Consider the following 138,377-nt stretch of genomic DNA (forward strand, 5'->3'; position numbering starts at 1 on the left):
ACGCCTCTGCTGCAGAAACAGGCTCGGGAAAGCTCCGAGCAGAAGGAAGCCCCTTTCTTTTTAGAGCGAGGAATGGATAAGACCCTCCCTTCCTCTACGTTTTAGGGAAATGGAGCAGGCGACTGGGTGGCGGGAGGGAGGGCGGTCCCCCGTCCTAGCAGGAAACCGCAGGCCTGGATGGAGGACTGCCTGCACCAGTGCCGGTGCAGGAGGAGGCTCTGCGCCCGGGTCCTTGCGCCCGGAAGCGCCCTGGCCCAGGGCGATGGAGGGTCCCGGGCAGCGAGGGGGGGGGGGCGGGGGGGGGGGCGGGGAATGGGGAGCGGCTGACCCCCGCCCCAGGGCGGCTCTGCCCCGGCCCCGCCCCCGCCCTGCGCGCCCGCCGGCCCGCTGTCGGTGTTGGTGCCCAGCACCCTCCCAGCGCGGGAGCCACAGAGCGCACCGCACCCCTGCGTCGGTTTTGGTTTTCCACCCCTGCGTCGGTTTTGGTTTTCCTGCGAATCCCAGATGGCCTTCTCAGCCTCTGGCTCCTATATTTAACCTATTTAATGAGATTTCTTTTCCAGTAATTCCTGAAACTGGTAATCTCTAATTGGGTCAAATTCTCTACCCACAAGCCAGCGATGCTATTTTTAGCTCAAATCCTCCCGCTGAAGCTTCCCTGCCTTTCGGGCCGCAGCTGTCAGAGCCGACTCTGCACTGGGCTCCCCTAGCAGGCCTTATTCTCAGTGTCTGCTGAGGAGCCTGGCCGCCTGCCTCTGGCCTCCCCACCTTCAGCCTGGACCCCCGCCCCCAGGACCACGTACACAAATTCACTTAAGGCTCTCGCCTGGTCTCGTGCCACTATAAATAACCCAGTCTGGAGGCTTTGGGCAAGGCCAAGGCCAAGGCCAAGGCTCCCCGTTCCCTGGCCTTTTGTCCCTGCCTGGCATGGTCCCCCAGGAGAGTGAGCACTATGGCATTGTTTCGTGAACCGCAAGCACCCTGAATGTCCCCAGGGACCACGTTAACCGGCATTAAATGGAATTCATAGAGAATCCTGTCCTTGTCCTCATTCAGCCAGGGGACCCCACTCCGTTCAGGGGTACGCCACCCTGTCTCCAGGGTGGGAGGCCCTCGTCCTCGCTGACTGCCCTGTCTACTCCAGGCTTTGGTCCAGGAACAGAGCGGGCTTTCTGGTCCAGTCCCCCGGCCCACTGGGCGCTAGTAGGACCACAGCGTCCTTCTTGAGAGAGCAGCAGGGACGCGGTTCTACGCCAGACCGGTCTCGGATGATGCTCAGGGCTGGACCGACTCCCCGACTCCACCTGCCCGGCACCTTCCAGCACTCTTGCTCCAACAGCCAAGGCTCGCTGTCCCTCGAAGCCATACTCAGACGTCAAGGCACACGTGGCAAATATCGGCACCCTTTGTGGAGTCCCTTGTCATGCTCAGGATAACCAGGGACAAGCGAAAACCCATCCGGGCCCCGGAGCCTGGCAAGGACAGAGCCACTGCCTGACGAGGGCACATGTCCCCGCACGTCCCCCATCCAGCAGAGGGTCCCCTCCTTCTCGGAAAATGCCTGCCTGGAATGCCCCATCTTTTGGATTTAGTAGAAAGCGGTCATGGTTTAGAAGAACCACTGGGGATACGCTACTTTTGGCCTCTTGAGGGAGGTATGGTTACACCCGGAGGAAGACTCTTCCTTAGAAGCCCCCGAGTGCAGCGGGTGGGCTCGGATGAGGGGTGTGGCCACCTGAGAGCAGTCATGGTCATGCTGGCCTTGCTCCGGGGGTCGTTAGACCCCTCCACTGAGCCCATGGCGAGTGGCCACCGTCCTTGGGGTCACCAAGAACCTTCCACCTGCCCCTGCTGACCTCCACCACAGCCTTGCCCTGGGCTCCTTGGTCTCTCCTGCCCGGCCATGGCCAGCATCTGCTCCTTTGAGGCTACTCTTCCAGTGGCGGGGGAGGGAGGAGGACACAGACCTTGCAGGACCCCGAGCTCTGGGGAGAAGAGCTCAGGACCCGCGGCTCTGTGTCTGGGTCTCCAGAGCTCAGGGTTCCATTTCTGCCCACTGCCTCCAAGAGGACACCTTTCTGGGGGCTTGGGTGCCCTTCTGTGCCCCCTCAGAGGGCGCGCCTTTCTGTGGGAGCACTGGGAACGGTTTTGAACATTTATTTATTTATCGGTGGGATTTATCGGTGGGATTTATCGGTGGGATTCCTGGGCTGGCCCCAGCCTGGAGGCCGGCCCCTCCCACTGCCCAGGGGTCCTGCTCCTCTCGGGCCCGAATCCTGGTGACAACGAGCTTGCCAGCGCGCCCATCGTGCAAACCTCCTCCTGCCATCCAGGTGTCCCCGCAGACCAGGTATGCAGTCCGGTGTTATCCGGTGCTTGTTGCTCTGGGCTGGCCTGAGACCTTGGCACTGAGGCAAGGATGCCAAGTCTCTGGGGACCCCTGAGCCCGGGGCCAGGCGCAGGAAGGTGGCAGAGCTGGCGTGAAGCCCCAGTTGGTCTTCCTGGCCATCAAGGTGTGGGGACAGCAAGGTGTGAAGGAACAGATGTGTGGGCCCTGTCCTGCTGCTTCGGCTGTGTGGCTCAGGGATCACCACCCACCCATCCAGCTCCGGCCCCTGGTTTGACACACTCACCCTCTGTTTTGGCCACTTGGGCCATGCGCCCCAGTGGCCTCAGCCAGACTGGTCAGTGTCCTGCTGTAGGGGGAGGGTGTGACCACTTATTGCCCAGTGTGGCCCTCAGTCAGCCATCCCAGCCTCCAACGAGGTAAGCGGACGTGGCCTCCAACTTTTGGGTTAAGGGAGCCGAGCTGGAGTCCTGTCCCATTCTCGCCGGAGGAATCCTGAACCGACCCCTGCGGCCATTTCCACTACTTGTCTACACTGCACATCCCCCTGCCCCCAACAACCAGCCCAGCAGGACGTATCCAAGAGAGGCATTTGTGGGGCAAACGCTGCATCCAGCCATCCAGCCGCCAGGGGAGAGGAGGAGGCTGAGCCCCCCATAGAGGTTCTCCTCACGCCCTTTGATTCCTGGAGACACCTTGCATTTCCACAGGGTTTCCAACAGACCCACAGGGGAAATTCCATCCCAAACACAAAGTGGGCGCCAGTGAGGAATACTCGTCTGGAAGCTGTGTCTCTGGCAGAAGTCCCAGGAGCTCGGTGAGTGTCCCCAGGTGGAACCTGGATTACGGCGACTTCCCCAGCTGTTGTGGCCTGCTGTGTCCAGAGGGCCTGACTTACCCAGCTCACGGGGTTAGCGTGATGCTTGCCTGGTCCTGTGTGCACAGAACATGCACAGCAGCGGTTGTCCTTGTGTCTACGGTAACCTTGTGGGCCGGGAGCCATGACAGCCCCTGTTTGTGGAGGAGATGAGGCCCAGAGAGGGTGAGCAGCCTGCCCCAAGTCACACAGCCGGGAGGGGTGGCATGCGTCTGTGCTCTTAGCTGGGACACTGCGCGACGCTGGACTGTGCTCCACGCTAGGCCCCTGCCACACCGCGCCACACCCCCAATCCAGGGCATTTCATGTTCTTGGAAGGACAAGGCTTCAGCAGCTGGGAGCCTCGAATACAAAGAGACGGAGATTTGCCACCCACAAAAAGTCCAAAAAGTCCGAGGGAGGCCGGGCGCTGTTACTGCTTAAGGAGGCCTGCACTCCTGTCTCAGACGAGGTGCCTGCGATTCTTGGTGGTGTCCTCCCGGGCCAGCAGGACACACAGTGACCATGATGTTCCCCTCCCTCTGTTCACCTCCCACTTGGAGGGGCTGCTTCCAGGAAGGGCAGAATTTCCCATCTGGGTCTGCGCTCTGCGTGGCGCCTATGCTCCTGATCAATATTGACGTTCCATAGCAGGCAACGTTCTTCAGGGTGGACCCTAGGCCCAAGCGCTAGCTGGCCAGGGCCCCCTCCCGAGGCGCTGGAGCCCCAGCGTGGACAACACATACATTCTCATAGCTGTGGAGGCCGGAAGGCTAGGATCATGGGGTCACAGGGCTGAGATCCCTGGGTAGGGGGCGCTGGGGGAGGAGCCTCCCGCCTTCCTGTAACTCCGTGGCTCACGGGCTGACCCGTCTTCAGGCTTGCTCTCCTCCCAATGTCCCCTTTGTATAAGGACACTGGTTATACTGCATTAGGGCCCATTCTAGTCTAGGGTGCTCAGCTTAATGATGTCCGTGTGACCTTAGTCCCACAGATGGTCACATTCCGAGGTACTGGGGGTCAGGATTGCAGCATATGAATTTTGGGGGGACATGGTTTAACTGATGACACTCATGAGACCATGGGGCATGTGCACGGTTTCTCAGACGGCTTGCCCATTATCCTTGGATGCAACCCACCTGCTAGTGGCCTTGTCCTTTCAACCCAGCAGACGGGGGCAGAGAAGGTGAAGGGGACAACAGCCCCCACTCTGCCCCACGGCGGTGCAGTGGGAAGCTCTGGCACCTCCCATCTCGGTGAGAGAGGTGGGTGCTGATCCCTCCCAGTGAATGTGCTAGTGGGCTGGGAGGGTGCTGTCGCCTAGTGACATTGACCCCAGGGTACTTTTTCATCCCTTCATTCCCAGGTGGCTTGCCCGATTTTTGGACAGTACTCAGCTTTCCTTTCTTAGTACCACTAGGACATAAAAATACCTATTTAACAAGAGAGTCTACACGTGGTCCTTGATGCTTGAAGGATCATGCAGACTTACTACCACTGGGGACAGGTGGGGGACAAGGTGAGGGAGATGGGACCTCGGGGATGTCAGTCAAAAACAGAGGTGGGGCAGGTAACTTCCAGTTCCCCCTTGGCCCAAGGGGCTGTCAGTTCTAAGAGGGGATGGGAAGAAGTTACCAGGTGACCAGACAGAGCGCCAGGTCCTGGGGGCTCTGGGAACTGGTGGTCAGGAAGCCAGGAAGGCTTCACAGAGGAGGTGCCTTGCACGGGGAGGCCTGTCCAGGAGGGGGGACCAGGTGGCCACCAAGAGCGAGCTGATGTGAGCTGTTGGGGATGGAACAGTGAGAGCTCCTGGCCAGGGTGGCCGTGAGGTGCCACTTCTGATGGGTGACACGTTGTGTCTTGTACAAAAACGACCACTTCCTGTGGCCTAATACCCAGTTCCCCACCTTCTAGACCTTGAGCCCATATAACAGCACATGGCCAATGGCTCTCACCTGGGCGCCTAGTTGAAAACCCCACAGTGCCTGAAAAACAGATCCATGCCTGCCACACCAACTAAATCCTGGTGTCTGGAGGCCACCTGGAAAGGACCTCCTGCAGAGGGGCTAGGCTCCTGGTCTCTGCTGTCTGTGATTTTGTGGGACCCCCAGGTCCCGCTCCCTGTGTATGGAAGGGGGAGGAGTCGGTGGTTTTGCCCAGAGTCCTTACCTCTCTGTAAGCCTCCCAGGGCGAGCTGTTTACCTCTCCTGGTGTGTGGGGGGGGACAGAGGCACGCCCCCAGGGGCCCCTGTGAGCGCCAAAGAAGGCAATGCGGTTGAAGTGAGGCTCAAAGCCCCTTCCCCAGCACAAGCCGCGGGATAGGAGGCGCTGGGTGGGGCCCAGGCACGCGTGGACACCACCGCACATATAGTTGTCCCCTGCCAGAAGCATACAGCCCGCTCTCACTTGGGTTTCCAGTCCCCGCCAGGGCAAACTGCAGTGTCCCTTCTCCCTGTGCTTCCCACCCCATCCCTGCACCCAGAGCCGCGCCCCCAGCCAGGACTCTGGCCTGACTCTGTGTCTGTACGGCCGGGAGGCGCGGTACCACGCCACGCGCCCCCGTGTTCGCTCGCGGGGTAGCAGGACCAGGGCGCCTGGGTCCCCTGCGGCGGCGCCGGGGGGGTGGGAGGGCGAGCTGCAGGCCCCGGGGTCCCACCGCGGGCTCCTCTAGAGTCGAGGGGTGTCACCCGCTCGGCAGAATGGAGCCCCCCGCCCCACCCCAGGGCATAGCTCAGGATTCGTGCGTTTCCCACGCCCCGAGAGACGGCTCCGCGGGCCGCGTCGCGCGCCGGCGGGGAAACTGAGGCTCGGGGCGCGGCGGGCGCCGGGGTCACGCGGCCCCTTGGCTCAGCGCTCGGTGGGGCCGGCGCAGCTGGGCCGCGGGAGGACCGCGGCCGGGCGGGCGGGCGGCGCACTGCGCAGGCGCGGCGGCGGGAGGGGACGCGCTCGGGGCGCGCGCGCGGGGCAGCCGGCGCCCCGAGTCTGCCCGCCTCGCCCCGCGCCTCCCGCCCGCGCCCGCCCGCCCCGGCGCCCCGGCCGCCGCCGCATGGCGCTGAGATGGCGGGGGCGCCGCGCGGCCGAGGCAGAGGCGGCGGCGGAGGCGGAGGCGGCGGCGGCGGCGCGGGCGAGCCCGGGGGCGCCGAGCGGGCGGCGGGGCCGGGCGGCCGGCGCGGGCTGCGGCCGTGCGGCGAGGAGTTCGCGTGCCCCGAGCTGGAGGCGCTGTTCCGCGGCTACACGCTGCGGCTGGAGCAGGCGGCCACGCTGAAGGCGCTGGCCGTGCTCAGCGGGCTGGCGGGCGCGCTGGCGCTGGCGGAGCTGCTGGGCGCGCCGGGGCCCGCGGCCGGCCTGGCCAGGGGCTCGCACCCCGCGCACTGCGTGCTCTTCCTGGCGCTGCTCGTGGTCACCAACGTGCGCTCGCTGCAGGCGCCGCAGCTGCAGCAGGTCGGCCAGCTGGCGCTGCTGTTCAGCCTCACCTTCGCGCTGCTCTGCTGCCCCTTCGCGCTCGGCGGGCCCGCGGGCACCCACGCCGGCGCGGCTTCGGGGACGGCGGCCGCCGACCACGGCGTCTGGCAGCTCCTTTTGGTCACCTTCGTGTCCTATGCCCTGCTGCCCGTGCGCAGCCTGCTGGCTGTCGGCTTCGGGCTCGTGGTGGCCGCCTCGCATTTGCTGGTCACGGCCACCTTGGTGCCCGCCAAGCGCCCGCGTCTCTGGAGGACGGTAAGTGCCGCTGCGCGCCCTCCGTCGGGTCTGGGATACACACCTGCCCGGGAGGGACCGGGAACACCAGGGGAGCGGGGCGCGCATATATGGATTGGGCGGGTGGGGAAACTGAGGCCGCGAGTGTGGGGGGCGTTCAAGGTCACTCGGGAGTCGAGGATGCGGTGGGGGCTACTAGGGCCGGGCTCTTTTCCGAGTCGCCATCCACAAAGCTCCCCTGGGTGTGGGCTGTGGAGAGGGGAGCGTGGAGAGGGCAAGGATTGGCCCAAGGTCAGGCAGCTGGTGAGCGGCCAAGCCCGGCCAGAGCCCTGGCTGGCGCTCTTTGGCTGCACACATCCCAGAAGAGGGACGGAAAGTGGGCGCGGGATGGGCCCCTGGCGGGCAGGGCTCCTGCTGGCTGTGCAGGGCTCTGGGCTCCTGTCCAGTGTGCCTGGACCTCGTGCAGGGCTGGCAGAGTCTCTCTCCCAGCCTGCGGCACCCTGGGGAGGTTGGGAGGGGACGGGGACTTGGGTCTCCTCCAGTCTCCCTGGCGCCAGTTGTGGACCCGTTTCTGGTCTAGAAAGACAGGTTTGCCAAGGTCGAACAGGGCTCCAGTCCTTGCCACCGCCGCCCTGTCGGGGTCTGACCAAGGCTGGGAGCGTCGGAACTTTGCCACTGCCTTCCAGGAGGGCCAGCGAGACGGTAGCGGGGGACAAGGACGTTGCCTGCTCCCCACGGGCTCCTCCCCAGCCGGAGTCCCAGGAGACTGGAGGCAGGCGTCCTTGCTGTGCGGGGCTCTCCCAGCCTGACCCAGCAGTGAAACCCACCCCACAGAGCAGGGCTTGGAAGGCCCTGAAGGAGGGTTTTGTTTCCGTCTCTGGCAGCATTTTGGCAGGAGGAGGGGGAATCCGATGTGGTGGGCGAGCCCATCTAGGGAGAGAATGTGGCAGATGGAGGAGGTGGGGAGATGGGGGAGATGGGGTGAGCAGGGGGGGCTGCACGGAACAGGCTCTGGGAAGAAGAAGGGGGTGCGAGGAATCTGACTGTGGCCTGGGGGGACCGAGGGCCCCCCCACGAGGACCCAGGGAGGTGTTCTCAGACGGAGATGTCAGGGATGCCCATGGTCAGAGGGATCATGGATGCACAGGGTAGACACTGGAAGTGTATTTTGGGGTCCAGAGAGGCCAGCACGTGCTGGGGGCTGAAAGGGGAGGAGGAAGGAATGGGGGAAGGGGCCTGGAGGTGGGGAGAAGAGAGGGACAAAGTAGGGGGACCGCCAGAAACAGAGGTGAGGCGGAGAAAAGGGAGGAGGGTAGAGGGCTTCCTGCACCCAGGGAGGGGAGGGGGGCTCCGTTCTGGGTGGTTCCCAGCAGGCCCCTGGCTTGTGGCCTTGCCTGCCATCTGTCCTTAGGAGGTGCTGTTTGACCCTCCCCCTACAACCTTCCCTTCTGTTATGTGTTTGGCCCCCATGGTGTGGGGCCCCCCAGCCGGACCACCTCCCCACCAGACCAGAGGGAGGCCCCGCGGCCAGGTCAGCTCCGGGTGGGGAGGGGAGGTCTGAGATCAGGCGTATGAGGGGTTCGGCTGGTTCAACAAAAGGCGGTGCTATTTTCTTTTTCCGAAACAATTTTGTGTAGTTTCTGGTCATCCCTTCTAGAGAACTGAGGGAGAGGAAATGGTCTGTAAAGGTCTTGGGCCCAGGGAGCTCTGCTCCAGGATAAGATGAGCCCCTGTCCTCCCGGGGGGCAGGGAGCCCGTCCTTTAAGCCTGGATTCTTAGGGAGCAGGCGTCTGGTGTTTGCTGCTGCTGGCTCCCTGCGCGACACACACCCTTCCCACCCAGGGCCTCAGTTTCCCTACTGCAGAGCTGGCATGCAGGTGGAAAGCCTGTAGGAAAAGCTCTTATTCAGTGTCCTGTCACCTCCAAGTTGCTTTGGCTTCCAGAACCTTCCTGTTCAGATCCACACGTTGCTACTGGTGGCGGCAATGTGGACAGATGGATGGGGTGGGCGCTGACAAACACGGTGAGGGGCCTGTGTGCTGCCCTGGGGCCGGGGTCCACCATGGGCCTGGAGGCCGGTGGGGAAGGTGGGAGGCTCACGTACCCAGCGGGGCCTCCGCTGCCCGCTGCCCCACGGCCTCCGGCTGCCCTGCGGTGCGGTCACGTGCCTAGAGCCCCACGTTACTCGGGAGTTCGTTTGGGGCAGGACGAGGGGTGGAGGCCCGGGAGGACAGGGCGGCGGATGAGCAGAGCAGTCTGTGCAGGGCGGTTGCCTTGGCTGGACCTTCTGGGCGGAGTGTCTGTGCCGCGGGAGGGAGAGACCTGCCCTTGCTCGGGGCACTGAGGCCGGCGGTCCCAAGGGGTCAGGGGTGTCTCAGAGCCTCTGCCCCTCCACAGGGAGGCTCTGGGAGGTTCCCGCAGCCATCCTGCCCCGCCCTGGTAGGCCGTGTACTTTGGGGACCCTGTGGCACCAGGCTGGCCCAGGCCAGCAGACTGAGAGCACCCAGGAGGTTGGTGACCACACGGCTGGGATTTAGATGCTGCTCGGCTGCCCTTCCCCGGGACGCGGCGGGACCTGCTGGCTCACACCGGGCCGGTGCTGCTGCTCTCAGCCAGGGCACAAGGAGTTTGGGGAGACAGTCTCATTGCCCCCCAGCCCAGCGCCCAGGAGGAGCTGCGTAAATATTGACCAGGCTGGGACCTTCTTCCCGCCCGCTCCCTCCTGCCCATGGTTGTATGTCCATGCAAAGCACAGAAACTCGTTCTTATTTAACTGAACAATACGTCAGAACCGAAGGCATCATGTTGGGGAACCCTTGAAGTCTGCTCAGGGACAGTGGGGCGGCAAGCCAGGCTGGGCTGGGCTGGAGACCTGGGGTGGGGTAGGGGGACATGGGGGCGGTGAGGAGGAGGAAAGGGGGGAGATGCCATATGTGTGACCCCTGCTCCCCAGTGGTGGCACTGGGGGACTTGAAGAGCATGGCTTGAGGAGGGAGTGACTGTGCTTGGGGACCTGGGACAGAGGGGGGTTGCTGGCAGTGGTAGACAGAGTTGTGCATGCCAAGGTCATGGCCTTGGAGTGGTGGTGGGGGCAGCGGGGTATGTCTGGAGAGGAGCAGCGGGCTCAGGTGCCCCCAGAGGAGACCCCCGCGGCCCTGCCCCTCACAGCTGTGGGTGTGCGCATTGGCCAGCTCCAGCTTCCTTCCTCCTGGGTGCTCCCCCCAACGGCCCCAAATGCCCATTTCTTGGCCAGGGTGGGGCAAGATTGCTGTATCTTCCTGGGCTCATCCAGGGCCACTGCTGTGGGCAGAATGGCTGCCTGTCAATGGAAGGGGCATATATTTCCAACCACCCCCCCCCCCCACTTCTAAGCCCCAGGCAGGGAAACAGAAAGCACCATCAGGCAAGTGGGTACCGCAGGAGTCCCCTGTGCCCCTCCGTGTCGTCTGAGCTCTGGGGAGAGCTCGAGTGCTGCTGGCAGGTGGAGCGATGTCACCGCCCTCAGAGCCCAGGTACACAGGCAGCCGGGCTGCTCAGAGCGCGGCGCCCCCGGGTGTGGGTTGTCTGCTTCCCACCTGGGTTGTGCCCACTCCCGGTGCTCGGGCTCCTCCTCCTCGGAGTCGCCAGCCAGACCTAAGCCCCGCCCCCAGGCCCCGCCCCCGGCCCACCCAGCACATCCCCCCGCTGGCTCCTCTCCCTGGCTCCTCTAAGTCGCCCCAGCACTGCCTCCCCTGGCTCTTCCCCCCACAGGCCGCGCCCCTGCTCCCCTTTCTTCCTGGCGGGACCCTTACCCAGCAGGACCCCTCCTTCAGCTGGACTCCGCCCCTGCTGGACCCCCTCTCGGGGGCCTCCTGCCCTCCCTGCCCTCCACCAGGCGGCCAGGCCCTTTACCCAGGCTGGACGCTCTTCCCTGCCGGTACCTCCCACCTCCTCCCCCATCTTGGCTGGGTCCTGTGGCTTTGTTTGCTCACCTGTTGGTGCATCCACCTGCCTCAGATGACCCCGGTGCTGCTAGGTGGAGGCTGGAAAGGGGAGGGAGACAGGTGGGACCTCCTGGCTCCCCCTGGGGCCCTGTGAAGGCGAGGAGGGGGTTTCTCTGCCTTGGTTGGCAGTGACCCCAAAGACAGCCTCCATGGCCTAGGCTGGACCCCCCTTCCCCAGGCCTCTGGTCGATGGGCAGGGCTCAGCTCTTTCCACCTCAGGCTTTCTGTCCCTCTGCTACTCTCTGAGCAGCAGGTGGTGGTGGGTGTCCCCTCCAGGCCTCCAGGTCTGTGTCCAGTGGGCACTCTGCTGGGACACCCGATTCCCACCCCTACATCTGCCCGGTCGGTCCCTCGGTTCCCTCCCCATAACCTGGTCTGTTTCCCTGGAGAGTCGGGTTAGCCTCCCTCCGAGCAGCTGGCCCTAACTTGAGGAAGTCCCTGGGATGGGTCAGGACAGGGCAGAGGAATTGGGCTGATGGGAAATGGGGTCTGGACACGGGGACACATCCCGGCTTCAGGCGAGGGCTGGCACCTGCTCAGGGCAGAGTCCTGGGGACTGTTGTCTGCTGCCCCCCAGGTGCCCCCCAAGACCCAGGGACTGTGTGTGGGCTGGAGTCTGGCCCCACTGGTGGACCTGGTGGGGGCGTCTTCTCTGGACGACGCTGTGATCCACACTTGGGGGTTAGGCCCCGGGCTAGGGGTTGGGCGCCTGGTGGAAACGAGACCCCCTGCACTCCAGGAATTTACTGTCTGTGGGGGACACTGGTGGACACCTGGGACTGCAGTCTGTGCCAAGCCGGGGGGAGTCCGTGTGACCTCCGGAGGCGTGTGAAGGGGATAGAGCAGACGGAGGACTCCGGGTGGCTTCCTGAGGCTGGTGTGCTCCTGCCAAGACCCTGGACAGAGGAGGCCTGGGGCTCAGCCAGGGAGGTGGGTGTGCAAGAAATGGTGGGTGTGGGGCACGCGGAGTGTTTCTGTTTCTTTGGAAAACAGCGCCGGGCCCTCTAAACCTTGTCAGCAGACGGTCTGCTCAGGTTTCTGTTTGGGGGCCCCCTGGGATGCAGTGGGGAGCAGGGGTCCCATGAGTGGACGTGGGTGCTGCTGCCTGGCTCAGACTGGAGCGGTGTCCTTGGGGAGGTGTCTGTTTGCCACGGTCCCTCCCGCTGTGAGAGCTGTCCACCTGCCCTTCCCGGGACCCAAGGCTTCTTGGGCGATGTCCTTCCTTTTCCTGTGCCCTCTCTGAGGTCAGGAGGGCCAGGGTCAGCTCCCGGGTGGACGGACAATCTGGGCTGTGTTTCTGCAGTCTCAGAGCCCGGAAATGTCCTCATCGCGTCTCCAGACTCCGGTGGGGCGGTGGGCTCGTGTGGAGGGTCGGTGGAGCACCTGACTGTGGGACCTTGGGTGGGGTACTTGCCCCATGCCTGTGTTTCTTCTGGGGGCTCTGTGGCTTTGTGGGAGCAGGTACCTTTTCAGGTGCCATCCTGTCCCTTGGGGATGGGGCCAGTGCTTGGCACGAGCCTTTGGTGACCCGTGAGTTTTGTGACTCCCTGAACCTGTATTTGGTATTTGGTCTTGGTCGGAGGTTGGAAGAGACGGCCGGGACACGGGTGGCAGGCATCCTGTCTGGATGGAGACAGACCCTGCGTCTCCCGGCTACAGGTGCCTGGGTCCCACTCAGTAGTGCAGGTCACGGGCGGCCCCTCGTACGGTGCGTGTACACGCGTGTGCACATGGACAGACACGCGAACCCCCATGTGCACCTACAAACACAGTCGTGCACGCAGGCTTCATGCACATGTCCTTACACCTGTCCACTTTCACACACAAACGCACCTGCTTGCACGCCCACAGGCCGTGCTGGTGCACACCGCACGTCACCCCTGTGTGTTAGCATTACCACGTTCTCATGTGATGAGTATGTGCGTAGGGCCCTCCTGTCCGTGACCTTGGGTGGCATCAGAGACCACCCAGGTAGTGAGTGAGGCTCGGCTTCCTCAGGTGGGGGGGTCGGGCGAGTGGTCTAGAACATGGGGAGAGTGACAGGGCCAGGCCCCCTGGCCAGCCTGGGTCCCTGCCCCAGAGGCTCCCGTCCTGGGCCCCCCAACCCCCCGATGCATGGGGCAAGGGCTGGGGCAGGCTGTCCCTTATTGCCACGCCTGGGTCCTCCCTGGACCCACCCCTTTTCCCTAGACCCTGGACCCTCTGCTTCTGGGCTGGGGGCATCAGGGTCTGCTTTGATCTTTGTGGTGCTGGGGTCCAGGCTGCCTCCAGACCTCCTGGGAGGAAGCACCCAGCTGATGAGGGGGGCTTCCTGCTTCCCAGCTCAGTCGGTGCGGGGCCTCTGTGTGTGCACACGCGGTGTGTGTACGTGTGTGTACGTGCGTGTATGATCAAGCACGTGTAATGCGCATGCACCTTGGTGGCACGTGTATGAGTTTCGTGCACGTGTGTGTGCAGCCTAGTGCGCACGTGCATGTGTTCACACACACGTGTGCATGTGCGTGTGTGGTAGTGTTCTGAGACCTGCAGGGTCGGGATATGTGGGTTTGAGGCTGCTTACTCTCCCCGCCGCATCCAGGACCCACCTTGCCCCAGCTCAGCTTTGTGGCGGGTCTGTGGGCCTAGAGCTTGGGAGCAGGGACAGCAGCAGGGCCGTTGGGAGTCTAGGTGTGGAGTTAGGGGGCCTCCCCTTGATGGGGGATGGGGCTGGGAGGGGAGCCTCACCAGGTAGGAGCAGCCCACGGTGACCATGTGAGCCGTGCAGCTGTGACAGGCCCATGGGGTCCTCATCAAGCTGCTGAGGAATCCCAGGGAAGTGACCTGGGTGGGGGGACAGGACGCCCACGGAGGCACCCAGGTGCGGGCGGATTGGACGCTGATGTGGGGGACCCGGGTGTGGCGGGATGGGACGCCCACGGGAGGACCCCAGCACTCCAGGCTCTCCTCTGCCACCCGGTGCTGACCTGTCCTCGGGAGGCGCTCCTCCGCCTGCCAGGCGCAGGCTTCCTGGCCCCTCTGCCTGTGTGAATGTGTGCTCTTCGGGGCGGGGGCCTTGTGCCGTGCTGGCATCTGGGTGAGGGCGTCCGCTCTGGAAGGTTCTACAGCCCTGGCCACGGCGACCCCGCTCCATGGCCTTCTGCGAGGCTGTCAGGGCGTGCTTCTCCAGGGGTCTTTGCCTGGTTTTCCGTGGGAGGGAAGCACTCCCATGAACGCCTTGCCTTCGGGAGGAGGAGGGATCTGGAATCCTCGCTCGCAGACCCGAGCCCAGCTGCACAAAGGACCAGATGCGGAGCGCTTTCCGGGATCATCCATTTGGCCTGAGGGCTTCAGAATATCTCCAATTCTTATGTTGCTGCAGATCTCCACTTAACAGACATCAATGCGTCCCCCGTGATCCGATGGTGCCCTGGGGGGCCATGGGCGGGGCTCATTTCCACAGTCCAGCGTGTTCAAGCCTCAGACCTGGGCCGTGGCGGGAGAGCCCCTCTGTGGCTAGAGCAAGTGGGCGTCCAGAGGTACAGGAGGACGTCGGAGCGTCCCAGGGCTGTGGCCAGGAGGTTGGGGACACAGAGGCCCAGCAGTCCCGTGGTGTGGATGGGCTGTGTCTGAGCAGGCGGTGAGCCGGGGCTGGGGTGCCGGAAGGCCCTCACGCCAGGAGCCGTGCTGGTAAAGCCATCAGGGGTCACAGAGGAGATGCCACTGTGATCTCGCCGTGGCCCCCGGGAATCTGCGGCAGCCACAGCCCAGACGGTCCTCAGCTTCAGGGGGTGGGGCCCAGGGCAGGAGCTCATGAGAGCCCATCGGAATCGTTTTTTTAACAAAAGGAGGCGGTTCTTTTTTTTTTTTTTTTTTAAAGATTTTATTTATTTATTTGACAGAGACAGCGAGAGAGGGAACACAAGCAGGGCAGTGGGAGAGGGAGAAGCAGGCTCCCCGCTGAGCAGAGAGCCCGTTGTGGGGCTCGATCCCGGGACCTGGGATCACGACCTGAGCTAAAGGCAGAGGCTTTAACTCACTGAGCCACCCAGGTGCCCCTTGTTTTGTTTTTATTATGGAAACTTCCAACACACGCCCCAGTAGAGTAGCGAGGTTAACAGAGTGCTTTCCTGGGGGTGGGCAGCAGCGTGGACACCTGTCCGTGTCCTTCCCTTCCTCCTGAGGATGTGAATCTCAGGACACTTTCCTTAGTTGGGCCACAGAGACACTCCCAAGCAATGACGTGAGCTTAGAAACACACTCTGAGGGATGTGGGAGAGCCGGCTGGGAGCGCGGGGAGGCAGGACCCCATGGAGCCCCTCCGCGTGCAGAGGGGTGAGAGGGACCCCACCGACCAGACGCGCGAGACCTTGCGTGGCAGGGGGCTGCGTGTTGATTTAATAAATGGGATGCTCTGTGTGGGGTTGGGGCCCTGCGGTGCAGGCAGAGCTCCCCACTCTTTGTCCTGGGGACGAGCTGCCCCGAGTGAGGTTGAGCTCACCCGCCTGCCTGTGCCGCCCGCAGGAGAGGCTGTCACCCTGTGCTGGGCAGTGGTGGGCGGCAGCTTGAAACTGGAGTGAGTTCAGGGGAGAGGTTTGAGCGCTAACCAGGGGGGATCTTGGGGCACGGAGGGGAAGGCACCTGTCCCAGCACTCCGAGAGCTCCAGGCTGCTGGACAAGACATGGCTCCTGCGTGAGCTCAGAGAGGCTGGGTTGGGGGGCCGGGAAGGTCTCGCGGGGACGCCGGACGATGAAGTGCAGGCCAGTATTCAGAATTCCTCGTGTGCACCACGTGCTCACGTGACTGGGGCTCCCAGTCCTGCCAGAGAACTTGGCCAGGAGCTGGCATCTGACCCCGGCTCTGGCGTGGGGGCGGCGGATGAGGCCTCCGGAGGGCAGCTCCGTGTGCTCCTGAGTGATGGCGGAGGCTCTGCTCTGCTGGCCGACTGTGGGGGTGTGAAGGACAGGGTCGGGGTGCACCTGCCAGGATCGCTGCCCCACACCCTGAGAGTGACGAAGCAGCGCAAATGCTAGGAGTACCACGGAAAGATCGCTGGTGCGGGGCACACTGTGGGCTGCCATGTCCTGCGGTGATCGAAGCCATGCTTCTGGTGCCATCCCTGACCGGCAGCGCAGGTGCCCGGGAAGCCCCAGCCGGGCTGCTCGGGGCAGGAACCCCAGACACAAGGCAAGGTGGTCTCCTGCTTTCCCACCTCGGCTTTCAGGTGGTGGCCCTTAACCTCTTGGCTGGGTCTAGCTCTGGGGTCATGGCAGAGTGGAATCATTTCCATGTGCCAGACCCAGTCCTGTTCAGTTTTCATCCCCCTCAGGCTCCACTCAGAGCTCATGTCCCCTGACATGGTCATTGTCCGTGTGGGAGGGGTCTGCCCGCCACGGTGGATGTCGGGAGAGTTCATGCCGGTCAATGACCGGAGCCCCAGGCACACGTCGGCTTCTCCCGTCTCTGCACCGGCCCTCCCGATCATCTGAGGGACCCGCGTGCCCACTGCAGGGTGGGGCTGGGTTGCTCACCTGGGGGCAGAGGGCTGATGAGCCTGTTTGGCCGTGCACACCTGTCTCCAGGTGATCCCATCCTCCCCTGCGCAGTGCCTGTCTCCCTGGCAGTTTGCCCAGGTCCACAAGGCAGGGGTCTACTTTGACTCATTCCTGCCCCTCCTGGCAACACAGGAGGGACCCTGAGCAGCTATCCCCGCTGCATGTGCCCCCTGCAGCCCATGTGCCCCGCTGACGATCCAAGGCTGTGCCTCTTGGTCAGCATGCAGTGGAGCTGACGGGAGCAGGACTTCCTGCTGAGGCAGTGGAAGACCATGCTTTCCAGTCCCGTGGTCCCCGTGCTCTGCAGTCAGGTGGGAGGAGGACAAAAGACACTGAAATGCTGTGGGTTGCTTTTCTGACGCAAGCAGGCACCCTGGTTGACAGCTTCTAGAGGCTTGGTCATTCACAGTGATGCTGGTTCCCTGACCAGAGTCCGCTTGCCCATGATCCACGGCCATTACTGCTTCAGACATGTCCTGGGTAGTTCCCAGAGGGGTCAATGTGATTCCTGTAGAGCAAGCAGGCCTGAACAGCCAGGAGCTTACAGAGGCCCAAAGCCCAGCTCATGTTGTGTTTGAGTGGATGGATGAATGGGTGTATGTACGTATCGATGGATGGATAGATGGGTGCATGGGTGGATGGGGGGGGTGGATGCATGGGTGGATGGGGGGGGTGGATGCATGGGTGGATGGGGGGGTGGGTAGGTGGATGCACGGATGATGGATAGATGGATGCATGGATGGATGGATGGATGGATGATGGTTGGATGGATGGATGGGGGGTGGGTAGACGGATGCATGGATGGATAGATTGGTGCACAGATGGATGGATGGATGGATGGGTGCATGGGGATGGGATTTGGATGGATGGATGGACGGACAGATAGGTGGATGCATGAATAGATGGATGATAGAATGGATGGATGGATGATGTGTGCATGGATGGATGGATGGATAGGTGGGTGGGTGGATGGATGGATGACTTGGATAGATGGGTGGTTAGATCAGTTGTTGGAAGTCTAGATGGATGATATGGATGGATGGATAGTTGCATGGATGGGTGCATGAAAGATGGATGGAAGGAAGGATGATGTGGATAGGTGGGTGCATGGATAGATGGATGGGTGGGTGGGTGGGAGGAGGACGGATGGGTGGGTGGGTGGGTGGGAGGAGGATGGATGGGTAGGTGGGTGGGTGGATGCTTGGGTGTGTGGAGTTCTTCCTGGGGTGTCCTTCACAGCCTTTCTAGGAAGGGTGGGGGTGCAGGCAATATTGAGAGTCTCCTCTGTTGTGTAGGCCTGCAGGGGGGCTGAGAGGGAGGGCCTGGGAAGGACAAGGACCTGCCCCCTCCCCCAGTGCTGATTACTGATCGCAGGGCAGTGAGATCTGGTCCGCACATGCACGTGTCTGCGTGCCATGTCCTCATGCCACCGGTGGCTCCCCCTAGGCTCAGCCTGCTCAAGAAGGCGTGTCACTTCCCATGTCAGGCCGCATCGAGGACTTGCCTCTGTGTGCCTCTGAGGGTCATGGGAAAGCTGGGGTCACTGCCCACCCACCTGACCCCAGATGTGGGGACTGGAAAACGTCTCGCAGGGTCCCATCCAGACAGCCCGGAGCAGGTGGCAGTGCAGATCTCCCCTTGTCAGCAGCATGGCCAGGCCCGGCTTCTCACTACCCGTGTGCCCTTAGTTATTCACTCAACAACATCAGGGTGCCGGGTTCACGAGAGGCTCTGTCCTAGGCTTGGGGGACCGTCGGCAGGCCCGACAGGCCAAGACCCTCTCAAGGGGCAGACAGGGGGCCAGGAAGGTGGTAGGTGAGTGAACCCTTGTGTGTTGGAAGCTGGTAACAGCTGTTGCAAACAACAGAAGGAAGGAGTACAGAGCTGGCTCCTGGGAATCTCTGTGATGCACAAGGGCTCAGAGTCTGCTGCTCTGAGGTCATGTCTGAGCTGAGCCTCTGCAGGCTGGGCATGAACCGGCATGGTGGGAAGAGGGCCCCTGCCCAGGGAGAGGCTCTGAGCAAGGCAGACCAGGCCAGGAGCACATGAGGAGGACAGGAGGGCTAGGGCCCATGGTGCTAGAGGCCGGGTGTGTGGGGCAGGTACATGGGGGCCAGGTGCGTGGGGTGGGTACGTGGAGGCCAAGTCTGTGGGATAGGTGCATGGAGGCCAGGTGTGTGGGGCTGCAGCGTGTGCACTGGCCCCTTCAGCCTGGGGCTGGCCCCACTTAAGCACTGGTGTGTCTGTGGAGTGGATGCTGGTGGGAGTGGCAAGGACCAGTTCTTGGCCCGAAGCCATGGGGTCATGCGGCTACATGCCATGGACTCTGGAGGTGTTGGCTGGGGCCTTGCTTCCCGGGACCTCCCTCCTCTCCTCCCACACTCCTCCCCAGAGGAGTGCTGAGCAACCAAGGCAGGAGCGCAGTGCGTAAAGGACAAAGAGGGGCCTGGCGTTCCCGGGGGGCAGCATCCCAGGGTGTGACCTGGTGTCCTGAGTCAGGTGTGGGGTCAGGAGCAGTGGGGGTCATAGCCCTCACGTGGCCAGGGAGCAATGAGGAGGGGCTGGGCCTGGCAGCCCTGAGACCCCCAGAGTTAACAGCTGGAATAGGTAGGGGCCGGGGTGGGCTAGGTTTCCTCAGAGAGGAGGGAGTCTGGCATGGGACGAGGGGTGTCTTAGGGCGCGCACCTCCAAAGGCCGAGCTTGGGGCCCCCTTGGCCTGTTTTGCCCGCGGCAGTCTGTTTGGCTGCCAGTGTGAACCGACACCACGTCCGGGCCACACCTGCCAGCAGGTGACTCTGGGCACGGTTCTCTGTGTTGTTACCCTCGTCATGGCCAGTGGTGAAACCTCTCTGTGGCCCGTTGGGTGGTGGCTGTGCCTGATTACAGGGGTAGGGGTAAATGAAGGAGGAAGGGGAGGGCAGATGGCCAGCAGGCACTCAGCGACCAGCCGCTGGGCCTCAGTTTCCCTGAGTGGATCATCATGATGGGAGGAAAGGGAAGAAGTGATATGGGTGTGTGTAGAGAAGTGACCCCGTCTGCCCTCACTCTCTTGGCCACTTCTCCCTTGACCACACGGTCTGCCCGGTGGCCTGTGTCCCATCTCTGCCCCACCTCCCTGGGGACTCCACATTTCCGCAGTCGCACTCCTGGCTGGCTGAGGACTTCCTCTCTGGAAAAGGGGTGTTTGCTGGCCGGGGAGGCAGGGCTGGTGGCGTCTTTGCCCCGTGCGGCGCTGTCTGTGGTGCTGACCCCTCCGCCTGGAGGCTGGGTGCGCCGGGTCGGGAGGGCGTCTCAGGACGGTTGGTGCCGGGTCCCAGGGGGTGTCCTGTGTCTCTCTGGTTCCCTTGCCTCCAGAGGTTCCTTCGAGGCCATGCGGGGGCACACAGAGCCAGACCAATCACGTATTGACCGGGAAGAGTCATGTGCTCTGTGCGGCGATACAGGACTGTTTGGATGTTTGGAAAAGTGCCTGTGATGGTGCTTGTGGGCGTTTAACCATGTGCAGTGTGCGTTTAAATATTGACTCTGCAGAGCTGCCGTCCATCCTTCCATGTGCTCCGGGCGTCCTGCTGCCTGCGACGAGCGGCTTCATGAACAGTGTGCACCGATGACCCGTCTGCAGACAGAGCCGATGGCCTGAGGGGACACTGCCCTGGTCACTGGGACACGGCATGGGCCCCGGGACGGCCACGCTGGCCCCCCACCCCCACCACCCTGGGCCTGCTGAGGGGCTGGTACAGGCACCGCAGAAGCAGGTCCCCCCAGTCTGGCACCTGCTTCAGGCGAGGAGTGCTCCCACGAGGGTGGAACAGCGGGTTTAGAGGGACACAGGAGGATGGCTGGGTCACACGGAGATGGTCAGGTCACAGGAAGGGGAGCTGGTCACATGGGGGAGACGGGCTCACTGTGGTTATAGGACTCAGGCAACTCCTGGAGCCTCACAGGGGCAGCAGTTTTCCGACTGTGTGGTGTGGGCCGGACGCTGTCCTGGTGGTACGTTCCTGCGTCCTTTGAGACATGAGCTCAGCAGGCATACGTGAGCCTGGGGTCCCCGGTGTGCTGGCAGACTCTCCTGTGTTTTGGGGGAGGACAGTTCTGTGCGAGGCCCTGGGGATTCGTGTCCCTGGCTTTCTCCTGTCCTTGTCACCTTTTTGAACAGCTCTGCTGTTTGCAGCCGCGCGGCCCTGTGTGTCCCTCCTGAGGGACATGTCACCGAGGCTGTCACACTCCCCATTCCTCTGTGCCAGTCTGCCTGCTGAGTCTGTGTCCCCCGCCTGCTCCCGGCTCCAGCCTCTGGCCTCACCAGGTGCTGCGGTTTCTCCATCCATGTGGCCTTGTGGTCTGCCCTCCCTTGTCCTGCTGCTTGTCCCAGGCAGGTCCCTCTGGCCAGAGACCACTGCCCACCTGTTTCTGTGTTTGTTTCGTCCCATGTAATCGTGTGCAAGTCACAGTGCCTGGTGGAGAGCAGCAGGGGCACCCGGACCCTGCAGGAGGTGTGTGCCTCCCATCAGATGTCGAAATCCATGTTCTTCGCGGAGACTGAGGGCAGTGGCTTGTGCGATGCTCATACACACGGCAGCCCCTTGGGGAAGTGGGTGCGGAGCCTGGGTCGGTGCCATGGCCCTACTGGTCCTGGGCCCGAGACTGGTGGGACAGAGCAGCAGAGGAGGCTGGGTGGGGATGTGGGGTCTGATCCTTCCTGGGTCTGCCACGACCTGCGGCGTGGCCGTCGTGGGCTTCCGGGTGGTCTGCACTGGCTGAGAGTTAAAGTTACTGAAAGCCGACATCCTGCTGGGCCCCCTTCCTGGTCCAGCAGGTACGAGCCTCCGAGTCTGGGCTGTGGCCGGTGCCCCAGGCGGGTCTTGCTCGCTGCCCCTTCCTTGACTCTCATCCTTGGAAGGGAGTGGGCGTCCAGGGGTGTGGGCCGAGCAGGGGGCTCCAGACGCTGGGTTCCCTGGACGGTCCCTCATCCTGATGGCTCCCTTCGTGCTCCCGTGTGATGTGGTCCTTTCTTTTGCTTCCGATCCGCTTCCCTACACTTCCCCATTTGCGAGCATCGGATCTCTCCTGGCGTCATGTTTTCTCGGGTGCTGTCCTGGGGCGGCTGTCACGTGCAGCCCAGCCCAGCGGCGTGAGTGGCAGATGTCTGTCCCTCTCAGGCCTGGAGACTGGACGTGTGGAATCCCAGAGTGTCCTCTCTGGGTCCTCCCAGGCTCGTTCCTGCGTACACGGCTGTGTCCTGGTCCCTTCGTGTTAGGAGGACACCAGTCACACGGGCCTCCCCAGTGACCTTGTTTTAACATAATGACCCCTTGGAAGACCTTATGTCCAAATGCAGCCCCGCTCTGGGGTGCTGGGGGGACGCTCCCCACATGCTGTTCCGCTCTGGGACCGCAGGAAGCGGCCATGCACGGTGGGTCCTGCCGGCACACCCGCCACCCTAGGCTGCATGGTCGTCACACGGGAGGCTCGGTGGAGGGTGTGGGAGCCGCTGCCTAGCTAGTGCCCCACGCGCACGGTGCTCTTGTTCTCTTCCAGCTCGGTGCCAACGCCCTACTCTTCCTCAGCGTGAACATGTACGGGGTGTTTGTGCGGGTCCTGGCCGAACGCTCCCAAAGGAAAGCCTTCCTGCAAGCCCGGAACTGCATCGAGGACCGGCTCAGGCTGGAGGATGAGAACGAGAAGCAGGTCAGTGCGGCGGGGCTGCGGGCTGCAGGGATGCTGGGCGTGGGGTCGTGGGGTGGGGAGCGTGGGGAGGGGAGCAGGGATGGAGGAGGGAGCACGGGGGGAGCATGGGTTGGGGGGAGGTGCATGGGGGGTGAGCAGGGGGGAGGGAGAACAGGGGGAGCACAGGTCAGGGAGGAGGGGAGTGGGGAGCACGGGGTGGGAAGCACAGGGTGGGGAGAGGGGCACGGACCTGGGGGCACGGGGCTGGGTGGGGGGCGTGGAGGGTAGTGCGGGCCTGGGGTGAGGGATAGGGAGCACAAGGTGGGAGCACAGAACACAGGGTGAGGATGGTTGGGGCTTTGGGCCCAGGCTAGCCCCCTTGGCGAGTCCGGGGAGACCGGGCAGCTACAGTGGGGGCCCTTAGATGTGGAGATGGAGGGTCTGCCACCCTGTGAGGCCCCCAGCCTCAGTTTCCCCATGGGTGAGACACGTGTGCTCAGCTGACGCTGTAGGGCTGGGAGGTCAGGGAGCATTACAGAGCTTGCAGTGGGGGTTGTTGCCTCAGAGGGGAGGAGCTGTTTGAGAGGAGGGACTGGGGGGGGTGTTCTGCTTGTGGGGCAGGTGTTGGGGTGGAATTCTGGTGGAATCAGCTTCTGCAGAGCTGGGAGGTGGGGGCGATGAGGCAGGTCCTGGCTGGCCCTGGCGCAGGTGTGCTGAGCCCTGACCTGCTGGCCAGAGTGACCCACTGGGAGGCAAAGCCTGCAGTGACCCTGAGGGTGTCCCTGTGCTTGTGGTCGTCGTGGCAACCCTGCAGCAGCAGCTGGGCCGTTAAGCTGGGGCACACCTGCCCGGCTCCTACCACAGCCTTGCTGGGGCAGCAGGACCACCTCCAGTCGAAAGGATGAGGGGGACTACCCCCTACCTCCCAGAGCCACTGTCAGCCATGTGTCCCCGGACTTGTCCATGTCAGCAGTGTCTCCTGGTCTGCTGCTGTCCTGGGCCCCCAGGATGGTCTGGGAGCTCCAGTCAAGGCCCATGACCGGGGGAGGGGGTTTCCAGGTTCTGCTTTATTGGAGTGTCGGTGGCCGAGCCTGGTGTCCGTGGGGGCGGCAGATGGGCTTGCTGGGTACGCACAAGCCTGCTGGGCTGCAGGTGCTGGGCATGGAGTATGGGCTGCACGTTTAAACGCACACACGTGTGTTTATTTATAGACACCATAACAATACCTAGTGTTGACAGCGAGGGTGTGTGATGGTGTAGAAGCACACGGTGTGTGTGTTCAGAGCATGTGTGTCAGTGGATGGACTTGACTGTGGGAGTTACGTATCTGTGTGTACGTGTATGTGCACATGTGTGATGTTCACATGTGTGCGTGTGTTGGAGGCACACATGCGGATCGGTGTGCATTTGTATATGCCTGTACATATGTGTGTATGTGTGTGGCATGGGTACAAATGTACGTGTCTGTGTGTTCGCATCCACACGTGTGGGTTTGCATTCGTGTGGACTCTGGTTGCCGAGGCATCTATACACGTGTTTGTGGACATGGGAATCTGTATGTATGCATGTGTGGGTGTGCATATGTGTGCACATGTGTGCAAATATATGCAAGGCATAGACTCTTGTGTACTATGTGGGTGTTGATGTAAGTGTGTGCACGTGTGTAGATACATGTGTGCAGGTGTGTGTAGACGTGTGTGCGTATAAACATGTGGACATGTGCATGTGTGGGTGTGTGCTCATAACTGTGTATAAGTGTGTGGAAGTGTGCACGCACGTGTGTTGCTGAGTGTCTAAGCGTGTACGTGTGCATGCACGCACATGTGTGTGACTGTGAGTCCTTGGGGGCTGTGCCCCGAGCATTTCTGCTGGGGCATCACTCCCACCGATGAAGAGGCTCTTTACCGGTTCTGAGACGCTCGAGCGTGGTGTTGTCATCCCCCCTTCAGCGCCTCCCCGACGTCCTGGAAGAAGCCCCATTTGGGGCCACCCCCGTGTGTTTCTGAATCTCCCTTTGCTGTCCCTCCTGGCTCTTGTCTCCTGTGCGCTTCCTTTCCAGTGTCTTTCCTTGCTGGGTGTGTGTCTGTTTTCATCTCTTCTCTTACGTGGGAGGCTTGTCCCCCAGACTGCGTAAGGTTCCGGCCCTAACGCGTCTCCCGGGGCTGCGTGCGCCTCCAGACCCGGGCTCGGCCACATCTGACGCTCCGGCGATGGCTGCAGTGTGGACCACGCCTGCGTGCGCGGACTCCCAGCCTGTGTCCTGCACGCGCCCTGGCCCCGGGAGCCAGCGGTCGCGCGCACTCCTGCCATCACGGGGCGGCAGCGCGGGCCCAGCACGCGTGCTCTGCGTGCGCCATTGCACGCGGGTTCCGAGCAGCTCCACCCAGCAGGGTGCCCGGACACGCTGCGGCTCCGGGCTGCGGTTCTTAGGCAGGAAGTCTGCTCCGCGGTGAGCGTCCCCCAGTCCTACCAGCCCGGGCAGTGCTCCGTGTCCTCCAGGTTTGGTCTTTGAGCATCTTTTCCCACGTCATCGTCACGCTGGCGTCTGGATAATGGTATTTTCGGCCTTTTCCACCGACGGGCCCACCGGTGTTTCAGCTGTAGCTCGAGGCGGCTGCTCCGTCTTCCGTGCGTGCGTGTGTGTGACTGTGCTCTCGGCCGTGACATTTAGCCCCACATGTGAGAAACGTTATCCGCATGAGCGCCGCGGCTCACGGAGGCTGGGTGTGCCCACGGTTATGTTGCTGAGAGCAGATACGATGTCGCTTCTCTCCCTGGGCCTGGGGGTATTTTCCAAATCACGCCTGCTCTGTTTTATCTCTGCGTTACCCCCCATGGCGCCCGCCAGTCCGTGGGTGGGGAGCGGACACGGGCCCTGTGGTCGGGTTCTGGGGCGCGGACTGGCGATACCCGCCCCGCACTGCCAGGACCGTGCCTCCCGGCCTCTGGGTCATGCGGACGGCCGCTTGTCTGCGTGCTTTCGTGCTTCTCCGTGGCGCGTGCGTTTGCGTCCCTCCCGGTCCATGCTCTCGCTGTCCCCGTGGCTGTGAATGAGCCGCTCACTGTGGAGAGGCTGGGCTTCTTCAGGAGGGATCCCCGTGTCCCCAGCTCTGTTTCTATGGCCTCGCTTTGCTGTGTGTAAGAATGTACTTGTTCCTAGTTCCAGACCTATCTGTTATTGCTTTTGGTGGTTTCATCTGGTGCTTCAGGAACAGGAGGGTGAGTGCTGACGGGTCCCTTCCGTGTGTCCCTGGCCATCTCAAGACTGGGTGAGTCAGGACCGTGACCTGCATGCCTTTCCTGTTGGAGCCTGGGGCTTGGGTCCGTCACACGGCGGCGGCCCTCTGGGCAGCTCCGTCCCCTCTCCTTGGGGTCGCTCCCGGCCCCTGGCTGGCCCGGCTGATTTCAGCTCCCAAAGCCCAGTCTCTGGGACAGCCCAGCAAGCAGGCCCAGGGCAGCAGGAGGTGGCCACGGCGGCTGTGGGTTACAGGTCAGAGACATGCGACCGTACAGCCTGCTCAGAGTCGGTGCGTGTTTTCACGTTGTGACTCAGTTAGCGAAGAACCCAATTTCATAGCTGCTTTTAGGGCCTTTTCTAGACCCTGGGTCGGAAAGAGGGCACACCTGATGTGTGAGGGGATATTAGCAGATGTACCCCGATTCCAGGAGGGGGTGCTGGGGCCACACCCCGATTCTGAGGAAGGGTTCAGAGGATATGCCCCAGTTCTGGGGGGAAGTCCTGGGGGGACGCACCCTGATTCTGGGACAGGGTCCTGGGGGACAGGCTTTGGTTCTGGGACGGGGTGCCGGCTGGGATGTCCAGCTCTGGAATGACCACTGTGTGGGGGCAGGTGAGCCCACTGGCTTCTGCAGGCGACAGCAGACGCTGGGGCGGGGGGCGTCTAGGAACGGGGTCTTTGGTGACGTGAGCCAGGGGAGGAGCGTAAGCAGAAGCTGACGCTGGTGTGCGTGGTGGTCACGGGGGGCCTTCATGTGTGGCCTCAGCTGTGAGGACCTGGGAGACAAGGGAAGGGGCAGGGAGGCCGCATGTGGGAGCTCCAATGGGTCCTCGCAGGAAGGAAAAGGGCTTAGGCCGAGGTGAGGACTTGGAGGCAGGGGCGGGCGCCGTGAACGTGCACCGAGCAGGGCCGGGGAGGCTTCCCGGAGCAGGACACGCGGCACGTCAGAGCACGACCAGGTGCTCCCTCCTCCCCAGGGCTGTGTCTGCAGGACTGACCTGGCTTGGGTGACAGTGGGCTTGCAGGAGGGGAGAGAGGGAGGGGAGAGCAGGGCCCGCGCTGAGGTGCAATCCCCTGGCGTTAGAACCTGTCTGTCCCAGCGGCGGGTCCAGACACCGTGGGACACACGGCTCTGCTCCAGAATCGGGCTGGACGGCTCTCATCTATGATTTGCAGATCTGATGCCAAGAGGTTCTCCACGTTGGTCTGTTCTGCTTTGGGGTGGGTCGTAGGGTGTTCGGTGCCACCCGGGAGGAGCTGCTAGTCGCTCCCCTCCCCCCACATTGTCATTGAACTAACAGCCTTGTGTCTGCGGAGACAGATCTAGAGTACGGTATAGCTGGTTTGCTTGCAGGACCTGAGTGAGTGCTCCTGCCCTGTGGGCAGAGCCGCGGGGTCTGGGCGAGGGTGGGCAGGGCTGTCTGCGCACCGGATGCCTACTCTACTTCTAGAAGCGTCTCTGCCGTACGTTAAGAAGCTCCCTGAGTTGCCAGTGTCCCCAAGGCTGACTCCTCTGGGAGGGACTTAGTGTGTGGAGACCACTCCTTCCACAAATCAGTGTGGACACGGGCCGCTATAGCCCCTGTGCAGGGTCGTGGCCGAGCATAGGGGGGTGTGTGATCCATAATGTTCTTCCCGCCCGAGTTCACACCCTGATGCTTCTGTGTTGTGGTCTGGTCTGTAAGGAGTTTATTCCACTTTCCAATCTGGGGCTGGCTTAGAGTTTCTGACTCAGGAGTGACAGAGTAGCCCATGGCAGTGCGGGCACAGCGGAGGCCCAGGGCCCCCAGACCAGCCACGGCCCCCCTTCCCAGCCCTGGGTGTCCTGAGCCACGCTAGGCTCGGCTTACGGATGCCCGAGGTCAAATCCTCCGAGAGGACCTGGAGGGTCTTTTCACAGGGGTCTTTCACTTTGAGAACAAAAATGTCCAACGTTGGGTCTTTGAAACAGAAAAGCCTTAGAGCAACTGATTGGGAAGAAAGAACAGGCACCCAGAGGTCTCAGGGATGGGCAACGCGGCTGTAGACCGAGTTGGGCTAAAAACAGATACGAGGGAAACACTCAGGAGGCGTTGGCACCAGAATATTTGAGAACTTAGACGAGAGGCGCCAATTCCCACAAGGTGTCCACTCCTGAAACTGATCCGAGAAGCAAACGAAGGGTTTGGAAAGCCCGTGACCGCTAACTTGTCGACTTGGTGCTCACAGTCACCTCCGGGTCAGGGGTTCCCCCGTGAGCCACGTGGGCATCCAGGGAGGATGTCCTCCCCACCCCCATTGTCCTGGGGATGCGTGCGCAGGGTAATCCTCCAGAGTCGCCAACATGCACACACGGGCAGTGGCCCCTGCTCCCAGGGCCGTGTTTGTGGGTGCCCTTGGCCTCCTGGTGCCGAGCGGGGAGTGGGTTTTGTCTGGACCCCTTGGCACACTGAGATGCCGTGTTTGGAGCTCCGCGGGGGCTGCAATGACTGGGTTGTCGTCCCCACGGTTGCCCGGACTCCACGGAAGCAGAGCTGAGGCCACAGCGCTCAGCCCCATGCCCTAGCAGCACCCGGGCTCAGGCTGGCACCGGCCCTTCTGACTTGTGCTGTGGGGCGCGGCCGGCACGGGACACCCTCCGTCCCTCCTCCTGCACTGAGCCAGCTCTGGAGAGCAGGGCCTGCCCAGCATCCCTTTGACCGTGCGTGCGGGGTGCTTGCGGTGGGTGGTCCCCTGGAACAGGGGGTCCTCCCTCCTCCCCCCCGGACACTTCATTTCTGCCTGCATACGAGGCAGGTGCCCCCCGCTGGGTTCTTAAAACCCCTCGCGTGGCCTTTTCTCGGGGCTCGGGCGCAGAGACACATGTTGCTTTCCCTTCCTCTCAGGACGCTAGTCCTGTCAGACTAGGATCCCACCCTTTGGCCTCTTTAAACCTTAGTTGCCTCCCAAAAGCCCCTTCTGCAAATACAGTCACGTTGGGGGTTAGGACTTCAACCCAGGAATGCTGAGGGGACACCCTTCAGTCCGTGGCACCTGCCAAGTTCACGCAGAAGCCAGGTACATGGTGGGAAGGTGAGGAGAGCCTGGCCTTACGAACTGGCTGGGTCATGGTCAAGAGGCCCCCTGGTGCCCAGGGCTGGGTGGGCCCCCGGCCTTGGGACTCCCTATGTGGCCTCTTTCCTGGGTGCCATGGGAAATAGAACTGAGCAGTTGGAGGCAGAGAAGCAGGCCCGGGCCGATGGAGGAGGCCTCCGCATCTGGGCTTGTGGGGTTATAAGTTCGAGAGCTGAAGCAGTTACGGGATTCCCCTGTGGGCTGTCATCCACAGCTCCACACGTCTGAATGCATGGCCCATGGCAGGCTCTGGAGACACTGGGCTGCTGGAAGGCTGGTGCCAACCTTCACTTGGCAAGGCTTGATGTAACTGTGCGTGGGACACAGGTCCTGCCTGCCTCTGCAGGGTGAGCCACGGGGAGGATGGGTGGGGGGATCCATGGGATGTATAGTGTGGAGAAGGAGCAGGGCATCATTTGGCTGGGGCACTGAAGGATGTGTAGGAGTTTTCCAGGTAGAGGCTGGGAAGTGGGTGTTCAGGCAGCCAGATGGGGGGGTCACCAGTGTCGTATATGACACAGGGGAGCAGGTGGTGACTGCAGCTCTGTGTTCCTTTGGCTTGGAGGGGGTCATGATAGGGCTGGAATGGCTGCTCTGTTGAGACCACTTGGGGGTCTCAGCATGTTCCTGACTACGCACTGGGGTCTAACCTTGAGCTCCAAGGTTGTCACAGCTGGAGAGCATGGGGATGGGGTGAGAGGCCTCTGAAGGTCACCCCGGAGCTCCCTGGTGACCTCCTCCCCTGACACTCCCCACTCCCAGCCAGGACGCCTGTCTGACAGGACCCCGACACGAGCTCAGCCTCATGTCCCAAGCACAGGGGCCTCCACTCCCCGGGCCCTCCTGTTCTTCAGACACCGATCAGTCGTGATTCCAGAATACGGTCTGGCTGTTTACAAAGCCCATTCCCGGTTTGTCATCGTAACAAGGAAAATGGGCGTGTTTGATTGCCCCCTGTGTGAGGACACATGTCAGGGATCTGGGATGGGTTTTCCAGGGGGTCTGTCAATTCCTGGAGCCCCCAAGAACTACAGTTGTTACTTATTTTTTAAATTAAGAAGAAATAAGCCTTATTGATCTGTAGTTTACACACCGTCAGTTCAGTTTAAAGGCTGAAAGTACTGCACGAGTTTCTCATATTTACGGTCATCCTCACAATGATCTAACTGTGGAATGTTTTCGTCATCTGGGAAGAAACTCGTGCCATTTGGCAGTGACTCCCCGCTGCCCTCCCAGACTGGGCCACACCCTGGTCGTGCTGTGTCTCCGTGGACTTTCTTGTTCTGGGCTCTCTGTAGGAACGGGGTCATGTGGTGTGCGTGTGGCCTCTGGCCTGTGGCTTCCCTCCCTGAGCACAGGGTCCGGGGACGTGTCCAGATTGCAGCCTGTGAGCCAGAGCTGCGTGGATGTCCGGTCATCCCCACTTGGTGCCTGTCCCCGACAGGGCTCCCGAGAACACTCCCGTGTGAGTGTCGGGTGACAGAGGTTTTCGTTTCCCTCGGGTGGATGCCCCGGAGTGGAGTCACGGGCCACATGGGGACTGGCGAGCATTTTGCACCAGCAAAGTATGAGGGTTTCCATTCCCACCAGCAAGGTATGAGGGTTTTCTCCACACCCAGATTCGTCGTTTTCCCTAGATGGAGCCTTTTAGTTGGCGCTCATTACAGGTGCACGTGGGGCTGTGAGCCACAACACGGAGGCATCCCGTGTCCCCTCCATATCGCTTCCCCAGCAGCAGGGGACTGAGCAGGGGCGGCCAAGACACAGAGCATGCCAGCACTGCATGGACCCCCACGCCTCCGCGCCACTGCCAGCTTGGAGCCATTGTCCATGTCCGTAAATGTGTCATCTCGGAAGTGGACCCGCATGGAGTCTTGCGGTGTGCAGACTCTCGGGGTTGGCGTCTTCCACAGTCTGCCGAGGGTCGATCAGTTTCTTGCTGTCCGCAGCTCACCCCCTTTGCTTGCCAGCCGTGCTCCGTGGTGTGGATGGGCCTCCATTGGCCTGACCGCTCACCTGCTGGAGGACATCTCGGTGGTTTCCAGTTTGCGGCGATCGTGAGCAAAGTTGCTGTGAACCTTCCCGCAGTTTTTTCTGTGAATGCAAGTCTTCAGTGCTCCGGTGTGAATGTCTGGGGGTACAGTTGCTGGGCCGGGTGGTGGTCGCATGTTCAGTTCACTGAGAAATCGTGAAGCTGCTTTCCAAAACATTTGGATGAGGCTTCACTCCCAACACCAAAGCATGAGGGATCCTGTTTCTCTGCACCCTCACCAGTGGGGGCTGGTGTCACCAGTGGCTGTTGTAACACTTCTGATAGGTGTGCACCGAAGCATCAGGGCGACTTGAATTTGCATTTCCCTGGTGGCCATGTCACTGAACATCTTTTCATGGGGTTATTTGCTGTCTCTGTGTCTTCTTTGGAGAAATGTCTGTTGATGTCTTTTGCCTATTTTCTAACTGGATCGATCTATGTATCATCTGTCTGTCTGTCTATGATCTACCTGTTTGTCTTCCTATTATCTATATGTCTGTCTATCATATGTATCACCTGTCTTTCTACAATCATCATCATGTAGCTCTCATTATGGAGCGGTGAGGGTTCTTTATGTATTATAGATACTAGTTCTTTGGCATGTATGTGGTTTGCAAACGTTTCCTCCCGGTCAGTAGCTTGTGGTTTCATCCTCTTAATGAGGTTTTTTGCAGAGTAAATGGTTTTGATTTTGATGAAGTCGGATTTGTCAATTTGCCCTCTTATGAATCCTGCTTTTGGTGTCAAGTCTAAAACTCTGTGGCCCTAGATCCCAAAGATTTCTCTTACGTGTTTTCTAAAAGTTTTATAGTTTATGTTGAAATATATACTCTGAGTTAATGTATGCATCATGTGTGAAGTTTAGATCCAGGCTCTTTTTTTTTTTTTTTTTTGGTCTGTGGGTATCCATTTGCTCCAATGCCATCTGTTGAAAATGCTATATGTCCTCCATTGCCAGTTTTATTGAGATGTAATGGACATAAAACATCATCTAGGTTTAAAGCACACCACATGATGATTTGGTATATGTATGTGTTGGGAGGTGATCGCCACAATAAGCTTAGCTAGCCTCCTTCAGCTCACATAGTTATACCCCGCCCCCCTGATGGGACCATTTAAGATCTATTCTTCCAGGTTTTCAGTATGGTTAGCTACAATCACATGCTGTACATCACATCTCCAGAACTGACTTATTTTATAATTGGAAGTTCAGACCTTTTGATCCCCACCACGTCCATTTTGCCTCCCATACCCTGAACCTCCGGCAACCACCAATCTCTTCTTTGTATCTGTGAGTTCAGTTTTTAAAGATTCTGCATATAAGGGAGACTCTACTGTATTTGTCTTTCTCTGTCTTACTTTGCTTTGTGTAATACCCCATAGGTCCATCCATGTTGTCACAAATGACAGAATTGCCTTCTTTTTTACGACTGAATACTAGTCCATTGTATGTATGTCCCGTACTTGTTTTCATCCATCCGGGGACACTTGGGTTGTTTCCATGTCTGGGCTGTTGCCGGTAATGCTGGGTTGTATCATAGTTCTATCTGCCTCCACTGAATTGCTTTTGTACCTTTGTCAAAAATCCATCAGGTGCCTTTGTGTGAGTCTTTCCAAGGCCTGTGCTCTGTCCCCTTGCTCTGTGTGTTTCTCCTTCCACACAGTCTTGGTGATTTTGGTGATATAATCTCAAAATCTAGTAGAGTGATTCCTCCCACTTTGTTGTTCTGTTTCAAAATGATTTTAGTTATGATTGTTTCTTTGCTTTTCTGTATAAGTTTTAGAATAATCTGGCCTTTGTCTACTAAAATCTTTGCAGGGATTTTGATAGGATTTGTGATAAGCCTGTTCTATCAATTTGGGGAATCTTGACATCTTTACCATTTTGAGTCTCCCAGTCCATGGACATAGTATGCCTTCCCATTTATTTGGATCTTCTTCAGGTTCTTTAACCATTGTTTTGTAGTTCTCAGCATGCAAGTTCTATACATGTTTTGATATATTTGCCCCTATCAATTCCATTTCCTGAGTAATTGCCAATGATAAATTGTATTTTTGGTATCAGTGTCCATGTGGTCATTCTTAGTGTATAGAGATACAACTGATTTTTGTATGTTGATCTTATATCCTGCAACCTTCTGAGCTTTTGTTTCTGTTTTTGTTTTTCAATATTGTTTTGTTTTGGCATGGTTGTGCAGAGTCCTTCATATTTCTTACGTGGATCATCATATTATCTGCAAATATTTAGAGTATTCTTTCTTTCTTTCCAGTATGTGTGCCTTTCATTTCCTTTTTTTACCTTATTTCACTGACTGTACTTTCCAGTGCTATATGTTGAATAAAGGTGGGAAAAGCAGACATCCTTGGGTTACTCCTGGTTAAAAAAAAAAAAAAAGTTTAGTGTTTCAACATTAAGTGTGATATAATTTATAGGCTTTTTCTTGATGTTCTTTATTAAGATGAGGAAGTTACCCCCTCTTTCTATTTTTTTGAGAATTTCATTAGGAATTGATGTTAAATTTTGTCAAGTTCTATTTCTGAATCAATTGTTGTGTGATTAAAAAAACCTTTTTATTTAAATATATGTTATACTTGCAGTGTAATTACAATGTGCAACAATGTTACATTAGCTTCAGGTGTAGAACATAGTGACTGGACAAGTTTCTAGTTATGCTAGCTATGCTCACCACAAGTGTAGATATGTGTTTTTTATTCTCTATCCTGTTGATATGGTGTAACATTGATTGATATTTCCATATTGAACTTGCATTGTATCCCCTGATTAAACTTGGGTCAGGTGTTATTATGTATTGCTGATATGCTAATATTGTGTTAAGGGTGTTTTCATCTGTATTATTCAGGGATATTGGTCTGTAGTTTTCTTTTTATTTTGATCCAATTTTAGTGTTAGATAATATTAACTTTATATAATGAATTGGGTTGTGTTCTCTTGGCATAATGTGGTATCATATTCAGTAAAACCATCTGGATCTAGAGATTTTTTTCTCTGATTTTTTAAATTAAGAATTCAGTTTACTTAATAGATTACAGAGCTATTCAAATATTTTATTTATAGTATTTATTTCTTATTGGATGAGTGGTAGTGGGTTATGCTTTTTGAGAAGTTTGTCCATTTCTTTGAAATTGTCAGATTTATGTGTGAAGAGTTGCTGTTATTCCATTTATCCTTTTGGTGTCTGTAGGGTCTGTAGTGATAGAATTTTTTCCTGATTTTGTGTATTTGTGTCACGTCTGCTCTCTTTCTTTCTCTCTCACTGGTTTTGTTAGAGGTTTGTATATTTTACTGATATATTTAAAATATCACATTTTTGTTTCATTGATTTTTTTTCCTGTTTTCAGTTTCACGGATTTCTTCTTGTGTTTACTATGCTATTCCTTCCTCTAATTTTCATTTATTTTGTTCTTCTTTTCCTGTTTTCTTTAGATGGAAACTTAGATTATTTATTTGATAATTTTCTCTTTTTTTAATGCAAGCCTATAGTCTCCTAAATTTTCCATTTAGAGCTGCATGCCACAGATACTGTGTTGTATTTTCACTTCCATTCAGTTCTGTGTATTTTTAAAAATTTCCTTTGGGATATCCTTTTGGCTCCTGGATTGCTTAGAATTATTTTGTTTAATTTCTCAATATTTGGGCTTTTTTCTGTTGTTTTCTGCTATTGGTTTCTAGTTGGAATCCATGATTTTCCAAGGCCATACTCTATTATTTGATTTCTTCTAAATATGCTAAAGTTTGTGTCATGATCCAGGCAGGATATGGCTTGTCTTGGTGTGTGTTCTGGGGGTGCTTGAAAAGAATGTGTATTCTGCACTTCGTGGGTGAGGTGTTTTATAACTGTTGATTATATACTGTTGTATGATGGTCCTCCTGAGTGCTTTTGTATTATTGGTGGTCTCTGTCCAGCTTTTATATCGCTTTATTTCCCTCAGAAGCCCTCAGCTAACATTGCAGATTTGTCTCTTTCTTCTTTTGGTCCTATCAGGTTTTGGTTCCCATATTTCACAGCTATGCTGTTTGGTGCATGCATATTTAGGATTGCTGTGTTTGGGTGGACTGACTTTTATCATGTGTAATGTCCCTATCTGACTTACAGTATTTTTCCTTGAAGTCTAGTTTATCTGATAATAATACAGACACTTCTTTTATCTTCTGATTAATGTTTGTGTGATATTTTTTTTCCATCCTTTTCCGTTGATCCCGACTATTTTATATGTGAGTTTCCTGGCAACTCTGTAGAGTTGGGTCATGCTTTCTTAATCTGGTCTGCCAGTGTCTGTCTTCTGTGTGTTTAGAACATTTATTTTTCACGTGATTATTATGTTAGAGCAGAAGTGTTCCATTTTATGTTTTGTTTTCTGTTTTCTTCTCTATTTCTTTTCCCTGCTTTCCTGTGAGTTACTTGAATATTTTTTTTAGAACTCAGTTTTGGTTTATCATCGTGTCCTTGAGCGTGTGTCTTCCTCAATGCGGCTCGAGGTTTTCCACTAGGCGCATAAGATCACATTCTACTGTCGTTGCCATCTTACCAGATAAAGTGCAGAAAGTCCACCTTCCCGTCCTTCAACCTCATCTGTGGGAAACCATCTTAAGTCTTTCTTCTGCACACATTTAGAGCCACATCAGGTGGTGGTGTAATCCTTCCTTCAACCAGCACATAAAGGAGAAGGGAAATATATTGTACTCATGCATATTTTTGCTCGTACCCTGTTATTTCTTCCTCCCTGATTCCCAGAGATGCTTCCTGTTCTCCTTTTCTTTCTCTTTGAAGGACTTCCTTCAGCCATTCTTTTGGGGCAGGTCTGCTGGTGACAAATCCTCATAGCTTCCCTTGTCTGAGTTCGTCTTGATTTCTTTCATTCCTGAAGGGCTCTGGGTGGACCGTTCTTTTCTCTCAGCACTGGAAAAACATGCCACTTTCTCATGGCCTCCATGATTTCTGATGAGAAATCTGCTTTAATTCAAACTACCTTTCCTCTGAGGGAGAGGCATTGTTACTCTCTCATTGCTATGAAGGCTACTCTGTTGTCTTTCTTTTTCTTTTTCTTTCCTTTTTTTTTTTTAAACATTTATTTATTTGACAGATCACAAGTAGGCAGAGAGGGAGGGAGAGAGAGAGAGAGAGAGGAGGAGGCAGGCTCCCCGCTGAGCAGAGAGCCCAATGCGGGGCTCAATCCCAGGACCCTGGGATCATGACCTGAGCCGAAGGCAGAGGCTTTAACCCACTAAGCCACCCAGGTGCCCCTGGTGTCTTATTTTTCTGATGTTTGGTTATGTTGTGTCCTGGTATGGACTTCTTTGGTTTGTCTCTGTTGGGGTCTTCCCAGTTTCCCAAGTGTGGACATTTATGTCTTTGGTCAAATTTGTGGACTTTTCATCCATTAGTTCTCTGAATATTTTTACAGCCATTTTCTTTCTCATCTTCGGTGATTCCGTTGACATGAATGTTGGATCTTCTCTTAGAGTCCCATGGGTCGCTGTGTTTTTGGGATTTTTTTCTCCCAGGCTTTCCTCTATTCTCTGCCACCTGTCGAGCTTTTTATTTCATTATTTTTTTTCGGTTCTAAAATTTCCATTTGATTCTCTTTTGTATCTTCCATCTCTTTGCTGGAGTTTCTTTTTTTCCCCCTCTTTTTCAAGTGTGTTTGTGACTGCTCATCGAGTTACTCTTGCAATAGCCGCTTTAAAGTCTTGTTAGTTACTCTGATTATTGTGTTTGTCCCGGTGTCACTGCCTGTTGATTATCTTTATTCATTTGCTGAGACCATTCTGGTTCTGAGATGCCGAGGGGTTTTCGATAGGAACCGGGTCTTTTGGGGTATAATGAGGGAGACTCTGGGTCCTGTCTGGACCTTCTGTTTTGGGCTGGTTTTCTGTGACTCCTTCACTTGGCACGGGAAGGGGGCACCACTTGCAGGTGTGGTGGAGAGTCTGGGCTCCACACCGGGCCTCTGCTGGGGCTCGTGGTGGTTCCTCCTTACTGCCACGCTGGAGGGGTCTGGCTCCTGCCTGGAGGGAAGAGCAGGAGAGCCCTTGTTCTCCCCTGGCCGGAGCAGCAGGCTGTGTGTGCTACTATCCAGAAAGGCCGGGCTGCTGGTGCCCTGGTGTGCGTGTTGGCTCCTCCCAGCGGAGGAGTGTGGTGGTGTGCAGGAGTTTCAGTGGCTTGTCTGGAGTGGGACATTATCTAGAGTGTTCCTCTCAGGAGGCTGCCCCTCTCCTGGCCTTTCGGCCAGAGAGAGCTGGGTTTGAGGGGAGGCACCAGCTTGGTGCCTGCTGGTGTTTCTGGGTATTTCTGGGTTGCCCTGTCTCCAGCTCCCAATCTGGGGGAAGAGGCAAACAGATTGCTTAGGGTCTCACCTCTGGGCTGCTCCTCTGTCCCCACATCTGCGCCTCCTCCCCTCTGCCTTCCAGAGTCTTCTTGTGACTTTCACATGTAACACCTTGGACTTGAGTGCACATAGCGGGAGGAGGAAGGCAACGTCTCCCAGAAGCAGAGTCCTCCCAGCTATGACTCAAATATAGAATTTTTTTTAGGAATCATGCATTTATTTTAAGCTCCATTTTGATAGTCAAGTGTCGTCAGGTTCCCAGGATGCTGGGGTGCTTTGTATGATCGACGGATACTTTGTAGGTCCATCTTCATAAACCTGCCCTTTGGATTTCTGGCTTTGTGTTTTATTGTGCTGGTTAGAAGGCATCCGTGTTGTGCCCCCTGATGGTGTGCCCGCAGTGCTCATTCCTGCCTGGGGCTTTGGGGCTAGGTTCGAGATTGGGTGTGGATGGCAGGTAACGTCTTTATGATGTCAGAGAATGACTCTGCCCCAGGTTTCACTGTTTTTCATCGAGGACGGGTGCTTGATCTTGCCAGATGGTGCTTTGCTCCCAATGGGAACGTGGCGTGCCTTTACTCCCGGTTGTGCATGCCGGCTTTAGGCACCGTCCCTAATCTTGTGCACGGAGCTGATGCTGAGCCTCTGGCCAGAAGGACAGCCTGCCCTTAGGGGTTTCATATGACAAAGGCTTATGCAGGCAAGAGCGCTCTTTCCCCTCATATACAGGTTCCTGGGAGTCCCTTTATGGTTGATGTGGCAGAGATGATCTGTGTGACCCCGACAACCCAGTCTCCATCTGTTAATTGGTCTGCCATTGTCAGCTCGTGTCCCTCATCCTTGGGAATCAAGATGGTAGGTAGAGAGCTGGACATCGTGACTGTATTCCCAGCAACAGAGGGAGAAAAGAAAGAACAGGCTCTCTTTAAGGAACATTCCAGTAGCTCTCACATGACCTTTCTCACATGGTCCATCTCATGGGCCACCTCTAGCTATGAGGGGAGCCTGGACCATGAAGTGTTTATTTTAGGTCACCAAGCCCCAGATGAGAGGAAGGGGATAGATGGTTGTGCTAGAGATGGAGAAGGGATCTGAGGACAGTGGCCAGCTCTGCCTTCGCCTCTCTCCCAGCCCCTGATGCCACTGCCCAGCACGTTGCCCTCCCTTCTGCCCACTCTGCCTTTTCAGGCCCTCCTTCCCTCTTGGCGCAACCCTTGGTCTGTAGCTGTCTCTGTTTCCCTGTTCTAACTCCAGATCGTGCAGGATAGCAGAGGTGGTGGACAGACCAGGTCCCAGAGCTGTGTCCTCAGCCGGGATCCCCGGAGAGAGAGCGGTTCCAGAGCGTTAGGAGAATGGGGTGTGTGTATGATAGACGCGGGGGAAGCAGCCTCCCTTGTTAGATCTGATACACCATTTTTATAGAAGCTGATGAGGGATTTCAGTGCCAAACCCTGGACAGCGGGACTCGGAGGTTTGGCAGGCACGATGGGGAGTGGGGCCCCGCAGTGCCGTGACCCCTTCTCAGACAACACCTGCCTGTCTCCCCGTCTCATGGGATGGAATTCAGATAGCGCTGGACTGACCCAAAAAGGCAGAGCTGGGATGCGAGGCCAGGCCACCGTCCTTTTCCCCAGGGACCCTCCATGCAGGGCACTCCCTCAGGGGTAGGTGCCACCCCCCAAACCCCTAAACGTGGCTCGGTGGCCTAGGTTGCCCAGGATGTGGAGCTCCAAGACACCGGTCCTTCCCAGGAAAGAGTGTGAAGCTGTGTGTTCTTTGGGCCCTTCGTGGGTGGCCTTCTGTAAGGTCCAGCTCTACCTGTGTCCCCACCTTGTGCCTCACAGCATTTCCAGAAGCTTCCAAGTGTGTGCGCGTTGCTGATGCTGCTCTGGGCCTCTCCACGTGGCAGCGTGTGTGAGCCCTGCCCGAGCTCCCTCCACCTCTGGGCACGGCCAGCCACCCGCAGGCTGTCTCAGTCTCGACCCCCAGGCGCCCCAGCTAAGGAGGGGCTTGGCGTCCACCTGCCAGACCCCAGTCACCCACCAGTTCCCACACCCTCTGTAGAGGCTTTTTAGCCCCCGGGGCTGTCCTCACATGCTCAGCATGGACACGTGCACGTCTGGAGTCTGTGTGCTCGGCCAGGACCTAAGGCCTCTCCCCACAGCTGACCTGACGTCCAGAGTGGCCATAGGCCATTGCACCATTGTGAGGTCCCTCCTCTGCATCGGAGTCTGTCCCTTTGGCAGCCGTGTGGGTGGACCTCAGGGTGCAGCCAGGCCTTGCTCCGGGCACAGGCTCTGGGCCCGAGACCAGTGCCAGCCTCCCCTGACCCACGCTTGGCTCCAGCCACATCTTGCGGTGCTGGGTCCGGCCTTCCCCCTCAGCAGCTTAGGTGGAAACACGGTCCCTGCGGAAGCTTCTCAAGTGTGTGGGGTATGTTGTCGCAGGCCCATCAAGGGCTCTGTGGAATCCGGAGCCCGCACACCCCGCCCCAGGCCTCCGTGGCCATTTCCCAGAGGACTGCTGGGCTCTGGGTGACTGTTGTCGCTGCCGCCGCTCCCACCGTCCTCCTGAGGTCGTCGCAGGGGATTGTGGCTGTTCCGGGCTGAGACGTGGCCTCACGGAAAGGATCTGTGGTCCCGCAGGGTCACTGGCTGTGTGCTCTGGGCTGGGGGATGCCAGGTGCCTGAGGGCTCTGCTGGAGTTCCTCTGGGAACGGAACCGGCTGCCGCTGAGGGCCTGGGGCCAGAGCAGAGCTGAGCTGGAAGGATGAAGCGAGGGAGGGAGGGAGGGGCTTCTCTTGTCCTGTCTCTGCCTGTGTTTGCTGTTCTAAGCCGGCTGTCCTCCCTAATTCTACAGGGGATCGCAACGCCGATTTTTCTCCCTTTGCTTTCTGAAGCAGGGTGGGAAGGGGCGTGAGAGGGACCGAAAGGGGGGCTTCTGATGCAGGTGCGGCCGGCTGGTCAAGGGCCGGGGGGTTGAGGTCAGGCAAGGATCCCTGGGAGGAAGAGAGGCAGAGTCTGCATGAGGAAACCGGGTCCTCAGAAGAACGATGGAGTCTCTGGGGCAGCCGCGCTCCTCTGGAAAAGCCTAGATGTTTATTCCACTCTCTGCGGGGGAAGAAAATCTGACCCCCATAGAGAACGAAGAAATGAGAAGACAAGACCAGGGGGAAATGCAGTGTTGTCTGTCTGTCTCTGTGAGATCACGGGACCCTGTCGGTCCTGGGGAATGGTTTTTTGCAGCCCATCTTGACGTCCATCTGAGCGCCGTGTTGGGCAGTGGGGTGGCGAGTGAGGCCGGGCCATCCTGTGTTTCCTGCTTGTCAGCCCTGCACAGGGCAGCTGGGGCACACGCGTCGGGGGCAATGGAGGAGGGTTGCCACGGTGGCCTGGGTGCCCCGGTGGAGATGCGGGCCCCTTCCCAGTGCTCTGGGAGCAAGTCACCCGGGTAATGACAGGCCAGGCCTGGGCACAACCTGCCGGGGCTTAGGGGCCAGGCAGGATCTGCAGGACCAGACTGCGTGCTGGCGCACAGCGGGAGGTGCCCGGGCTCTCATGCCGGCAGCTCCCCGGCGCCGACCTCGGGGTGATTGAGGACTGGCGGGGAGGACCCCGCTGTGTCACACGGGCCTGTCTCTCCTGTCCAGGAGCGGCTGCTTATGAGTCTTCTGCCCCGGAATGTTGCCATGGAGATGAAGGAGGACTTCCTGAAGCCCCCCGAGAGGATTTTCCACAAGATCTACATCCAGCGGCATGACAATGTGAGGTAGGGCTGACGCCGGCCACGGTGGTGGGCCTTGGGGAGCTCCAGTGAGGGCGGTGTGGGAGGAGGAGGAGGAGGAGGCGATTGCAGGGACGGGCGTTGATGGAGAGGGTGAGGGCGAGGGGATGGTGGGAAGTGAGGGAAGCGGAGGTGATGGATATGGGCTGCTGAGGGAGGTAGAGAAGGTGACGGAGACAGGAGGCGATGGTGGGGGTGGGGTGGGGGAAGGAGGTGAGGGGTAAGCGTGGGGGTGTGGGTGATAGCAGAGGTGGGAGGCCGTGGGCTGATAGGGGTGGAGGGTCCCCCGTTTGAGGGGAGGAGGGGCAGGGTGTGGGTCGGGAGGCCCAGGTGAGCACCTGCCGGCTGGGACAGCAGGTCCCACGGAGGGCCAGGAGAACACTTGGCTGACAGTGTCACAGCCGCTCTGCCCCCCTACTTCTCACCTCCTGTTTCCTGGATAGGCTCGAGAGTGGAGAGGGTTGGCACTCTGGCCCTGAGCTGGTTTGGGTGGCGGAATTTGGGCTGGGACTTGGCCCACATCGGGGTGACAGCTGAGTGTTCTGTTCGGTCCCGGGGTCTGGGGTAGGCCTCCTCTTGCCCATGCTCTGCTTCTCCTGGCAGCCCCGGGAGGTAGGGATTGTTCCCATTTTACAGGTGAGGAAACGGCCTTGCCCCAGACACACTCTGGTGTTTGTGTGCTTGTCTTTAGAGACCCAACTAAAAATAACTGTGCTCCATTCCATCGTGCCTTCCCTGGGAGAGCACTTCCACTAGCTAAGTGTGGCACTTTACATAGGTGTCACTCAGGCAGGCGCTGGTGGCTGCCACGCGGCCCTGCAGACACCACAGAGTATAACCCTCCTGGTTGTGTTGAGTGCTGCGGACTGAGTCCCCAAAGGTGCTGACATTCACCTAGACTTCCCCTTCATCCCCTTTCTCTCCATGGTGGGTAAGGACAGGGCACAGTGACCCAGCCCCCTGCTGAGACCAGACCACCAGAACAATCCAGGGAGGGCCTGAGGGAGGGGTGTAGAGCATCTGCACACAGCAGGGAAGGCATAAGACCTCAAGGACCTCCTGCTGCGGCAGGTAGAGGGGTGAGTCTGGTGCTCAGTGCCTATGTGCCTTTCTCTCCCTCTTTTCTGGCCTACGACAACAAACCCCCTTGTGCAAAGTCACCATTTCCCTCCACCCACATCCCCTGGGGGGTGCCACGTTCTCAGCAGGTGCACGTGTGACAGCTCTGAGATAAGAGAGGAAGCCGAGATTGGGTCCCTGTCCTTGACGGCACGAGCCCCAGCCTGGCTCCCCTGGCCACGCTCGCACAGGGTGAGAGGTGCCTTCCTCCAGCCCAGATGTGGACATCTCACTGTCCTCCTCACCGTCCTTGTTAGAGTCCCTCACTGGTTCCCCACCCCATCAGGATTAAAGTCCCAAGTCAGTACTCCACTCACGACTAATAGGCTGATGCCTTCAGGAACAGTGGAGTAAGGACATCTGCAAATCCTCTCCTCTGTAGATGCCTTGACAGTACTGACAAAAACTGTCAGAGTCCATGTTGTCAGAGCACTGGACATGAGCCAAAGCCTGAGGAATCCAGGAATGGGTATTTAAGAGAAACAGCTAAATCTTGGCAAAAACAGCGAGCTTTGTAGCGTTCTCACTCACCCTGTTCACTGTTTTTAGCTCTGTGATGGCTTTGAAAATCGCCCGCTGTAATCCCAGTGAGAACCTGCCCACTGACAGCCACCTGAGGGGACAGAATGGGGTTAGGGCTTTGACACATTCTCAGAGAACTGTCCTTATTTGACTGTCTGGGAATTCCCTGGAAAACCTTGCTCAAGGCTTGTCTTTATTTGACCTGACTCAACACTCAGTGTGAACAGCTTTTGCCCTGGGACATTTGTTAAAAACAATCAGTGACAATTGTTTTAACATCATAGCTGTCACAGGCAGTGATAGCAGCCGAGGCCAGCAGCAGGGCACTAAAATCTTAAAACTGGGGAATGAGATGTCTGTCAGGGGCTTTGAAAGGCTCTGCGAATGTTTCTGGGAATCAGAAGATCATGCCCAAGAGTAGGGCCGTGTGCCTGCTCAGGAAGGACCACGAGGACTCTGGGCTGTCCTTGAGGTCTTGAGGCTGACCTTGAGGCTGTGTGCAACCAGGAAGAGCAGAGTCAGGCAGAGCTGGAATCTGCATGGCTACGTGCCTGTCATCAAGGACTGAGAGACTTACTGGCTGCAGGCATGTGAGGAAGTTTCTGGCTAGCCATTAATGGGCCATTAGGCTAACCGACCAGAGATTTTAATGGTCTCTCATGAGCATTTGTTAGAAAAGTCACTGAACAACAGCAACAAAAAGTCACTGAACAGATAACAACATAATTAGCAATAAGAACAACCCCAATCCTGAGGGTGGGGGTGTTCTCATTTTCAGACTTGCCACATTATACTGTTTAGTTTTCCGTAAGAACATGTGCGATATGCAAAAACACAAACAGTGTGGCTCACATAGGGATGAAAACAGCAGTCCGTAGAAGCTGTCCTGAGGAAGCCCGCACATTGGACTTCTGGACAGAACTAATCCCCCATTTTTAAAAAAAGTTTTTATTTGATGGGGCACCTGCATGGCTCAGTGGGTTAAAACCACTGCCTTCGGCTCAGGTCATGATCCCAGGGTCCTGGGATCGAGTCCTGCGTCGGGCTCTCTGCTTGGCGGGGAGCCTGCTTCCTCCTCTCTCTCTCTCTCTGCCCACTTGTGATCTCTCTCTGTCAAATAAATAAATAAAATCTAAAAAAAAAAAGTTTTTATTTGAGAGAGAGAGAGCATGAGTGGGGGAGGGGTAAAAGGAGAGGGAGAAGCTGACTCCCCACTGAGCAGGGGGCCGGACACGGGGCTCCATCCCAGGACCCATGGACTACGACCAGAGCTGAAGGCAGATGTTTAATTGACTGAGCCACCCAGGGGCCCCTAAATCACCTGTTTTACATACATTCAAAGAACAAACTGTGTCCAAATAAAGGAGAACATGAGAAAGACTTCCAGAAATTCTGACTTTGAAAAATACAATACTTCGAACGAGAAGGTCACTGCGGGGTGGGGGAGGGGGTTCCACATTGAGCAGATGTGAGCAGGTTGAAGAAAGAGTTGGTGAACTTGAAGACAGACAGTTGCAATTGTGGAACCTGATGAACGGAATGAACAAAGGGTGATGGAGAGAGAACAGAGGCTCAGAGACTCCAGGGACACAGGCCAGTCCAACAGCACACCCATGATGAGTCCCAGGGGAGGGGAAAGGGGCAGAAAGAATACTTGAAAAAGAATATGGCTCAAAATATCTCAGGTTCGATGGAAGGCTCTCACCTACACATTGAAGAAGCTCGGTTAGGGCACACACAATGAAGACACCACTAGACATGTTGTAATCGAGCCCTAAGGGCCAGACACTAGGAGCAAAGCGGGAGAGAAGGCGTGTCACAGGCAGGTGACCGCCCACAAGACCAATGTGTGATTTTTCACAGGGAGGGCTGGAAGCAGGGGCTGGGGTGGCATGTTCAAGGGCAGAATTCTGTACTGGACAGAATCACAGTGAGGGCACCGCTGTGCTGTGTGAGGCGGAGGGAGGCTGTGTGGTGGGGGGTAGGGGGTGGGCCCCGTTGTTTCGACCCACCCCACTCTGTAGGAAACGGACGCCCACACACCAGGCTTCCATCCCGCAAGGTGAGGCCCTGTCCCGATGCGCTCCGCTGCCGGGGCCGCACAGTGGGGTCCGACAATACTGGGGCTCTGTCACCTTGTCAGCCGGCAGGAGGGAAAATGGCAAGAAGGCCCACTCGCATCCTACAGGCACGTGCCTTGTGCTCACTGGCTGCTGGTCACTGGCCTTCTTGGGCTGGGGGCAGGTCTGGTAGCTGTGGAGTGTGCCCCGCCCGTGTCCTGGGGGGTCAGCGGGAGCCCTGTGGCCGCTCGGGCATTCCCGCTTCCCCCAGCCGTGTCTATAACGGGAGCACAGACACTTCCCTTCCAGCCTGCCCTGAGGAGTAAGCAGGTTCATGTTGGGGGCTTGTGAAGGCAGCCCTCTGCGCGGCTCTGGGCCCCCGCGTGCCTGTCGGGGAGGCAGCCTGGTGCCTTTTCCTTGCAGCATCCTCTTCGCGGACATTGTGGGCTTCACAGGCCTGGCGTCGCAGTGTACAGCCCAGGAGCTGGTGAAACTCCTGAACGAGCTCTTCGGCAAGTTTGACGAACTGGCCACGGTAAGCACCGCCCCCGTAAACGCAGCCCCCGTAAGCACCACCATAAGCGCGGGTCCCTGGAGCGGCCGGGGGGGCCCCAGTTGGCTGTGCCTGGTGGGCTCCAGGATACCACAGCTCCCGCCCGGCCACCCGAATTTCCTTTGCACAAAAGAAGGTGCTCGCCCTCATGTACCCCGAGTGCCTCTGTCTGGGTCTGAGCTGGAAGATGCTGGCTGGGTCGTGAGGCCCTGTGCAGGCTGCCCTGCCTTGAAGGTCACGTCTGGGGTCAGCTGGTGACGTGTGACGATGATAGACCGCCCCGCCTGTGGCAGGAGAGTGCTGGCGTGCTGAGACCTTCCTGGGGCGGGTCATGTTCAGCCCCGCAGAGGTCAAGCCCAGACCTTGCTAACCAGCCCAGCCTGGGCTTTGGTGTGGAGGCAGCTGCCCGCCTGTGTTCCTTGGACCTTGACCCCTTCCCTGTCCTGTAAGGACCTGGGGGCACCCAGGGACGTAGAGCCATGCCCACCTGCCCAGCCAGCCTCCCTGGAGGTGGATGCAGAGGGTTCCTGAGCAGGTGGTTGTAGGGGAGGGGAAACTCTGCTCAGGGTCAGGACTCTTCTCAGGGAAGGTCACCGTTAAAGGGCTTGGTAGAAAGAGTGGACAACGTCATCATGCTGGCCGCAGTCTCGGCACTGAGCACAGGCGGGAGAATGCTCGGTGTCGGAGGTGAACGGCTGGCCGGACCCGGACGCTGGCCCCGCCTCCTCCCTGCCGTTTCCTTGAGGGGCAGCAGGAATCGTCATGTCCAGATGGGTTGCGCTAGAACCCTTCCTCCTGGGGCACGCCGGCGAGGTCCCGGGCCCGTGTCCCTTGGGACCCCGTTGGTCGGAGGCTGCTTCCTCTTTCCCGAGGATGAAGGTAGGAGGCAGCTTGGCACCGCGGGTGGGCGCTGCTTTTGGCCAAGAGGTCGTACCATGGGGTGTGGAGCTGCCTGTCCCCAGAGTCCCAGCGGCCTGTGCTCAGGGGTCGGGACGCTGGGCTCGTGCCCTGGGAGCTGCTGGGGCTCTGCCCACACGAAAGGTCACCGGCGCCTTCTCCCTACCTGGCACCTGTGGTTTTGGGGAAGTACACGGAGGAGTGAGGAGTGTGAGTGTGTCCCGTGTGGCGTGGGCGGCTCGCTGGCACGCGGGAGCTCAGCACCTCCTGTGTGTGGGTCGGAACGTGTGTTTCGTCCAGTGCCTGGGTGCCTGGTGGCCCGGGGCTCTCTTGCTGCTGCTCTGAGCTTTCCTGGGCTGCACCTGCCTCCTGCCCTCCCGAAGAAGCTTCTGGATGAGGCTTCTGTGGCCACCGGGCTGTCGGAGCACCTGCCGCTGGTGGAAGCTGTGCCCTACCCCCACTGTCCCCGTCCGTCTTTCCAGCGACCAGAGGTCCACATCCTGGCCGCAGTGGGGACGTGTTTGCTTGGTGACTCGGTGATGAGCAGTGCCACCCGCCCGGCCGCTCCCTCGCCCCCCGCTGTCCCCAGGGGACTGTCACCCCACTCTGGTCTTCACAACGGCACCTGCCCCTGCCCCCAGGACAATGGGGTCTGTAGACTCTCCCCGTGTCCTTCGGCTCGTGTTCTCACTTTGCGTCTCTACTCACGTCCCGGCTGCTCGTTTTCTCGTACCGAGCAAGGGCTCTGCTCTGTCTGCGTCCCCTTCCGTCCTGCCCGCTTTGCTGCCTGTGTACTCAAGCTCTGCTGTTCGATTCCTAAACATTTAGGGTTCTTAGGTCCTATTGATGGATTAACTCTGTCTTTTTTGGGGGGGAAGGGGCAGAGGGAGAGAGAGACAGAATCATGACAGATTCCTGCTGCGCCTGGAGCCAGATGAGGGGCTGGATGCCAGGACCCTGAGATCACGGCCCGAGCCAAAAGCTAACGTCGGGCACTCAGCCGACTGTGCCACCCAGGTGCCCCTAATTAGTTCTTTTTTAAGAAATGACCCTCTGGGGACCCCTGGGGAGCTCAGTTGGTGAAGCGTCTGCCTTTGGCTCAGGTCACGATCTCAGGATCCTGGCATCCAGCCCCACATCGGGCTCGGGCTCAGGGAAGAGTCTGTTTCTTCCTGGTGCCCCCCTACCCCCACTTGTGCGCTCACACTCACGCTCGCTCTCAAATAAATGATATCTTGAAAAGAAATGTTCCTCTTTACCTGGAACCTAATTTTGTCCTGTGTTAGTATGTCCGTTCCAGCTTCCCTTTGATTATTGTCAGGAGGCATGTCTTTTTCATCTTTTTCCACACCCTCCCCCCCACCATCGGTTTGTGTCTTTTTAAAGGGCTGGGTTTGCCTTTTCTACCTGGAATCTGACAGTCCGTGTTCGCCGGGCTGTGCAGCCCACTGTAGTTCATCTCCTCTGTTCCTTGTTGTTGTTTTACTTTTCCTGCGGGTATGTGTGTTCTGTGATGCGGTCCTTGGGCCCGTGGCGGCTGACGCGTTGGCACTGTAACTGTGGGGACTGCCTGGGGGTCTGCGGCAGAGCCCTTGACTCCGTCTGCGAGGCTTGCGGGACACGTCCTCCTGCTTGGCCTTTGTGACGTTGTGCACGTTGTACGTTTTGTCATAAACCCCGTTCTGCGTTGTTACCATTTTTGCTTGTTCCCCTTCGATGCGAGGAGGCATAAGGGCAAGGTCGTGGGGGTTCGCTCTGCTGCTCTCAGCCGCGTGGGATCGGTGGCCGCGTCTCCATGGGGTTCCGCTGCTGAAAACAGGGCGCGCGGGCTGGCCACGAGTCCTCTGGGTGTCCGTGTTTCTGAGAAAACTCTTTGTTTTGTCCTCATGTGTGGAATTTCTTGTCACTGGTGCAGAATGTGGCTGACAGGCGTTTGCTGCGCTCCTGCCAAAGACGGACGAAACGTGGAGGATGCCTTTTTCCTCTGACCGTTTGCAAGATTTTCCCTTCACCGGTGGCTTTAAGCGATTTGATTTGGACGTGCTTCCGCGTGGTTTCCTTCCCGGTGTTTGGGGTCCCACCTCAGTCGGTTCACGGTCCCATCATCTTGGGAGGAAGCTCTCGGGTTTTCCTGATGGGCCGTGCTCTTGACTGTTGTGACCTGCGTCTGTGAGGGCGTTAGTTATCTCGGTTTCTCCGTTTTCCCCTTGGAAACCAGTCCGAGGGCGGAGCTCGCCGGGGTGTATGTTCACGTCCGTCCTTCCCGTGCCCTGTCCTTCCTCCTCCTCGGGCTTCCCTTGGGCTTGAGCCAGAGGCCGGGACCCGCAGGGACCCTTGCATCTCGTGCCTTGGCTTCCTGGCCCAAGAAACATGAGAGGCCCGATGGCCCGCCGTCCCTCCCTGCCCCGCCGTCCTCGTCCTGGGAGCCGCTCCCAGCTGTCGATGCCGCGTGCCTGGAGTGTGCCCGCCCGTGGGCTGGGGTCATGGCTGGGTGGTGCTCTTTCTGCAGACGTGCTGTGCATGCGCCATCAGGCTTGCATGCGGCAGACCGACGAGGGAGCGAGGGGCTCTGGCTGGAATGTCCAGCGCAGGGGGGAGGCTGGTGGGGCCAAGCACGGTCAGGACTGGGACCAGCTGGGAGGAGGACGTGGTGCGCGTGTCGTCCACACTCCGCTCGGGCTGACCCCAGGGCGGATGTGAAGTGGTCGGCGTGTGTGCAGGATGGCCCGAGGGGCGCGACCCCCGCTTCCAGAACGTGGGTGCACACATGGGTGCATGCCGTTGGGGGAGGCTGGAGGGACGGTCCCAGAAGGACTGGTTCCCGCAGAGTCGTGCACCCTGAGTTTTACTTTTCAGAACTTCCTGAATTGCTTGGGATGCGCCTTCCCTTGTTTCTTAATGAGCAGGAAATCAACATCGTTTCCTGAAAAACCAGTAGGTGTCTGGATTTCCGAGGAACTTGTCGTTTCTGGGAGGCCGCCCGCAGAAACTTGCCCTTGCCCTGCCTGCCGGCGGCTGCCCCAGTATTCCTGCGAGGTCCCTGGGAGGCGGGAGCGGCAGCGGGAGTCGGGGCGTCCTGCTCCGGGTGCTGTTTCCTTGGGCAGACACTGCCTTTGCCGCTGGAGGGCTGGCTGCACGCCCACGGGCCGCGCGGGGTTGCGGTGGCCCAGGGACCACCAAGGGAGCATGTCCCTTGGGTGCCCCTGAAGGTGGAGTCCCAAGCAGACAGCTCAAACCACGTTGGCATGTCCTTTCTGGGAGAAGGTTCCGTGGCCCCTGGAGTATGACCGTTACTGCCTAGACCATGGGTGTTGGCAGGAGGCTTGGGGACCTTCTCTCCAGTGTCGCTCACCCGGTCCTTCCTGCTCTGCCTGCTTCTGGTGGTAGAGATGTAGCCTGGGGCTGTGCCTCAGGGGTCCCTCAGGGAGGGGACGTCCACTCTGCATCCACAACGGCTGAGCTGTGGCATGGCTCCTCCTAAGAAGGTGTGGGGAGCCCGGCTCATGCATGGCTCCTGGGCACATGGTCAGGGAAGGTGCAGGGAGAGGCATGGTGGCCTGGGCAGGTGGCCTTGCCTGCCATGCAGGGGAGGAACGCAGTCAGTCCCCCGTGTGACACGGAGGAGGCAGGGCTCACTGCGCTGTGCCTACTGTGAACAGTCTAGCCTAGACGACGGGAGCAGCCTGCACAGGTCAGACCCGGCCCTGCCCTCAGGGGCTCCAGAACTCGTGTATGGAAATTTCTCTCCTGCGTGGAGGCAGGGGCTATGGCAGCCTCTGCCAGACACCCGTTCCCTCCTGTTGACACTGGCTGACTTTGTCCTGTCTTGCTTGGTCACGCCTATCCTCCCGGTCCTAGACGTCACCACACCTTGTGCCCACAGCCTTGGCCCCCGCCCTTCTCTTGAGCATGAGCGGCTACAGCGATCCTTGTCACCCGCCCAGTGGACTTATTCCCTCTGGGCCCCGTCACCTGCTTGTCACGTCAGGCGTCCTCCCCTCAGCAACCTTGTTCCAGGCGGGGTACATGTCTGGGTGTAATTTGTGGAGGGCACTGACCGCCGGCACAGAGCCGGTGCCATGTGTCACAGCCCCTCAGTCCCAGAGGACGGGCACGGCAGGGTGTGCGGGAGGCTGAGGGGCTGGGGGACCGTGGCCGGGCATCGCTCGGGGTTTCCACGGAGGAAGAGGTGAGGCAGATGAGGGGACGTAGACCCTGGGCTCCGGGTGTCCCCTGTCCTGGCAGTCCGGCCTAGGGGATGGAGCGGGTTTGCGGCTGGGTGTGGGGGTGCAGAGAGGACGTGGGGCTGTGGGCTCCGGACCCCTGGGGTTGGTGGAGTTGGAACAAGAGGACCTAAGTCAGCAAGTTCCCCCGATGCCTGTCAGGACACAGACAGAAAACGGGAACATGCACATTGGACCCTTGGGGGTGGCCCCCCCGTCACCTCCCTTGAGCCCTCAGGCCACCAGCACTGGGGCTCAGGTCCCCGGGTTTTTCCTGTGTGTTGGGGAACCTCCCAGAAGCTCCAGCGGTCTCCCCATTCCTCCCCTGGCGTGCCCATCGCCAGCTCCCGGCCAGGTGCAGCGTGGCTCGTGGTTCCTGTGGCTCCCACGTGTGTGACCCCCCCCTACCACCTGCTTCCCGTCACGTCACACCCAGGTGCTGGGGCAGGTGTCCCGAAGGCGGGCTGCTTGGCCATTCACTGGGGTGCGTGTTTCCTGTCATTTCCCCGCCTTGTTAGCTCGTGATTCTCTAAATAGAAGAATGTCCTTGCTGATGGGTGATCCTCCAAAACCGTACATGCTTGACCTGCGGCATGGGTCCGTTTTCCAGATGAGGGATCTGTGCCCTAGAACCCGCCAGGGGCGAGCGGGGAGGTTCTTCCTCCTGGTCCTCCGTTCCGGGTGTTACTGAGGTCTGTGGACTGGGTGTGCGTGGACACCTTCTGTCCGTTCCCGCTGCTCATGCTCACGCCTCCCACCCGTGGGCGCCCATCCTGGCACCTCCGGTCTCCCTTGGACAGGACTGTCCCCACCCCGCCCCGTGTGCAGGGACAGTGCCACACAGATTCAGCTTCTCCAGGAGCCCGGCTTCCTCCTAGCGTGGGTAGGTGGCCCGCTGGTCCTTGGCATCTCAGGGCACGGGCATGGGCATATTTTTTTTGAAAAATAACACCAAATTCTGAGTTTGTGTGGGTGTTTCCAACTCACCGAATAACTTCACTCCTCCGTGTCTCCGCTCCCTCGAGGCTGGAAGCCTGCAATGGTGAGGTCGTTGGCGTGTTTCGTGGGTTTGTATACCATCGGGTCAGAAGAAGGTCGTCAGTGCCAACCCCACACAGGGCCGCCACGTGCGGTTTCGGCCTCCGCCGGCTATTTCTTTGTTTTGTCCTTGGCCGGCATCGCAGTGGACACGCTGTCGCGTCCCCTGGAATAACGACCTGCGTGGCCGCATTCGGACGCGGTCCCCTTAGGCTTGTTTCATTTTGGTTTCTGGGCGTCGCCGTTTGCAACTCAATTTTTTTTACAAGGAGATTTATTTAGGTATTTGAGAGAGATGCAGAGGGAGAGAGAGCTCCCAGCAGACCCCCCAGGAAGCACAGAGCCCAGTGTGGGGCTTGAACTTAACGGCCCTGAGACCGCGACTAGAGCTGAAATCGGGAGTCAGACGCTCAAGCGATTGAGCCCCCCAAGTGCTCCTCAATGTCATTTTTAAAAGTGTGTAAACTATTTGCATGGCTCGGTTCCTCAGTGCAGACCCGAGACCAGGGGTGTGAGGGAGGACCGCCCTGCCCACGTGGTCAGACATCGTGCTGTACGCGGGGCTGTCCTTCGGGCACTCTCTCCGCCCCAGGCACCCGGAGCAGGTGCGCATGAGTGACCATCTGCTGTAGGGAGGTGCCCGTGACGGGCCCATCTGAGGCTATGAGACGGCCCCACAGCAGGACAGACATCTGCTCCTGGACGGTCCCTCCTGGCGGGCGGAGGATCTGGGACAGCAGGCCCCCATCTCACCCAGGGGCCCGCGCAGATGAACAGAGCAGATGCCGTAAGTGGAACGGAAGTGGAAGCAAATGGTGACGTGTGCCCCTCCCAGCGATTGCCACTGCTTACGTCACAGGGTCCCTGCCCTCCGAGGCCCCCCAGCTGCCTGCGTGGCAAGGCCGGCCTGTCAGAGCTCATCCGTGAGCCTGCAGTCCCCACCCGGCGGGCTCAGTGTGAGGCCTTCCCACCTGGATCCCCCTAGAGCCACCTGGGTTCCGTTGGCCACTCCGTCCCCCAGCCTGGGGGGAGGGACAGTCTGGATGCAGAGGACAGGGGTCTCGGGAACAGCTGTGCTGTCGTCGTAAAGGTCTGGGCTCAGCTCTAGAAACCATGGGGAAGATTTTAAATCAAAACACACCAAGGTCAATGAAAACACCTCTTTGGTCTCTCAAGCTGGCCAGCGACAGCCAGGACATCGGACAAGAGAAGGACAAGACGAAATGTTAGCCACTTACTGCCCCTGTCTGCTGGGGGCTGCATCCTGCCCCGGCCCTGCAGCGGCCGGCGAGGAGGAGCCGAGGCTTTGTGCTGGGGGACGGTCACCAAGGTCACGTCTGCCGCTGACAGGCTGCAATGAGGAGGCCGTGGCCCCTGGACGCTCCCTGCTAAGTGGCTTTGCCCCCGGCCCTCACGTGGGGATCGGCTGCGCAGAGCAGTAACGGTCACATTCGGGGCACCCTGCGGGCACCTCCCCACCTTCACGCAGCTCACACGCACCTGCCCGTCCAGACATAGGACACAAAGAGAAGGGCAGGAGGCCGCGGGGGCACAGGGACGCCCCATGCAGGGGCTGATGGGCACATGTCACTCTTGAGGTACCAGCTCCGGCGACAGGTGCCCCTCCTGAAATCGTCAGCAAGAACAGTGCCGTCCCCTCCGTGGGCTCTTCGGTTGGGGGGGGGCGCCTGGAACCCCAGACTGATCACTAGGAGGACGTCTCGACAGCCAGGAACGGGCTGAGGCCCTGCAGCGGCTCATGGTGTCATGCCTGGGCCCTGGGCCGGGGGCCAGGGAGGATGGGAGAGGAGCTCCCTGTCGCTGCCTGCTTTGACGGTTGGGGACAGGGATGATGGGGACAGTGGGTTCCAGTGTCCAGTTCCAGTGTTGCCCGCTGGCCTGGAGGCTTGGGGAGCGTGGCCAGAGAAGCCTGGGGGGCTGACTCCCACGGCCCAGGCCTCAGCTGTGCAGTGGGGATGTCTGCCACCGGCCATCTGCCTCTGGGCTCCCTGACATCATCAATGAGACAGGTCGCCCTCAGCTTTGCCTTCCTGTGGGGTGCCGGGACGTGCTCTCAGAGCAGGAGCTGTGGGGCTCTGGGCGTGCAGGACATCTCGGGACCTGTGAGGTTCTCCTCACCCGGGACGTGCTGTCGAGACCAGCCCCTTGCAGATGCCCACAGGCCCAGGGCCCACGGGACCCCTGCAACGTGGAGAGAAGCCATGCTTCTCAATGCCTGTTTGTTCTGGGAAACGTCCTGTGTTTTCATGAAATTTGATGTGTGGACGGCAGCGGATTTGCTGTCACTTTTCCGTGCGTTAGTGCGTTTCGTAGAGCATCTCTGCTGTATGTCGTGGTGGACGTCCATGGACAGGACCCGCTCATGGGAAGGAGTTTTGTGAGCCCGTCCGTTATTTTAGGGATGTGAGTGCGAGCTTTCCGGGGGCGTCCGAGATGTGACACGGCTGAGACCGTTGGGCTGACCCACGGCAGGTGGGTCAGAAAGTCCCTCCCCAGCGGGACTGAGGTGGGCGCGACGCTCTTAGTGTTGGATAAATGCTGTGGGGGATGTTCTGGGTGTCCCTGTGGGTGGCGAGGTCAGGGTGTAGACCCTGGTGTTCCCCTTGGGGCTCGGGGCCCTGGCAGGTGATTCTTTGGTGACAGCTGCCCACATGCCCCTTGGACCTGCATCTCAGGGACACTCGGGGGCGTGCACCTGCCGGACGGCGGCCGGTGTGTGTGTGTGAGGGGTCTGATGTGACGCACAGGGTCCATCACAAGGCTGTCGGAGCCGGAGGCCAGGAGAGGCACTGTGCTGGGCACCCGGGGCAGAGAACGTCCCTGGGAAAGCCGCTGGCTCTGACTTGGGGCAGCTTCTGACCTTGAACGGGGCACAGGTTTGGCCAGGTGGGTGAGGGACGGGCAGGGGGGTCCCCCGTGTGGGAACAGGCCTGTGTGCCGGTGTGCCCAGGCCCCAGGCGCGTCACTAACGTGCGCTCTGTCCTCTTGACCCCAGGAGAACCACTGCCGCCGCATCAAGATCCTCGGGGACTGCTACTACTGTGTGTCGGGCCTCACCCAGCCCAAGACCGACCATGCCCACTGCTGCGTGGAGATGGGGCTGGACATGATCGACACCATCACGTGAGTGTGCACGGGGACCCGTCCCCCTCGCACCCCCACGGGCCCCGCGGGCCTGCGCTGTGCTGGCCGGTCTGTCATGAGGGGCCGGCAGTCCCCCGGCTGCAGAGAGCCAGGCTGCATGGTGAGGTGGGGTGGGGGAGCTCCCCACTGAGCTGGGTGCCCTGAGACCTCCTGTCTGCGGTTTGCTGGGACGTGTCCTCGTCCGTGGCCATCTGGGGCATGGTCCAGGATGCATCAGGGGTGCAGGAAGGTACCAGCTTCACCACTTAGCCGGACAGGACACCCAGGGAGTCAGCGGGGAGGTCTGGCTCCAGTCCAGCCACGTCCCAGTGAACGGGGCTGCACGTGCTCGTCTTCGCGCGCAGGGGTGTGTGGGGGCTCTCTGTCGAGGGGGCTCCAAGGGAGCAGGGGTGCCTACTGGGAGCACCGTGGGCCAGCCGGACCTTTCAAGCCAGCCCCATCCTGTCGGAGCGGGATGAAGAATGAGGGACCCTCTGTCGTCCAGGGAAGGCATGGGGCTGGGGGGCTGAGCTGGCGGACGGGCACCCATCTGAGCAGCGTGGAACAGTGGGTGCGGTCCGGGGGGATGAGGTTAATGGGGACCGGTGTAAGCGTCCACACTCGGAGCCGGGAAGTGGTGGCTGCACGGTTGTATGGGAAACACGGAAGAACAGAGAGAGACGCAAACCAGGAGGCTTGGCGGGGTTGACCTCGCAGACGGGCCCTGCAGGGCAGGTGTGGGGGCGTCCACGAGCGTCCAGGAGGGGGTCCCCTGCCAGTGGTGGCAGATCTGTGGTGGAGAGACAGACGCCCAGTGCTAGGGTCAGGGGTGGAAGACGGCCCAGGGACGCCAGTGGTCTGCTGCAGCTGGGGGGTCCTCTGGGTGGACGGGGGCTCCAGAACAGGGGGATGGTTGGGGCCAGTTCATGCAGAACCCCTGTGCGGTTCCGGGGAGCTCAGGATCGTGGACGCTGCTCGTTCCGGCTCTGGGTGATGCTCAGCAGCCGCACATCCAGTAGGGTTGCTCACTGTGCAAACGTGACAGTCCTCCCGCATGTGCGTTCAGGACGGGCTTGCGAGGGGCGGGCGTCTCCTGCCGCTGGACAGGGCAGTGCCAAGGATGGTAACAGGGAGGGGAGGGATCTCCTGGAGGGCAGGTGCGTTCAGGCCCCACCCCCTGACTGGGTGCTGGGCGCTCCTGAGGCTGGAGAGGGGTCGAGCCCGTGTTCTCAGTCCGGCAGGTGTTGGGAAGGTTTCAGTTTCTGAGTTGAAGACCAGGCTCTGGTGCGCAAGTGAAGGCCCAGGGCTCCCAGCCCGGTGGCGGAGGCAGCTTGCGGGGCTGGGGCTCTCCCAGCGGGCGCCCAGCCTCCGGCGCGCCGATGCCCGCACTCCCCGGAAGAGTGTGGGCAGCTCCTCTGCACGGGCCCCTCCGGCTGCAAAGTGTCAAACCTGCGCATCGGGCCGGCGTGCAGGGCGAGGCCGGGTGTCTTGGTTTGCGGCGCTGGATCAGGGGCGTCGGCTCTGCCCTCCAGGACCCACCTTGAGCCGGCGCGGCTGCCATGGCCGCTGGCAGACCCCGACGCAGCCGACGGAGCAGGGGTGGCCCAGGGTGGGAGGCGTTTCTGTGGCTCTGGAGGCCCCTCTCCCGTCTCCTGTGTTCGCGGCACACATGTCTCGATGAGACCAACCCTGATGCACGGTTTACTGCGACGTGAGCGTCTGGGTAACTGTGTGTCTTCTGGCACCAGGATCCAGACGTGAGGCAGAACCTTCTGGAAGAGGTGAGGGTGTGCGGGCGGTAGGATTGGGTTACCGTGCCCTTTGCCCCTTCCTGGCTGCCGTGGAGGAAATGCTGTGAAACGAGCGGAAACACCATTTCCTGTTTTCTTGCTCACATTTCCCTGTGGTCCTTTCCTTCGCAAATTAAAAAAAAAAAAAAAAAAAAAATTCCAAAACTTTAACCCTGTTCTGTTTGTTTCCGTACCTCTCACTAGAGGTTGACCGGTGACTGAGAAAGTTAAAATTGAGAGAAAATGCATTTCATATGCACGAGTTCAGTAGGCGTCAAGGACACGTCCACCGTCACACCCCCGAGTAAACGTTGCTGTAAACCCCCGACTCGTGGACTCCCGGATGACACACACTGGGGACCCTGGACCTGACGGGAAGTGCTCGGTCGCTGTGGTCCAGGCTCCTCGCGGGCCGACCCCCAGTGTTTCTGCACCTGGGTCTACCAGAGCGGGTTAGCGGCTCGTGGGCTGTGGCCTTGGTCCTGGAGGCGCCAGGGTATCTGGGCGGCTGTCGGAGCCCGTCAGTGCTCTTTTCCTGCCCTGGATCGTACACAGGGGAGCAGAGACCGGGAGAGGGCAGGGGTTGGCTGGGCCGATGGGATGTCCCTAGAAATCAGAGGCCACCCTGCTCACGTGTGCTCCCCGCGTGGAGCCGCCGCCTTTGCCCATTTGAGGTTCTGAGAGCCAAAGCCTCTGGATGGCCTCCTCGCCAGGCCTTGTGTCTATGTCCTGTCTGTGTGTTCCAGACGGAAGACCCCATGGTCTTTATTTCACCATTGAAGCCCCTTGTCTTCTTGTAGAGTTTCTAATTAAGATGTTTTAAGGGACCCGGGCACCCCTGAGTCTCTGGTCATTTGGGCCGCCAGCCTGCCTGGTGGGGCCAGGGTGTGGCTGGGAGCAGTCTCTGACGGACCCTGTTGAACCCTCACCAGTGATGGGGCCTCAGGGATGGGGGTGAGGATCTGGGAGGGCTTCCTGGAGGCCGCATCTCAGCTGGGCCACATCGTATTAGGAACAAGGCAGGCGAACGCGCATCAGTGCCAGGTCTTGGAATAGGAGGGAGATTGGTCATTGAGCTCCTGGGCTTCCTGCTTTCCTGGGTGGGGTGGGGTTGGGCTCCTGCACGTGGCGGGGCCGCAGGGCATCTTATGCTGGGAGGGGACAGAGGGCAGGTTGTCCGGCGGGCCATCCCTGTGTGTCTGATGTTTCCTGGTCTCTCTTCTCCCTTGTGACAAGCCTCCTCACCGTGGGGCCCCCATGTCCTAGGCCGCGGCTTGGCCTCCTGGCCCTTTCTGGTTGGGCTTTGCCATGGATGGGGGAGGCCCGTTGGACACACCTGCCACGGGGCCCCCTGTGGACAGGCCACCGTCCCATGGCTCCGCGCTCCCTCCCACGAGGCCTCGTTGCACTCCTGCCCCTTGGAGCCCACCGAGAGCCCGCTGCTTCCTCAACGGCATGCTTTAGTGTCTTCTGTAATAACATAACTTCTGCCCGCTGCGGGAGAGTGGAAAGCACAGGAAGACAGCATCGGAGGGCCTCGGCATGGCTGCCGCATGTCCCCTTTGTTCTGACTTGTGCATTGTGTGCCTCTGACCGTGGCGATGAGTCCTAGAGCTGGGGAAGGTGTGCCTGGTACCCCTCGGACACCCCACATGACCGCTCGCACAGAGCTGCCCGCGGCAGGCAGTGTCCCCGGAGGCTGCAAGGACTCACGCTGTCCCGTGTTCCCCAGCTGGGGGGGGGGGTGAGCTCCCCGCCTGGGCCTGCTGCCTGATTTCGACATCCACACACTTCTTATCCCATAAAGTCTATTCGAGGGTCAGGTCTGGAGCTTGGAGTCAGACCCTGGCCATTCCCAGGATGCTGCTGGCGGTCGTCACAGCGGCCTCTGGCCAGGGAGCAGGCACGAGCTCCTGACTGGGTCAGGGGGATACAGAGCAGATTGGAGGTCCCAGTTCATGTCCCATGGGGGCTGCTCTGGGTGGGGAGGGACAAGGGTTGGCATGGACACACCGTGAGATGACCGGGGGCCGGGGAGCTGGGGGTCCTGGCCTGGAGCAGCCCTGCCCAGCTGGGGCCATGCTCGGGAATCGTGGTCCCGTGCTCCCGCCTCTCCAGGCTCCCCTGCATGGGCGAGCTCACGGGTGTGGACGAGGGCCCAGCCCCACACCCACGACGTGTTTGTTGTAGGTCGGTGGCCGAGGCCACGGAGGTGGATCTGAACATGCGTGTGGGGCTGCACACCGGCCGGGTCCTCTGCGGGGTCCTCGGCCTGCGCAAGTGGCAGTATGACGTGTGGTCCAATGACGTGACACTGGCCAATGTCATGGAGGCCGCCGGCCTGCCCGGGTGAGTTGGGGCGAGGTCGTGCACCCTGGGCCGGAGGGGCCTGCACGGGGCCCCCGGGATCCCTGGGCTCCACAGGAAGCCAGCGGCGGACGGAGAGGAGGCCCGGTGGTCAGACCACCCTGTGCTGTCGCTCCTCTCTGCCCTGTGCTCCCCCGGGGAAGGCTGGGTGCATTTCCACACGGTCTGTGCCATGCTCCTCTGTCCTCGTCCTCCTTCAGACAGTCCCCAGAGCCAAGGCCAGGTGCTCCCGGGTGGCCGGGAGTGGAATGGGGCTGCAGGAGGGCTCCAGATGCTCAGCACTGAGCGTCAGCGGCGCTCGCCCCTGTGGTGGCCTGCGTGGTGCGTCTTTTATGTGTGCGCCTGCGGGGACGCCCCTGGCTCTGCCCCTTCTGCCCCCCACTGCCTGCCCCAGAGGCCGGGTGTCCCTGGGATGCTTCCTTCCCCTTCCCTCCTGGATGGCCCGTGGGGGACGTGGCTGAAACAGGCACCATGTGTCCTGACACTGACGCCTTTCAAGGTGGGCTCAGAGGTAGTGCCACTGTCCTCTGTGGGCCGGCCGTCTCTGGGCACCTGACCCCTGGACACTTACAGCCACCCACAGACCTATCCCTCCCACATGCCATCTATTATTCTCCACCCGTCCATTCTGCAAACACCCACCGTCTACCACTGGGCATCCAGAGAATGTGGCCAGATGGGTGGATGGACGGACAGATGGATGGAAGGATGGAATTCACCGTGTGACTCCCCAATCCCAGTTTCATGTTGGGACTCCTGTAGCTAGGTTTCTGGGTTCCTCCTCGAGGCTCTAGTCCCTGAGCAGTCTGCCTGGAGGGACCAAGGCCAGGCTGGGGCACAATGGAAGGTCTCACACACCCCGCCATGTGGCCTCGTACTGCCACGACTTCCCCAAACTCGTGTGCTGGGTGCACGGGCCAGGCTGCCACAAAGCAGAGGACCTGGGTCCTAAACAAGCACTGCCTGCTCCAGGGGTCCTGGGGGAGCCACGGCGGGCATCACCTCCAGCCCCACCATCCCAGCTCCAGACCTGGGTCCCCTTCCCCTGCCAGCTGGGACTGTCACATGCATAACTGGGCCTCCAGTCCCACAGGACTGAGAGGCAGTGGACGCCGGGCCTCTCCTCCCCATCTGTGTCCAGGGAAGGTGCTCCCGGGGCTGACTGTCTGGGCTGGCCAGGCTGTGCCTCGGCTGGAACCCCCAGTGGCATCTGCTCCCACCGTGTGCTTACACCCGAGACCCCTGCTCCATCCCCGAGCCTGGAACGCTGGAGGCTGACAGTTCTGCGATTCCGCGGCTGGGTGTGCCTCCCATGCCCGTTGTGGGTGGAGGATGCTGAGTGCAGGAGCAGATGCCCGTGCACCTCCTTGCAGACAGCCTCGGTGCTGGGTGTCCCTTTGCAGTTCAGGGCCAGGCTGGCGGTGACCGTGCCCCAGAGCCCGGAGGCTGGTGGCAGGGGCTCTTGTGCTCCAGTGCCTGGTTTTCCTGCAGGAAATGGAGGGGCACAGTGGTGTGGGGACTCTGGGCTCACAGGTGCTTTGCTCACTGTGGGCGGTGGCTTTGGGCCCCGAGGCCCCGTGCTCAGGTGTCTGGGAGGAGCCAGAGCTGCGGGGTCCCGGGGGCCACTATGGCTCCCCGGCTTGTGGCTGTGCTCAGGAGATGCGGGCTGAGGGTTTCTCCTTCCGTCACCCGGAAACACACTGGGATGAGCATGAGGGCCGTCCACCTCTTGCGGGGGGAGGAGCAGCGTGGTATCCTTTCCCCTCCCCCCACTGCCTCCCTTCTGCCTCCTGCTCCTGCTGATGCTACGCCCCGCCCCCGTACAGGCTCCGAGCCCCCCCACCCCCACAACCCCCCCTTGCTGGGCTCCCTCCCCCTCTTCTTCCCAGGTGACCTATGCTGCCCGGCGACCCGGGGAGTGCCCCTCCCGATCCTTGTGTCCGCCGCCGCCGCAGGCCCCGGGCACGGCTGTGCTGCTATTTTGCAGGAAGGTCCACATCACCAAGACGACCCTGGCTTGCTTGAATGGGGACTACGAGGTGGAGCCGGGGCACGGGCACGAGAGGAACAGTTTCCTGAAGGCTCACAACATCGAGACCTTCTTCATCGTGCCATCACACCGGCGGAAGGTGGGCTCCGGGACCCGCTCACCTGGGCCTGGGCCAGGCCTTTGGGTGGGCGAGCTCCTGGACCCCCAGTCGGGGCCCGGGGTTTGCTCAGGCACTCAACCATCCTGCATCCTCCCCCTCCCCTCATCTCCCCGGGCCTTTACCCCGCTCCTGCAAAACAGGTTGGGGATGAGGGTGCACTGAGCAGAGGGGTGCTGGGCACACAGGGGGCCTGTGACCGTCGTGTGGGGCACTCGAGGTCACTGTGTGTCAGGAAACTGACCTGGACGTGCTCGGGAGGGCTTGTCCCTCCAGAGTTTGGGGTAGTGATGGAGGGCACAGGGGAGGGGCTCAGAGATCAACTGGGGGGTACAGGGTATAGGTGAGGGACTCAGGGCACAGATGGCCCCACTACTCCTTCAGGACATAAGCAGGTGGGATAGGAGGGAGATCTTCAAGCTTTGCTGTCCTGTGTCCATGGATCAGGGCTGTGCTACCCCTTGTGCCCTGGGGGCCGTGGCTGCGGGGGGCTCCGGGCCAGGATAGGCTGGGCTCCGTAGGTCACTCCGGAAGAAGGGGAAGGAGGCTATGGCAGGTGTTGGTGGTGTGGAGGAGGGCCAGGTGAGGCATTGGTGCTGGACCCCAGGAGAGCAGGAGTCACCCATGTGGGTGTGGAGGGTGGGTCTGAGGGGCAGGGAACCCAGAGGTGAGTGGGTGGTGGTCCACAGCCAGCTGCTGGCCCAGCCACTGACGTCCAGGCTCCAGGGTCCCCCTGTGGCCTGACCCCAAACCTTCCCACAGCTCCACTGGAGGACTGAGGCCTCACTCTGGTTTTCAGAGGCCCTGGGTGTAGCTGAGAGCCGTGTGCTATGGGACTGGCTTGCTGGTTCTGTCCACCTCTGTTTGTCCTTGAACACATGGTCCCCGTGACCTCCCTGTCCCCGTCAGGTTCCTGCTCCCGGCCCGGGGGCTCGGGGCGCAGCGCGGGTCTGCTGACCAGTGTGTGCGTGCCGGCTGCTGGCACAGATATTTCCAGGGCTGATCCTGTCCGACATCAAGCCCGCCAAGAGGATGAAGTTCAAGACGGTGTGTTACCTGCTGGTGCAGCTCATGCACTGCCGGAGGATGTTCAGGGCGGAGATCCCCTTCTCCAACGTCATGACCTGCGAGGACGACGACAAGGTAGGGGCCTCCCGCCTCTGTGGGGACCTCCCCGCCCAGGGCCGCCTGGCCCCATGTGCTTTCCAAAGTGTAAATGCTGTTCAAAGCCAGGCTGCTTGTGTTTTCCTGGAAAAATCTTTCTATCGTCTTGCCCTTTTTTTTTTTTTTCCAACTTGGCTTCCATGTGTTTGTGGGTAAACGCGTGCGTGGACCCCAGCAGCAGTCCCTGAGGTTATCCATGCTGGTCAGATGCTCTGCCGTGAGTGAGGTCTGGAGCCTTGGAGATGGCCCATGAGCCCAGGCGCCATTGGGTAGGCTTGTCTCCGGCTGCCCCCACCGCCGGGTCTTCCGCTGTGCACCTGCTTGCCCCTCTTTGTGTTCAAAGCTGTCCAGTCCATGGAAGGTGGCTTCCCCTGGGGGTGCCAGCCTCGTGGCCTGGCTGCCAGGATTTTCCCCCTTTCCTCTCGGGTTGGGCATAGCTGTCTCTGGGTGTTCTGGTCTTCTGCTGGGTTTGGGGGGGCAGTGCTGCTCCGTGGTAGTCCCAGAGTCCACTTCAGCCATGTTGGTCTTGTGTCTCAAGGGGCAGAGACCCTGGTCATCTGGGGCAGGGGTTGCATCCCAGGAGCCTGGGATAAGCCTGGAGTACCGCCCCTTTCTCTTCTGTGTCCTCGTGTCCTGGGCCCCCCAGCCCAGTGTGGCTCCGTCCATGACCCATGTCCGTTTCCCGGGAACGTGCTGCTATCCACCTGCTCCTGTTTTCCCTGCCGTCCAGGATATTGAGCGGTGACACGGAACTCCATCCCTGAAGTTCTTGGGTTTTTCAGGAAGAAGCAAGGTTCCGCCTCTGGCACTCCTGCGGGTTCTTGCCGCATAGGTTTTTGTGGTTTTGACTGTGAACTCACATTTGTGAGAATTTTGCTGGAAATTCTTGAAGACCCGCACTGACGTGGGTTCTATCAAGACTGGCCTTCCCCTCGGCCAGTGTGCTTGGTGGATTTTGGAAGTTCCAGGCAGGCAGACGTGTGCAAATGTGTCCCCTTGGTGCAGACCCGGGTCTAAGACTGTCCCCCATGCCAGGGCTCCCCTGACTGGTGTTTGTGACGGGGCCACTGGAGGCAGGCCGTCTTAGAACTTTGACCTCACTGCCTGCCCTGCTCTCGCCCCGTGTCGCTGTAGCTGGCTCGTGAGGGATGACGGGCTCTCCAAGCTCCCTGGGTCTCAGACAGCAGCGGTACGTCAGCCACCTGCCCAGCCTGGGTTCCCACATCTGGATGTCCTCTAGTGACTTTCTTACCAGCTTCATGTGCATTTGAAAGTGTGTGTGCATGCACGTGTATGAGTGTATTTGGGTGTATGCACGCGCACACACGTGTGTGCATGCACCACTGTGTGCACACAAGTGTGCATGTACGCACATGTATATGAATTGTGCACACGCATGCACGTGTGAGTGTGCATGAATATGTCCATGCAAGTGTGCTGATGTGGACACTGATACATGCATGAGTATGCACATATGAGTGCATGCACATACACAGGTGTGTCCATATGCACGTATGAGTGTGCACATGCGGACACGTGAGCGTGTGCTCACGTGTGCATGCATGTATCAGTGTGCACACACGAGTGCATGCACACATGTGAGTGTGCATGCATGAGCATGTGCATGGAATTGTTCACAGGAGTGTGTGCATGTATGAGTGCACGCACACATACACGTGTGCCGGCACGTATGGGTGTGTGCATGTATGAGTGCACACGTGCGTGCATGCACACACATGTGCCTGTGTGACAAGTGTGTGAATGCATGTGTGTACATGTATGAGTGCGTGTACAATGTGCATGCATGCACCAGTGTGTGTACACGAGTGTGACGCAAACACGTGAGTGTGCAAGCACGAGTTTGTGAGTGCAAATGTCCACATGAATGTATGAGTGCGTGCACACGTGTGCCTGAGTGTATGGGTATGCGCGTGCATGTATGCGTGTGCATGTATGAATGCACACATGTGTGTGTGCACATGCATGCCTGAGTGTACTGGGGTGTGTGCATGCACGCACATGTGTGTGTGGCCCTTCCCTCCCTGTTGTCTGTAGTCACTGCTGGATCCCTCGCCCCCCATCCTGCTCCTCCTTCCCCTCCTGGGAGCACAGAGCCATGCTGGTTTCCTCCCGTCTCCCGCATCCTGATCCTAGCCCAGCCCCTGACACCCCGAGTCTCTGAGTGCGGGGGGCCTCCCAGGTCAGGCTCTACCCACCTCGAGACTCTGCTCCTTCATCTCCGTGTGCTCTAGCCTCCCTCTTTGGGGAACACCTGCTGCCTCACTCTCTACCGGGTGCCTAATGCACCGTGCAGGTGTGCACTCCTGCCATTATCCCTGTCACCATGCCCGGTGCCCCAGTGTCCAAGGTCGAGCTCCCCAACCGTCCTGTGGTTTCAGGGCTCTCCATCTGCACACAGCTCCCTGAGCTGAGAGGGTCTCTGAACCCCAGGCTTCACCCCATGTCTGGTCCCTCCCCACCAGCCAGCACTCCCAGCCTCCACGGCCTGGGCGGTTCCCCTGCCGAGACAGAGGCATAGGCAGGTAGTGGGTTGGGGGCCCGGGGCTTCCCCTCATCGCCACCTCCTCATGAGGACTGAAAATAAGCCCCACCGGGCAGGATGGCAGTGTCTACACCGTGGGAGGCTTCCCAATGGTTGGGACAGGGCAGTGACAAGGCTGATGGTCTGGACAGGGTAGAGAGGTGCAGAGGCAGGGCCGGCCCCCTAGTGAGGGCACCTGGGGAGGTGACCGTCCAGTGACCTGAGGGACAGGCTTTTCTGCCTGCAGACACTGTCCGCACAGCCCCCAGAGTCTGCGTTCCCTTCAGGACAAGGTCTCTCACTGGCCCTGCATCCCGATCCTCTGCGTCCAGGCCTGACTTCCATGCAGGCGCCCTCGCATGTGGTCAGGGTGGGCGCGCTGACCAGACAGCGCTGGGCTGGTCCGTCCCGCTGCATACCGCGTGTCACACGTATGAATTTAACGAAAGTCGGCGGGATGACCTACGTGTGGTTTGGTCACCTGTTTTGTTACCTGCCAGTACGGCATCACAAACGTTTCTCATATTAATAAACGTTCCTCCAAAATACGATGTTTATGTCACTGTGGGAGTCTCCAAACTGAGGACGGACCCTGTATTGATTCTACGTCCATTGACGTTTAGGCCATTTATGATTCTTTTGTTTCCCGGGTGGCGTGAATAACTCACAGCGTTTTTCTCACGGAGCTCGTGGACGTCTGTGATCACCTTGGGACACGCACGTCTATGGGTCCCGGGTCGGCGAGAGCGGCTTGCGGGTCGGCGAGAGCGGCTTGCGGTCCGTGTCCACACAGCTCCCTGCGCCCTGCCCAGCGCTGTGGGTCCGCACACCTGCTCCCGTGTCTGTGTCTCCATCCTGGCCAACAACTTTGCAAACATCGTTTCTACCATTTTGGTGGGAATTTAACAGAGAGAACTTTCAGCTCATCCGAAACTCATCCTGCTACCTTCCTCCCCCGCTCTTGAGTGTTCTCAACGCACAGTCGAAGCGTGACTGGCTCCTTCTCCATCTCGTACGTACTGTTTCCAGTGGGAGAGGCACACTTTCCTCCCGGCTTTGCAGACTGTCACTGTGACGCTTTTGGTCAGAAGCAACCACCCATGTGAGCAAGTGTTGGCACTTCTGCATATGAGTGGATGTGGAATATGAGTAGCTACTGGGATGACCCGTCTGGTGGTTTTCTCCCTGACTCGCACAGTGATGGGGCACAGGACCCTCCGGCGTCTCCGGGACGCTGAGTAGCTGCTCTCGCTGTCTGAGCCGCGTAGTCAGGAAGCCCGAGCTGTACACCCAGCCTGTGCTTATCTGCTCTCTGCCCGGGACAGTGCCGGCTCCCCTCTCTGCTGACATAGTCACGCGTGGGCCCCTCTCGTATGGCTTCCAGTTGTTGCTGGAGTGGACGCGGTGAGCCCTGCGGCCGCCAGCAGCCCCGGGCAGGTCTGTGTCCATCAGTTCTGGATGGGTCAGCCCAGGGCACAGTGGCTGTTAGCCGCTCACCACCTGGCACCCTGACTTAGGCAGGCGCTCCCTGACTGTGGTTGGGTCTCAGGCCAGGTCTGCCATCTGGTGACAGTGTGCACGGTACTGGGAAAGCCAGGCCGAGTGTGGCATTCTTCCCTCTCAGGCCTCAGCAAGGACTGTTCGAGCATGGGCATGGGGTCGCTCAGTGCCCTCCGTGCCCCTCCCTCCTGTGTGTCCGGCCCATTCCAACAAGAGGTTCTGCTCCTCTCACTGAGGGAACTTTGCAGCTGCTTCACCAAGGCCTTGGGCTCCCAGGCCTGGCTCCACCCCTGTTGTGCCTCGTCCTGGCTGGGGAAGCCCGCCCGTTCCCAGAGTGACCGTCATTTCTAGAAAGTCACCTGTGAAGTGGTGATACCTTCAGGTCAGGGCCTGGAGTCCGGGGGAGTTTCTGCAGCATGAGGGTCGACCACACCGGGGAGAACAGGGAGGGAGGGAGACGGGGGTACAGGATGGGAGGGAGCAGCCGCCTGCTGACCGCACCCCAGAGTGGCCGGTGTCGGGCAGGGCCGTGCATCGCCGTGTGCCATCCCCAGCTTGTGCATCGTGGGTGGGAGATGCTTTCGCTTATCTCTGCTGCTCTGCTGCCTCAGGGAGCAGCGTGTCTAAGCCGAGCCCCAGGGAGTGCCCTCCTGCCCAGCCCCACCCAGACGAGACCATCACTGGGCGCTGCAGGAGGTGCCGTCCTTCCTGTCCACCAGCTCACTACCCGTGTCTCCCAGCACCCACATCCCCATGGTGGGGTGGGGCAACTGGGAGTGGGAGGGCAGATGGGCACTGGCCCCCAAGGACGCCACCTCACACACGGGTGTGCTCAGAAGTCCTGCTAGCCAGCAGTGGGTTCCGTGGCATCAAAGAAAACCCCAATCATGGCGGCTTGAAGGAAAGAGAGATTAGCTTTCTTAGGTTAAAATATCCCTGGAGAGCAGGCAAGATGGGGCTAATGTGGTGGCTTCACAATCATCTTGCGCTAGAGCTCTTCTGTGATACTATTCTGGCTTGCCTGCTATCACCTCATGGCCCAAAACAGATGCTGGGGCTCCAGTCATTGCATCCCTGTTCCAGCTGGCAGAAAGGAAGGGGGGCAGGTAAGTACATTTAGCCGCCAAGCCAGCTTTCCTAGCCTGCCCAGGCCTGCTCCTCCATGTCCCCACAAGCCCTGCCTGTGACCAGAGCCGGTCACATCTCCTGCCTTGGGTCAGTGAGCTGAGCGGTGGCTGTCAGCCTCCCAGGAGCCCACCCCGCAGCCTGGCCCTTCTTCCTGGCTTCCCAGGAGGAGCTTATAGTTCCCGGTGTGTCTGCCTTGTCTGGGTCTCCATATGGATGGGGCCTTCACCCCGCCTGCTGTCACCACTGAGAATACGGAGAGCCAGCTCGAGGACTCGGTCTGGGCCAGCGTGTTTCCAGCTCCTCTGGAGCATGAATGTCTCAGGTCCTATGAGAGCACACCTCGGGGGCCATCTTTGTTCTCACGTGTCAGACCAGGAGGTTGGAGCACGGAGAGGTTAAGCAGCTCAGTCACAGTGCACAGCGCCCGGAGTTCAGGTCTGCACTGAAGCCGCCAGCCTTCCCTTTCGCAGGTGTAGAAAGACTCGGGCAGCCAAGTTCCACAGCAAAATGAGCAACAGTTTTCTCTTAACCTTGATTTTGAATCATTTTCCAAGGAAATGTTTGTTGTGGAATGTTGAGAAAAATATGGAAAAGAGGGAAACCGTGATCCCGCCCACAGGAGATGGCCACAGCTCCCGTCCTGTCCCATCAAAGAGGCCGCACGCAGGTCAGGGTGCGGCAGGTCTTCCTGTCTCGCTGCCCAGACTCCCCTGCATGCCCTGGACGGTGCGGCCCCCCAGAAATCAGCCCTGCCCTCGTTGGCCTCTGCAGACTCAGGGCTGGCAGGTGCACACCTGCTCCTCCCCGGAATAACTAGCACCATCGTGCAGATCCAGGGGCCGTGGTGCCCGCCGGCCTTTCCCTGCACGCCGGGTGCTCACGGGACCCGACCCGCTGTCATGGGAGGTGGCGGGGTGCGGGCATTTTTATCGTGTGCAAATGCATTAGGTCCGGGGGCGGGGCGCATTCACAGGAGCCCACCAGGGGTTCGCTGGCTCTGCAGGCCCCCAGCACAGGAGAGACTTCCTATGCTTGTTCTCGGGCCCCAGGGAGCCCGGGGCAGAGGAATGGGAAGGAGCACATCCACAGGCTGGTGTTTGCGTGGGAGCAACACGCACGGTGCCCACAGAACGTGGGCGGCTTGCTTCCAAGCAGGGACTGCGGGACGCGCCTCAAGTTCCATACCTGTTCAGCGTTTCCGCAGCTTTCTGGGGGTAGGGGTGACCCACCACCCTGACCACACGCGTGCCAGGCAGCATGCCCAGAGAGGCCTGGGGCCCCGGCGGCCTCCCCTGGGGTCGCAGCTCACCCAGCGTCTGCACGGACCCAAAAGACGGCATGGGCTTTGCTGACCAGTGTGTGTGGCTCTGGCCCGCGTCATCTTGGTGGCCACACCCCAGATCCGGGACATTTCCTTCACGGTCCCCCTTGTGCTGGGGTCACACCGCCGCCCTCCCCAAAGCTCTCCGTCCCGTGACGCACACTTGAGAGTGTCACATACACCCTGTGACCTTGGCTCTTCCTTCAGACTCAGCACAAAGCCCGGGGGTCCGTCCAGGCCGTTCCCACCTCAGCAGCTGCCTCTGGCCGTGGCCGGGCGTGTTCCACGGTGGGGAGGGACCGCCGCCGGCCTGGCCTATTGAAGGACCTTTTGGTTGTCTCCCACCTGGACTGTTGCAAATAAAGCAGCAGTAGCCGTTCGCGTCCAGAGTTTCACGCCCACATAACCGCGTATTTGCTGGGGAGATGCCCAGCTGTGCCGCCGCTGGGTCTTCGTTATTTGTTTTATTTTTATTTATTTTAAGAAACCGCCAAACCGTTGGTGGCGTGATTGCCCCATTTCACGTTCCCAGCAGCCACGTGTGAGCGATCCAGCATCTCCCGCCAGCCTGTGGCACCGGCACTGTTTCCAGAACGTTTTGGCCATCCCAATAGGTGTGTAGTGACGCCTCAGGATTTTACTTGGCATGTCCCTGGTGGTTAACTATGCCGACTGTCACTTCCAAGCCCTTATTTTCTGTCCGCGAGTTTTCTCTTCTGTTTTTGGGAAAATGTCTGCCTTGCTTTCTAATTCGAGTGATTTCTTGGTGCTGTGGAATTCCGAGAGTTCTTGATAAATTCTCGATTCTTCCATCGCACGTGTGGTTTGTACGTGTCTCCACCCAGCCTGTGGTTTGTCTTTCACAGGACGGACGTTTTAAATTGTGAGGATGTCCAGTTCACCGACGTCTTTCCTTGTGAACGGAGTTTGTGTTTGGTGTCGTACGAGCTTTCTACGTAGCTCAGACGCCGAAGATTGCCACGTTTCTTCCAAGAGTTGATACTTATCTGTTTTATAGTTAAACCTAAGGTGCATATTGAGTTCATCTTTTATAAGGTGCAAGGTTTGGGTCAACATTTACTTCTATGCGTGTGGACGTCCATTTGGTTCAAAGTCATTTGTGGAAAAGACTACCCCTTCTGCCATTGAACTGCTGTTGCGTTTTTGTCCAGAATCATTGCCCATACTTGTGTGAGGCTGTTTCTGGGCTGTCTCGTGTGTTCTGTTCCTCTACCAGCAGCAAACTCTCCTGATCAGAGCAGCTGTACAGTAAGTCTAACATTGGGTTGAGTGATTTTAAGAAAAATGTCTTTTAATCCAGGAGCACACGTGTCCCTCCGTGCACTGAGATCTTTGATTTCTTTCATGAGTGTCACTGATACTGATGAGAGTATGTGATCGAAAATGATGGAGATGATGAGAAAACTGATCACGTTTTCAGCATACAAGTTGTGTATGTGTTTTGTTAGAATCATATCTAGTCCTTCATTTTCCCCTGTGATTATAAATGGTGCTGGATTTTAACTTTGGTCGTCACATGCTGATTGTTAGTTTAACAAACATCTTTGTTTATTTACTTGTCTATTTTTAGAGAGAGAGAGAGCGTGTGTGGGACCAGGGGGAGGGGCCGAGGGAGGGAGAGAATCTCAAGGTGACACCCCACTGAGCGTGGAGTCTGATGTGGGGCTCGATCCTGCGACCCTGAGATCACCACCTGAGCAAAAGCCAAGAGTCAGACGCCCAACTGACTGAGCCACCCCGGTGCCCCAATAAATAGCCTTTCTATGTTTATCTTGCATCCGATGACCTTGTGGAATTCATTTGTCCTAGGACTTTTCCTCCCCTTGGAATTTTCTATGTAGACTATCATGTCATCTGCAAACAGGGCCAGTTTTGGTTCTTTCTTTCTAGTATTTGCCTTGTATTTCCTTTTCTTGCCCTATTGCAGTGGCTGGGTCTCTAGTGCCTCTGAAAGTCACGGGGAAAGCGTTCCATCTTTCACCAGCGTGTAGGACGTTACTGCTGGAACTGCATAGGTCTGCATCCAGTTGGGGAATTTCCCTCTTTCCCTAGTTGTCTGATTGTGTTTATCAAGAATGAGTACTGGATTTTGTCAAGTGCTTTCTCTGTATCGATTGACGCACCATGGGATTTTTTATCTGGTGGTTAATAGGGTGTTACCATGGTGTAGGCTTTGGTGTACGGATGTGTAAGCAGACTTGTGTCTCTAGGAATGGTCGTGGCGTGTGCTGCTGTTCATACACTACTGAATTCTTTTTGCCTACATTTTGCTGACAATATTGAAAGACATGGCCCGTACTCTTCCTTTTTTTGTACTGTCTCTGTCTGATGTTGGTATCAGGATCGCACTGAATTATAAAGTACGTTGGAAGGTGTTACCTTTTCTGTTTTCCCAAAGAGATTGTATAGAATTGCTGTTAATTATTAATTAAATGTCTGGTAGAATTCTCCAGTGAAACCCTCTGGGCCTGGAGATTGAGTGTTCAGGAGTTTTCTGGTTAGGAATTGAATTTCTTCAGTAATTACAGGACTAACCTTATACTCTTCCGTGTTGGGTGAGGTGTGGTCGTGTGTTTCGAGTAGCTCATTGATCCGAGTTGTCAATCAGCGCGTGTCACTGTTCACAGTGATTCCTCCTTGCCTTTCCGACATCCACGTGGCGTATAGTGGAATCAGATGTCATTCCTGCGTTTGTGAGCGCCGTACTCTTTCCTTCTTTGTCACGCCTGCGAGACATGTGTCCATCTTATTGACATTTTTAAAGGACCAACCTCTGTTTCCTTGCTCTGCTGGGTCCCATCTCCGTGCACACGGGGTGCCACGTGAGCGCCGCATGTCCCCATTTGCAGACGCGGGGGTCCTGGCGGGGAGGACAGGCTCGGTGATCTGGATCTCAGCGCTAGCAGGTGGGGGAGCCCAGACCGCATCCGAGCCCCGAGCCCGGCCCCCCAGCCTGCAGCGGGCGAGCCCACGGGCGGGAGGGCGCTTTCTCCGCAGCAAGTGGGGTGACGCTCTTTCCTTCCTCTGTGGCCACAGCGGAGGGCGTTGAGAACTGCGTCAGAGAAACTCAGAAACCGCTCGTCCTTCTCCGCCAACGTTGTGCACACCGCGCCAGGCACGCGGGTCAACAGGTACATCGGCCGCCTCCTGGAGGCACGCCAGATGGAGCTGGAGATGGCGGACCTGGACTTCTTCACCCTGAAGTACAAGCAGGCGGAGCGCGAGCGCAAGGTAGGCGCCGGCCGGGGCGCGTGCGGGGGGCCGGGCCCTGGCTGCGGCCCCCGCGCTTGTCCTGCTAACTCGGGGCGGCCCCTGCATGGCTTGGGCCGCCGCTGACGGCCGGACATGGTGTCTCCTAGTACCACCAGCTGCAGGACGACTACTTCACCTGTGCCGTGGTGCTCGCGCTCGTCCTGGCCGCCGTGTTCGGCCTTGTCTACCTGCTCATCATCCCACAGTAAGTGCGGCGGGCCCCGCGGTGAGGGGAGTCGGGCCGGGAGCCCCCTCTGTGTCTGCCACTGGCTCCCCCGTGGTCTCCACTCACGGGGATGGCGCCGGCCAGCTGCCCCGCTGCCCGTGTGTGTGGGGTGCTCGCTCCTGGCTTGTCCCTTGTCAGGCGAACAATCCTAAGACACCTGCCGTTCTCGGTGTTTCCATCCGCACCATGTGTACCCTCGACTCCAGGACCGATGTCGAGGGAGAAAAGGCACATGGGTTTCTGGGTGTGCATCCATTTCGGACACGTGAAAAAGAGAAAAAGTGGTTTCTGGAAAAGGAGGAAAGTGTAGGAATTTAATGACATGCGGTTATCTGGAGTCAAAGTGAGCTTGGTTGGCAGTGCTTGTTTTCAGTGGGAAGACCCACTCTCCTTCTGGACAAACCACTTTCTTGACAAGACCTCCCTAGGGGAGTCGTTCCCCTTTGTGTTTCCAGAGTTTCCAGAAAGCACAGGAAGCTGCCCTGTGCCCAGACCCTGGGAACACAGCGGCCACCTGCTGTCCCTGTGTGGGGACCAGCTTTTTCTAGAAAAGCTGCTCCCAGATGACATCCAAAGGGAGGGCTGTGCCCAGTGGCCCGTTCTTTGGGAGGGAGGACCTCACGGTGCACCCAGGCAGAGGGAAGTCAGGGTGGAGACAGGAAGGGGCTTGGCGGAGAGCTCAGGGGTTGGAATCACAGGCTCTCCTGGGCACGCCATGTTCAGCCCTGCCCGTAGTGACCCTGTGGCTTCTGTCCTAGGAGCGTGGTCGTCCTGCTGCTGCTGGTGTTCTGCATCTGCTTCCTGGTGGCCTGTGTCCTGTACCTGCACATCACTCGGGTCCAGGTGCGTGTGTGCGTTTGTGTGTTCCTGTGCGCTTGAGTCCTGTCCCAGCGCGTCACCTGGTTCACTGCGTGAGCCCCATGGAACGAGGGAGGCTGGCTGGCAGGGCCGCGTCTGCTCACCTGCAGACGGGGGACAACGGGGTCCTCACTGTCCTGCGGGAGGACTGGGATGGGGGGTAGCCCCATGGTGCCCTGGGCACCCTGGTTGGCTGCAGGTCTCGTGAGCGCCCTGTGCAGATTCCCTGCCATCTTTACTTGGGTTTTTGTTTCAAATTTCACGAGTGTGACTCTGAAAAGAACTTGGCTCTTTTACCCATGAAGTCACTTATTGAATATTGCAAAATGTACCTAAATGGGTTAAATAAAATTTCTCGTAACAAAAATGACTGCGAAGCCTCTGTGAAGAAAACGATAGAATGTACTTGAAGCCGATAAAAGAAGACCTAAATAGGTGTAACTTCTGGTTATTTCTGGGATGGAAGGATTTCCTAGGACAAAAATGTCACACTGGCCGGTTCTGTTCCTTTCAGCGCCAGAGTCACAGCGTGGGGTACGTGGTGGCGGGTGGAGTTCTTTTTAATTAAAGACTTTTGTTTTTGTTTCTTTTAATGTGGGCAGTTTGTTGACCTGGGAGGGGAAGCAGGAGCTCAGCCCAGGATTAGGTTTAGGGGGAGCCGTGCCGGGGTCCCGGCCACTCGCAGGGCCCTCTGCACCGTCTGCCTCGTGCCTGTTCGTGAACACCTGTTTTTACAGTAACGTGTTGTGTGGTTCAGTGTTTTCCAGGATGCCTGACTATCCAGATCCGCACCGTCTTGTGTATTTTCATCGTGGTCCTGATCTACTCTGTGGCCCAAGGCTGTGTGGTGAGCATTGCCGGAGGCAGCAGGGTGAGAGGAGTGAGATGTGGAGGCCGGTCGAGGGGGCGGCTGTCTCCTGGTGAAGGGACACCGAGCTCCTTTAACACGTGCAGATGACAGAAGCTCTCAGGCAGAGAAGCAGGACAGACTGGGGCAGGAGTGCCAGGAGGGAGGTGGGGGAGGGAGTACCAGGGGTAGGCAGAGCTACAGTAACAATAGGGGAGGAGCCGGGGCACCCAGAGGAGGCTGGTGGTCTGAGGAGGACGGCAGGGGTCTCCAGCCCTGGCCCCGCCCACTCCGCTGTGAGGAGCTTGGAAGGCAGAGTAGGAGGGAGGGTCCTAGGCCCTCTTGAGGCCCTGGGGTGGGGGTAGGGGGTGTGGGTCACGTGGGGGGGCGGGTCACTAGGGGGCAGGTCCCCTGCGGGGGATCACCTGGGGGCGCCTGTCCCGAGCCAGGACCTGTAGCGGGCTGGGGATGGTGGGCAAGCTGGTCCTGAGCAGGTGTCTCCCTGCCCCTCTGCCCCCTCCAGGTGGGCTGCCTGCCCTGGGCCTGGAGCTCCAGCCCCAACGGGTCCCTGGTGGTCCTGGCGCCCGGCGGCCGGAACACCCTGCTGCCCACCGCGCCCTGCGAGTCGGCCCCCCATGCCCTGCTGTGCGGCCTCGTGGGCACCCTCCCACTGGCCGTCTTCCTGCGGGTGTCCTCGCTGCCCAAGATGATCCTGCTGTTTGTGCTCACGGCGTCCTACATCCTGGTCCTGGAGCTCAGCGGGTACACCCGGGCCTCGGGGTAGGTGCGCTCCCCCAGCGGGACATGCCTGGGTGGGGTCGTGTGCGCCCACTCGGGTACTGCCTGCTCCGGCCCGCAGGTCAGGAAGCACCTGGGCTGTGCGGCTTCTCCGTGTGTCCATCTGGGCCCTGGTCTCCGGGCGAGAGTGGCTCCGGCCTGGGTCCATGGCAGGTGCTGGCGAGCGTGGTGTCCTGGGCCTCACAGGGCCAGGTCTGGGGCTCTCCATGCTGACGAGCTTCCCTTCCTCATACCCTGCAGGGGCGGTGCAGTGTCTGGGCGCAGCTTCGAGCCGATCGTGGCCGTCCTGCTGTTCTCCTGCACGCTGGCCCTGCACGCGCGGCAGGTGGATGTCAGGCTGCGGCTGGATTACCTGTGGGCGGCACAGGCAAGACGCGCCCTCTCTGACCCGTGGGGGTGTGGGTGGCTTGGGCAAGACGCGCCTTCTCTGCCCCGTGGGGGGCTGTGCGACAGAGCGGCCCCTCAGGATGGCGATAGAGCTCGTGTGGGTGGAGGAGGCAGGGCTGGGGCCCGGGAGGAGGACGAGGCCGGGGGAAGGCAGCGCTGGGCAGCTGGTGACCGTCTAATGGGCCCTGCCTGACGGGCGCACGAGTGTGGCGGGGTTTCAAGCAGTGAGCTGCCCATCCCCAGAGGCATTCGGGCCCGTGGGGCTGCGGTGCAGAGTGGCTCTGCCTTCTCTGGGCTGCCTGTGACAGTGGGTCTCCTCAGGGTCATGGGAGACTCCGGAAAACACTGGCGCCTGCACCGTGCGCCCCAGATTGAGTGGGTCTGTGGTTGGGGGAGGGCGGGAACCTCCATCATTTCCGAGCGTGCTGGCAAATTCTGGTGCCAGAGTCCTCCAGGGGACTGAGGAGTGCAGGTGCGGGAGCTGTCCCTGGGCCCCTAGCCCCGGGGAGGGAGGCGACGACCACCGGAGGCTCGCTCTGTCCACCTGCCTAGTGACCAGTGCCCGGGGCACTTCTGGGCCATTCCTAGGACGCGGGGCTTGTGTCTCCGGGACCCGCTCGTCACCTGCTGCGTCCTCAGCCTTTGGACGGGGAGGCCATCCGGCTTTCGGGGTCGAGTTCAGACTCTGTGCCACATGCAGACTTCTTGACGCTGGGCAGGTGCTTCTGCTCGGCTCCCCCATCTCGGTGTGGGCAGGAGGCGTGCCACAGGATGGAGGCCGGGAGTGTTAGCCCTCCAGGATTTTTTCTTCTGATGCATCAGGAAGCAGCTTTCCAGTGTCGGGGCATGGAATTGTGTTTGTCCTCACGGGGGTGGGGCCTGCAGGTGGGGAGCGGAGCACGGATGCACGGGGCCCGCACCCAGGCGGCTGGGACACGGCTGAGCTGGGATGACCAGGGGTCTGAGTGGGGTCCGGGGCAGCTGGGACACCTGCGGCCTGACACCGAACAGGCCTCCCTCCCTGACTGCGGCCGTTTGCCAGAGTCTCGCTGGGTCACAGAGAACGGCCCATTTTGTGGGCTCTGCCGAGGGACCTGGTCTTGTCTGGCTCCGGCCGGCTGTCCAGGGTGGCCGGGCTGGCTGTTGCACGGGGGTGCCCACCCCACGGTCAGCGGGCCCCTCGGGCTTCTGGTCTGGGTTGTGACTTGCTGCCTGGAGCTGGGAGGACAGACTCAGGAGGAGCTGGGGACGGGGACAGGCTAGGGGCCTGCGAGTCTGGCCTCCAGCTCGTTCACCAGGCGCCTGCTCCGTGGCTGCCCTCCCGGACCCAGGCCGGGGCGACGTGTGCTCTCATCTGGTCCCGCAAGCACGTTTCTGGGCATCGGCATCCCTTGAAATGTCGGTAAGCCAGGCGCTTGACCCTTCCCTGGGGTCCTCCAGCGCTGGCACCCCGTGCCACACCTGGCCCCCGCCTCCAAGCGAGCTTTCCAGAGACTTCCCGTGTCACCGGGAAGGGTCGCCTACACACAGCCCGAGGACGTGTTTTTCCAAGGAGGCTTAACGAGAAATGCCACCTCACCTTCCCGTGAACCCAGCAAAACAAGGACATTTCTACACTTCACCTGTCTGCCCTCTGGGTACCTAAGCCTGTCTTGCAGGCATCACTGTGTCTCACACTGATGTGAAATGGCCAGGCCAGAGCTGAGGGGTTAATGAATGACTGACCCTGGGCTGCCCACAAAAACCTGCGTGCTCGGGCTTGCCTCTCTCTGTGTGGCCGTCACGGTGCTTTTGTTCCAGAACATGTTTTCTTTAGACTCCCCAGAAATTTTGATGGTAATAAGGCCGCGGATGTCCATACCAGAGAATGCTTGACTCGGGAGGGTGGTTCCTATTGGTCCTGGTGCCATATTGGTGGTGCTCAGTGGAGGGCAGCCCCGCGGGGGCTTGTGTGTGATGTAGGAACGGTTCTACGTATTGTTGGATTCACTTGGCCAAAATTCGGTAAGAATATTTTCATCCCCGTTCGTGAGTGGTGTTGTTCTGTAGTCTTGGAGGGAAGACAGGGCTTTGAGGTCCAAGTGAAGCAGGCCTCACGAGTGGGAACGTGTGGCTTCTTTTTGGGTTTCCGGAAGAGTCCATAGAGTTGGTACCATTTTTTCCTCAGATATTTGGGGCCGTGAAGCCCGTGGGCTTGGATTTGTCTGTATGTATCCAGGGTGGGAAGGTTTTAACCAAAATCAGTGTTTCTAAAGGTAAAGGGCTATCAGGTTTTCCGTTTCTTTCCGAGGCATCTTTGGAAATTTATATTGTTCCCTGAACGCTGTTCATTCTGTTGTCACAAAATTATTTTTACCCTCCGTCCTTACCCGCTTGCCATCTATAGGATTTGTGGTGACGTCCACTCTCTCCCGCCGAGGTAGAATTGTGTAGACTCTTTTTTTTTTGATCAGCGCGACCAGAAGTTCGTACATTTTACTGATCTTCTCAAGAAATAGCATTTGGTTTTATCGATTTTCCTGTTATTTTTGAGTTTCCCGTTTCGGTGGATTCCACTCTCATCTTTACGTTCTTCTGAGGACTCTGGGTTTACTCGGCTCTTATCTTCTACTTTCTCAAGATGATTTATATCTTCTCTGGTTCCAGGGTTTTGTTATCCATTTTCCTCCAAGAGCTGCTTTAATCGCACCAATTTTGACATTGTATGTCATTGCATTTTCCTTTGACTCAAGGACTTTCTGGTTTTGTATGTGCGTGTGCGTGTGTGTGTTTAAGGTCTTCTTTGGACCAAAAGTTACGAAGAAATACATTCTTCTTTCTAAGGTTTCCCAGCGATCTTCTTGTTTTTGACTTTCTACTTAGTTATATTGTGATCAGACCTTATACCTTGTAGCCTTGAATTCTTTAAACGTCCTGAGAATTCTATGCTCCTTGCTCCGTTCTGTCGCTATTGGGTGGTGGGTTTTTAAGTATCAGGCTGGCCGAGAGCATTCCTCAGTCCCCCAGGCCCTCACAGACTTTCTGCCCATCCTGCCGGTTTTTGAGAGAATCATGTTGAAACCTCCCACTGTGCCTGTGCACGGAAGGCAAGTGCCTTTTGAAACGAGCTGCGCTGCAGAGGGGACAGCTTGAAAACAGCGTGTTGCTTGTGTCTCTCACGCGGTGACAGGGACAGTGCGTGCCGCCCACATTAGCTCTTTCTCACCCGTACTTTGGGTTTCCGGGTTGGTAGGAAAATCTCACAAAAAGAGAGCTTCAGTGGGTTTTCTCGTATTTGTTAAAAACATAGTAACACAACTTTTTCTGCTTAATTTGTAAGAAGATGGACACTTATCCAACACATGTCATGTAAACCTTTGCATGTGGAGATGTATTAAAAAACAGTAATTTTTTGCTCTTCTGCTGGAAATAAATGTCAGTGAATTCTAGGTCATTTGAAAGACACTGACCTTAGAACCAAAGCTTTTGATCACAAAGCGATAAACCAAGATTCTTTATTTTGCAAAGTCCGAGCGCCTTCACTTGCGTTGTTTTCTGTAAGGAATCTTAGCACTAACGATATTTGGGGAAGAGCAAAATTTTTAGCGCCGTCAACAAATAAAACCGCTCCCTTAAAAATACGGACTTCCTCTTCATCTCACCCTGCAGAAAGCTGCTCTTGCGTCTGTTGGTGCGCGTGTGTTGAGAGGTAATGACCTGCACGTGTCCTGGGAGAGGTTCCGGCTTCCTTCTGGCACCTCCCTCTCTCCCACGGCCGCAGCCTCCCTCCTGCAGAGGCCTGCTCGTCTCCATCCAGTCTTGTAGCTTCTGGGCTCCCTCTCCTCTGCCCGCTGCTGCCCGATGGTGCGCTGTGAGGGGGACAGAGCCCGTCCTGTTGCCTTCCCCAGCACAGCGCCCAGAGGAGGCCCAGGACTGCTGGCCGCGCCCCTCATCCTGGCCGCGCCGTCCCCTGTGCTCCAGGCGTCCTTGTCCTTGTGCCTGGCTTCTGTAGCTCTGCCGCTGGGAGTCGCCACTTCCCGCTTTAACTGGTGGAAGTTGCACTGAGGTAACAGTAGCGGACAGTTCCAGGCTTAGTAGGTAGTACACGCTCCCTAACCTTTGATAAGTAAGAGTGCGACCCTGAAACGGAGCATTTTTCCCTCCATTTTATGATGAGGAAGCTGGAGCCTGTCACGTGGCCATGAAGTGGGACTGGAACTGGGAAGGGTTGCCTCCAAGCCCAACAGGCATCCCTGTATCACTGTTGCCACCATCAGAGGCCAGTGTCCCCAAGCCTGAGGCAGCCCAAGAAATGTTCTCCAAACTGCTCCTTTCACAGGTCGGGCGGCTGCCAGGTTTGGGAGCTTGGGTGAGTGACCAACGGCCATCTGGTGGTTTTGGTGTCTGAGGGCTGGCGTGGCTGCTGCAGCAGGGTGGGAGTCATTGCTGCCAGCTTCATTAGTCTGTGCAAAGGCCCTGTGGTCCAGAGGTTCTCCATCTGCCCAGCAGCATACCCTGGGAGAGCCCCGTTGGGCCGCACCACCTGCTCTGGAGAGTTTGCGCTTGGCTGAGTCCCGTTGATGCTGTATCTGTCCCAACCCCAGGTCTCTGCAGGTCTCCCTGTCTCAGGGCCCAGGATGTCAGTGGTGCTGGCAGCGCGGCGATTCTAGAGGAAATGGGATTGGCTGCCTGGCTTTGGGCGTCCCGAGTGACTGACACAGCTGGCACATGCCTGTGAATGTTCTGGGGCACATCGGAGGCTACCTGGGGGAGCCTCAGGTGCTGCAGGGGTCAGGGTCCCAGAAGGCGGTGGGGAGTGTACCCTGGAAATGGGGTGAACCCCCCACTGTCTGTCCTTTGAAAGTCACAACAGATTGGGGTGGGGACTTACCTAGAAATTCGTGGCTCCTCTGGGCCCCTGGTATGTCGATGCAAGGGCTCTGCCTGGGGCGGGGTGTGGAGATGAGCCTGTGTAGACTATGGGCCAGTGCCCTTGGGGTCTCATTTGGATGACTGCAAAGAGCCGGGTGCTGTAGGAAAGCTGACCCATGACCGGTGTGGGACAGATGTCATTTAAAGCCATCGGCACAGGCGTGGCACGGGCAAGTGGGGGCTTGTTGTCAAGGAGCAGGTAGGGGTCGGCAGACAGAAAATCGCCAAGGGGAAATGTCAGTGGTGTGGGGTCTGAGGGTCTGACCTAAGGGGCTTCCGGCTGGGGGCAGCGCACTGTCTCTGGCTGGGGAGCCCCATCTGACATCCCGGGGGGGTTGGGCTGGACTCCTGGTTCTGCCAAGACCGTGACGCCGAGGCGCTCAGACGCCCACGCGGTGCCCGGGTCGGGGTCGGGGTCCGCCTGGTCTGGGGCAGTCTGTCACGGGGGTGCCAGCAAGGGGAGGAAGCCGCGTGGGTAACGGAGGCTCTGCCCGCAGGCGGAGGAGGAGAGGGACGACATGGAGAGGGTGAAGCTGGACAACAAGCGGATCCTCTTCAACCTCCTGCCGGCCCACGTCGCTCAGCACTTCCTCATGTCCAACCCCCGGAACATGGTGAGCGGGCACGGCCTCCCGCTCCACCGGTGGGGCTGCCTGCGGCCGGGCACCCACCCGGGGGACCCTCCCATCACGTCTCTGCTTGGAATTGGCTGAGTGGGGGCAGGGGTGGGGGGGCTGCGTCCACCCACGCGGGCACCAGGAGGCGCTCTCGGTCCCGGGACAGAGCAGAGCACCCGCCACCCCGCATGGAGGGAGAATGGGCCTCAGGAACCCGCGTTCAGGGCAGCTGGGGGTCCGAGCTTGCGAGGGAGACTGGAACCACCCGCAGAGCAGGGCTCCCACGCACCAACTCAGACACAGAGAGGCTTGGTCAGCCTTTTTGATCCTAAAGGCACAGGGCCCAGGGCTCAGCCTGACCAGCTTTACCCCGAAGCTCCCAGGGCTCCCGGGGCAGCTCAGAGCCTACGCGTCCTTACTTGCCGCCCCCTCCCCTGCCCACACCTGCTGCCTGGCGCTGCGGCTGACCTCCCCTCTGCCCCCAGGACCTGTACTACCAGTCCTACTCGCAGGTGGGCGTCATGTTCGCCTCCATCCCCAACTTTGACGACTTCTACATCGAGCTGGACGGCAACAACATGGGTGTGGAGTGCCTGCGCCTCCTGAACGAGATCATCGCCGACTTTGATGAGGTGACTGAGCCGTGGCCCCCAGCGTGGCATGTCCCCCGCCCATGGACCTGAGAGGAGGCACGCGTGTTCTGTCCCCTGGGGGGTCCAAACTGACCCTGACCATGCAGGAGGGCCTCTGCTGCCCGCAGGCACTGAGTTCCGGTGGGGGGCGCTGGCTCCTGTCCCCTATTTAGTAAGGCTGGGCTTGGCGGGTGTCTTCACCTCCCAGATGGGGAGGAGGGGCGGGCAGGAGCCTGGGGTCTGCTCCCTGCCCCAGGGCATCCCTCAGGCTGAGTCTCAGGCCGCTGCCGCAGGGTGGGTGCTCTGCTTGGTCCCTCCTGGGCTCCTCTTTCCCACGCCTTTGCCGGAGCCCCTCAGATCGGCCCAGACCTTGTCCAGTGCCCACGACATAAGAGACACGCTGCTTCCCAAGACAGGCTCGCCGTCTGCCCTGGGGTTGCACCCACAGTGTCTTCTCTTGGCTGTTACATAATGTTTGACAGTTTTGTGTTTTATACCAAGCTCATGGACAAAGACTTTTACAAGGACCTGGAGAAGATCAAGACCATCGGGAGCACCTACATGGCTGCGGTGGGGCTGGTGCCCACGACCGGGTCCAAGGTGGGTGCTGTCCGGGGCTTTGCTTCTCAGGGACTGGGTCCCAGCTCTGCCCCAGACTTCTCTGGGACTCTGTGTGTGTTCCCTGATCTGAGCGCCAGTCTGCCCTAGCATCGGGTCAGGACAGTGGCCTATGGGCTGTCCATTCAGGGGCCAGCTCTCTCCAGACTGTGTCGCATGGAAAGTCAGCTCCAAGGCCAGTCTCAGGGGGCTTGCTCTGGCCCTGCCCCACTGACCCTTCCTCAGCAGCCCTGCCTCGTCCTCACTGGCCCTCTCCTCCCTACCAGCCACACCCCAGCCCTGCCAGTGTAGCACCATGGAGTGTTCCCCTTTCCCAAAGCAGAATTGTGAATAAAGCCCTCAGGTTGCCCTTTAAAAAAAGGCAAGAAAAGAAAGGTAGATGTAAAACAAAAATGCAATGAATGGAAAATGGTTATAAATGTGGGAGATACTAATTCAGCTCTATCAATGATCACTTTAAATGTGAAAGGAAATATGCCAATTAAAAGAGACTGACAGGGGCGCCTGGGTGGCTCAGTGGGTTAAGCCGCTGCCTTCGGCTCAGGTCATGATCCCAGGTCCTGGGTTCAAGCCCCACATCGGGCTTTCCGCTCGGCGGGGAGCCTGCTTCCTCCTCTCTCTCTGCTTGCCTCTCTGCCTACTTGTGATTTCTCTCTGTCAAATAAATAAATAAAATCTTTAAAAAAAAAAAAAAAAAAAGAGACTGACAGAGTGGCCAAAACCACAAGACCTGACTATCTTTTCCACAAGAAACACACTTTAACTATAAAGACACAGATACCTTAAGAATATAGGATGTAGAGGGAGGTCGCATTCTAGCACTCATAAAATAAAATTTAGGTGGCACTCTTAAGACAAAACAAACTTCAGATCAAGGAAAATGATCAGATAAAGAGGGAGAACGCAAGATGGTGAAGGAGTCAGTGCCCTAGGAGGACGTCACGGTCTTTAACATGTACACGCCTAATAACAACACGGCAAAATACACAAGGCAAAGCACAGACGGGACCATGGGGAGCGACAGATGGACCCGCTGTCGTAGTCGCAGACGTCAGCACCCTCCCAGTCATGGGCAGATCCAGCTGGCTGCGCACTGCCAAGGTGGTTAAAGGGAACAGCATCACGAAGCACCTGCATAAAATCCGCACCTACCGGTGACTCCATGCGATAGCAGTAGAACACACATTCTTCCCGCGCTCAGGTGGGACATTCACCAAGACAGAGCACATCCAGGGCCGCAGAAGGCACCTTAACAAGTTTAAAACCATTGAAATCCTACAAAGTGTTCTCAGACCAGAATGGAAGTGAACTAGAAGTTGATCGGTGGAGAGATACTTGGAAAATTCCTAAATGTTTGGAGGCTAAGCAACACTTGTCCAAACGACACGAGCCAAAGAAGGAATCTCAGAAGAGGTTTAAAATTGTTTTGAACTAAATAAAAAGGAAAATGCAATTTATCGAGGTCTGTGGGATGCAGCAAAAGCAGCCCTTAGAGAGAAATTTATGTCACCGAAGTACTATATTAGAAGACAAGAGCAATCCAAAACCAGTCATCTGTGCTTGCGCTGTAGGAAACTAGAGAAAGAACAATAGAAACCTCCAGTAAGAATGGGGAGGGAAAAAGAGCACACATCAATGAAATTGAAAACAGGTAGGCACTAAAGAAAATCAATGATGGGGTGCCTGGGTGCCTCCATCGGTGAAGCGTCCAACTCCTGATTTTGGCTCAGGTCATGATGTCAGGGCTGTGAGGTCCAGCTCTGCGTTGGGCTCCCTGCTCAGCGTGCAGTCTTCTTGAGATTCTCTCTCTCTCTCTACTGCCCCTCCCCTTGCTCGTGCTAAAAATATACAAACAAACAAACAAATAAATATCTTTTAAAAAGAAAATCAATGAAACTAAAACCTGGGCTTTTGAAAAATCAACAAAGTTGATAACCTCTGGCCATGCTAACCGAGAAAGGAAGAAAACACAATTATTAGTATCAGAAATGAAAGATGGGCCACTCGTACTGAACTGAAACATGAAAAAGTATGTTATGAGCAACTTTGTGCCCACCAGTGTCATAATTTCGATCAAATGGACCAATTCCCTAAAAGCCAAAATCCCAACAAGGGGAAATTTAAAATTCCCTAAAAGCCAAAACTCAAACAAGGGGAAATTAAAAATTTTAACAGGCCCATGTCTATTAAAGAAATTGAATCAATAATTAGTAACCTTCCAAAAGAGGAGTAGACCCAGATGGGTTCACTGAACATTTAAGGAAGAAATTATACCAGTTCTCTAAAATCTCTTCCAGAAAGTGGAACTTTGTAACTCATTTCTTTCTAACTCATTTTATGAGTCCAGTATTATAATAAGAAGAAAGTCAGATAAAGAAACTACAAGGAAGGAAGACCACAGGTCAGTATTTCTCATGAGTAGAGATGTGTGCGTCCTTAATAAACATTAGCAGGTTGAACCCAACATTGTATGAAGACCATAGAGCACAAGGAAGTTGGAGTTGGATGTCCAGATACCAAAGCTGGAGCAACGTTTCCAAGTGAGCTCATGAAATTTACTATAGCAACTGGATAAAGAAGAGCCATCACAGGTGACCATGTCATTTAATCCTGCAGAACAGTCACTTGACAACATCCAGCACCCCTTCCTGATTTTAAAAAACAACTGTGAGCAAACTCTATGAATAGGAATCTTGTCAACTTGGCAAGGAACATCCACAAAATCCCGGTAGTTTTCCATCACACCTGATGAGAAACAAAGCTTCCCCCTCAGATCGGGAGCACGGTAAGAATGCTCCTTGTCATCACACCTATGTGACCTTGGTATTGGAAGTCTTAGCTAGTGCGATAAGACAAGAAGAAGAAATAAATGTACGTAGACCGGGGAGGAAGAAATAAAACACTTTTCACAGATGACATGATTATGTAGAAAATGAAAAAAGAATCCACAAAATGTCTGTGATAAGTAACCCTATGGCGGTAGTAGAAAAAAAGGTGAACAGATCAGTCAGTTCCCTACACAACGGCAATAAGTAGGTGGAATTTGAAATTAAAAACACAGCGCCATTGATCGTAGCAGCCGCCAATTAAGTACTAGGTCATGTTTAACACAGTAGCTCCAATGCAATCTCTGGGAGGAAAACAATCTTTGATGCAATAAATCAAAGAAGATCTAAGTAAGTGAAGACGTAATGTTCCTCTGAGCGTTGGAAGACCCATGGTCTAGAGGTCAGTTGTGGCTGTCGATCTTACGGATTTGCACAGTCCCACTCCAAAGTCCAACAGGTTGTTCTGTGATGTTGACCAACTGCTCCGGAGTTTACATGGAGGTCAAAGCCCCAGAGAAGTTAACGCAGTACAGTAGAACAGAACGGGGTTGGAAGACTGACATTCCTGACTTCAAGGTCAACCAGAAAGGGTGCTGTGATCAAAACGGTGTGATGCTGGGGGAGAACAAACAGCTAGATCGATGGAACAGAATAGAGCCAGACAGACCCATCAGGAGAGTCAACAGATCCCCGACGAGAGGGCAGACGGAGCAGAGGTAGCCAGCAACACACAGTGCTGGGACAGCGGCACATCTGTCTGTGTAGCTGGACGTTAAAGCAAGATGTGCTAAACTAACTCATAATGGATCCTGGGTCTCCGTGTAAAAGGCAGACGTGTTAGACCTAGAAGAGAGAGTAAGAGAAGACCTAGGTGACCTTGGGTTTGGTGATGAGTTTTTAGATACAACACTGAAAGCATGATCCGCAGAAGAAAGCATCATTCTGCTGGATGTAATTAAGAATTTAAAATTCCATGTGGGAGATACTATAATGAAAACACAATCCACAGACCGAGGGAAAATCTTTGCAGACCACTATCTGATAAAGGACTTGGATCTAAAATATACAAAGAACTCCCGGGGCACCTGGGTGGCTCAGTCGGTCAAGTGTCCGACTCCTGATCTCAGCTCAGGTTTTGATCTGAGGGTTGTGAGTTCAAGGCCTGCTTTGGGCCCCAAAATAGATACCAAGAACTCTTAACACTCAGCAGTAAGAAAACAAAGAAGCTGATTCAAGAGTGGACAAAAGATCTGAACAGATCTCTTCCCGAAGAAGGCACCCATGACGGGTAAGTGTAGGGAGATGCTCTGTGTCACGTGTCATCAAGGAAATGTAAATCAAGACCGCGAGACCCCACTACGCACTGATCAGAACGGCCAAAATCCAGAACCCTGGGACACCCAGCGCTGGCGAGGACCTGGAGTGACAGGAACGTGCCCCCATGGCCGGTGGGGATGAAGAGGGGCACGGTGTGTCTAGAAGACAGTCTGGCCGTTTCTTACAAAACGAAACATATTCTTAACCCTGCGATCCAGCAATCACAGTCTTTGGCATTTACCCGAAGGAGCGGACAGTGTGTGTCCATACAATATGTGACCTGGGTGCTCACTGCGGCTGTACTCAGGACTGCCCAAGCTTGCAAGCCACAAGTGTCCTTCATTGGGTGAAGGGATAACGCACTGCGGTCCATCCAGACAAGGAGACGCTATTCAGCGCTGAAAAGGAATGACGTGTCACACGATGGCAACACGTGGAGGAAACTTGGATGCGTTTTCCGGAGGCAAGAAGCTGATCTGGAGATGCTGATGCTAGAGGATCCCAGTTATGGAACGTTCTGGAAGAGGCACAACTGTGGAGATGGTGGAAGGATCGGGAGTTGCCAGGGGCTGAGGGAGGGGGATGAACACACGGGCATGGGGGACGGGGTGGGGGACAGTGACGCTGCTCTGTGTTATGGTACAGTTGTGGGTGCACGAAATTCTGCGTTTGTGGAAACACACAGGATGTACACACGTACCTCCAAGCCCAGTGTGACCTGTAGTTAGTAACCATCGTGGGTCACTGTGGGCGCTTCGGTGGTAAGGAAGGTCCTAACGCAGGAGGTGACCGGGAGGGGCACCGTGTGAGGGAGGCGGCCGACAGGACTCTTACCAAAGGAAGACAATGGACCGTTGTCATTGTTTGGCACGAGAGAGGTCGCGTAGCAGCACAAAGCAGTGGGAGCCACGGGCTCTGCGTGAGGGGAGACCTCCCTGCTTCCCTGTGCACCTCGGGCCGCGGCACCCCTGCCCCTGCCTGCAGGGGTGTGCAGCCCGTCGAGGGGCTGACCCTAAGCCAGCACCCAGCCTGCAGGCGGTGGACGCAGTTGTGCCTGTGTGATCCGGTCCCTGATCCCCCCGCGGGGATGGCAGGGTGCCTCCCAAGCATCCCCGGCTGTCAGCCTTGCCCTCACTCCCCCAAACGTGGTAACCCCCATCTGCTCACGCACAGGCAAAGAAGTGCATCTCCTCGCACCTCAGCACGCTGGCCGACTTCGCCATCGAGATGTTTGACGTCCTGGACGAAATCAACTACCAGTCTTACAACGACTTTGTGCTCCGCGTTGGTACGTGGCTGCGGGCGGCTGCCACTCCGGCCAGCACGCTGAGTCCACCCGACCCGGGGCTGGGGGCCTGCCCGCCCCCACCTACGCCAGGGCCCCAGGAGGGAGGGTGGGGTCACCCAGGGGCGGGCCTGGGGACACAGGGACCCTCTACCCCAAGGGGCACCGTCCAGCTCTCGAAATACCTCTGCGTCCACATGTGGCTGGAGGAAAATGCCCCCAGAGGTGGTTCTAGAATTCAGACGTCTAGTGTCCAGAGAAATATCTAAGAACCGGGATGGCGTGAGGGCGGCAGCGCAGCCACCAGAGCCGGAGGCATTCTGAGGCTCCGAGCACAGCTCTGTTTGAGGCCTGGTGCCTTCCCTGGTGCCCGTCCTGGTGCCTGCCCGGCCTGCGAGCTGCATTCCGGCTTTGTCCTCGGGCCGGAGCTCCACCATCCATGCAGTGATGCGCTGGGAACAGACACTTCCTGCCCCTGGGGACCTGGTGGGGTGCGAGCCCAGACCCTTTCGCCCAGCAGGTGGGCTCTGTCTGGCCCATGCCCCCGCAGCCACTGGGTGTGGGGGCTGTGGGGGGGAGCAGCCGCTTAGGCCCCTGTCGGGTCCCCAGCTCAGCCCCAGGGCCATCCCACTGCTGGGCCTGAGGCACGGATGAGGTCAGTGGCCCCCGACATCATTACCACATGTGCCTAACCCGGAAAAGTCTGTGCGTGGGTGCAGAACAAGGGGACATGTGACATGGTGTCAGCAGAGCCAGGAAGCCCCGTTGTGGGATGGCTGCAGGAGTGACTGGCGCTCTTCCAGCAAGTCGGGGGCCTCTGCTCCCTACTTCAGAGATCCCGGAAGACGGAACAGCTGTGGGCCCCACACCCTGAACGCCCTGCAGGGTGGCAGCCCGGGAAACCGTCAGGAGCGACTGTGCCTCCTGGAAGGGGACCGCGGGGGGGGGGGGGGGGCACTGCCGTTCTGCAGTCTGAAAGGCTTCCTGGCAGTGGGGTTGCTGGCCAGGAAACGGGACTCTCTCTGCTCCCCGGGGCTCATGTGTAAGCAGACACTGGGACTGGGGACCACCTCTTCCCAATGAGGTGGGTCCCTACTTTGGGAAGGGGCCCTGGGCTAGGTGACCCCAGGAATCCATGGCCCTGAGAGGGGCCGCTCCTTCCCCCGAAGCCTTGCCGGTGCTGATGGCACTCCGTGGCTGTCTTCCAGGCATCAATGTTGGCCCCGTGGTGGCTGGGGTGATCGGGGCTCGAAGGCCACAGTATGACATTTGGGGAAACACGGTCAACGTGGCCAGTCGGATGGACAGCACCGGTGTCCAGGGCAGAATCCAGGTCAGTCCGCTAGAGTTGCCCGAGGCGTGGGTGCCGTCCTGCAGGTGTGAGGCAGGTGCAAGGGCGGGGAGGTGAGGTGGGGCAGCTCAGTGTCCCTCCCCCGCCTGCCTCTTCCGGGCAGGGACACAAAGCCGCAGCCGCCCGGCGCAGCGTGTCTGTGCCCTGCAGGGCAGGACCCGAGACCCGGGGTGGTCTAGGTTTGGTTTGTCTTGTGGCCCTGGGGGTCAGCTCCCTCATGGCCACGTGCCGAGTCAGGGGCACGGTGAGTGCTGGCGTCCCAGCGAGCCCGTCCAGCATCCAGGACTCTGCCCACCTGCCCAGCTGCCTTACACGGAGGGGCTTCCTTGGGTTTCGGGGGTGGGTGCTGTGGGGCTGCCTGGCTGGGAGGCTGTGGGCAGCTCTGACACTCTGCAGCAGCCCCCGCCCCGCGAAAGGTTCTGGGCCGGTGCCTGCCCTTCCCAGGCACGCACAAGTCTGAGTGTCTCTCAGGACCCCCTTCCAACCGTGCAAACCCAGGTCTGCCTGGGCCGCACTGCAACCCCCGGGGGTCTCGGGGGAGGAGGAGCCTGTCCCCTAGTGTGGCAGCGGCTGGCCTCTGGGCTCCCGCTGGGCACTCTGAGCGACACTGGGTCCAGCGCTGGCCTCTCCCTCTGGCTTGATCCCTGAGGAGGTCCTCCGAGACCGGCGTGTACCCAGGCGCCGGCCCCGCTCTCCCAGGGCCGCGTGTTCAGTCCCCCGCCTGGTCGCTGGAGGGCGCTGCCTCCCTGTCGGGTGCCTGGTGGGCCCTTGGGGTCTCGGTTAAAGTTTAACCTTCAGGAGGCTCTGCTCACAGCAGCCCCAGCTGTAGTCTTTCCTTCGAATTTCTTGTATTATTGTGAAACACACACGACATTTTTACCAAGTTCAACATGTGTGAGCATGCTGCTTGGAGGTGCTAAGTCACGCCGCCGTCCCACAGCCTGTTCCGGGACACTGGGCCTCCCTGGGCCAGGTCACCCCCAAGGGGGGACTTGACTAAGCCCCATCCACTGTCCAGCTGCTCACGTGCAAGTTCGCAGTTTCCACGATCACACTGTGGCGAGCCCCTCCCGGGCTCAGCACCAGGCCTGTCCCCTGTGGCCCCCCAGGGCCATTCTCCATGACATGGCTGCCGCTCAAGGTCTGGCCTCCCCCGGCTGCCGGGCTGCGCGCGATGTGCCTCTCTGGTCTGTGTCCCCTGTGCCTCTCTGGTCTGTGTCTCCAGCTGCACGCGGGGCGCCCCCTGCCACGGTCCCGTCCCCTACCTGCTCGTGGGTCCCTGTGTGGATTAAGAGCGAGGGCAGATCCACGGGGGTACCTTGGATGATCACAGCCCCATGTGCCCCTGTTCTGACCCAGGCACCTGCCACACGGGGTCCCGGGGGTCCGACAAGCCCTGTGACCCCCCAAGTGGCCACTCTGCGTGCTGGGGTGGTCTTCCCACGCCCCCCACTGCTGCCACCCTGCGTGTCTGTGTCTGGACTCCCCGAGGCACAGAGCACTCAGCTGCCCCTTTAACGCCCATACCCCAGAGGCCCTGTGATAGGGGAGCTCTGTGCAGACGGGGCCCCTCTCCTCCATCAGGCCCGGTGTCAGTGTCCGGGGTGAGTGCGCCAGGGCGGGACCGGTGTCAGTGCGGGGAAGACGCGGTCTGTCCCTCGGGGCCGTCGGTGCTGCCTACATCCTCTCTGCCCAAGGCACCACTCCCGCCCGTGGCCCCGTACACGTGCCTCCTCCTGCGTTGACAAGGAGCACGCCCCACCCCCTTGCTCCTTTTAGGAGTCTTATCTTCGCTTCTGGTCCTTTCCTTGAAGTGCGCACGCAGGGCGCCCTTGTTAGCGGTCCAGCTTTGCTTGTCCCGCTCCTCCGTGTCCGGGCCGCTGGCGTGTGCCTGGGGTGCCCTGGGGCTCACAGCCCGGACATGTGCTGTGTCTCTGCGTCCCGTCCAGCCTGCCGCGCACCCTGGGCCCTCCCGCCCCCAGAGTGCTGCTTTCCAGAGCCTGCCCAGGGCTAGTGGGTGGCTGAGCCCCTCGCGTCCGCTGGCGCTCTCTGATGCTGGGGACAGGTTGCAGGGGTGGAGGAGGGGCACTCTGGCAGCCCTGCCCCCGGGATCCTCCCCTGCTGACCCCGGGGACGCTCACCTGCTTTCCTCTGCTGCAGGTGACCGAGGAGGTTCACCGGCTGCTGCGAAAGGGCACCTACCGCTTCGTGTGCCGTGGGAAGGTCAGCGTCAAGGGCAAGGGTGAGATGCTGACGTACTTCCTGGAAGGCCGGACCGATAGAAATGGCTCCCAGGCCAGGTCCCTGAACGCAGAGCGGAAAATGTGTGCTTACGGGCGACCTGGCCTCCAGACCAGACTGGGCACAGGCCCGCCCCCAATGGCCCCCATGGCTGGCCCCCCAGTCAGAGCCGGGCTGGAGGCTCTGCAGGGCTCGGGGCTCCCGCCGGGCCCTCACAGCCAGCACCCGCCCCCCGGAGCAGCTGGGAAGGAGGCTTAGTGGAGCCCACGCTGGCTGCTGGGGGCCCCAGCAGGCACCAGCCCGGCCCACAGAGCAGGGCCTGCAGCCGGAGGTTGGGCTGCAGAAGGGGTGCCGTCCCGGCGTGACCCGAAGCAGCTGGGCAGTGATGGGCCGGGTGAGCCCTGCCCACCTGGATGCTGAGGCTTTAGGGGAACAGCCCCCTCAGTCCTCTCCTCGGTGGCCGAGGAGTGGCTGCCTGGGGTTGGCCAGCTCAGCGTCCAGTGTCGGGACCTTGGGAACGTCTGCCATGGCCCCAGGCTTCAGTTCAGCGGGAGGTGTGGAGCTGTGGCCGGCAGAGTGGGAGCACGCTCTGAGAAGGCCTGCAGCAGCCTGGGCTGGGAGCCAGGCTGTGCGCGTGTGTCAGGGCCAGAAAGCCCGGCCCCCGGGCCCAGATGGGCTGGGCCGGCAGTGCGCGGTTTGGGAAGAAGCTGCACAGCACAGAGAGGGCTGCTGGCTTCCTTTGGGAGCCCTTTCTCGAGGGCCAGAGGCGGGTCTTCTGGAATTCTTGAGGCCCCGAGCCATGTCTCTGTGTCGCGACCAGCATCATCCCTGCTCTGCCTGCCAATCCCGAGATGTCCCTCAGCCCCCGGATGGCCTCGGCCCTACAAACCCTGGCCTCACTTGTCAGGGAAGGAACCGAGATCCGGGCCGCTGGGCCCTTGCTGCGCCCGTGTCTGGGGCTCCCGCTCTCCTCACAACAGCACAAACCTGCATGGATTTTGAAACAAGCGAACCATACCTCGCCACAGAGAAAGCTCCCCGCGGAGAAGGCTGTACCCCGGACGTGGGATTTCGGAGTGAGTTTGGGGGACACCTGCAGGGAAGGGGCTGCAGGGGACTCTGGGGAGGCCTGGGGGTCTCCCACACGCACAGGTGCAGACCAGGGACGCGTGGGATGTATTGCTGGGGCGCTGGGTGGCAGCTCTGACTGCAGGAGGAAGGCAGGTTGGCACCGGTGGGCAGGGGCTGGGCTTACTCTGGCTGAGCCCCTGTGCATGTCCCGGGCTGTTCCTGTGGTGGGCCCACGAGGCGTGGTGTCCTCCGTGGGGCCTCAGCCCTGCCCGGCCATGGGTCAGCAGGTCGGCTGCCGGGCCGTGTGTGGATAGGCCGGCGATGTGGGACTCAGGACGGAGATGGGTGGGTGGACAGCCTCCCTCCTGAGAACCAGCTCTGCACGGGGCCACTGAAGGCCATTGCTACCATCGCTACTGAGAAGGACTCTGTGGCCCAGCCATCCCCGCTCAGCCTTTAGAGAGACATGGCATGATCCCTTCAGGGGAAACTGAGTCATCTTGGGAGTCCCATGAGCATGTGGCCTGTGTGGTGTGCCCATCTGTGCCAGGCTGCAGGACTGAGGACCTGGCCAGGGTCCTGGAGCCCGCCTGCTGGTGGCCACCAGGCTTCCACCAGGGCAGTCCAGGGGGCAGCGGACCACACTGAGGTCCTGACCCCGTGCTCTATTACGTGGCAAAGGGACTTCACAGACAGAATGGAAGGTTGGGCCTTAGGCCAGGGGCAGGATCCTGAGCTCTCTGGGTGGGCCGCCTGCCTCCTCGAAGTGGACACAGAGGCAGGGTGGTCAGGATGGCCCAAGGATGAGTTGCTGTTTAAAGATGCGGGGACCCAACCATCAGCCATCGGGGAGAGGCGCTGGCTGCCCCTGCAGAGACATGCCGTGGACTCCTTGTCCACCCAAGTGACCCGGGGGCAGGTGGAGGCCAAAGAGAGTCTCCGTGGCCCCCAGCCCTGCCGGTCCCGGACCGGGGGTCCACAGGACTGGAGCTTGGAGCCCTGCCTTGTGCGTGGCCGCGGCGGGAGGGCCCGTGGGGGACCACCCACGGCACCGAGGCCCAGCTCCGAGGAGCACGCAACACGTCGGTCATCAGCAGTCCAGACCCTACCGTTCCCGAGGGTGCGGGAGCCACCGCAGTGACCCTCGGAGGCGGGTGCACGATGTCTTCCTCTTTATTTGTGATGAGACTGTATGATCTTGCCTTATTTATTTTTAATCTCGTACAGTATTCACAGGCAAACGTTAGCCTTTTGAGTAGGGTTCTCTCTAAATTATTTAAGACGCTCTGTAAATAGTGCACTGTTTCAGGGGACACCTCTTCACTCCCACCAAAAATGAGAACAGTACCCCAACCCCCGTGCGCATGGCACTCTTTATCCAGATGTGTGATGTCCCTAAGGCACCACGCCCCTGCTTGGGGGCACCTCGGCACTATAGGGGGACCCGCGTGTCCCTCGTGCACCACTTACTCCCAACCTCAGTAGTGCAGAAGGCGGCACCAAACTTCTAGGCGCTTCCACGGACCACTGGGCCTGGGGGGTCCGCTGCACGGTGCGTGTAAGCTACAGTGTGGAGCCCCCCCCACCACACCAGGCCCTCCCAGGCTGCACATTAGTCAGACCCCAGAGCCACAGCGCTTCCAGACACTTCCTGTCTCCAGAGGCAATAACTAACCTGCGGAGACAAGGCCAGTCCAAAGCCAACGGTGATTCCAGCATAAGCCATGCACACGAGTTTGCCCACGTTCAACCACGCCATGGGGGGGGGGGCGACACCCTGGTGGCCGCCCAGCCCCCCCTGCAGATCCAGCTCAGGCCCCGAGTTCTGTGGGGTTTGTCGTCGGTGTCCCAGGCACAGGGAGCGGAGGGCCAGCCTCAGCCCTGTCAGTGAAGTGACCCTCGGGGCGAGAGCAGGTCTGCGCACACCTGCGACCCTTCTAACCCGTCTCAGCGTGCGCACAGGGTGCAGTGAGCCTCCGGGCCGGGACACCCGTCTTGCCCAATGAGCCTGCTCTGTGTGTTGGATCCAGATGATACGAATGCCTGCTCTCGTCCCGTCAGCACCCAGAAGTAGCGTGAACCCCTCCTTTGTCCTGCTTCTGAAGAAGGAAGGGTCCTGTGGGCCTCACGCTTGTGTGCCCCGGACAGGTGGACCTGGCTTCATTCCAGCATGTGTTCCCGGGATTCCCCAAGTCTGGGGTCCTGCGGGCCCCTCCCTGTGTGGCAGGCTCTGCTCATGACACGCATGCGCAGCCCACGAGGCAGTGTGCACCTGCCGCTGCATGGGAGCCGGGCGTGGGGGATGGGGGGCTCCCAGCCCTGTGGGAGCCGGGTCTCTGAGATGGTGGGCGCCCTGCAACGTGGGAGTCGGGTCTCGGGGATTGGGGGGCGCCCCGCTGCGCACCACGCAGTTCTCTGACTCAGTGGGTCACAGAGCACTGCCAACACTTGTAATTCTGAAGCATACGGGCCTGTTGGGTCCATAGAAAGTCGCCCCTGGAAACCGACTTGAGCTGATTTTGTAGCGGCTTCAGTTTTAAAAACAACAAAACTTAAAAAGCAACAAATCAAACTCCTTAGAGGAAGTTGGTTTCAAAGCGTTTGATTTGGGGGATGACTAAGGGGCAGGGAGTGGCTGGCTGGAAGCCGGAGGGCACAACACCGCCCCTGCACTGTCGTCATGTCCCCCGGCCGCAGTGTGCTTTGAAAGTTGGGTGGGGAGTTGAGGCCCCAGCACTCTCCGAGGGGATGCAGACACCACGTGGGGACGCGACCTCTTCTCACAGTATCTGGGTTTGCATTTCCGCCTGTGAGTCTTAGACTGGGCTGGGTTGAAGTCTGGTTCAGGGATTGGGTTGCTAGGGGTGGCCTGAGGACCCCCCTCCTGGAGGGTGGGGTGGGATGAGGTAGACGGCCAGGAAGGCTGTTTGGCTCAGCCTGAGGAATAAACTCCAGCTGTGAATTTTGTCAAGATGGACTTGGGAGGTGGGGGGTTGGCACTGACAGGCAGGCCCCCGGGACGTGAGACAGAGTCCCTGATTCTGGGTGGTGGGTGGCAAGGAGCCAAAGGCAGTCCCTGTGCCCGGAGAGCGTGTGGGCCCCACAGCTGTGAATGTAGGGGTGCAGGGGTGGGTGTGCAGGGGCGCCAGAGTGGGAGGGACGGCCTGCTGTGGCCAGGAGCATGAGGCAGGGCCCCTTAGCTCCTCCCTATGCCCAGGGCCAGACTCCACACCCTTAGGGCGCTCCCGGAGACACCCCGGCTCCGGACACCAGCTCCTGTGTGCGCACACTGGAGGCCAGTCCTGGGATGCTGGGGCGCATGGGTCACCTCCATGTCCAGTTCAGCGAAGTAAGCCTGATTTCAGAGGCCACGTTTCAGGACTAGACCTCCCTAAACAACCTCAAGGTAATGACTCATACATTTGCATTTCTTAAATTTCCCTGAAAATTGTCAACTATCTACTCCCCATCAGATCTGCTCATGGAGAGAAACAGTAACTCTTCCGCTGGAGCCATGCTGCGATCACATCTGTGTGTGTGCGTGTGCACACGTGTGTACTGTGCACACATGTTTGTGAGCGTGTGATTTGTACACGTGCATGTGTGCGCATGCACACGTGTGTACATGTGCATGCGTGTCTGTGAGTGTGCACACGTGTACGTGTGCACGCATGTTTGTGAGCATGATTGTACACGTGCACGTGTGCGCGTGTGTATGGTTGCGTTATGTGTGTGCACATGTGGGTGTGTGCATGCGTGAGTGTATGCCACACCTGGCAGGGGAGGGTGTTCTAGACACAACTCTTTCTCCCTTTATGAAATCCGTGCATTCCTTCCTACACCGATTGTGTATGTTCCGTGCTAAAGCTGCAGGAGAGGCCAGTAGCCATTGGCACGTGTAGTGAAAATCTCTCTCTTCTGGAATTCTCCATGTAGCCACAAACTAAGGGAACCACCATGACCAAGACCCACATCTCTTGGCAGCCCCAGAGCACCTTCTCCACCTGTCACCCGTTGGTCGCTTACGGCCCCCACAGTGTCATGAGGAATCTGGGGCTCAGAGAGGTTATTGACTTGAGCGAAGTCACACAGCTCGAGTGGCAGGACCGAGACCCATGCCAGCCTGTCCCAAGCCCTTGGTTTTCCGTCCTACTCAGTGGCTCTTTGCTGACACCGTACTGGGTTTGATGGACCCCCCCCCCCAGCTGGTCTGCACTGAAGTGCCCCTGTGGTGGGGACCCTGGCAGGCTGGTTTGGAGTGTTGGCCCCACTGCCTGCCCCCGGGTGCACCCTGGGGAGCTCAGAACGCTGTCCTCAGCGGTGGACCCCCCAAGGACACTCATAGCTAGCCTGAGAAGTCCCTTGTGTCGCTTTCTATACTAAATCCTAAATCTGTGTCATGCCCACAGCCTATCCTGTCTGAGAACACACAGACCCTCCTTCAGCAGGAGGGATGGTTGCCTGTGTCTTTCCGCACGGCCTCTCTGGCATCAAACGGGAAGGGGGCCCCAGAAGCTCCCAAACCACACACACCTACCCACGTGCATGAAGCCAGGTGGCCCCCAAGTGCTGGTCCGCAAGACGTGAGCCCTGGGAGGCCGTGGGTCAAGCTGTCCATCTCTGCTCTGTCTCCCCTGGTGGTCGAGCTATCCAGCGTCTCACGCCACAGGCACGAGGTGGGTGGTCAGCGCCCCTTCCTGCGGGTTGGATGGCCATGGGCAGGTTTCCCGGAGAATGTGTGGAAGGCAAGACTGGGGTTGCGGAGGCTGGTAGGAAACAGGGCTCCCCGGCCCCGACTGCTTCGACTCTGGGCAGCTCAGACTCTGTTCAGAATCTCGAAGCTCGATTTGCAAACAGCTCACATCCCGCCCTGAGAGCTGATGTTTAAACAGAGAGGTTGTCCTAGACTAACACGCGAGAGAGCTGGGCCACTCCAGGGCTCCCTGAACATGTGTGGGGGTGTGTGCAGGAACAAACAGAGCACCACATCTGTGGGCTCGCGCTCCCCACGGCGCGGGCTACGGGCCCACCAGCAGCCAGAGCTGTTTCTTGCCTCCCACCAGCAGCACCCCCCCAGCCCCCCGGGCCCAGAAGCACACGTCTCAGGGGACTGGCCCCCAGTTGTGGGAATCCCGAGGAAGACTGCCACCACCTCTTGCACACATGGGGGCGCCCGCACTCCCAAGTGCCCGTCCCAGAGGGGCCCGCGGGCTTGCCTTCCCCCTGTACAAACTGGGCTCGCACGCATGTGCACCCCAAATTGCATGCCCTGAGATCCCCACGTGTGTGAGACCCACTTTGAACTCGGAAACACGCAGCATGTGCGGAGGGACGGGCCCGCCTTGGGCCATCTGCCGGCTGGCCGCAGAGCGTCCCCGCGACCCAACGCAGCCTAGGGCTCCAACCCGTGTGGCGGGCGCCTGCACTGGCCACGCAGTGTCTCCCAGCCCAGAGCCCCCCGTCCCCACCCCCCCCCCCCGGCCGCACGATTGCATACCATCTTGCACAAGGAAGGTGACGTATTGATCACAAACACCTTAAAGTAGCTTGATTCTCACCGAAGGTCAACCCACAGCCCACCCCTAATTTTCTTGCCTCGCTGAGAAAGGCCGTATTCGCCCCTGCACCCTTCCTGTCCAGCTGGGGGGTGGCCGCGCCACTGGGTGGAATGCAGGGGCGGGGGAGGCAGCGGGACACGCTCGCCGCCTGCGGAGCTCGCTCGAGAATGGTTCTGCAGACCCAGAACCCTGGGACGGGGTCAGAACGACGGCAGCTCACCGTCACCAGGTAGCTTCTGTCGATAGATTTGTATAATCAATACGGGTCTATTTTTACGCCAGCCCACACTGTACCTTCCAGTCTTTTCCAAGATTGTTCGACCGAGACAAGTCACTGAATAATGGGTCCTATTTTTATTAACAAACCAGTGAATGGACTGAAATGTTAACGTGAATGTACATTTCTTAATTGCGACTTTTCTACTGAGTGTTTGCACTATACTTTCTGGAACCTTATTTAACAAAAATAAAGGAAAAAAATTGCTTGACTAAACCCTGTGGCCGTTTTACTTGCAAACCACTGGGTCGTGTGGCCTGTGTGAAGACGTGCCTTCCTCAGGGGAGACTGTGGTGTCCTCCAGAGTCGGCGCTGTCCTCTGGGCTGGGCTCTGGCTGTGACCGTGGGTGGGGGGGCGTGGGGGCTCGGCTTCTGCTCCCAACCGGAGACTCTGCGGAATATGATTCATACTCCTTGGGGTTCTCAGACTGGTCTCGGACTAACCGGTCAGGGACTGTTGTTGAAGGCAGACCGAGGGTGGATAGCAAGTGTGGGGGCGGGCCATCAGGAGGCTGAGCCAGGACGGTTCCTATAACTGGGCTCCACAGGCCAAGGTTAGGTGAAGGTCGGGGTCTAGCAGAGAAGAGGCTATGAGGCACCAGACCAGAATGTCAGGGAGGGTTTGCCACGGGCCAGCCTCCACCAGGAAGCACCTAATGCCACCATCCAGAGAAGCCCCCTCCTACCCCCAAGAGGGGGCAAGAGAAGCAGGTTTGGTGCAGGCATCACAGGGACCCGTAGCTGGTGGGGAGGGGAGGGACTGGGCCAGACTCTGGGGAACATGATAATGTGGCCCAGGCTCAGCACATCCTGTAGAGTCCAAGACCCCGTCAGCAGGGGAGGGCTGGCTCAGCAGGGGAGGGCTGGTGAGGAGCGGGGTGGAGGAGCTGCCGGGCTCTGCCTCCTCTGAGGACACCCTGAGCCCCAGGGCGAATTTCCAGCCCCGACTCACTGGGCATCTTCCCTTAGAGGTCTGGCAGACGCATCACAGGGAATGCACCGCCCTGAGGGGTGTGTGTCTGAGAGAGACCAACTGTAATTTCAAGGAACGGCTCCCCCAGTCGCAGGGCTGCCAAGTCCAGTCTGCAGGGTGGGCGGCAGCTGGAGACACAGAGAGGAGCTGATGTTGCATCCCAAGTCTGAGGGCCACCTGGAGGAAGAATCCCCTCCTCCCCTGGGAGGACCTCAGGCGTTTTCTCTTAAGGCCTTCAACTGATTAGACAAAGCCCACCCACGTTATCGAGGGCAATCTGCTTTTAATCAAAGTCCACTGCTGGAAGTGTTGATTTCATCTAAACCGTATCTTCACCCTGACAGCCAGACTGGTGTTTGACCAAACTGGGCACAGCAGCCCAGCCAAGCTGACACATAAAATGAATCATCACAAACCTGTATCTTTAGGTTCAAATAAAAGCAATCCAGAGTAAGGGAATTTAAAAAACCCTTATGAAAAAAGCATAACATTGCTGGAGAAACCGGGCATGCAGGAAACAGGTGGACGCTTGTCCAACAGAATCTGTGAGACAAATGCACGGTGAGAACACGGAGGAGCCGTGTCACCTTCCCAGTTGATATGTGTTTCATTTATTTTTTATAATTTGGTACATGTTTTAAAAGCCATCATCAAACTAGCAAATCTGAGGGCTCCCTTGGACACCGCTCACGGGCCTCTGCCCCTTGCTGGGGAACTGCACAGCCCCAACACCCTTGAACCCACACAATGACTTGTAGGAGGCTAACAAAATCAGTAGACATTTGTACAAAGCGCTCTGTGCCGAGCGGGCTCAAGTGTGGACTTGCACAAGTGGATCCCACGATCCCACACCGCCATCCCCAACCCTGTGAGTGGGGTGCAGCATAGCCCTGCTTGTAAACTCGGCGAGGTGACTGGGCACGCTGGGGCCCCACCAGCCCTCAAGCAGGGGATCTGCAGCACGGACAGGCTGGGTCCCACCGAGGCAGCCACGCACACCTGGGTGGGCCAAGGGCCCTTGTGCAGCCCGGTGGTGGCCGGCAAAGGCACGGGGCCCCGGGTCCTGCACCCCCTCATGGAACCTGGTTCCCTCTTTCTTGCCCAGATGCACAGGATGAGCATCTGCTTGGTGTCGGCTCAGAGAGCCCAGCGGAGGTGAGCATGGGTTGTTTTCAGCCTTTGTTTTGCAGCAGAAAATTAAAACACCAGGTGCTAAGACTTAAGTGAAAAACGTTACACAAACCAGATGTCTGCAGCAAGGCCACCTGAGTCCCGGACGCTGGCAGCCCCTCAAACCAGATCTCTGACATGGTGACAAGGGCCATGAACATCAAATATAGACACCCTGGGTAAATAGCTTATTTTAGGAAGAAAATGTACCGTTCAGATAGAGATTAGATTAGAAGGGGATCCCTTCTCATTTCAGGTTAAACAGAAACCGCACAAGGAGAGGCATCTTACGGGGTCGCTGGCTGCGGTGCGGGTGCAGTCCTGAAGATGACCCCTGCTCAGAGACCCCATGGGGTCCCCGTCTGTGCAGCCCGAGCTGGCAGTGCCCACATCCTGAGTGCTGGTCTGAGGCTGCCCTCCTGCCCATGCATAGCCCGGGTCCCAGGGACATGGAGGTCATGGAGGTGGCCGGCGCGGACAGGACACCCTTCCCATGCACCATGTTCCGGCTTCGGGTGGTGGACTCGCTCCTTCCTTGGGCTGCTTCCCTGCCACATCTTCGCGTGGCCAGAACACGCTCACGGTCCACGCTGTTTTACTTGTGAAATGCCCTGCAGCTAGAGGGCCTATGCCCTGTTTGCACATGTTCCTTTGCACAAATGTAAGAATCCATTCTGCTAACACGCAACATGAAAGTCTAGGAAGGTATCTTACCAACAAACCACTTCCTTCTGAGCCCCTGTAATTCCCGAGCTTTCAAGGACAACCTCCCTGAAGTCCCTCCATCATGCCTTCCGCCTCCCTGGCCTCATTCTGCATCTGAATTCGTCAAGGGCTGTCAGTGAGACAGAGAAGCCATGTGATGACACGTCTGAGTCCCTTTGCATCAGACGCAGATGCTCAGGAGAACCGTGAACCTGCTTCCAGTACTATAGGTGCAAAGGGTTTGCACTGATGTATCCCCCGGTGCGCAATTCCAGGCACACTTTCTGCTTTGTTGTAAAAACTAGTAAACTTATCATTTCCATAATCCGATAATAAATGTTATAATGAAGGAAGAACCGGGGCAGGACGCTTAGGACAGTGCAAGCCCACCAGACAGTAAACCTGCTCTTCCCGCACGTCCCCAACAGCGGCACGTGACGTTTGAAGTGACTCACCACGTGACTGCAGCCCATTGTCCTCCCACCCGTCCCCCCAGCCCTGTGAGGATTGGCCTCCTTCCTTTCTGGAAACCTCCAGACAAATGCAGGGAGAGCCTGGTTCTTGACCTCGCCCATCCTGGGCCTCCACCGCATCCTCCTGGGTCCATCCCATCTGTGATTCCTTTCGGGGTGCCCTGAGTCTGGGGTGTCCTGCGTCCAGGCTGCCTTCTGATTCAGTCTCGTGGGAAGCTTGATCTTCATGTCTGAGGGTGAGGCCGCTGCCACCAGGCGGAGGCTCAGCCCCGGAGATGGCATGGCCCAGGGTAGGGCTGGGAACAAACCCTCTCTTTTCGTTTTCAGAAGGGAAAAAAAAAAGACTAAAGACAAAGCACCAAACATTTTTAAATAAAGTGGGGGATGAACACATGTGGAAGACAAAAATTCATCTCTGTGCCAATAACCGAGCGGTGTCCACGCAGTGCCCGAGCTGCCGATCTGCACCGGAAGGCTGCTGCGGGTTTCTACACCAGCTGGAGTGCCCCCCCCCCCCCGCCCCACGACCCACCGCAGCCCCAGCGTGGAAGCGTGTCCAGCTTTGCGGTGGGGCCCCAGCAACACAGGCACCGGGCAGTGGATTCCTCACCCCACCCCCACCGAAACCAGCGCCCGGAAGCTGCCAGGACCGCCTCCCACTTGGAGTCCCAGGTCTGACTCCCCTGGAATGGCATCTTGAGCCTGCTGGGTGTGCGGCCCAGCCCTGTGTGGGTGGCTGGGTCACCACGCTCCCTGGTCTCTACGTGCAAAATGTCATCCTGTTCCCTGGGTTTCTCTGGGGAAGCTGGTGGGGTGGCGGGCACACCTAGGGTAGGCATCTACGTCACCTGCTGGCTCCTGCTCCCCGTGTGTCCCATGCTCTGGTGGTGCCGCCCAAAGCCTCGTTAACTGCGTGGGGACCTGAGCAAGCCCTGGGGAGGGCTGGGGTTTGCAGAAGGCAGGACGGATGCAGGGCCGGACGAGTCAGTGAGGCCGAGGCGGGCGCTCCAGAGCCCCTCAGCTCCTGGCCCCAGCACCGAGGGGCAGTCGTCCTCCACGGTGAGCTCGTGCTGGGTGGCCTCCTCGATGTCCTGAAGCAGGCGGATTTCCCACTGCCTCTCGCGCTCCGCCTGGGGGAGGAAAGGCATCTCCGAGAAGGCCCACATTGCAGAAACACCTGCCGCAGCTGCCCGTGGACAGCAGAGGTCCCCCCGGGCTGCACGCCCCCCCGCACCCCTGCCCTTCGCCTCTCAGGCACCCCTGTTTCCGCGGGCCGGGCACACAACTGCACCACAGAGTGGCAACGCCCCAGAGGGCTGCGTCTCTGTGGGCACCGGAGGGGTGGCTAAGGACCCAGGGAACAGAGTCTGACAAGGCAGAGAGGCGGAGGGACGGCCGGGGACAGGGACGGGGAGGGCCAGCTGGGGGCGTGCCGGGAACGTGCCCACGGGGCGGAGCAGAGCCGTCTTCCCAGACTGCGGCACGAGAAGGACCCAGGCTGGGGTTGGGGACACAGAGCAGGATGAGCCCCGCTTCTGACGGAGACGAGGACTTGGCCTCACAGAAACAGAGGTCGGGGGGTAGGAGGACTGAGCCAGACCACAAGGGTCGTGTGCAAGGACAGGATCGTAGGGGACAGGGTTGGCAGTGGAAAGACTGGGGTCCTCAGCCGCTCCATGGCGGGTCCTCCGCACATTGAGATCCTCCAATAGCCTGGAAGTGTAAAGAATAGAAGCAAACCCCGGTGGGGGGAGGCGAGCGAGGGCCAGGAGAAGCTGGTGTTGCCTGCAGGGGTGTGGGCGGCGGGGGGGCGGGGAGGGGCCGCCAGCGAGCACGAGAACTCCTCCCAGAGCCCAGAGCCAGCACTGGGAGCCCGGGGCCTGTGTGAGGGACCCCACGGCTGCAGGGGTTGCCCCACCCATGGGACTGTCTCTGAAACACGGTGAGAACCCCCGGCCCCTCCCTTCGTCAGCTCCAGAATATTCCAGCCTCGCTCACGCCTCTCCTGGCAGCAGGAGGGGGTATCAGCCGTGGGACCTGGGGCTTGGGGGCGGCCCCGCACTGGGACCCTAGCCAAGAACGCAGGCAGAGTGCCGGTCGGCTCGGCTCGGCCCGGCTTGCAGTGCGGACCGGGCACAGCCACAGAGGGCAGGCTGGGAGGGGCGTCAGGAAAGCTGCCCGCCAGAACGCCCCAGAAGCGCGAGTGAGGCCGAGCAGAGAGCCCTGGAAAGCCTCGAAGGGAACCAGCAGCAGAGTCGAGGCGCCCTGCGGTGACCTTGGAAAGCGCAACCCAGGGCCCCTCCGAGGGGCAGACGAGGGGTGAGAGAAGAAAGAAGAGACGGGAAGAAGCCGTCCAGGCTGCGCCACACTCGACTTCCACGGAGTCCCCGCGGGTGGAGCCGAGTCAGGGCCTCTGAGGCCACAGAGGGAGGGAACCGACAGGCCCATGGGCGCCCAGACCACGGGCCGGGCGGTCCACCGCGCACGTTCCACCTCTGGGGAACAGACCTGGACAGCCAGGGTCAGCCAGCCGGGAGCCCATGTGAGAGGCAAGATGGAAATCCCCTAGCAGTACCCTTCTCAGAACTTTCTAGAACTACAGAGTGTCACAGGAGAGGGTGAATGAACTGAGGGGCCGGGACGCAGAGCTCAGAGCAGGAAAGGGCCTCTGGGGGCCAGGGGGACATGGAGGGAGGCCCGGGTCTGCCCTGAAAGGAAAGAGCCAACAGCTTTCCGGTCCCACCTGCACACCCCTGAGAAGGCCAGGAGGGTTCACGGGAGCTTGGAGAGCAGATGGGAATGTGGGGGGGCGCGCACAGGAGCTCCACACAGGGTCACATGACCCTTCAGAGCAGGTGGGGCAGGACCAGGACATCAGAAAGGCCAGAGCAGTGAGGGAAGGGAAGCTGCCCTTCCTCTCAGGGGTCACCAGCCACCTCCACAGGACCCTGAGCCCCCAGATGGGGACGGGGTCAGGGACTGGTCAGGGACATAGCCCGAGACAGGGTTGAAGTTAGGGTTGGGTCAGGGACAGGGTCAGGGTTGGGTTGGAGGACTGGTCAGGGACAGGTCTGGGTCAGGGACACAGTCAGGGTCAAGTCAGAGACAGTCGTACCACAGCCTCCAGCTTCTTCAGGTCCCGTCTCCTCCTTCCAGCCATGTTGGGGATCCCGGGCAACCCCGAGGATTGAGGCCAGCTCCCTTCTCCGTGGGACTCCGCTCTCTGGTGCTGCTGCCCGGTGACCGTGGCTGGTGCAAGTGGATCTTCCTCGGGAGACGGGGGCTCTGGGTTGGGCCCTGGCTGCCCGCCGGCTGCCCCAGAGGCCGAGATGTTGGGAAGCCGCGGGGTCTGGAGAGCGGCCGTGGGACTGAGCCCTGCCCGGGGGACCAGGCGCTTCCAGGAGAGGGGTGTGGGCGGTGGGGACTTAGCCTTGGGGTCCTCTCTCGGGTGGGAGGGGACACGGCCTGCTGGCCTCCTGCGCAGGTTTGGGGAGGCTTCCTGCAGGGTCCTGTGCTTTAGGACTTTTCTCAAGGGCTGCTGACGCCTCCGTGAAGAAGGGGCCTCATCTTCCTCGGAGGAGCTCACCCCGGAAACCTGCTGAGACAGAACACAGATGTCACTCCCTAGAAGATCCGGGCAGGAGCCTCAGGATGGGCACCAGAGCCTGTCCTCCTTGTCCACCGCCTCCTCAGCCTCTGCCCTGGGCACAGGCCCTCCAGTCCTGCCCCCCGTGGGAGCTGGGATCACCCAGAGCGTGCTCCCACCGTGCCTGCCTTCCCACCCACGTCACCTGTTCTATATTTTGGTCTTAAAAGAAAGCATTGGTCCAAAATGTGGTGTCTTAATGATGGAAATGAAAAAGAAGTGGTTTCCAGGTAAAAACGCTTTTTTTTTTTTTCCAGGAGAAAACTGTAAAATGTTGTCAGTGTAATCATCTTGACATTTACCCTCAACATGAAAGAGCAGAGCAGTGGGCAGACGCGGCTGTTCCCTGTCCAGAGGGCGTGGTGAGTTGGGCAGGGGTGTGGACACCCGAGCGCCCCGATCTCGAGCCCCTGATTGCAAGCCCCTGGATCCCAAGCCCCAGGCTTGTCATCATAAGGTCGTGGTCTCCACGCGCTCCTTGAAAAGTTGTTGTGTCAAAACAACCTGACAGACTTAGCAGCTTCTTGTTCGAAAGAAGTCTTCGTGCGTCGCTTAATGAGGTATTAATTCACGCTGTTAATCAACGCTGGCTTTGAGCCAATCCCCTACCAGTCTGGGTAACGTTCAAAGGAATGCTGATTTTATGTTGAATGCCACTGATGGAATGGGGCAAAGTATTCGCAAAGTACAGATCCAGTAAGGGGATAATATCCAAAGCATGCAAGGAATTCATACAACTCCGCGAAAACCCAAATGATCCCATGGGTTCTTCATGGGCAGAAGACGTGAACAGACATTTCTCTAAAGGGGACACGCAGACGCCAACAGACACACGAGAAGAGGCTCCACAGCACGCGTCACCAGGGACATGCAGATCAGGCCACCGTGAGACGCCACCTCACACCCGTCAGGTGTCTGAGATGAACAGCACAAGGTGTCGAGAAAGGGACCCCTCGTGCCCGGCTGCTGGGGACGCACACTGGTGCAGCCCCTCTGGAAAACAGAAAGGAGGCTCCTCAAAAAAATGAAAACTTGGAATCTCAGGTGACCCAATCATTCCACTCCTGGGCATTAAGCCACAGGGAAGGAAACCATCACCCTAAAAATGTACCCACCGGCCCTGCCATGTTCCCTGCGGCCTCGTTCACCACGAACAGCCGCGCTTTGCTGAATCCCACTCCCACGGGACCGTCTCATGCCCCTGTTTGCTAGCGGGAATAACAGTTTCTGGTGATGATGTCCACTGCGGGCAATGCTTCCCAAAAGTATTAGGAAAGCCATTGCCATGCATGATATGGGAGGAACTGGAACTTTTTCTCCAACAGCAGATACAAGCGTGAAGATGGAGGGACTGGGAAGTCCCAGAAGCCCGCAGTCTTGGCAGCTCCCTGCCGACTGGCTTCCGCTCGGGACGAGAACAGCGCCACCAGTCGGCACTAGTGAGGGGTTTTCCTTGAACTCCTGCTGTGCATTTGTGCCTGAAGGGATGTATCTGGTAGTGAGTTTTGGGGGGAGGGAGAGCTGAAAAGCGTATTAATGATAGTGAAGTAATAAAGGGGTAAACTTCTCTTCGAACCAAGAACAGATGCATTTGTTGCCTTAAACGTGAACCTGATCAGGGATGCTACAAGGCTGTGGGGAAGCGTCTTAGCCAGCGTTTGCTGCGTAACAAATCATGCCACACCGAGGGGCGAAAGACAGACACAGGTGATGGCGGTTTCTGTGGGTGGGGAGCCTGGGCTCTCCCACGGGGCTGCTGTCAACTTAGAAAACTGGACAGTCCAATGTCAGCCTTCCTGCAGCCCGGCTCCCCTCGGAGGCTAACGCTAGTGATTTGTAAAACAAAACAAAACAAAAAACAAAAAAATGTGGAATGTACGTCCTGTGTACAAAAGAAGTTCGTATTTCATTAATGGAATCCTGATACGCGTGCTTGCGTGGCTTGTCACCTCACGGACAATGGGCCACATCCCTGACTCTGAACAAAGCACGTCAAGTCGCTTATCGGAGCGTGGCATGGGAAACACAAGAGCAGAGCTAGGGGTTTAAATTCCCCAAAGGGGCTTGGAGGTGGGCCAGGCAGAAGAGGTCCGCCAGCGCAGTCTGGTGGGAAGGGGGCGTTGTTCCTGGAACTGTGTTCAGCGGGGCGCGCTGGAGCATTCACAGCCGGACCCCAGTGAGCTCTCCCAGCGTTCTTCTGAGGTGGGCATAGCATCACCAGGCAGCTGGGAGAAGTGCCAGCCCAGGTGAAACCGAAAACAGGTCTGGCTTCACATCCGGACGGGTGGGACTGTCTGCAGGGGAGTCTCTAGGCCTCTGGGGCTAGAAAGTCAGGCAGAGAGCCCTGCTTGCGGTTGGAAGTGGGGGTGGGGGGTCAGTTCCAGAGCTGCTACTCTGTAGCTCTCTAGGTGCTCTTGGTACAACGTTTCCCCTCGCAAAACCTTTAGAAACTGATGAATGTGAACTCCAACCACCCCGAAAAGCTGGATGCCCTCCAGAGAATGAGTCAGATCAGAGAGGGCCAGAGTGTTTCCCAGAGTGGCTGTGCGGTCCCCAGACTCACGGGCACACAAGGTGTTCGAACGTTGGCTTTCTAACGCGTGAGCAAGGGCGGTGGGGGGGGGGGTTAATGTGCATTCCTTTCACGGCCAGCGATGGCGAGCATCTTACCACGGAATTACCGCCGACTTACTGCTCGTACGTCTTCTTGGCTGGTTAGAGGTTGAACCCCTGTAGTGCCCGGTCAGCAGAAGCAAACAGAATCAGCTCGCTTATTAACAGTGTGGCCCTCGGTCAGCAAGCTCATGGGCTCCGCACCATCTATGGGAGGCTGCCCCCGAGACAAAGGGCTTCAGAAAGATCCAGAGCATTAGTGCAGCAAAGATAGCCCAGAGGGATGGGTGAACGCAGGAGTGCCTCTGCAGTTAACACGGGAAGAGGCCAAGTTCTTGGGAAAAAACATCGGATGAGTCAAAAAACAAAAACACAGTGTGATTTAAAAAATAAAAGTCGGCAGTTTTCTGCTTTAAGTACCTTTGCTCCAGATACCACAGCGTCGGCAAAGAGCAAAATCCACAGAGAAGGACAGAGAAATAGAAATAAGCTAGGAAACGAGGCTGCTTCTCGGTGTTGGGGTTTTTTTTCCTTTTCCTTTTTTTTTTTTTTTTTAAGCCCATGGTAGATCAAAGAGAAAAAGAAGAGAAATGATCCAAATCCCATGGAAGACCATCCGCGCTTATAAAGGGAGATGAAGCTATTCTACTTCTAAGAGGAACCAGGCTTAGTGCAGAGGGGGTGTGCGCCAGGCCGGGCAAGGGGACGGGAGTGGATTTCCTGCGTAGCAGAAGCCACCCTGAACTGACTTATTCGTGGACAGGAACTGAGAACCAGTATGCAATTGCATGTTCCATAAGAACAATTTGAGGGGCGCCTGGGCGGCTCGGTGGGTTAAGCATCTGCCTTCAACTCAGGTCATGGTCTCAGGGTCGTGGGATCGAGTCCCTTGTGGGGCTCCCTGCTTAGCGGGGAGTCTGCTTCTCCCTCTCCTTCTGCCCCTCCCCCTGCTTGTGCTCATTCTCTATCTCTGTCAAATGAATACAATAACAATCTTTCAAAAAAAGAACATTTTGATACATTTTTGATAGAACAATGCTGTAGCCCTGACAGCTTACAGAGAGAACAGTGTGGTTTTTCAGGTAATACTCAGCACAAACAATGCAGACATACATCTGGGAATAGAACGCAGAAGAGATGGGTTTTTTAAATGAGCGGGGAAGGGACTTTTCTTTCATTTCGTGCTGTGGTTCTGATAGGTCAGCCATTTTGGAAAAAAAAGTAGCAAAGCCACGTCCCTACCTTCATGCCTTACATGAAAATAAATTACAAGGGACCGAATATGACTCTCTTTAAGAATTTAGATTGCTAAAAAGAAACAGAATAATTAAAAAATATCTGAAACAAATTGGATTCTTCTATCATCCACCAAGATAAATTCCAACTGCATATAAGATATGAATGCTGTGAGACATGACATGGAACGGAGTCACTTTTGTTGAGGGGTTTAGCGGGGGCCACCAGCAGGGGGGCTCATCCTTGGTCCTCAGGGTGAAACCAGCAGCTTTGAACCCAGCCAAACCCCACGTACCCCAAGCCCCTGCAAACTGCTACCGTTAAGAGATTTGGTCCAATTCTGCTCAGCCAACCCGATTTTTCTGCTGCCAACACCAGTTAAAATTGTAAGCAACATATACATTCTCCATTGTCTTAAAAATCCCCCGGGTTTGGTCCCCTAAGGGGACACAATTTGGGTTGCTCCCTGACCTGCCATCAGTTCTGCCTCCTTGCCGAGAAGGCACAAACACAGAGCTATCAAAGCACTGGGAGGAAACGCGGTGGCTTGCTCTGTAAACTGGTCAGAAGTGAGGTTTTCAAATCATAACTCATGACACAGAAGCCATAAAGGAAAATAAATTGAAATAAATATAAAATTTTAAATTTCTGTAAAGAAAAACAGATGATATACTCAGTGGAAACAGACTGCCCACAGTTTCTGTAAAAGATTAAAAAGAGGCTAACATTCCTCCAACCCAGGGGAAAAAACATAACCCAACAGATAAACATGCAAGGACCCTCATTTTTTTTTTTTTAATATCAAATGTTTTTCTAATATACTAATAAGATGTCTGTTTTGGGTACAGGCTCTCCCACCCCGCTCCCAAACTGAGGAAAGTAAGAATCTAATGTTCTAGAAGAAGCTCAAAATCACAGTTTATGGGGGTGCTGTGGGGGCAGGGGCCACACCACACCTGCTTAGCCCTCGTATTCCGACGCCTACAAATGAAGGCGGGAGAAAGGTCCCTCCCCATCTGACAAGGCACAGGGAAGACTCAAGGAGACCTGGGCAGCCCCCCTGGCTGGGCTGGGGGGTGGTTGGGGGCATCCTGCACCGTCCTGCCCGCCTCCGAAGCCCAGGGCTCTGAAAACCTCCCCCACGGGACCCTACCAGTCTTGCACCCCGCTTTTCCTTGCGCATATAGACCAAGTATTGCGAGGGCTCCGCCCCTGCTCCTGGTGCTGGCCCCCTGCCCCCCCATCCCAAGGCCACACTGGACCCAGCCCCACAGGACAGGCTGGGGGGAGAGGGAAAGGGGAGGAAGGGTGGGGGTGTACAGGACGCGGAACCGCACTGATGGGTGGGGTGGGGCGCTGTCGGTCCCCCAGACCAGGGGAGGCGGGCAGTGGTACCTGTGCCCTGGGCTCCATCCTGCTTCCACGCGAGGATGCGGCTGCTGCACCCCAAGCCGGCGCGCAGAAGCCCCCGCGGCGCCTCACGCAGGCCAGGTGAAAGCTACCCCACCTGAGCACAGCCCCACCTGAGCACAGCCAGCACCTGTGGCTCTGCGGGCGGCGCAGGCGCAGGGCGGAGCACGGGCGGGGCGAGCCTCGAGGGTCTCCACCTGGCGGGTTCCCACGCGCGCCTGCGTGTGTTTCCGGCCTTCCCGGGGCCCCGTGGACGCCCAGACCTGAGCCATCCACGTGCGCGCCTGCGTGCCAAGCGGTTCGCTGCCTCTTCACGGCACGCTAAAGGAGTGGAGACCGTCACCCCGCCCTCGCACCCAAGGCAAGCGTCGCGCTCCAGGGTCTCCGTGTCCCCGTGTCCAGAGGCACGGAGCTGAGAGTGACTCACAGCTGTCGGACTCCCAAAGCCCTCCCTGCTGGGAGACTCCTTCCCAGCCTTCGCGGGGTGGGCGTCAGAGCCCCTGCAGGGCCCCGCGCGGCGCCGAGGTTCTGGTGGGCAGCCCCGCTGGCACCCGGACTGGCATTGCGGGCGGCTCCCTGGCGCGGGGGCTGGCTCTGCCTGGGCGAGCTCCCCTCACGGCAAGCGCCTCCGGGAGTGGGACCGCGGGAGCTGGGGCAAGAGGCCGGTGCCCACCCGACCAGCGTCTTAGCGTATCATTAGTGAATAACAATTAAAAAAAATCTCTCCTGGTACAGTCTGTTCGTTTCCAGATGGGGAAAGTGAGGGCCACAGTGGGGAAGAGTCTGTTCCAAGTCCCACAGGGAGCCAGGTGGGGCTGCCTTGACGACATCCCAGGGTCCTGTTGTTTCCTCACTGTGTCAGGCCCTCAGAAGGTCCCCTCCCCAGGGTGCCTTGCTCTCCTGACCCCAGCGTCCCCCTGACTTCCTGGCACTCAGGCACACTGCTCTGAGTGTAGCATACAGTTCTTTTGTTTGTGTTCACGGCTAAAAACAATTTCGAAATCTGCAGTGTGTGCCTAGGGTCAGGTTAGTTGGGCACACCAACGTCACCTGTCGCCATCACCCTTCACTGCCGCCATGAGCAGTGCTCTGCAGGGAAGCTTGGAGTGTGGGCATGCGCAGGGGCCCCGCTGGGGCTCGAGGCCAGCCTGCAGAGGCGTTGGTCCCATTCCCTGCTCCTGGTCCCTGCTGGGAGCCCAGCATGTTCCTAGAGCGGGGCTCAGAGAGGCTGTGTGCTGGGAGCTGGATGCCTCTCTTTGTACAGAGGCTGCCTTCGGGCGTGACTCGAATCCAAGTTGTAGATGCACACATGCCTGCTGGCCCGCCGCCTGGAAACCCGCATCGTGGGTACAAATAATGCTCTTGGGGCAGGAAAGTCCAGTTCAGAGCCTGGCTCTTGTCATGTTGCAGGCTTGGGCTTTGGACAAGACATGCAGAGATGGGCCAGGACAGTGACAGCCGCATCACTGGGCTTAAAGATCAGGTGTGGGGAATGCCCAGGAATGCTTGGCACGTGGGACGTACCCAGCAGCTGGTGGCATTGGCATTCACTGTACCTACCTCCATCAGGCTTTCCCTGCCACCTCACGCTGGGGCTTTCAGACCTCCGGCAAAGCAGACTACCGATTGTTTCTGCATTGGATATGTACTTTCTGTGTTTTCTGTATATGATGATGTTTTGGCATCTTAAGACCTTTCTGGCTGGGGAGAGGCTGCACCGTGTGGAGTTAGCCAATCCTTGAAGATAGAAAAGGACCCAGTGGGAAGCATGCCTTCCATATGGAAACCAACCAGCCCAGAGCCATACCTCCTCCATCTGGACTGAGCAGCCAGGTGCCAGGCAAGTAGGGACACCCTACAGCTTAGACCCCGTTGGAATTATTCAAGGTAGCCAACACTAAGCCACTCACACTGCCCTGCTCCGCCTTTCCCGTGCAAACTCTGGTAAGGGCAATGCCAGGGCTTTCCCCTCCTCCCACTTCTGCCTCCTGACCACCCTGGTACCTCCCGTAGCCCTGTGTGGCATGCGTTGCCTCCTGTCTGCAGGACCTGGAATATAATTAACTTTCCTCCTAAGCCCCAATCCTCTCTAGTCCTGTGTCCCATTGACTTTACTATCCCATCCCCAACATGTATGTTCCTAAAACAGATTCTAGGCAAGCAGTATGCTCAAGGTTGCATACTGCTTGGAATGAGGTCTGACCTCAGGCTGTAAGTAAGAGGCTAATGACTGGTACTTTTTGTAAACCACTACAGAAAAGAAAAAAAAAAACCCTGTAAATTCCATTACTGATCAAATAAGCACAAAACACCGTAGCACAAGTACTGCTTTAAGTGTATTAACATTGGTAAAGATAAACCATCAAAATACCTTCCAAGACGGAAAGCGCCAGGTTTGCTTGTGAATCCTACTGAACATTTAAGAGAGAAATTATACCGATCCTTTACAATCTCTGCCAGAGGACAGAAGCAGAGGGACTGATTCCTAACTGATCCTTTGAGGCCAGCGTGACCATAATACCAAAAACAGATGGAGACATTACAAGAAAGGAAAACTACAAATCAAGATCTTTCATGAACATAAATGAAAAAATCCTCAACAAAATATTAGCAAATCAAATCCAACAATATATAAAATAATGATATGCCATGACCCACTGAGATTTATTCCAAGTGTGCAAGGCTGGCTCAGGAGTTAAAAATCATCCAGTGTCACCCATCACGTCAAGCTGAAGAAGTACTGCATGATCATATCAATAGCGGTAGGAAAACCATTTGACAAAATCCAATATGTATTCATCATAAAAACTCAACAAACTATGAAGACGGGAGAACTTCCCCAACTTGATAAAGAATACTTATAAAAACCTAAGTAAAGGGACGCCTGGGTGGCTCAGTGGGTTAAAGCCTCTGCCTTCGGCTCAGGTCATGATCCCAGCGTCCTGGGATCGAGTCCCACATCAGGCTCCTTGGGGCGCCTGGGTGGCTCAGTGGGTTAAGCCGCTGCCTTCGGCTCAGGTCATGATCCCAGGTCCTGGGTTCGAGCCCCACATCGGGCTTTCTGCTCAGCAGGGAGCCTGCTTCCTCCTCTCTCTCTGCCTGCCTCTCTGCTTACTTGTGATTTCTCTCTGTCAAATAAATAAATAAAATCTTAAAAAAAAAAAACTAAGTAAAATCACAGTTAATGGTGAGAATCTTGAAGATTCCCCATGAAGATCAAAACAAGACAAGGTTGTCCCCTCTCACCAGTGCTTTTTAACTTCATGGTGGTAGTCCTAGTTGATGTGATGAGAAAAGGAAATTAAATGTATACTGACTGGTAAGGAGTCCAGAAATTGTCTTCGCCAATGACAAAAATAATCAGTGAAAAAACTCCTAGAACTAGGAAGTGCTTAAAGTGAAGTTGTAGGGTACCAGGATATGGAGTCAAACAGTTTTGAACATATTAACAATGAATAAGTGGAATTTGAACTTAAAGACTTACATTTGAAAATGTAAATTCACAAAATGAAATATTTGTGTATAAGTATAACAAAATATGTGCAAGACCCGTATGAGAAACTGTCAGACTGATGGATGATCTCACGCAAGTACTGAGTAGATGGAGAGCTGTCCCACGTTCATGGATAGGAAGACTCAATGTTGTGAAGAGGTCAGTTTTTCTCAACTTGATCTAGAGACTCAGGGTGATCCCAGTAGAAGCTGCAGTACATCATTTTGTAGATATCCATAAACAGATCCTCAAGTTTAAAAAAGAGGCAAAAGACCCAGAATAGCCAAGATGATATTGAAGAACAAAGTGAGAGGACGGATGCTACCCGACTTCAAAACCTACTGTAAATCTATGGTATTGTAAGACATGAATCTATAGCGTAGAGGGGATGTTGGTAATTAATAGACAAACACAGCGATGGAACAGCTTAGAGAGCCCAGAAATAGACCCACATAGATATAGTCAGGTGGTCTGGGACAAGCAAATATAATACAACGGAGAGATTATCTTTTGACAAATGGCACCGAAATAATTGGACGCCTGCATGCACAGAAATGAACCTAGACACAGACCTTACAGCCTTCACAAAAGTAAGTTGAATGGGTCGTAGACTTAGGTGGAAAATGAAAAGCTGCCAACTCTTAGAAGACGACAGGGGGAAAACTCAGATCGCCCTGGGTACGGTGATGAGTTTTGCTGAATGTATGATCCGTGAAAGCAAAAGTGTAGAAGCTGGACATCAGTATGATTTAAAACTTGTGATCTGTGAAAGAAAATGTAAGGAGGATAGAAGAAAAGCCACAGACTGGGAGAAAATATTTACAAAAGATGAATGTGATAAAGGACTGTCATCTAAATGTTAAGAGAACTCTTAAAACTCAAAAGCAAGAAGACAAACAACCTGATTAATAAATGGCCAAAGGCCTTAACGGAAACAGTCCCGAAGAAGAAAAACAGATAGCAAATAAGCACATGAAAAATTGCTCCACATCATACGTCATCTGGGGAATGCGAGTTAAAAGGAGGAGATGTAAGTAAACACCAACTAGAATGGCCAAAACCAAGATACGATCAACACTAAATGGGGGAGGAGCACGTGATGCCTCTTGTGGTGTGACCAGGGCGACGGCACCCCCCATGTCATAGATCCCACCCACGCTGCGACGTAGGGGAGACGCCCCCGGGACGTCCGCGCTGTGACGTAGGGGACACGACCCCCGCCCCTTTTCTGCGCAGGATCCTTGCTGAGTGGCTCACAGACTGGCAGAGCTGTGTCGCCCCCTGGTGGGCACCAGTGCAGTCCTTTGGTGCCGCCTCTGGGGGTGGCAGAGGCCGTACTGCCCCATGGTGGTTTGTTGCATTGGAAGGGGATCCTGGCCATATGGAGGTTGGCCAATGGGGCTGTAGACATGTTACTGAGCAGGTGTGGAGAGCAGCCCCCGGTCAGGCATCAGAACGGGGACCCCCTCCACACAACCCTGCCCTGGAGGTCGTGGGGCAGAATGTGGAGCACATGCTCCTCTCCTGACCATCTAATGAGAGCGCAGGTCTCACCTCCCGGGGACGATCATCAACGTGCAACCTGCCTGAGAGCCAAGCAGGGACCCAGGCAAATGCTCCTGGTTGCACCTGTTCCTTTATACTCGGGGCAGAGGAGAGGCGTAGCAGCTCGTGGGACTCCGACTGGGGAGCTCGAAGGCCGAGGTGGGCGTCCGTCAGCTCCTGCAGAGTCCCGCCCATCACCCACTGGCCGCCGTGCCTCTCATCACCCCTCCCCAGCTGTGCACCTGGTTCTCGCAGGCCGGCCTTCGGCAGGAGTGGAGGAGGGTTTGCGGTGCCCACAGCTCAAGCTTGAGCAGGCCTCGGGGTCCCGCGGGAGCTTGGTCACTCGTTTCAGAGCTCGCCAGTCAGGGACTGGGTAGGGCTGTGAATGTGCCTCTCTTCCCTGGCCCCAGGTGACGTGAGGCTGGCTAAGCCGTGACACTGGGGCCATAGGGTCAGGTCAAGGTCAAGGAAATGAACACACGTGGGCGCCCCCATGTGCTTGGCACTTGGTACACCACCCCCCACAGCGCCCTGGGTTGTGCATGCAGTCGGGTGGCCTCCGTCATGGAAAGCCATGTCCTTTTCCCGTCCTTTCTTGGGTGCGCCCCTGGGGCCCTGGCCCTGCACACCAGCAAGCTCCTGGTCTAGGATCTGGGCTGTGTGGCCACGATCCACGATCCACAGCAGGGAGGCTACTTCCCCGCTTGGATTCAGAGGGGGATTAGCAGGGGGAGTGGGCGTGCCTTCGGTTTGAGGACCGTGCCCTTCCTCACTTGGGGAAGGGGCAGCCACGAGACAGGACAGACAGCCACCGCAGGGGCGCCTGGGCTTGCAGGAATTTACATCACCCCTGATGTTGACCGAGGACACAACATCTTTGTGTCCCCCCCCCCGGGGTAAAAACAGCTCCCCTCCCTGCGAGGGGCCTCTGGATTACAGCATTCCCTCCCTTTGAAGGTCTGACTTCGCCCTTGACCCTGGCATTGTTTTTTAGAGCTCTGGTTGCCCAACATCCCGCTGCTGCTGGTAAGAAAGTGGTGTGCGGTGTGTGGGCGGGACAGACCCACCTGTGATGGGAGGGCCTGTGAGGTTTCATCATCTGGAGATGTCCCGTCTCTGCCCATAGGGTGCCGCTCAGGGTGGTGGAGGTGACGACCCCTTTGTTCAGGGCTCCCAGTGCCCTCTTGAGGGCCGGGAAATGGAGGCCCAGGGCGTGGTATGAGGTATGAGGTATGAGGTATGAGGACATGGAGATCCAAGGTGCCAACACAGGAGGACTAGCCGGGCAGGCCCCGCACCTCCCCAACCTGCCCCTCTCCCCGCCCCCCCACAGCCCTCCGCACAGCAGGTGACCCCTGGCCCAGCAGCTCCGGCAGCCAGGGGCCCTTGCGTGTGCGGAGTTAGGAAGGAACTGGCAGAGACGCTGGGCACAGTCACGCCTGCCCCTGGGGTCACGCGGAGGGATTGCCAGCTGTGGGCCACTGGCTCTGCCTGTCCAAGCCAGGAGCAGGGCTTTGCCTTCCTCTGCAAGCATAGCGTGCACCCCGGGAGGCGGAGTGGGTGTCTCTCTGTGGCTGGGGCTCCCCAGGGTTGATGCTCCTTCTTGCCGAGTAGATGTAACACAGTCCATACTCGGGACAGAAAACGTCCCCTCTGTGCCCCCACACCACCTTTCCATCCTGTCCCCCCAGTACAGCCCTGAATCCCACTGAGCTGATGGTTGGTGGCCCCCCACCCCAAAATCAGATGCCTGCAGGTTTCGATTTGGGCCAAGTAGGTCCGTGAAACCCTGGCTCCCCAGCCCCCCACCCCTGCTCTCCATCATTGGTCAGTTGAGCGGGGGGGGCCCCCATCAGTGTCCTGTGCAGGGTGTGGGGGCCCTGTGAGCCCCACTCTGCCCTCCCAGCCTGGCGGGAGACCCCCAGGCAAGCTCAGGCTTACCTGGCCCTTCAGCACGGCCGGTCTGGCGTGTCGCACGCTTTCGAGACACAGAAGAACCCCCAGCAAGGCTCCTCAGAAAAGAGGACATTCAGTGGCTCCCAAGGGATGGAGAAAGGGCAGCAGGAGTTCTGGGAATCCAGACCCACACTGGGAAAATGGAACCAAGCCCAGGAAACGGTCCGTGGAGACACTGTGCCCTGCTTCCCGAGGGACAGGGCGCTGGGCGGTGGCTGTCCCCCCTCCAGCTGTGTCTGCTCAGCTCCAGCCCCGCAGACCCTCCCTCCAGCAGCACCCCTCCCCGAACCAGCTGCCCTTTCCTTCCTGGAGACACTTGTGGACGTGTGCGTGGACTGTTCTCCGATCAGATCTCTGAGAGCAGGGCTGCGTCTCCAGTGCGGCTGGCTTGCACTCTGTCCCAGGATGCGGCCTGAAAGGACATCAGCGGGATGGTCTCAGCACTGGTCTCTGGTCTGCAGGCCTGCCCCCTGGATCATTCCTGAGCTCCCTTCTGACCTCTGAACCCCTGGACCTGCCTAAATCCTCCCGTGGCACCGTATCTAGAGCCTTTCCCACCTGTTCCCTCTGCTGTCATTCCAGCAACCAGGCAGAAGAACGCTGGGTCCTTCCCTGAACACACGGCCCGCTTCCCCGTCCCCTGCCTCACCCACTCGTCTGCACCATGGCCCGTCCTCTGCTGTTTGGAAGGCCCTGCTTCCCCTCCAGCACCTGCCTTGGCTGGCAGCTTCTGTGGGAAGTGCCGAAGCGTGGCTTAGTGCCCTCTGTCCTGCTGTTTGCCACCACACTCTGGACTTTCCAGGAAAGCACTTATCTCCAGCACCAGCTTATAATCGGTGCCCGCTTCTCCCGCCAGGCAGCATGGGGCTGTGGGTTAGCCTGTCCCCCTTACCCGGGCCGCACCTGCCGCAAGCTGTGAGAATGGCTCCCACGCTCTGCATGTCCTCTGTGGGGGAAGGACAGGGTGCTGGGAGGAAGGGCCCTTTGTTCCGAGGGGTGGCTTCAGAGGGGGTCAGGGAGAGCCCTGGAAGAACGTGCCTAGGAAGTGGATGTTGGACAGCGGGATGGTGGTGCAGAGGGAGGTGGACAGGGGAGGGGGCTGGAGATCATGGCAGGAAGCACAGTGAGGAGGGCGTCAGGAGACGTGGCAGTGACTTTCTCCAGGGTGGGGTGGGGACACCAGGGCTGGACGATGAGCAGGAGTCCACAGGATTGAGGAGGCAGGTACGGCTCTGAAGGCACAACACTCCAGTGAGGAGGGGCGCCCTGTAGTGCCTAGGAGGGATGACTGGGACTCTGATTGGGGGTCATGGAAGTTGAGGCACGGACTTGGGGGTGTGGAAGGCAAGGCACCAGGGGTAGCAGGACCCAGGACTCACAGATGCACTCAGGAGCAGCCACCCCCAGGACGGACAGACAGGCACGGCCCAAAGAGGTCTCCAGGAGGAACAGTCCCATTGTATTGTTGTGGCCAGAGAAGGGGAGAGCGCTCTCTCCGGGCTTTGGTTTGTGGCTACTGTGAGGCAAACAGTGGAAACATTTGGGAATTGATTTACATGGAGAGGAACTTCCACTACGTGCTGAACAAGTGAGACTTGGAGTGGGGGTGAGGGCCTCACCGGGCAAGTGCACAACAGGGTGAACTGTCCAGGGCGGGCACCGGCCCACACACAGAATGCAGGCCCTGAATGTTTACCCGATGATGCCCTTTTGCTTGTGCGTCATTAAGGGACCATCTCAGGTGGACACCCAGATCCTAAATGGAGGAAGTCAGAGGAAATTCAGAGCACAGATTCTTCTTTTGGAAATGAAATCATTTAGGAACCTACACCAAAAATAAGGCTCAGCCAGTCAAAAACCTTGGTGGCCTCTTTAACCAGACACTGACCTTTACTCTGTAAAAATAATGACAAACATGACCTTGAACTTCCAACTGCAATGATTTCCGCCGACCTTGTTTTCATATTTGCTAGAGCTGGGGTCAGGTTCAGAACAGAGCAGAAACCAAGGTGTTACCCCAAGCCAGCAGCCCGGTGAGGCGGCTGCAAACAGAGCGAGTAAATTCATTGTTACGGGGTTACTCTTGAGATGGAGAGTAGAAAGGATAACACAAGTTACGAGCGTACGAAATACTGTAGCATTTACCGGATAATACAAATCCAGCAGGAGGACAGTGAGCATGGGGCAAACTGGTCCTCCCTCTTTCCCTGATTTCACACCCCTCCCCACCAAGGAGGCCCTGGCATGAGTTTCTTATGTATTCCTCCCAAGATAGTCCATAAATTTAGAAACATGCTGACATGTATGTTCGTATAACTTTCTTTGGACACAAACTGCATATTCTGTACCTCCTCATTTTTTAAAAAAAAGATTTAATTTATTTATGTATTTGAGAGAGCAAGGGCAGGGGGAGGGACAGAAGGAGAGGGAGAAGCAGGCTCCCCACTGAGCAGGGAGCCCGATGTGGGGCTCGATCCCAGGACCCTGGCACCATGACCTGAGCCGAAGGCAGAGGCTTCACGGACTGAGCCACCCAGACATTCCTGTACCTCCTCATTTTGCTTCACTTGGAAATTATACTTAACTTGCAAATTTTCACCAAATCTTGGAGATTTTCTCCATTAGTAAGTGTGGAGCTTCTTCCTTCTTGTGAACGAACGGCTGCCTAGTTTCTAGGGACCGGGAGTGCACAAGGGCACCTGTATGTCCCAGGGACGAGAAGGCCCATTTCCCACTGCCTTTAAAGGTACAGTGACATTTTTCTTGCAACGCCAGAGAATATCCAAGAAATAACCCCCGAGACACCCAAGAATACCCAAGAATTTCACAAAAGAAAAAAGCTCCTGATAGAAATTTAGTCTGATGGGGTGCCTGGGCGGCTCAGTTGTTTGCACGTCTGACTCTTGGTTTATTGCCTCAGGGTTGTGAGATCGAGCCCCGTGTCCAGCTCTGAGCTCAGCGGGGAGCCTGCTTGAGATTCTCTTTTCCTCTGACAGCCCCTGCCCAGTACCTCTTGGTCTCTCTAAAATAAATAAATCTTAAAAAAATTTTTTTTTTGGGTCTGAACCAGAAAGTCAGAGGAAGAAGCCTGGGGTCTGGGTTCCATGGTGCAGCCCTGGCCCCGTCTCTGCATGGACCGAGTCCCGCTCTTCTCTGGAAGACAGGGACACGGTCAGTCTCTGGAGGCTTCGGTGACACTGGGGGGCTTGGCTCCAGCCCTGGGGGGGAAGCTGTCCCTTTCCTTCCACCCTCCCTCCTGGGAAAGGCCGTGATGTGTGCAGGTCCGTGGCTGGAGGACTTCGGCCTGCAGAGGGAGAAGCAAATCAGGGCTTTGCCCCACTGAAAACTGGCCAGGGGTGCCTCCCTTCCTCTCCCTGGGCCTTGGTTTCCCCCTTTGAAAACCAGCCGTGGTGGGGGTTGGCCTTGCCCAGCCCATCTCTCCAGCTGTCCCTGGGGCTGTTCAGGAGGAGCCCGCGAACGGCTGGGCAGGGGGATGTCCCTTGAACAAAACAAGCGGGCTGTGCACTCCCGGTTAGAACTGCACTTTGGCTCCCGGTGGGAGCCGGAGCAGCACAAACACAGTCAGAAACCTGGACCAGCAACCCTCCCTCCGCCCACCATTTGCGCAGGCCCTCGGACGCTGGAGCAAAACAAACTTTTTTTTCCCCCCAAACTTATTTTGAACACCAGCGACCGATTGCTCGCAGCGCCGGCAATCATTAACCCCGCGTTCAGGGGGGGGGGGGGGGGGGGGGGAGGGCGGTCGGCACCCTTTATAAGGCGCGCGCGGCTCCCAGCGAGTATCGGAGCCTCGAGCGTCTGGCATCGGCTGCCTCTCCAGCACCGGCTACTTGGCCACCGCTCGCTCGCCAGGTCCCGCCAGCACCGGCCTCTGTCCGCCGCCCCTGCTCCACGATGCCTGAGCTCCCCGCTGCCTGCGCCTGGCCGCTTCTGCTCCTGCTGGCCATCCAGCCGGGGACGACGGCGGGCGCCCCCCAGCCATGGCACTGTGCGCCCTGCTCCGCGGAGAAGCTCGCGCTTTGCCCTCCGGTACCCGACTCGTGCGCTGAGGCCGCCCCGCCCGCCAGCTGCGGCTGCTGCCCGATGTGCGCCCTGCCACAGGGCGCCGCCTGCGGGGTGGTCACTGCGCGCTGCGCCACGGGCCTCAGCTGCCGAGCAAGGCCAGAGGAGCCCCGGCCGCTGCACGCGCTCATCCGAGGCCAAGGCGTCTGCGGGCCCAGCGATCCGGAAGCAGGTAGGACCGTAGGCCCCACGGGGTCTCCCCGCCGCCCCCTCCCCCGTGCCTGCCCCAGACGGATTGCGGGGGGAGGGATAGCCAGTGTGAAGCAAACCCACCCAAGTCCAGAGCTTGGAGGGGAAAAGATCGTCGGTCACCTAGATGAGCCCCATCTTTTCATGGTCCTGTAGGGGCAGGTGCCCAGGAGAGGGGACGTGAGGCGGGAGGGCTCACACAACTTGGTGGGAGAGTTGGGGAGAGGGCCCAGATGCCTGAGAGAAGAGGGAGGCCCAGGGGCTTCCTTGGCAGTCCCTGGGCCATGGGGGCGGGCCCTCCTTTCTGCTGCTGAGTGGGTGGCCCCAGAGGGCTGAGCCTCTGGGAAGGCCTGGGATGGGGATCCCTCCCGCCCCAGGGCAAGCGTTTGGAATGTCCTTTGTAATGGACTCTTGTGGAGACAGCCCGAGTTTGTCAATTGTTTACAGAGCATGTGTGAGCAGAGCCTGTAAACTTCACTTGCATTCATGCCAGAGAAAAACTGTTTGGTGTGCGTGCTTCCCCTAAGGACTTGACAGTCAGACCTTTGCTGAGATGCGCAGGGATTTACTTGTAGTGGGAAGAAGGGGAAATACCTCTCCCTCCACCCGTTCTTCTTACCTCCCCATCCGGGCCAGTGGCTGCCCTGTCCTGCGTCCGTGTGGGAGGAATCCTGTCGTTCTGTGTCCTAGTAGGGAATCTGCCAGAGAGCGTGACCCTTGCAAGGAGGGGCAGTGTTCCTACTGGTTCTCTGTCTTCAGAATCAGTAAAATGTGGTCATCTTCAGTGGTCCTTAAAGGAGTTGGATCCCCAGGACCCCTCAGGAAAGCCCGCTGTCTGTGACTCTGTCCACACACCAAATGCAAATGTATGTGCAAGTGGCTTCACATTCCTGCTACTTTAGAAACAAACACACAGGGTACCCTCCCCCCCTAGCTTGCAAAATTGCTGTTGGGTCACTTGATTCCCTGGACACCGTCGGAAGCTCTGTTGAAGGTCAAGTGGGCCTCACCCAGGGTCCACAGGACCACCCTTCTAGCCCCGCCTGGATTCTCGGGAGAGGAAGTCGCTCCCAGGGGTCAGGTGCAGAAGCTCGGGGAGGGCTCACGGGGTCTGCCGTGCTGTGTTTGTCAGATGCCAAGGAGTCGTCGGAGAGCTCTGAGATCACCCAGGAGCAGCTCCTGGAGAATTTCCATCTGATGGCGCCATCCGAGGAGGACACGCCCGTCCTCTGGAACACAGTCAGTACCTACAAGACCATGAGGTCTGGATATGCCTCGGACACAGACTCCGACAAGTTGAAGGTGAGGGCTTCCCCGGGTCCGGAAGGCATGGGGGTGAACACCTTCCTCCCCGAGGCCTGACAGACCTTTTCCACATCCTCCTTGAGCAGCTTTTCCCGCAGGGACTTTGAAGAGGGGAGCCTGTTTGGTGGAAAGCCAGCCCCACCGCGGTGCGGCTTCAGACACGAGTCTGTCGGCCCCAAAGCTCCCCTAGGCCCCTGCTCCCCCGTTTCTCAAAATGGTGCTCACGTCTGCATAACGTGACATTTATGACTTGAACCGTTTCACAGTGTAGTTCTGTGGCACTAATTCTGCAGGCATCGCTGCCATCCATCTCGAGAACTATTTCATCTCTCACCCGGAGACTCTGTCCCCAGTAACCGCTGACTCCGCGGTCTCCTGCGCTTCCACCCATCTTTTTAATCCTACCACTTGAGGGCGACCGAGAATCAAAGTTGCGGAGATGGGCGCGTCGTGTGAGGAAAAAGAGAAAATGGTCCCCCCAAGCATGAGCCCCGGAACAGTGGGGGTCTGACCATTTTCCCGGACACTTCAGGGTTTTGTCTGCACGTGGTGCCTGACGGGGAAAAGTTCATTCTCATCTCCAAGTAGCCGGATGGATGCCTTAATCCTTGCTTCATCTGGCTTCTGTGACCTAATGGCATAGAGGAAAGAGGTTCACAGTCAAAGTCTCTGCTGCTGGAAGGGCTGGGTCCTCCTCGCCGTCAGACTGCTGTCAGACAGGGCAGAGGTGGAGGGGAGCACCCGGGGGATGGGGAGCGCCGGTCTCCCTGTAGGTGTTCAGCCAACGTTCGGGGCGGGTAGGTGTGCCCCCCATGCACCTCAACAACTCCTGCAGACACTAACTCCCTCCTCACCTCCCGGGCAGGTCTGACCCGCCCCCAGAGCCCCCATGGAACCTCTCCCACCAGTCCTGTTCAGGTGGACAGTTCACTTATCCTTGTCATTTATCACAATGTCGAACGCTCTTCCAGGAGCCGTGCCGGCGAGAGCTCCACAGGATACTGGCACAACTGGCCGAGGAACACCAGTCGCCCAGACACCTTAACAATTTCTACCTGCCCAACTGCAACAAGAACGGGTTCTATCACAGCAGACAGGTGCGCACCCTGCCAGGGCATCCTTGTGGGGACGGCCCCCGCTGGCCCATCCCTGCAAGGCCACCCTTGCCTCCAACAGGGCGTCCAGTCCCAAATACGCACTGTAAAGCCCCCAGCCGACCATATTAAGTAAGGGCCACCCCTCCGGGGTCACGGACTGGCAGCCCCTGGGAGCCTGAAGACCAGCTCAGTGGTCATGGCCAGCAGGGGACCCACCCCTTGCTTGGCCAGGGCTCTGGGTTCAAGTGTGACCTTGCTGCTCGGCAAGCCTGAGCAGGTGGGTGGGTGGTCGGTCCCTCATGCTCCAGCTGTTTCCCGTCTGTCCCACCAGAGGAAGGGGGTAGGTCGTCTTAGGAAAGCGAGTGTCTCCTTGGACCTCTGTAGTGCTCTCTCCCCACGGAAGCAAACGGTCCGCTCAGTGGAACACAGCAGCGTTTCCAGCCTGGCAGATAATGAGAGAGATCGAAGCCAAACCAAACACTTAATTTTGAGGCGTTCTTTAGGACTCAGTGAAACGCGGGGTCTGGGGATGTGTATAGCCAGGGGAGGAGGACAGGTAGAGGCCGTGGTTTCCTGAGGAGGAGTCTGCTTGGGAGTCCGAGGTGATGGCGGCCACACACAGGCCATGCTCCCTCCCTGCTGTCGGGGCCACAAGCCGGACAGCTGTGCTCACACGAGGCCGTTTAACACATGCACAATGTCCTATCAACTGGACCCGTGGCCTTCGTCTCTAGTTTATGGGGAGAACGGGGGAGGGGGGGCTGGCACGTTGGGCGTACCCTTCCCGGCCAAGGTCACTGTGCTCCGAGCTCCGCCGCCTCCAGCTCCACGGGGCTGCTCCTGACCGTGCGCTCTGTCTTGCCTCTGCAGTGCCGGACCGCCACGGACGGCCAGCGGGGACTCTGCTGGTGTGTCTATCCCTGGAGCGGGGAGAGGATCCCGGGATCTGTGGAGGTCAGAGGCGACCCCAACTGCAATCAGTATTTTGCCGTGCACAGCTGAGAGCACGTCCTCTCCTCCGTACCTTCACAGGAAATATTTAAGTACATAGCGTATTTATAGTCTGGAAATCATACACACTTGTCTATATATATGTATATGTGTGGGAACCACTTTTATACGCCGCCTGCTGGTGGACACGTAAATCTGTAGCTTATTTATTCACTGTACATGTATTTTTCCGACACAGCCTGTGTGCTGTGTTTTTCTGTAAATCATGAAACCTGTCACATCGCACCGGGTGTAAATACTTGATTTGTAGCTCCTCGAAGCTCCCTGTTTCCAGTTCTAAAGAGCAGGGGGCAATAAAGCCTGGAAAATGCAAACCTGAAATGCGTAGCAGGTGCATTTTTTTCAAGTGACTTAACAGGAGGCTGAAGGAGGGCTCTGAGTCTGTGTAAACGCGCAGGGAGAGTCAGGTGGAGAGGCTGGGACCGGAGTGGGACGTGGCCATGGGGCTGGGAATTCCTGTCGAGCTGGCTGTGTCGTCCGACCCGCCTGCATGGTACAGATGTAATGAGAATAAATGCCCCCCGCCCCGGGAAGATGGTGGCTGCCATGGACGGGGACTGAATGTTCCCTCCCTGTTTCTGAAGTCCCTCTCATGCACCTCCTTCTCACGCAGCTTTGGGGTTCCAGTCCCGATTTACCATAGGACTCAGCAATTCCATTTCTAGAAATATATCCAAGATACGTGAAACGTATGTCTGTTCAAAAGCTCGTGCACAAAGTTATGTTCTAGATGCATTATTTGTAATGGCTAAAAGGTGGACCCGTCCAAACGCTCATCAGTGGATGAAGGGATAAACACCATATCGTGTCTCCATCCACGAAAAGACTACCCGCCCATGAAAAGGACTGTGCGCCAACACAGAGGGATCTTGAAAAGAGTCTGCTTGGCGAACCAGCCCTGTCATAAACGACGTTGCACTCCATGACGCTGTGAAAGCCCAGATTATGGAAAGCTGCAAGGACGGACTGGAGGGAGGGGTGGCTTAGGGAACGGGGGCTGGCGGGCGACAGCTCATGGGTACGGGGGTTCTTACTCGGTGGTGGAAATGTTCTGAACCTGAGTGAGGACAATGCCCCATATCTGTGAAGACATTCAAAGCCATGGACTTGCACACTTTCAGTGGGGCCATTGCATGGTATGGAGAGTCTATCTCAACAAAGCAGTTAAAAAAAGATTTTCTGGGGGCAGAGGTGATGCTGGATTCCAGGAGAAGGCACAGGAACCGGAAGACCAGGTGGGAATTTCCTGGAGAACTAGTGACACTTGGAGTCACCTGTGCCCCACCCCCGCCCCCTTGGGCTCCTGCCTCTGTCCTGCTGACTTTGAGCCCTTCTGATCAGCTGCAAGGATTCATCACAATCCCCGGCGGAGAGTGCACGCCCACTCCCACTATGGGTCTGCGTTTGGCTCACTTATTATTTGTTCTATTTCTAGTAATGCGCTGAGGACTCTCGTCATTAGTTACATTTGCTCTGTTTGTAGAGTTTCTAACATTAAGTTATTGTGTAGGCGTGGAATGAACTCAAATTGGAAAGGGCATAATACCTTTTATATGAACGGTGGGATTTGATTTAGTAACAATTTCCTTGGGATTTTTATATCGATGAGCACCATAGGTGTGTATATTGCCTTTTTGTCTCTGGGTGGTTTTGGCTGTGGAGTTACATGGCTCCTGTAGGACGAATCGAGGTCTTCTATAGCTTCTTAAAAAGTCCTTGTTGATTGGGACGCTCTGTTCCTCAGTCGTTTCGTCGGGCTCGTGAGACCGTTTGGACGTGGTGTTTTCTTGGTGGGAATATCCTAAACATTCCTTCAACTGTTGTCACAATTACAAGAATCTGCAGGCTTTGGATTTGTTCTTCAAGATTACAACTTCTATGGAATTTTGGGTTTTACTTAGGCTTTCAAAGTCGATGGTACACAGTTTTGATAGTGTTTTCTGATAATCCGTAGAGTTTCTGCTTTATCTCCTCTGTTCCCTTTCTCTCATAATGTTAGCTGTGACTGCTGATTCTTGACAGTCTTTTTAAAGGTGTTTCCCTCTTTTGTTGGGTGTTTCGAGGAACCGTTGGCTGTGTTGAGCTCACGTCTTCTCGGAGACGGCTTTCCACTCCTCTCCTTACAACCTCTTTGCTTGTGTGGTCCCTGGGTTTGCTCTAAGCACCACACGTAGTCACGTAGCTGGTTTTCAGCCCCTCTTTACCTGACCTACGTATTTCTAGTGTATATTTCTTTTGATCTCCTTGCTTGCCTTCGTTATCGTCATCAACATGGCCCACAGAGTTTTAATTTCAAGATGCTTACTTCCTCCTTCAACCTTGAGTTATTCATGTCTGTGCTTTTTTGTTTTCGAAAATGTGGGGATCTAGGGAGATTATTCCCATCATTAATTCTCAGTGTAATCACATTATGGTCATGAACTATCATGTATGTAGTGCCTATTCTTTCGATTCTGAGGCTTTCTTACGACCTGGTACGTGATAAATTTTTCAGTGTTCTGTAGGTTCTTGAGAAGGACGTGTCGCCTGTAATTCCCCCCATGTAACTTGGTTCGGCTAAGCGGGCTACTGTGGAGGTCCCAGATCTCCTGAACCTCCGCTGATTTTATTTTATTTTATTTTATTTTTGTCTGTTTAACAATCAGTAATGAAGACAGGGCAAAAATTCCTGTAATCGTATTAATTTTCAAATAAGATTGTTGAAAGATATCTTATTAGGTGCATAGGTGTTTGGAACAGCTAGCCACTCCTGGTTAACTTACCTCTTGTTATCTTGTAGTGACTTTCCCTACCTCCAGTTAACCACTGTCTGGCTTAAAATCTATTTGTTCTGATGGTACGAGCTGCTCTCCTTTATTTTGGCTAGTTTTTTCTGATATCACTTTTCTACCCTCTAACATTTAGCCTTGTCTGTTGTAACCAAGTACATCTTGACTTTCAGCAAACGAACAAACTTTCTGTCTGTCCAACTGGCAAATCTTAACATCGGTTTCCATGAGTTCCTAAATCTCCTCACGAGCGACATTTTGGGAGGGATAATTCCTCGTGGCAGGGTTGTCCTGTTTTGGGAAACCTAGCAGCACCTCTGGCGTCCACCTGCTGCACACCAGGGGACCCTCCAGGTGTGAAGTCAGAAACCTCTGCAGACAGTGCCTGCTGTCCTGGGAGGTGAAGGGGCGGGGGACAGCGCTGGTGCCACTGGACAATCACTGACTCCAGAGTGCTGACCGTGGGACCCGTTCCCGGCATCTTGGTTTGTTACTCCGTTCACCCCCTTCCAGCTTCTGCCTTCAACCTCAGGACTCGTAGGCTCCCACACTGGGTCTTCCTCCAAAATGCCCATCAGTGTGCTTCTCCGGGACAGCATGTCCCCGGGTCCCCAGCACCTGAAACTATTTCTCACGCCCTTGCCTTCAAAGGCAATGTGACTGACTGTAAAACTCCCGTGGCTGTCATTCCTTTGTCCTTCCCGCGTCCAGAGTCATGGTCACACCCTGTGGAGTCCGCTCCATGCTTGTTTCCGCATCTGGGACCTGCTCTTTCTCTCTCGAAGTTTTGATATTTTACAAATTCACCATCATGTATCTGCCAGTGTTTTTAAAAGATTTTTATTTTAAAAGATTTTTATCTTTATCTTTTATTTTAAAAGATTTTATTTATTTATTTTAGAGAGCAAGGGTGGGGGAGAAGCAGAGAGAGAATCTCAAGCAGAGTCTGGGCTGAGCGTGGAGCCTGACATGGGGCTCGATCCCACGACCCTGAGATCATGACCTGAGTGGAAATCCAGAGCCCGATGCTTTACCAACTGACCCACGCCGGCGCCTCCGTCAGTGTTTCTGAAGTGTGTCCCCTTCTACATTTGGTAGAACCCATCAGCCTACAGTCTTTCGTGTTGTGTTTTTTCCTTACAATGAGATCTCTCTCTTATTTCTGTAAATCCCCGCCAGGACGTTTGTGGTCTGGACTCAGCCTCCCTGCTTCCAGCCTCTAGTTCTCTCCACTGTTCCCTTTATTTTGCAATTTCTGGTCCCTGCCTCCTTGTACGACAGGTGGCCCGCTGTCGGCTTCATCTTCGCTCACTCAGCCCCTGGCTCTACCCTTTCTGTTCATCCCATCTCTGTGTTCTTGGTTTCAACCATCAGAAACTTCATGCCAACTTTGCCATTTTGTTACTCTTTCTGCTTCTAGCTCTTACTTCCTAATAGGATACCTTGCCTCCCTCTCCAAGCCTGTGCTGCAGGGATAGTTACGATTTTGTTTCCAACGGAAAGGATCTGCTTCTTTGTTTCCCTTTCGATTCAGTTGTGCTGCTCAGAGTTGGGGCGGCCTGTGAACGCTCATTGCCCAGGGCAGCAGCGAGCGAGCCTTCGCCACTCGAGGCTCTCGGCACAGGTGCAGTGAGGATGCCAGCGTCTAGGATTGCACAACCAGGGCGGGCACTATGCTGTGTTTCCTTTTAGTTGAGTGCATGTGTGCACGCCTTTGTGCACGTGTGCATGACTGCTTCTGTGCGCCTGTGTGTGCATGTGAGTGTGTCTTGTGTGTGTGTGTTCATGCCTGTGTATATGTGTGTGCATGAGTGTGCCTATGTGTGCACCCGTGTGTGCATGCGTGTGTGGGGGCACGTGGTGTGTGTACACAGTACCACCGCATCGGCTCTCATGTTCACCCACATTGAGCATTTTTCCGTATCGCTGACCTCAACAACAGGGTGGGTGACATCACAGTCCTTTCTAAGGAATGTGTTTCCGTTTAAAACGTCCTGGTGCTGTGTGCAGGCCTGGAGCGCCGCCGTCAGGCGTGTGTCTGGAGGAGTGCTGGGTCCCAGGGTCCGGCTGTATGAGCCAGGCCTCTCTGGACAGCTTGCCATGGTGGAGAAGCCCCTTCCATGATGCCCTCCTCAGCACCATAACTGTCATGCTGCCTTGTGTGTCTGGCTGGTTGGACCCCAGGGACCCCGGACAGCTGCGGGAGCAGCTGGTTCCCAGGGCCCGTGACACACACGCCCTGGCATGCTCATTTCTGTGCTGCTCTCACCAGTGGGGGCTTTAAAGGGCCTGTGGCACTCGGGTCCCAGATGCCAGGACACCCGTCAAACTCGTGCACCCCAAGCATCCCATGGTCGCCTGGCACCTGCTGCCCCCGAGGGCCTCGTCTGCTTGCTGGCTCCCTCCCTCCTCTGGGTTAGCGCTTGGCAGGCATGGACCCCTCCTGACCTTGGACCATGGCCTGTCCCATGTTCCTCCGCGTTTGTTCTATGAAGACCTACGGAGCTTGATGCCAGAGGTTATGAATCTGCAGGGCAGACCCATCTCAAATGCTTCTTTAAAGGGTCAGTTACGGCTCCGAACAGGCCATTTTGTGCAAGGAGGCTGGTCATTGATCCTTGAAGGCACCTGCACAATTACGCCAAGGCCAAGGCAGGAGCCACCCAAACTCCAGGCCTCCCTCTCCTCCTGCCTTATCCACTGCCCTCCAAGCTGTGGGCCGGCAAGAGAGGGCCCCAGGAGAGGCCATCCGGCGTGTGTTCCATGCCCGCCATTCTTGGCTCTGAAAGCGGAGTGGTGACAAGATAGGTCCCTGGGGAACACCCCCTAAATGCAGCAAAGGCCAGACGGTCACGGGGGGCACTTGTCCAGCTGCCATGCCCTCCCGAGGTGGGAATGAGCCCATAGTCGGCCTCCTAGAACCGCAGGTTTCCAGCAGGTGTGGAGGGTCCTGTGTGCTCAGAACACCTTCCTCTCTCCTGGTTTATTTCTCTAGCGCTGCAAAACACGGAGTCAGTCACTAACACAGGGATGGGGATTTCCTTATGGTAAAACTGAACTATTTATAAATACAGTGCAAGACAAACTTTTCAAAAATGCCTTTTTCCAAATTAAAACAATGAAGGCGAGGTCACAGGTAGGTAGAATGTCTCGAGACCCCCTTCGTGTTTTCCAGGAAGGCTGCGTGCCCTGCTCGCACCCTGAGGTGTCTCCAGCTCACCTGTGGGACCCAGGCCTGGCCTCAAGGACAGCAGCCAGGCCTGGCCCGAGGGCCTCAGTCAAGGCCTGCTTCTCTTCTCCGGCGCGGCTCGCATCTTGCCCAGGATTATCTGACACACGTCCTAGCGAATCCGGCCTAGGACAGATACGAGGGTGACACGTCCGGAGAATGTGTTGTCTGGCGCGTGCGTGTGACTTAGAAACAGAAGAGGCGGGTCCGAGTGCGGCGGGCCCGGGGTTCTCCAGCTGCCTCCAGCGTCCCTGACAAGCTGTCCCTCTTTGCTGGGTGATGAAACTATTTTTACTTTTATATCGTGCTGAGGAGGTGACGAGCGAGACAAAAAAATAAAACTCGTTTTTGAACTGTGAAATGGAAAAATGCTTCTGTCTGCGGTCATCGGAAAACCCTGCTAACTCCACAGCCTGAGATGGGCGGAGTCCTGCTGTTCCCCGCCCCCCAGGAGGCGGAGTCCTGCTGTTCCACGCCCCCCACCTCCGGAAGTAAGCCCCAGGGCCAGGTGCATGGGGATGTCCAGACACCAGGGTGCAGGGCTCTCCGTTGTCCCCAGGCCTGTGCTCGTTTACCGGGTGGGGACGAGGCATGCTCTCTACAGAACCAACAGCACCTGAGTCTGAAGTGGGCTGTGTGGGCACACACGTGGGCGCGCTCAGGGCCACAGGCCGGCCGGCCGCAGTGCTGTAAAGTGTTTGGAGGAAAAAGAAAAACCCAAGGGTCAGATGCTCCAGTGCACCCCCTAGAAGAACCGTAGGTGCTGCAGACATCTGTCTCTAAACTCTGGTTGAGAGGAATCAGTTTGCCACGGAAAATGTAAACCGAGGCTGTGGCCCGATGGTGAGCCTGCCCTTGTAGTCTTTTGTGCAAAGTAAGGTGTTTCTGAGCTCCACGTTATGGTGAACAAACAGAAAAAGGAATATATTGAAATAACTCCTCCACCTCGAAAGGCTTAACTGCCTGGGGACCCTGGGGGACCCTCAGCTTGAGTATCTGGCTGCGGGGTATGGGGGCTGGCCTTACACTGTCACCAAGGAGCACCTGCCAGAGGTGAGACGTAGGCAGAGGCCACGTCCCCAAGTGCCACCCAGAACCTTGAATTCTTTCTTTCCAGCTTGTGGGGAAATAAACATTGTAGCTAAAAATGAAACTTTTGGGGCACCTGGGTGGCTCAGTGGGTTAAGCGTCTGCCTTCGGCTCTGGTCATGATCCCAGGGTCCTGGGATCGCACCCTGCTCAGCGGGGAGCCTGCTTCTCCCTCTCCCGCGCACCCTGCTTGCGGTCCCTCCTTCTGTCAAATAAACAGATAAAATCTTTAAAAAAATTTTCTTCTGTTTACTTAGATTTGTCTCCAGACGAAACACCTTTATTCTGTTTTCCCCAATGGCTCTCCCGTTTCTGGACAGACAAAGCAGTACCAATCACCAAAGCAACTCTTCAACGTCATAAATCTCATTTAAAATCTCATTTTTGTGTTAAGTGAAAATAAACTTTATTACAATGGTATCAATCACAGACTATCAAAATATCTGTTACGTTTTACAGAGAAAAACCAGCCACACTTGTGAGTGGGAAGCACGTTCCTTTCACAAGTCCTCGTGGTTTCCAACAGTCTGCCCGTGAGGACAAGTCAGTGGCAGCCCTGCCGGGAAGGCTGGCTGTCGGACTTCCCTGTGTGCATGGGTGTGACCGTGCACAGGTCCAAGTCCAAGGTCTTCCAAGGGACTCCAAGTGCCTCTGAGACAACCTGACCCCAGGCCCTGTTTCCCCAGGGCTGCTTGCCGCAGGTGGGTCGGGGGCCCCCTGCACCCTCCTGCAGGGTCTGTTCCCGCTTCCCCAGACACGCCGCTGCGGCCCCGGGGCCCAGCCCCCCGGGGCACGTGGTGAGCAGCGTCTACTTGCTGTCCATGCTGTAGCAGTGAATGTCGCCTTTCCCCCGGGCGTCGAAGCCGGGAAGCGGCTGCCCGTACTTGTCCACGCACCAGCAGAAGCCTCGCTTCCGGCCCTTGGAAGGGCGGCACTGCGGGGGACACAAAGTGAACCCGGGTCAAGGGCCGGGCGCCCAGGGACAAGGGTGCAGCAGGCCCCCAGGGAGGCCATGCATGTGGGGGAGGGGGTGCTCTGGAGAAGCAGGGAGGGGCGGTTCTGTGCCCCTCAGGTCTCAGGTGGACATTGGCCCCCATCGCCCTGCAGGCGTACCAGCAGCCCGAGGGGGTGAGAGGGTCCCCTGTCTGGTGCACCCGTCTCCGGGCGCCTGCAGAGCGGCACAGATGGGCTCTCAGCGCGCCTTTGCTGAGCAAGGGACCGATGGGGACGCGCCGGCACGCTGCTGTCTAATGGCCGACGGCCGAGAGGTCTGACAGACACCAGGAGGCCCGTGGCCTCACCCATTCGGCAGCGACTGCGGTGGTTCGCGTTTAGAGACGGGCTTACCCTGCCCTAAAGTGATGAACCCCCAGTCGTATTACAGCTCCCAGGAAGGACGGGCGTGGGGGGGCCAAGAGTGGACCTCAGGGAAACTTTCTGGCCCTTTAGTTAGACCAGAGGCCTCTGGGGGTGGTGCGTGGCGGCTCTGCGGGTCAGGGGAGGTGCGGGCGGCGGGAGGGGGGAGGGAACCTTGTGAGGTTGCCACTTACCTGCTTCTTCTTATAGAAGCCCTTCCGGTCACAGTTGGGGATGTGGATGCCCCTGGGGCTAAGCATGTCCAAGAACTTGAGTCGGTTTAGCGTGTCTTCCACCTCCCGGCGGCACGGCCCCTGCGGTGTGGGGGAGCCACGGTTACTCGGGAGCGCGGCCTCAGAGGGTCCCATGCATCCACGGAGGGACCTGCTGGGCCATCCCCACCATGATACCAACCATGGCTCCCCGTCTCCTGTGAGGTCCCCAGAGCAAGGGCCAGGACCCGGGAGAGAGTTGCCACAGGCCAGGGCACCGAGAGACCAGGCGAACAGAACACTGCCGGTCTCAGGGCACCCCTGCCCATGTCCTTCCACCTGGAGCCCCATGAGACCCCGCAGTGGGAAGGGTCCCTCCACACTCAGCCCACTGCCCCCGAGAGGAGAAGGCTCACGTATTCCGTCTCCCGCTTGGACTCGGAGGAGAAGTTCTGGGTGTCGGTGCTCTGGGACTCGTAGTCCACCTTATAGCGCTGGCTGTCCTTGGCGTGCCCTTTCTTGATGACGTCTATCTTGGTGTGCAGGGGCTGGAGCCTGGCGTCGGGCACCCGGTGCGTGCTGGGGACAGCCTGGCCCTGCACGCTCCCCACACTGTGGTCTTCCTCCGACTCACTGCTGTTTCCTTGGAAAGTGCAAGGGACACAAGGGTGTGATGGCCACCCGCGGTTACCAATAGTCTTTTCAAAATCTTAACCCCTGGCGACCAAGCCCCCGCTGGATGGAAATGTCATCCAGCAATTCCAAATAACCTAAAAAACACCCGCATAAAGTACTGTCCCACGGTACCAGCAGAGCACGGCTACCACTTTGCCCCAGGAAGCCCGCTTTCTAGAATGAAATCTGATGTGTCCTTTCAGAGTCGAGGTGGTGGTGGGGATGGGCAGGGAAGGGTTCTCACAGCGCCTGGCGCCCTCCGCCGGCAGGGGGCACGCCTGAGGCGCGATGGTACCCAGGATTTATGCCCCACAGGCCACCCCAAGCGCAGCCTCCTCGCACTGGGGACCAACACACCTCTACCCTACCTGCTGAGTCAGAGGCGCCAGGTGGGGACAGTCACCTGGGGGAGGGGTCCACAAGCCCCGCAGGGATTCTGATATCCGCGCTGTCCTGTGCCATCAGGCAGACTGGCCCAGAAACCTCACTCCTCTCCACGCCTGGCTGCAGGTCCCCTGGCTCTGGGCGTGTAGGGTGGTGTATGATGGGTCTAGATGTCATTATCTCTAACTCCCTGTCCACTCACGGGCTGCAATGCCCTGGAGCTGCACAGACTCTGTGCATGCCCGAGCACTCGGTCCTTGAGAGGCCCTCCCCCGCCACCACCAGACACCGCTCTGTGACCAACGTGCTAAAATAAAGAGAACCGAGGCCCTGACACTGGTGTTCAAATGACCCCAGCATCACGGGGGTTTCATGTGCAGGACTACAGGTGGGGCTGACTGGCTATGGGGAAGGGCTGCGTGGGTCACACGATCGCTTCATTCCACAGGCAGCCTGCCTCCCTCTTGGGAGGGGCTTGGCTCATGAAACTGGCACACGTGGGGGTGCTGAGTGCCCTCCTCGGGCCCTGCCCCTCATGAACGGTGGCAGCCCCAGGGAAGCCGGCCGAGACCTCTGGCTCTAGGGGATGGGTGCAGTATCTCCTGGAGAATGCTCCCGAGGCTGGCTGGAGGACAGGCTCTTACCAGGATGCGCCCAGCGAAGTACGCTCACCAGGGGCTGGGCAAACACCCTCTCCTCCCTGGGACTCCACTTCCTCACCTGGGAAGAGACAGTCCCTGGAGGCGGAGGGGCGGCCAAGCTCCCAAGGCGTCTGGCGTCTGCGCCAGCACGGATTAGCCCAGCGCCAGATACCGTCGGTTCTTAATTGGTAGAATTTGGTTTCAATGTCCTTTAACCTTAGGGTTTTTTCCTCCCTTTTCAGGGAAGTACTGGGGACAAAGGAGATGCTAAAAGTATGTAAATAAACATATTTGCATTTCTTTTCCAAGAACTGAGTAATTTCTTAAACCGCCCAGGTTTTCTTTCTAATGCTTGCTGACTTCAGCAGAAACACAAAACCTCTGCATTTAAGCAACAGATAATCTTAACTTCTGACCGCCATTTAAATGTACCTCCCCACACCCACGGATTTTACGTCTCGTAAAACCTTAGGTCTTCTAATCACATTACAATAAAACACATCAACCCACACTGTGTAGCTATTAAGCTAAAAAGCACCATTCCCGGCTCACTGACACGGGCAGCGCCCTAAGAACTTCTAATATCACTTTTCCAATACCCAGAAAACACACTAGAAACAAAGTGCACAGGGCAAACGACGTAACTGCTCAGGGACAACCGCACCTAGCAACTTAAAATCCACTGTGATAAAACAGTGCATGTTTTAAACAACAGGAATTTTGCCTTCCCACCAATCCTGGGATGGTGTCTGTTTCTCTGGGATCCAGAGCCAGCCCTGCCTAGCAGAGACAGAGCCTCAGCTGGGAGAGGAAATGTGCAGAACCCAAAATGACAAAGGGACTTCCCTCCTGCCAGGCCAGGGTGGGGGCCTGCCCACTAACTCTGTCCAGCCTGGTGCCTTGGAGGCCAGGGCAGAATTCTCGCGGCCTCCAGCTCTGCAGGAGCCGGACTCCCAGAACCCAGGGAGGCTGGCCAAGCCTGCTGGAGATCTGCAGCAACAGCTGCGGTCTCCATTTACGCTGCTTTCTCAGGGATCGGCGTGATGTCCTTCACGGAGCCACGCGACTGACAGTGGCCCAGCCAGTGGCGTAACTCTGCCAAACGTGAGCCTCTGTCCTCTGGAGGCTCCCAGGAACGGGACCTCATCCCTTCCACCTCGGATTAAGTGGCAAACAGTCCTGAGGTTTACGAACCCCCCCTTCACCATCCCCGAAATCTTTGAGTCCGCGCTCCCTGAAGCCCTGGCACCTGGCGTTTGTCTGGGGAAATCCAAGCACCGGGGCGGACGGGATGCGCCAGGGGGACGATGCAGGACTTGGCACACCGAGTTCAGCCCCCACGTTCCTCCCTGCCTCTGGGGGGACCTTGGGGGAGTCACTTCCTTCGGAAAGTCAGGTTGCCCAAATGCAAAAGATGCCAATACCCGATTCCCACCCTACTGTTTCTGGCGCACCCCGAGGCGTGTCACTGCTTCGCAAACTAGGTCTGTGTAAGTGTTGGCATTTTTAAACCGCAACCATCTCCTACAACCTGCCAGCCCACCTTCTCCAGTCCGAATCCGGCCGCACCGCCTCCCAGCTTCCCCATTTCCCTCCGCATCCTCTGCGTAGACGCGCTCGCTCCCAGTCTGCGGGACACGGAAGCCGCGTTCCCGAGGTGGGCCGCACGCTCAGTGCCCACGTTCCCGCGCTATGCCCGCGCCAAGAGCGGGGGGGAGGCTCCCCGGTATGGCATCGGTCGTGACAACCTCGTGTCCTCGCTCCCTGCCCGGAAAACCCTGGACCTAGTTTTGCCGAAAGCGCTTCGTAATTAGCCAACACTCCGCAGTGGGCCGGCTGCACGCCGTGCCGCGGGCGAGCGCCCTCGCTTTCGGGGCCCCGGTTTCCGCGCCTACGGCACCAGCGGCGGGGCGAGAGGTGATCCCCGCAGCGGCGCCGCCCCAGCCCCCGCCCGGGGCCGGCCGGCTCACCTGGCGCGGACGGCGCTGGCAGCAGGTAGGCGCGCAGGCGGCCGGCGGCGCTGGCGTTGGCGCAGAGCCCGCGGCCGTCCAGCAGCGCCTGCAGCGGGCGCGGCTCACCGGGCGGCGGCTGGCAGCGGAGGCCGGCGCCGCAGCGCTCGGTGTAGACGCCGCACGGCTGGCCCTCGTGCAGCGCGCACGTCAGGCAGCAGCCGCAACCCGGCTCCCTCACCAGCTCGGAGCACGCGGACGCGGCGGGCGGCGGCGCGCACTGCGCCAGAGCGCGCGCGTCGCACGGCTCGCAACGCACCACGGGGCCCGCGCCCGCCGAACCCGCGCCGGCCCGTGCGGCCGGCGGCCCGCGGAGTAGCGCCAGCGCGGTTAGCGCCGCGGCCCAGAGCGCGGGGCGCGCCCGCTGCATGGCGCCCACCGCGGGGGCCCGCTGTTCGTCCGGCCGGGGCGCGCGGGGGTCCGCAGGAGGCGCGCGGCGCGAGGCTGCGGGACGGCGGAAGGCAGCGAGCAGGGGTGTGCGCGGCGCCGCCGTTCTCGCATCTGGGCGGCCCGAGCGCGCTGGCCGCTATATAGAAGCCGGGTGGCCGAGGACACGCCCCGGAACGGCGCGCGGGGTGGGGGGGAGGGGGCGGGCCGGCGCGCACGAGGCTCGGTGCTCCCGCCGCACCCGGGGCCGCCGGGCTGGGGGCGGGGGCGCGCAGCGCGCGCGGGCGCCCAGGCACCTGCTCGACGCGCGCCTCCGGCCCCTTCGCCACCCCGCAGTCCCGGGGAACTCGGCGGCCCCGCCACCCCGCCGTTCCCGGCGCCTTCGGCCACCCCGGCGTTCCTGGCGCCCCCCGCCAGTCCGCCGCCGCCCTTCTCCCTGCGGGCCGGGGTGAGGTCGCCCCGCGGAGGGCTGGTGTCGGGGAGACGGGCGTGCTCCGCTCCTCGCCGAGTGTACTTTGCGAAGCTTTCCAGAATGGGAGTCCTCGGGTCCGGGAGGCCGTGGGACGTTTTTGAGTGGGAATACCTGATTCGCATCGAGGTGTCTGGTTTCCTCTGCCCCCGCGGGGTCGTCCGCGCCCACTCCCCCACCTCCTCCAGGGACGTCCAAAGGCGCACCTGGAGGTGCGCACGTGGTCTCCGGGCCTTTCAGGTTCGCTTCCCACAGCCGTGAAGACCGCCTGGGCGTGTCACCCAAAGTCCCCCGCCGGCAGAGGGGGCCGGCCGGAGTGGGTCGTTAGCAGGCCTGTCGGAGCGCGCACATCACCACGGTTCTTGTTGCAGTCATGCTCCCGGATTGTGTTTTCAGGCGGAGTTGACGCCCCAACGAAACGATGGTAAACGCAGTAAAGCGAGCTCGACCGAGGTGTCCTTAATAACCAAATGGTCCGTGCAACAGATCATTTTTACTGTCATTTCCCCAGGCCACCGTGCATCCCTGTACTGGGTGCTCTCCTGTGCGTCGACGTGGGGATTGTTTGGGATTCTCGCCTGTCTATGCGCGGCGGTGAGCCCTGAGGTCGCGCTCCCGCGCGGTGTTTGTGAAGGTGTCCGCGCGCCCCTCCCCGAGGTGACCAACAGAGGGCGCCGGCGGTCCAGGATTGAATCGCGCCCTGCCCTGCGCAAGGCTCTCGGGCCGGGAGCCTGTGGCTCAGCTTTGCGAGCGGGAGAGACCCCCGTGCGAGGGCACTTTCCCGGACGCTGCTGGAAAGAGAGTCTTGCCCTAGGAAGTGGACAGGTGTCTTGGAGGAGCACTGAGCAATTTGCAGTAGAAACCGCACCCCGGGACCCCCTTGCGCTCCCCCCTGCCCCCGGGCCCTTGCCCTGCCTGCACAGCTGTGGGTGAAGCTAACGTGCACCCTCCTCCGCCCTCGCTGCCTGTAGGCGCGTGCAGAGGTAGGAGTGCGTGCGTGCCCTCCCTTAGAACGGGAAGGCCGGTTTACTCACAGCAGATACACAGACAGCAGAGAAACGAGTCAT

The 138,377-nt window shown here is 58.2% G+C and overlaps 3 protein-coding genes across 5 annotated transcripts; 2 read left to right on the plus strand and 1 right to left on the minus strand.

The window, feature by feature from the left end:
- Window positions 1-6,260: 6,260 nt before the first annotated feature.
- Window positions 6,261-97,402, plus strand: ADCY1 (adenylate cyclase 1). 3 transcript variants are annotated; one of them, XM_047695421.1, is made up of 20 exons: window positions 6,261-6,920; window positions 21,953-22,102; window positions 40,443-40,561; window positions 44,701-44,812; window positions 54,005-54,132; window positions 58,113-58,271; window positions 60,277-60,418; window positions 61,424-61,579; window positions 71,149-71,343; window positions 71,472-71,569; window positions 72,349-72,433; window positions 73,206-73,295; window positions 73,819-74,075; window positions 74,334-74,460; window positions 79,889-80,005; window positions 80,494-80,640; window positions 81,142-81,240; window positions 86,577-86,691; window positions 87,897-88,021; window positions 90,200-97,402. In XM_047695421.1, exons 1-20 carry the CDS (start codon window positions 6,261-6,263, stop codon window positions 90,536-90,538), a joined length of 3,420 nt encoding a protein of 1,139 aa, XP_047551377.1. In that variant the 3' UTR covers window positions 90,539-97,402. The 3 variants fall into 3 exon arrangements, with proteins under 3 accessions (XP_047551377.1, XP_047551379.1, XP_047551378.1); XM_047695423.1 differs by lacking the exons at window positions 71,149-71,343; window positions 71,472-71,569; window positions 72,349-72,433; ... (7 more) ...; window positions 87,897-88,021; window positions 90,200-97,402 and adding exons at window positions 62,735-62,789; window positions 64,390-64,779; XM_047695422.1 differs by lacking the exons at window positions 71,149-71,343; window positions 71,472-71,569; window positions 72,349-72,433; ... (7 more) ...; window positions 87,897-88,021; window positions 90,200-97,402 and adding an exon at window positions 62,735-62,855.
- A 22,794-nt stretch (window positions 97,403-120,196) lies between these two features.
- Window positions 120,197-124,408, plus strand: IGFBP1 (insulin like growth factor binding protein 1). Its single transcript, XM_047696113.1, has 4 exons — window positions 120,197-120,661; window positions 121,811-121,980; window positions 122,955-123,080; window positions 123,951-124,408. Exons 1-4 carry the CDS (start codon window positions 120,322-120,324, stop codon window positions 124,080-124,082), a joined length of 768 nt encoding a protein of 255 aa, XP_047552069.1. The 5' UTR covers window positions 120,197-120,321; the 3' UTR covers window positions 124,083-124,408.
- Window positions 124,409-131,558: 7,150 nt separating this feature from the next.
- On the minus strand, window positions 131,559-136,945 carry IGFBP3 (insulin like growth factor binding protein 3). The gene is made up of 4 exons (XM_047695729.1): window positions 136,416-136,945; window positions 133,162-133,388; window positions 132,728-132,847; window positions 131,559-132,111 (listed from the first exon to the last, which is right to left on the minus strand). The coding sequence occupies exons 1-4, from the start codon at window positions 136,822-136,824 to the stop codon at window positions 131,986-131,988; spliced, it is 882 nt and encodes a 293-aa protein (XP_047551685.1). The 5' UTR covers window positions 136,825-136,945; the 3' UTR covers window positions 131,559-131,985.
- Between the last annotated feature and the right edge of the window lie 1,432 nt (window positions 136,946-138,377).

The sequence above is a fragment of the Lutra lutra genome, chromosome 11, assembly GCF_902655055.1.
Source record: "Lutra lutra chromosome 11, mLutLut1.2, whole genome shotgun sequence".
Lineage (NCBI taxonomy): Eukaryota > Metazoa > Chordata > Mammalia > Carnivora > Mustelidae > Lutra > Lutra lutra.

What these genes read in the sequence shown, in the direction of transcription:
- IGFBP3 (XM_047695729.1), bottom strand. Translation starts at nt 136,824, where the DNA reads ATGCAGCGGGCGCGCCCCGCGCTCTGGGCCGCGGCGCTAACCGCGCTG. An exon ending in GCCAGCGCCGTCCGCGCCAG is followed by an intron (nt 133,389 to 136,415) that starts GTGAGCCGGCCG and finishes GCACTTTCCAAG; the next exon opens with GAAACAGCAGTGAGTCGGAG. An exon ending in CCAAGCGGGAGACGGAATAC is followed by an intron (nt 132,848 to 133,161) that starts GTGAGCCTTCTC and finishes CCCACACCGCAG; the next exon opens with GGGCCGTGCCGCCGGGAGGT.
- IGFBP1 (XM_047696113.1), top strand. Translation starts at nt 120,322, where the DNA reads ATGCCTGAGCTCCCCGCTGCCTGCGCCTGGCCGCTTCTGCTCCTGCTG. An exon ending in GCCCAGCGATCCGGAAGCAG is followed by an intron (nt 120,662 to 121,810) that starts GTAGGACCGTAG and finishes TGTGTTTGTCAG; the next exon opens with ATGCCAAGGAGTCGTCGGAG. An exon ending in GGTTCTATCACAGCAGACAG is followed by an intron (nt 123,081 to 123,950) that starts GTGCGCACCCTG and finishes TTGCCTCTGCAG; the next exon opens with TGCCGGACCGCCACGGACGG.
- ADCY1 (XM_047695421.1), top strand. Translation starts at nt 6,261, where the DNA reads ATGGCGGGGGCGCCGCGCGGCCGAGGCAGAGGCGGCGGCGGAGGCGGA. An exon ending in AGTTTGACGAACTGGCCACG is followed by an intron (nt 44,813 to 54,004) that starts GTAAGCACCGCC and finishes TCTTGACCCCAG; the next exon opens with GAGAACCACTGCCGCCGCAT. An exon ending in ATTACCTGTGGGCGGCACAG is followed by an intron (nt 74,461 to 79,888) that starts GCAAGACGCGCC and finishes CTCTGCCCGCAG; the next exon opens with GCGGAGGAGGAGAGGGACGA.